Source organism: Tauraco erythrolophus, chromosome 20, assembly GCF_009769465.1.
Source record: "Tauraco erythrolophus isolate bTauEry1 chromosome 20, bTauEry1.pri, whole genome shotgun sequence".
Classification (NCBI taxonomy): domain Eukaryota; kingdom Metazoa; phylum Chordata; class Aves; order Musophagiformes; family Musophagidae; genus Tauraco; species Tauraco erythrolophus.
Genome location: NC_141484.1, coordinates 10,452,547 through 10,595,521, shown reverse-complemented (window position 1 = coordinate 10,595,521; position 142,975 = coordinate 10,452,547). Strand labels below are relative to the sequence as shown.

The 142,975-nt window shown below is 50.0% G+C and overlaps 1 protein-coding gene across 1 annotated transcript; it reads left to right on the top strand.

Annotated features, from left to right (window-relative positions):
• The first annotated feature begins 95,670 nt into the window (after positions 1-95,670).
• Positions 95,671-128,124, top strand: LOC104374107 (heparan sulfate glucosamine 3-O-sulfotransferase 3A1). The gene is made up of 2 exons (XM_086624047.1): positions 95,671-96,242; positions 127,506-128,124. Exons 1-2 carry the CDS (start codon positions 95,671-95,673, stop codon positions 128,122-128,124), a joined length of 1,191 nt encoding a protein of 396 aa, XP_086480173.1.
• The last annotated feature ends 14,851 nt before the right edge of the window (positions 128,125-142,975 follow it).

Genomic DNA, 142,975 nt, shown 5'->3' with positions numbered 1-142,975 from the left:
CCACAGCTGTAATTTGCAGCTGCTCTTTAGATACTTTGCAGAAACGAGCTGGCAACCTCATAAGCAGCAGTCTTAATGCAGCACCTCTGGCTATATATATTCTTGCTCCAGTGGGAGAATCTCATTGTCACTTCTGCTCCTGACTTCGACTGAAACTACAATGTGCAGAGAAACCGGGAAGCACCAAAGCTGTTCCGACTTTCTCCAGGTGAACCCCAAGGTTTGCCTGTGTCGGATTGCAGGTTGGGTGGAAGAGGAGAGGTTTGTCGAACCAGCTGACCCAGTAAACTCTGCTTTCACACTAATTAGATTTTCATTAGCAGAGTGTCCAGAAACAGAGCACACAGCACAATTTATCGCTGGCCTACGGGACAGCTTGCGCTGGATAAACGATTGCAAGCCAGCTGTGAAGGAGGCCATCCTGCCTTCTGCTGGAGAAGTTACTGCTCCTGCCGAGCCGTTCCTCGTTGTTTTGAATAACGGAGAGTGTTTTAATTTCTCAAGGTTTTCAAAATATAGCCTGTGTTTATGAAATATGCAGAGACAGTGCTTCCCTGAACTGAAAATTAAGGCTGACATTAATCCTGATGCTTTAGGCAGGTCAGTGGGGGAGGATTCTCCTTTGAACACGAGATAATTTGTGGATTTGCTCAGGAACCAAGACAACAAGGCAAAGGCTCAGGAATTTTCCTGAACAACATATTTACTGCTTCATCCACTTGTTTGAAGCTCCTAAAACTGAGGTAATCCCTAGGCTCACAATTTTGGCAGTGTCTGAAGTAATACCCCTTCTAATCTCATGTTGGGCCAAATTCACTCTGCTTGGACTTGGGTGAAATGTCTCTGGAGGTAACATTGTTTTTTCCAGATGGATTTGCCCTTGCTCAGTGGCAAGCATGGAAGAGAAAAGGGTGCTGTAAGGGCTATCCTAACAGCAAAAAGCATATCCTCTCCTGGAGGAGATGCTCTCCCATGGCAGCTGTTGGGTACATGCACGTGATGCTAGAGCCGTGCTAGAAGGCGTAGTTTGCCCAAAGGTGTGAGCAGCTTTGAGATCCGGCCAGAACCCCGGAGAGTCTCACTGTGGCTGAATCAAACCTCTTCCATCCACCACGGCTTCACTCCTCTCTGGGTCAAGTTTTGCATCTTCAAGACTCAGCAGGGGCTGTGGGGAACAGGTCTCTGCAAGGCTTAGCTGCAAAGATGATACTGCACCTAAAACCAGTTATTTTGATCTGCGTCACTTCCAGTGACATCTGTGAAAGAGCTGTTTGTTTTAACTCTCTGTCTTTCCAAAACAGCAAGGTAATGGCTGACGTTTCCTACCGTGACAGCCTGCGCACTGGTCCCTACCAGTGCTACTCAGCCATGGGTTTCCAGGCTGTAGGAAGTATTTCTAATGAAGTCTGTCCAGCTCAGAGCTGGGTCTAAATGTCACAAGCCAAAAGCCACAAGCCCAGGAGCACTAGGATGAGCTCTTGCTTCATGACGACACTAAACACCAAATTGAATACAGAAACAAAGAAAAGGCATTTGTGTACTGGCCACAGCCCCAGTGAGGAGGTACTCAGCCAGCAGAGTATCGCCAGCGATACGGCGGTGTTTTTTTAATTATCGCTCCTCTGGGCAGACAGCTATTGCTGGTGACGCTCAGGCTGACGCCAAGTTCCCCCTCCCAACAGTTGCCCTTTCTCTGCACACAACCTCTGCCTTTGCTGGGGAGGAAGCACGGCCGGCTGGGAGCACCAAGGGGAGGGATTCTGAAATTCTAGGTCAGGCTCAAGCCAAAGTATTTGTTAGTTTTAAGGAGGGCCCCAAGTTCTTCAAACATGACTCTTGCTGCTGCTGACACTACCTATCCCCAAAGGGTTACACTACCCTCCGCTTATTTTTAGCTTAGAGAGGAGGAAAACGTTCCTTGGCAGCGGTTTGCCCAGATTCATCCTTTGTGCTACAGGTCCAGAGCTCTCACCCGTCCCGATTTAGGTCTCTGCAGGTCCTGAGGAAGACAACCCCCTCATCCGAGCGCAGCGCGTAACTCCTGAGCACGCCGGGAGCCCGAGCACGGGATGCTCAGCTCGTCCCCTGGCAGGACATGAAAGGTAACCTGTCTTGCAATTAGGGCAAGGCAGCTTGTAATGAACTCCAATTGAGGGCAGCGCTGCCTGCGGATGCCCGCTGGCGCGGGAACGGCCCCGACGGAGCAGGCAGAGCCCCCGCTCAACAGCACAAAACACTGCAGTGCTATTTTTATGAGATCATAAAATAGTTGCATTCAGTATGTTACGGTATTTTGTAACTACATTTTTATGAACCTAAAATAGCAGCTTGCAGTTACTACTTGGGATAAATTGCTACCATATTTGCCAATCACTTTAATACCCACCGTCAAAACAGCTGCTGCTAAATACAAGTAAATTACATTTTACTCTCCTCTAAGGTTAGTTAGGAGGCCCGAGTCCATCATTTCATCTAGTCTTTGCAAGGCATGTCCACTGAGTTGGAAAATGGGAACTTACTTGATGCAAGGGTGGAGAGGGAAGCGATGCACTGCAATCGATTTCAGCATTTTAAATGATTTTCTTAAAGCAACATAGTTATGCTAATCCCCAGTGCTTCAGAATCGAAACTACCTCAAACATGAAGTCTGCCTTAAAAGTTATGACGTTTTTACCTAAAATAAATTTGAGATTTCTTACTCAAAATCCCCCCGGAAAATCCAAGCTTTTTTTCTACCCAGGATCTCACATATCGATAACAACTATTGCTGCAGTAAAAAACAACATGGCTTGAAAGCGTCACAAGTGCCTCTGACTCCAGTAGATGGGATTTGACTAAATAGCTGAAAAAAAAGTATGTGTTGGATGTATATATGTACTGATGGCCTTTCATTTCTTTTCTAGTGAAACACAACTGCTTTAGAAAACAGCAATTATGACTTAACTAGAATGACATTGAGTCAAGCCTCTTCATCGGACATTTCCAGCTCCTTTTGCATTTCCATAGCATCTTCCAGCCCAGCATCAGAGCAAGGGCTTTGCGACGCTGCTCTGGCCTTGCTGGCCTGGACCATTTCTCGTGTTTTCCTTTGCTTTTGCTGTTATTTCCATGCTCCTGCACTGGCAGCGACTTCCCTTCGCGCCAGCACGGCCGCGGTGGCTGCCCCCACAGGACCTTGCTGTTTATTTTGGGAGCGATGCGTGCCGTCCCAGCCCGTGTCTGCCGGAGGCGAGCTGTGCAGGCTGCCCGCCCGCCGCCGGGCTCTCTGCCCAATAGAGGGATTTTTTTTTTTTTGCCAGGAAAAGGGTGTTATTACCCAGTGGCAGCAAATGCCAAGTGGTGGCCCTCCCTGAGCCTCCAGCTTCATTTGCTCCAAGCCAAACCGGGACCAAGAGAGGATCTACACCAAGGACCACTTGTCTAGCCTTTTTTTTTTTTTTTCAAATTTATGCACAAGCATCGGTATTTCAAGCATGTTGACTGCTGTCATAGGTGCCCATAAACATCTCACAGCTCTGCAATTCCCTAATTTCTCCTCTGTCTCACCCTGCCTATGGCCACACACACCTCAGCTCCACTCTGCACATTTGCAAGGACCACTCAGACTCAATGCTCTGAGCTTTAAATACCAGAAACACACCCACTGGAAGGGATGCAGGTCCCCTTGCCTTCTGGACTATGCAGTTATCTACCAGGCAAGATCAAGGGATCCTTTCTCAGAGTTTGGGTGATCTGTAATTGCTTATTTGGAGTTTATTTTCCTAAGCCAGTTGTCAGCACACACAGTGGAGGCTGTTTGGTCTAGTTTTTAAATGAACATGAACCATTTGTCAGAAAAAAAAAAGAATTTAAACAAGAAAACCCCACCAGCTCTTCCAATGATTCAAGCTTTGATGATCAATTTAAGTGTGGTGCAGCTTCCCCTCCTCCAGCTACCCATCCCTGCCTCCCAGGAGATGCAGTGGTCTTGTCCCTCCCTGCACAGGAAGTGAGATGGGGACCTGCCTTGGCTGAGGACAACCCTGGGAAAAGAGTCAATTCTCAGCCAGACCAGGTCGACTGACAGATGGACTGACCTGCTCCCCAGACCTCATCCATAGGTCCATTCAAAACTCAGGTAATTCCACCACCTTCACTGCTGTCCTTCTGAATTGCCACCAGCATGACCAAGATCAGAGCAACGCATCCATCGCTGGCAGGGTTTGAAGAAAGCAGAACACACACCATGTCTCCAAGTTTTAAAAAAATCATACGTGTCGACACTGCTTCATGAGGAGCTGGTGTGGACCTAACCCCAGGAGGGGTCTTCATCATTCCTGTCACGGAAACCAGGTCTGCCAGGACCATAAAATGGCCAATTCCGCCCCAGGTCATGATTTGCTCTCCATCTGAACCTATAGGTAATGGGTTTTGGTTGAGAAGGACAGTATTAGATTATTATTCTTATTAAACGTTGGCAGAAGCTTGCAAAAATCTGACCTTATTCCAGTCACTTTGTAAAGGGCAAAGAAACCCCATTACTGGTGAAATTAAGAACTTGAAAAAAAAATTTTAAAATGTTCAGGTTCTCAAATCTCTCATAAGTTACAAGCCACTCCTGATCTCAGTTGTACTGGTATAAATCCAATTCAGTTCCACTGATGCAAATTGACTTATGGCTTATTTCCTCCAAAAAACTGAGATGTCTATTTGACCTACGTGTGAAATGTTTAAAATAAGGAATGACATCTCAATGCAAAACACTTTGGTAAGCCACATCTACCTTTTCCTTAGTTGCTTGTACTTGCAGAGCAGTGTTTGGCCTAGAGAGGGGCAAATGGAGTCACAGACAGAATGGGATAGCAGGAGATCCAGGTTCTGCTCCAATTTTGGCCACCTCTCTGCTGTCTGAGCTGTATTGCGCTGTTGTACAACATCTCCCACTTCGTCTTCCTACTCACACTACAAACTTCTTGGGGCACTGGTATTTGATGGTCTTTGTACCCCTCTTGGTGTGATGCTGTCACCCTCCAGCAGAGGCAGGGTCCCAGGAACAAGGGCATGGTCATGGATCTGCCCACAGCATGATGCGATCCATGCTCCGAAATCGTTACCGTGGGACCTTCAAAATGGTTTTGGCTTGGGCCAAATATCCAACAGATGTAGAGCACAATAGGACCCGTCATCGCAGCCTGTGGTGGGGACCCAGGGGCTTAGGGAACAGGCTGCTTTTTTAATGACTTAAAAAGACATTTCCTTTCCAGAAAAGCCAACAGCTCCAGTTCTCCACTGGCTTATCACTTATTTCAACAGAGACCTGCTTTACCTTCTCAGAGAAAACCCTGTATCAAGGACCAATGCCATGATCCCACAACTCGTCAGCGTAGATACTTTCCCCCAGGAGCTATTTCCACGCTCGCACAGGGCTTCCTCTCCTGGCCCGAGCAAAGGACAAAGGTGACCCCACGTAAAATCCTGAGGAGCAGCCAGGATGCTTCTCCCTGGGAGCTTCGGGGACTCCTGCCTTCCCATTCACAACGAGGGGTGTGCAGAGCCATCCCCAGGGACCAACGCCCGGGAGATGGGTGTCTTTGAAGGGGAGTGACAAGCGAGTCCCTGCGCAGGACGTGGACATGATTGGCATTTCCAAAGGTGGAGGAGCGTGCTGTGACTGCTCCCAGCGGCGTCTGGCACGGCCGGTGACAAGCTGCTTGTCGTGTCGCTCGGAGATGAGAGGCTGCGATGTCAAAAGGGACCCTCTGAACACCAACGCCACGACACAAAAGCAGCAGTTCAAAGCCCCCCGTTTCCCTCCTAGGGAGACAGCCTGGCTGGTTATGACACTAATTTATTGTCAGATATATTTCTTTTTTTTTTTTTTTTTTAAATCACAGTCAAAGGGGTTTGTGCTTGAATCCCTTTGGCTGGATTGATAATGGCATCACATCTTACCTGGGCAGTAATGAAGGATATTTAAAAAAAAAAAAAAAAAAGAAAAAAGCTTCTAACGTAAAGTTTGGTCCTTACGACTTATTTACTCTCCTGGCAACAGGCCAGATTAATTCAGGGTGTAATTTCATGGACTTCTGAATTTCATCAAGCCGAGAGGTTGACTGTATAAAACAGTTGACAGGTATCAGTGGAGGGGTGATCCCAGGTCAGCCCTAACCATCAACGGAGACACCCCCTGAGGCTTTTCACAGCACATTCCTCTACCCCAGCCCTGTCTGCAGAGGGAGGTTTTGTCATTTTTGATGTTTTTCTGTGAAATCACAGAGCTGCAGGAACTTTACTTCGCTGGGCACACCTTTACCTACAGGAACTGGATAGAAAGACTATAAGGAATTACAGTGGTGGTCTTTAGATGTCCCCTGAAACCCAGGAATTCGGAGGCTTGTCAAAATAGGTTGGTGGCCTCAGTCCATCTTTCTACAGAAACACTATATACATCACGCTTTTGGCAGCGACACAGGGGATCTTAGAGGATAGTCGGGTAGTGCCTAAACTGCTGATCTCAAATGCATTTCCAAAGATTAGATGTGCAATAATCAGGCAAAAGATGCATTACCGGCGTGAAGCACTGCTGCTGCGTTCGAGAAGCAGCTGGCCCACCCCAAACTTCGGTGACTCTTCTACTGTCAACCCAAAGGAGACGAATGGTTGTTTGGCTGGACTGTGTCTGTCTGCAATTTCTAAAGAGTTAATGGAGCTTCTTGGCTGAAATCTCAGTGTGATGTTACTGTTTATCCATATTACGGGCTTGTGTTTAAACATCGTAATGATCCTGGTAATATGTTTCCAGCTGCTCACCACCCTGGATAGTCAGTTATTAAAAATAAACTCATATAAACACGACATTTCTTTTGCACAGCTCATCGGTTTTGCCCGCATGCTCATGCTAAGAGGTCACTGAGCTCTGTTTGTCACATCGTTGTCTGTTCCTATGGGAAAGACTTCCCTACCATCAGCAGATGATTATGTCCTGGGGCTGTGGCCAGGTGGTGAAGAAGAGGGAGACAGCACAGAAGGAGGTAATAGAGTCAAAAAGACCTTTTGTGTACACACATTTCTTCTGTATTGCTTAGAGAAACACTTTCTCCCCAATACCGAGCATTGATCTCCAGTTTGATGATGGCTTCCAACAGTTGGGCTGCTGCCTCCTGAACTTCACTAAAAGTTCATTGGGTGAGTGGGGAATGGAGGAAGATTAATTAAAGTGATCTGAATGGTTAGTCTTTCTATTGGAAATGATTGTCTATGGAGTAGTATAGCAATATATCATTAATCTGGAAAGGTCAGTTATGAAGAAATATTGATTTCAGAAGTTTGGTTTGATTACATCGTTGTAAAGTGTGACATTAAAATCCCAGCTGTTTGTGTCTCTGATCTGAGATCAATAGAAAATTCAGGCTTGGATTTGCTTCTCATTTTTTGTTTCTCTAAGAAAAAAGACAAAGGAAAAGAAGCAAGTATTTCCAATGGCATTAACTACCCAGAGTAAATTGTTACTTGACTGGGGTTGACGGTTGGTTCCTATTAAAAGGATACTGTCACAATGCTTAGGCCCAGCATTTACAATCAAGCAGAAGGAATTTCCTGATGATTATAAAGAAAATGTTTTGCACCAAGATCCTTTCCTGATGTCCATCAATGTCAGCCGGGCTGTGACCACCGGGACAAAGCTGCCCACAACACCTCTGGGACTGGGACAGTTTAGAAAAGTGGGTAGGATTCCCAGTGTATTACTTCTAAATATTTCAAGGAAATGTTCACAGACATTTCTCACTTTTTATAGCCAGTATCACAGTGTTAAGATAGCTTGGAAGCTAAGCCCATTTCTAAACAAAGCCCCAGTAAAAGAGCATTATTCATTAACTGTTCAACACAGTCTTCTGCTGGGAGAAGGATTAGACGCATCACAATCGTCTCCTCTCTTCCAAACCAGATGCAAAGCACACTTCCACTCACACGCAGAGGGATGTGGACTTTCACAGCCCAAACCTCACCTGCAAAAGGGCTCCTCTCCCTGACATCGTGCCCCGAGAGCGAGCTGGACCACTGCCTCTCCGGTGCCTTAAGCACAGGGAGCAGGAGGAAAGCCCAGACCACGTGTCTGAGACTCCTACCTGCAAAACAAAACCTTCCCCAAGGGCTGCTTGTTGGTCACCAGCTGGCTGGAGATGCTCGGAGGAGCCCGCTGCTTCCCCCCTTCTTAATTTTGGCTGGAGCGGGTTTGGGCTGTCAGAGGCAGTTTCCTACCTTGTCTGTTTTCTCTCTGTGTATCAGCCATGGGTGCTTTCTGTGGCACATGGTTTCCCAACGCTGGGGGCACGAGGGATGCGAGGAATCCCTCTGGGCAGGTTTGTTATTGGTTAAGCTATTGCTGACACTTGAATTTCACCTGCAAAATCCAGAGCAAGGGCTGAACTGGGAAGGCAAAGGTGGTGAAACCACCTCACATGCCTCTTGTTTGATTCAGCACAAGACTGACTCTTTTGCAGTGCTGCAGCAGCGCGATAGCCCATAGAGAAAGCTCGGTTCCAAAAAGCACTTTGCAGAGAAGCATTTATAAAGCGGCCACAAACATAAGCCAAGGTGAAGGACGAGGCAGAACCAGTGGCGTGTGACCTGGGGATGGAAACCTGAGCAGGCAAAACCCACCCTGGCATGGTCCTGCTGAAAACCCCACAGCCAATATTGCCAAGTTCTCACTGAGTGTTTAATCGTGGTTGTTTCACAGGGTGAATGTGTTTTCTTACTGTTTATTATTCTGCTTTTGCCGTGTAACTTGCTTCACTAAAAGCCTTAAATGAAACAACTGCCATTAAAAAACCATCAAACAGGATTTTATAGTTCTCTCCTTTGCTGCGAGGACCTAACAACTTATAAAAATTTATTTTGTGCTGTGCTCAGTTCCATTAAAAGGCTACTGGGGTTTATTTTTAGGTTTTATCTCAGCACTGAGTTACCTAGCTTGTAACAGTCAAGGTTTTGTTTTGTCACCTCAAGGCCTAATCATAGTGGGATTTGCTGACATTAAGAGTCAGCAAATACATCTACAGGCATCAGCTGCGTCGAAACGCTTTCAACTGACGCGGGGTGTACAAAGGGAAAGAGGATCGCGCGCTCTCTTCTGCTGCGAACGCTGGGAAAGGAGTAATTATTTCACATCAACATCCTAATTTCCAGCACTTTGATCAGAACGCTTTGAATTGTAAATACTGCCAAAAAAAAGCGTCATCTATCAGTTTTAATGAAAGGGATCTTTGCCTACGGAGTGCCGCGTGCTAAACCGGAGAGGTCTGAAGTCATCTCCCCACCGGCCCCGAGAGGCTTTGAATGCTCCTTCAAAGCGGGGGCTGTTGTCAACGGGAGCACAGATCACAGGGGTGAGGCACTGGCGCTGGGAAGTGCCAACTGCAGCCCAAACCCAGCTCTTTCCAGCAAAGCACACGCTCAACTTTTCAAGCCCCATCTCAGCCCCCAGCGGAGCCGAGGCACCCGCCTGCGGAGCCGGCCGCGGTTTGGCATTTCGGAGCGGGGCTGCTGGGCTGCGGCCGGGGAAGGCTGCGCTGGCAGCGAGACGTGGCACGTCCAGGGAACGAAGCAAAGGTGTTTGTAGCAGGGGTGGGCATACCCAGCCCGGCTTCAGAATAGCTGGAGAGGCAACAGCAAAAGCAGAGGTGCTACTGCAGGGGACAAAACAAGGCTGTGCGTCTCCAGTCCCCAAAGGCTTTGGACGCAGGGCTATCAAGGGGCAACAGGAAAGATGTAAAATGAAATCCCCAGTGCTTTTCAGCTTTAATACATGTTTTATGCAAGCCATCTTCATTTGCTCTGCGGGGAGAGGACCAGCCCCGCATGTGTGTTCATCCAGCACCCAGCACAGGGCAAGGGGGTCCAGGGCTACCCGTAGTCCCACCACAGCACTGCTGCCAGCACCACCCGCTGCATGTTCCTGCAAAAACCCGTGCCATGGCGACTGGAAAGCGGAGGTGGTAGAAAAGGAGAGAGTTTCTACACTGGTCAAGTGAGCACAGGGCTGTACTGATCACACATGAGCGATTCAAGGACTCGTTCACTGACTTCAGTGCAAAGAAGAAACGGACCAGGTTCGAGAAGTACCAGTGAAAAGGCTGTGAAGGTTTGGGTTTGGGCAGGTAAGTTTTGTGGGAGAGTGTTTCTAACATAACACCATACATATATCCTCTTCCTGAACATCTGTCACCAATCAGTTCAGGAGACAATCTGGTCTGACCCAGGACGGCAGGAACCCTCTGTCCTGGGATCACAACCACGGCCAGCTTAAACATAAAACCTCATCGATGCCAAGAACAGAACTGTATCTTCCATCATGTTTGTCAAAACATGGTACTTTGCAAGTTTTCCTATAATTTTCTGAGCATACACATGGCCGAGATGATATACATCCCTGATACCATGGCAACATTACTCAGATGTTTACTTGATGTATGAATTATGCAAGCAGCTACAGTTTTAAATCATCTCCTGCATATTCATCTGTCCCTGCAGCATCCTCGGGCCTCCATGGCCACAGCCTAACCCAGGGCTCTCCAGTGGGTATCAGTGGGCACCAGTGATGCTCCTTTTGCTGCAAACAAGGAACATCCACACTGCAGGAATGGGAGCTGCTCACAGCCTCCCCAGGCAGAAAGGCCTGTTTTTTCCCCACCATGAAGTTGTGTTAATTAAAAAGATTAAAGCCACATGTTACAACGTTGGCTGACAGGTATAGTTCCCATCCTCCCTGCTCCCTTGACATGATCATGAAGTGTTAACAGCAGACGTCAGTCCTAGAAGACTGTAAAAATTATCATCTCAGAGCTATTAATACAGCACGGTGGTTGGGGGGGACTCTTTAAAGAGCATATAGCATTAAACCTCTGGCTAGATATTAAGGGGATTTCTTAACCTGTAAAATTATAGTTATGTGCAAAAGAGGGGAGGGAGGGGGGCTTAATTAAAAATCCATACTTAGCTGGCACAACACTGTACTTAAGGGCTCCAGAAGAAGCCACTTAAACAGGTAAAATACTGCCCCAAATGCGGAGATGTCTCCTGGATAAAGAGGCCCTTTGTATCTTTGATGTCCTGTAAGTGCCATTCGCTTTAATTTTCCCTTTCCTAACAGCCATAAAGGATATTATAAATGCATGAAGGACACTCAAGCCACAGAGGCTATGGCACAGGTGTCCAGCACAGTGAAACGTTCCTGGAATGGACTCCGACAAGGGCAGCAGCCATTCAAAAGTCAAAGGAGCCCATAGAGATCCTAGAGGAGATGAATTCCTAAATAGCTTTATTTCCTACTGCCACTATGACCACAGACAACCACTCTTTTCCTAAAGGCTCTGCAAAAGGATGTTCTGTATGAAAAGGCAATTCCTGTCCCGGATATCTTGCAGTGTGAAGGTACATATGCTATAGGGAAGCCCTGCCATGGGTCTCCAGTGGGAACACAGTCTGCTGGCAGAGGAGCAGCACTACAACCCCAGCAGCATCAGATAGGGAGGAAACAATCAGTTTAGGCTGATTTAGAATCATAGAACGGTTTGGGTTAGAAGAGACCTCAAAGATCACCTAGTTCCAACCCCCCTGCCATGAGCAGGACACCCTCCACTACACCAGGTTGCTCAAACCCTCATCCAACCTGGCCTTGAACAATTCCAGGGATGAAGCAGCCACAACTTCTCTGGGCAACCTGGCCAGTGCCTCACCACCCTCAATGTAAAAAATTTCTTCCTTAGATCTGATCAAAATCTATCCTTTTTGAGTTTAAAGCCATTTAGAAGTTACAACTAGGACTGCACTTGAGAAATGTAAGAGCACACTCCCTCTCTATGCTGCAAGCCTCAGCAAAATAGGCAAAAGTGACAAAACCACCAAAACTGGATTAAGTGTTGAATTAAAGGTTTGAGCAAATGCAATTTTCTTGTTATTGTAGCAGGCGAGGCATGCACTAATCATGAGTTAGTGCTCGGAACGGAGCTAGCATCCTTCTCTCCTGCAGCAGGAGCCCTGCCAGCACAGCGGTGTTAGGTTAGGACACGCATTTTCCTACGCTCTTTGCTGACATAACAGCATCAGCAATCTAGGCCAGGCTCATATATAAGGTAGAGTGATAGGTGAATGTACTCAAACACAGGAAAACAAGGCGACACCAATGCCTGCCCAACTTGCACAGTCCCAACACATGGTAGCAGAAGCTGTAGGACCAGATATAGCTCCTCAGCCAGACTTTGGTATAGCAGTTTATATCAGTAGGTCTCATTCCTCCTACTCTGCTAAAGGTGCAACTGCACATAGGACCCAGCTTACAAAGGAATTCCACTCATTCATTTATTCTTTGGAAGTGCATATAACCAGCCCACAAATTATGCATAGTTTCTAAACCAGCCTGGTTTGAACCGAGAGGAAGCACATTCAAATGGAAGCTGATGACTTCTCCAGCTTCAAAAGATGGGACTAATTACAAGAAACAATAAACAACATGGTTCACACGAGACTGTCCAGGCTAGTGCAGGATGGGAATCCCCAAATCCAGAAGCAATTCCTGAGACAGAGACTGCTTTCATCTGACTCAGACACCTGGGCAAAGCTGGTAAACTTGAGAGCTGAGATTTCTTCTAGTCCAATGAAAATCAGGTTAAGGCCTCATTGACATGGGGCTTCTTCATGCAGACAGAAATCTTCATTACTATCGTATGTCTGCACAGCTCTGGGCCCTAGAGGATGGACAACTGCTGTACCTAGGAATGGGCTGTCATCTAGTCTGACCCATACAAGCACAGTGCCAAGAAGTTTTTAGCTAGTAGTCCACGAGAGAAGATAAGAGTACAGTAAGAGAGCAGCACGCACTCACGCCAGTCTCCAAACATACCTTTGCTTTGGTGTGAGAAAGAGGAGAGTCAGGGTGGGCTCTCCATCACCCTGTGCCACACGCAGTCATTTACGTGGGTGCAGACAGGCCCGGTCAGAAGACACCCACATTGCCTTGGTGTGACAGTACAAGTGGTGTTTTGAAGGGTTTCTGCTGATAACATTGAACACAGTCCCCATAAACAGAGAAACTGAATTCTCGATGGGAAGTGCCTGATTTTAGCAAGTAAAAGGCTTCTGGGGTACAAGGGGAATCACGAAACCTGGGTCCCATTCATGCTCTTTTTATTACCTTTCAGAAGGACCTTGAGCGGATGCTTTAACCTCTGTATCCTATAAACTAGAGTAATAACAATGCTGTCATATCCTGGAGGTGCCCAGAGACTGTGAGGGCGAAAGGCATGGGAGCTGGAAAGAACTTTTCTCATTACCTCCAGCCTCAACAACATATCATAAAGCAGCCGTTTGCACTCATTCTTCAGAGACTGCCTCTGGCATCGTTTTCCTTGCGAGTCATTGCCCCTACCCTTTCCGTGCAGAGCCCACAAACTACCAGCAGACACCTTCGCAAGGTGCTCCTACACCATCCTGAAGCTGTCAGCTTTACGAGACATCACCTGGCCACGTAAATAATACGAGAAACAGCAGGGGAAACGCCACCAGGCAAAATACTGCATATGTCAAGGTATTAGAAATCCCAGAGAAAAAAGTCCTCCTGGTTTAATAGAGGAGGTCAGACAGAAGTTATGCTTGTGTTTTTCAGCGTGATTGGATTATAAATATCGTCAGCAGAGGCTTAGGACACAGTCAGCTCTAGATTGTATTGGGATGTGTCACTTCCAACGCTGGCAGGTGATGCCTTCATAAACCTGGCTTGGCTGTCACCAGCCGCAGCGGCGCGCAGCAGAAGCGCGGCGGGAGCAGGCAGAGGATGGAAGACAGGAGTTTGCAGGGGAGCCAAGGGGCAGGCAAAGCAATTACAAAGTTATATATGTTTGGCTCCGTCCTGTGTTTTACTCCAATAGCTAAACAACCTCAGATTGTATCATTAAGCTGCACCCATGGCAGGAGTGGGGGAAGCGCTGCCAGCTCAAGCAATTTCATGAGGTCATGATGCAGCCAATACATCTTTGATGTGCGCAGGGTACATCTGCTCTCCACAGCCCACAAACCTGTTTTTTCTGCTCAACAACTCTGGAAAAGATTTTCAGAAGTATTTAGGGGATTTATGGCCACACGCTTCTTGGAAATGAGCTCTGCCCACGTGCGCTAGGCAGGTTGTTGTGTCCTGCTGAAGGTATTGGTACCTTGTGGAGTTTGTGCTCGTCAGTCAACAGGATTTATGCTCCTAAAGCTCTTAGGTGCGTATAAATCTTCTCCAGGGTAAGCCTTGATCTTCTGGTCAGATCCATGTGGAGAAGTCATGCAAAGCCTCAGAAGCCAGTAGGACTTTGTCACATGAATTATCTTCTATTAGATCAAAATTGGTATTGAGAAGGGGATTAATTTAATAGCAATTCAAGCTGTTTACATTCCCCATCAAGCCTGTAATATCAGCATTTAAGTGACTTTGAAGGAATATTTGACCTATTAATGGCAAAAGTACTAATAGCCGTATCACGAGCGATCTGTCTTCTGCTTTCAGTTCACCACCCATCACCACTTATCCTCTTCCTAGGAAGAATACTGCAGTTCTAACAGAAGGATGATGTACTCCAAGAGTTGGACAGATTAGATGGAGGGATAGGCAGTGGATGTAGAGAGATGAAACTGGTTATTAATTTAACATGTCACCTCTGGAAGACAGAGGTGGCTGGATACTCTCCCCCCTGCCTCTCACACATCCTCCAGCTACAGGAATGCTCAAAGTTGGGGAAATGGAGATGCATTGATGAGACCTGAGCAGCTGGTCACTGCAATCGCTGTCCTCAGCCACACAGCTGTGTGACAGTGCAGCTGGCCACCTGTGACCTGGACAGCAAATGCCACTGTCCCCTACCCGCCTCCCCCTTGTCAGCTACAGAGCAGTGAGCGCTGGAGCGTGTTGCCCTTTCCTAGGATAAACGTTTTAGAGCAGTATCCTTGCAGTACAGAAACAGGAGTTTTCTGCCATTACTCCTGGTGGGCAGTTTTTCCTGTGTTGTGACGAATAATTAGAAAACAGAAGTTTGGGGAGAAATCAGAAAAAAAGAAAACTGGAAGTATCCCAAATATGGGAAGAAGTTTCTTGCACTCACAGAAGATTTAAAGTTCAATTACTTGTTCGTTATTGAACGGGGAGACACATCCTTAATCCACTCTATCACTTACAGTAAGAAATGAAATTATTTCCTAGCCTGTTGTCACGATAAGACTATTCTATTAAGGGTGGAGATAAGACTTTTTTTTTTTTAAGCGGTAATAGAGAAGATTGCAGAATAGCCCAACATTTTGATTCACAGTAAATCCAAACCAACAACCCAATCTCAAGCCAGCAGCTCAGAGACTGGAAGAGACCTAATGCCCCCAGACATGCAATTGCACACAGAGAACAGTCAAATCAGAGAAGCCACCATATAGTCAGAGAGCACATTCAGGCACCGAATGCCCTGTTGTTTGACTTTCACTAATATTGTTTAATTATATTGCTAGAAGGCAAGAATTCCCATTTGTCGGCAACTGGGAAAGTGCTTAAGGTGATGATATTGTTCTGCTTGGGTGGCCGGTGCCTGAAGGTAATCTTTCACAAGCAGCTGCTTTAAGTGTTAGTTAAATGGTATCAAGGGATTCACTTGACACAGGTGTCATGTTTAATCTTATCCGTATATCAATAAAACTGGTACCATATGTGCAGGTTGGTTGGCAGCACTGAACCTCTGAGACAATCAATATTTCCATTAACAGACTCATCCTCTCCGGACAAACCCACTGCAGGCTCCCAACTTCAGGCATTCCCAGCCCACCTGCTTCCAACCTCTGCTTTCCAATCCGCTCTTCACACATTTCTTCTCCGGAGAACACACTGCAGGCACCTCAATATTGCAGTTGGGCTTTTATTTGTGCACGCACTTCCCCCAAATTTGCATTGACACGTAGCAGGGAAGCGGTGGCAGTCAAGGTTTAAGTACATGCTGTTTGGACGGTGTGTTTATCCAGTGCTTTTCAGCAGAGGCTCGCAGAGCACTTTGCAACCTGCTCTGTCGTTGCAGTCACAGAAAGGTTAATGGTGGCTGAGAGAGGGGAAGTCATTGCCCTGAATGTGCTGAGGGTGGCCAGAAGACAGCCTGGAAATCCTGATGCTCAGCATATGGCAACACAAGTTACTGCACGTACAAAAGGCAGCGCGTTTCCAGCTCGCTGGCTACTCCGCGGCAGCTGCTCAGACACACGCCGTGCTCAGAAATGCAAGGCAGCTTTTGCTAGGTTATGGGTTTCCTCTAACAGCTTTTCCCAGGATAAAGCTCTGCTGTTTGCAGTAGGACTTTGATGAGATTTTTTTTTTATTTCTTAATATAGTGGTTACTTGTACATCTAAAATTCTACTAATAGCTGAAGCTTAGAAGTTGGGGAAAAGCAGTCCCTTTCTAATGTGTCACGCATCAGCCTGCTCTCTCTGCTCCTGGGAAGGGTTCTGCGAGGAGTGGTGACAAGGACGGCACGGGGAACCCAAAACCATTTTTCATTTGGATACCATGGGAACAAGCATAGAATCATAGAATGGTTTGGGTTGGAAGGGACCTCAAAGATCATCTAGTTCCAACCCCCCTGCCATGGGCAGGGACACCTTCCACTACACCAGGTTGCTCAAAGCCTCATCCAACCTGGCCTTGAACACTGCCAGGGATGGGGCAGCTACAACTTCTCTGGGCAACCTGTGCCAGTGCCTTAGCACCCTCAGAGGGAAGAATTCCTTCCTTAGATCTCAAAATCTCCCCTCTTTCAGTTTAAAGCCATTGCCCCTTGTCCTGTCCCTACACGCCCCTGTCCAAAGCCCCTCTCCAGCTTTCCTGTAGCCCCTTTAGGTACTGGAAGGCTGCTAGAACGTCTCCCTGGAGTCTTCTCTTCTCCGGGCTGAACAACCCCAACAATAACAAGGGTCATTTGTTTTCTGACATACTAATTTAAAGTTAAGCTTAATGACTCTTAAAGAACCTGATCCAATGCATTACTGGCTGATTTACCTACCAGTAACAGTCTCTCATCAAGCAGAACAGCATGGCCTGAGTAAACCAGGACAAAAATAGCAGGAACGCTAATGGCAGCGCATTGGCAGAGCTGTATGTGAGAAGTCAGCGCAGAATCCTTATTTTCAGCTGTGACTGCTTCTCACTTAGGCAAGTATGAAAATTAACAGCTTAAGAACACACTTTATAAAGTTATTCTCTTTGGCCCCCACGTTTGCCTTCCTTGGAGCACAGGGCGCTGCTTCCACGGCGGGGAGGCAACCGAGCAGAGGAAGATGTGCTGGTGGATGTGTGCTTGGATGGGATTCATCTCCGGACAAAGCACCTGACAAACCCAATCCCTAACTTAGCCTGAGAGACAGATTTAACACTCCCAAATGAAACGTTAATGCAGGAACAATCCCCTATAACATCCGCACCGTAAATAATTTACTTTCCTTCCAAGCGCTGAGGAAGATTAATGGACACTTTTTTGAAAAAAAAAAAAAAAAAAAATCGAGTTAAAACATTTGCAAGCCCCAGTGTCACTGCAATAACAGGCAGCACGTGTAAACACTGCAAGGACTGTATCCATTTAGGAGCGGCTGGGAGACCACACAGTGCATGAGAGGCACCGATGTGCAGAGCTGCCCTTAACAGAAAGGGGCCACTTTGAGTTTCCATTTGTAGCTGGGAGAGGCGGGGGGGATGCACTGGCCGGGTTCGAGGCACCAGTTATTTGTTATGATGAACTCTCTGAAACGAAGAGATTAAAATAAGTCCAAAGTGTTTCTCTGACAAATGTTAAACGTCACCCACAAGATTTATGGCACTTCTGTTCCCCCTCCGAAAGCTTTTAGTTCAGTGGCAGAGGTTACCGGGGGCTTGTCCACTGGCTGCTGGCTTTATAGTTTTAGCACTGGCCAGAGAGTAATCTGAAGTTTCAATAATGAATAATAGCACTTTCAGCTCACCACCATCATTTGTCCTACATCCATTATTGTCCTAAGAGACCAATCTTGCTGATGTAAATGGTGCTGGCAGCTGGTGTGTCAGCATTTCACACCTCCGCAGCTGCTGGGCTGCGCTGGCAGCAGCTCCTCTCCCTGCACAAGGCTCCCCACGCTGCCCAGGCACTGCCCCGCACGCGGGAACGGAGCCCAGGGAATGGCATCGCTGGTGGTGGGAAGCTTGGAAAGGGTGGTCTTGCTTTGGGACAGTTTCTGCTCTACCCTCGACGCTGCCATGCTGCAGTGCCATGGGAGTTCTTGCTCTCCCCGTGTGAGTGTTGCTGCAATACCTCAAAAAAAGGTATTTCCTCCTCTTCCCATCCTTTCTGCCCCTCTTCACTTGTCTCTCTCCCTGCTCTTCTCACCTCCTTCAAGGGGACAGGAAGGATTAGACCAGCACCAGCTCATTCATGAGGGGTAAACTGGGCATCCATGCTCAGGTCTGCTCCCTGGGCTGGAAGGAGCTGCCAGAATGGAGACATGGGGTGAGGGCTGCTGATGGACAAAGCTGACACATCACACTGGGCTACAGCCCCTGTAGGGCCACAAACAGCCAAAGGTGTCCTGCAGCTTTGGAGGGGGCTTCCCCCTTCATCCATATGCCCCACCACCACCGATCGCACGCAGCCCCCAAGCTCTACTCTCCAGTTGATCATCTGACTGTATAAACAATTCTTAATTTTCTTTTCTTGTTCATTTTTTAAGGAAATTGTGGCTGTTCAAAAGAACATGGAACTGCCCGTGCTGCGAGATGGTGTCAGACCACACCGCACCCAGCAACGCTGGGGACAACAGGGAGAAAAACTGGGTTACATGGGGTACAGCAGATCTGGTAAAGTGCAAAAGGAGCTACCAGGCTTCCCTAGGCATGGCTGATCCTTGTGGTTACCTAGCGAGCTGGAAGTTCATTCATCCCTCAGATAACATCTCTTCATGCTTGCATCATGAGTTGTCCTCATGTTTGCATCTGTAACACTGCTTGAGTATTCTCACATCCCCTTTTTTCCTTCCTCCATGCTCATCCAGGTCAGGGTGATCCAGCCCAAACACATGCGTTCAGCAGAGCAATCAAACAAGGATAATGAGCCACCACAGACAGCAAACCAGTCAGGCTGATCTACAGGTGCAAACAACTTGAGATGATGGACCAGCTTTCCAAAAATCATTAGAAAAGCACAGCATAAATCACCAGCCTCCTGACTATCACAAGGCTGGCTGGACACTAACAGGTCAGCTCTACTTCCCAGATGAAGAACTTAATCACCCCACTGCTAGTCTGTGTAATTACAACAGTTATGAATCTTATTCTTTACCAACCTCTTTCAAATCCAGACCCTGGCTTTGACTTGCTAACCTCATCAGTACACACCCCTGCCAGACACTGATAGGTAGATTTTTCTAACCAAGTAATAAATCAGGTGATTGCCTCAAGTGTAACTCAAAAGTTTGACTCTACTAAGTGTAGGTGAAGACCCTCTGCCCAACACTGCTGACCCCAAAGTCAGGCCAAGACAAAACTGCTGCTCCTAAGTCAGCACAAATTTAGGAACAGGTTGTTTATCTTCTTCCAAATGATGCACTTGAGCATCCCTTTTAGCTTTCCTCTCCTATTAGAACAGGAAAAGCAAAGATGCTCATGTGCCCGCAGGACCTCAGGAACTAAGACTTCAAAGGGAGTTGAGAACTCCAGACAGCTAAAAAGCCATATTATGAAGTCTGCATTGGACCCTACTGACCAGGGACAGAAAACCCTTTAGACTACTGAACAAAAATATCCTTGCACAAGGTCTGTCATACCCCGTCTGCTCCTTCAGACTCCGAGTTGGTGTGGTTAGAAGTCTGGATTTTTCCCCTTTAAGTGATCTGGGATCACTCAGCTGTTTGAAGGCCAATTAGCAGAAGGAGAACAGGACTCCCTGGTCAAAAAGGACTGCATATCTCCATGTCACTAACAGACTTCAAAGTGTCTTGAATTAGAAATTAGTCCTCAAAACTAGTCATCTTGAGTAATGTTGGTTTTGTCTTCATTTGTATTTAAACAACAAGTAAAATTTATCAGGAGGAAGAATAATAGTTAAACATCCACAGCAGGACCCTTTTACACAAAATGTTGAAGTCATCCAAGTCCTTCCGAGTAGAAGCTTTGTTATATTTTATGACAACTCAACACAGTACTAATAACCTTCTGGCTCGGAGGCTGCAGACAGCCCAGTCAGTCACCCTGGGAAAGCCACCTGGCAGCACAGGCACACGAGCCATCCACCCACCCATCTTCATACAGCACAACCTGAATCCCCTGAGGACTCTTACCTGGTAAGTTATTCAGATTTTTTCTAGTTTTCTAGAAAAGCTGTCAGTTTGTCACTAGAATTGAGAAGGAACTTAGAAAATCTTGGAAGTATTCACAGAGTGGTGAAGGCATTTTCTTCCACCGCTCTGGGGCATTATATCCCATTAGCTGGGGATCACTCCTCTCCACAGCCCTCACTGAATCACTCTTCTGTTCGTTACAGCCTCATCCTGCTGCTTCCTCCCTGCCAGGCAGTGCTCTCCCAGGCAGAAAAGCAGATGGAGAAAAACCAAATGCCATGGAAGACAAACATGAACACCTTATTCATGTAAATGAGATGCACACACAGCAAGCTCAGGTCATGGGCAGCTAATCCTGCATTGCTTTGTTTTCCTCTAACATTACTGTGTTTTTGCTGATGGGGTTAGGTTTGATCAAATTCCTCTCTGCACCTTTCACCCCTAATCCCAGGGGCCAGCATAGGGGCATACTTGGACAACCTGGGGAAGAGAAGGCTCTGGGAAGACCTTCTAGCAGCCTTCCAGTACCTAAAGGGGCTACAAGAAAGCTGGAGAGGGGCTTTTGACAAGGGTGTGTAGTGACAGGACACGGGGTAATGGCTTTAAACTGAAAGAGGGGAGATTTAGCTTAGATCTAAGGAAGAAATTCTTCCCTCTGAGGGTGGTGAAGCACTAGCATAGGTTGCCCAGAGAAGCTGTGGCTGCCCCATCCCTGGCAGTGTTCAAGGCCAGGTTGGATGAGGCTTTGAGCAACCTGGTGTAGTGGAAGGTGTCCCTGCCCATGGCAGGGGGGTTGGAACTAGATAATATTGGAGGTCCTTTCCAACCCAAACCGTTCTACGATTCTATGACCCACAACTTGCTAGGCTGAGCCATCCTCTAAAGGCTCATCTTATGGTCCCATGTGCCACCAAAGAGTCCCTGATGTTCCAGCCACACCAGGTGATGCTGGTCTCAGGGGTGCAAACCCCCCAGTGCTGCTTGCCAGGGAGCAAGGAGAGAGAGTAAGAACTTGTGTTTTGGGTAATCATCCCCAAACCTGATGCTTCAGGTGGGAACCTGCTCAACTAATCAAGAACACCTTGGACAATAACTGAAAGCACAGGGATATCTTTCCATAACCATTTGCTCAGACCATTGCTACAAGGTGCTTCTAAGTGAGGCAAAAGATACAGTAAAAGATTATTGTACACCAGAGTTACAAATATGGGTCCAGACCTCATTTGGAATGAGGTGTGCTGATTCATTACAGGGAATGATTTAGTCTATCTGAAGTACCTGAGCACAGCTTAACTATTGAACCAGCCATTCCTAAACACATTTCTTTCTATGGTATGACTGGGACACATACACCACAAGAAAAGCCTCTGGAAGCTAGTTGAGACAAGTCCAAGCGGAGTCTGTAAAACAACTCTAAGATCCTAAAAGATTTACTAGAGAGGAGAGCCCTTTGCTGCTCCAGCAGGTTGCAGAACTATCAAGCAGATACCTTGGAAAGCCAGTTCCTTGCTTTGTTACCAGGTGTCTTTGTGTGACCCTGCTCTGTGCATCTGATCCTTCCCTGCAACTCTGTCATCACCATGGGGCTACAGAAACCAAGTCACTGCAGCTTCAAGCAGACCTTCTCATCAGCTGAACCACAACAGCAACACAGGGCAGGGGCCAGACAGGAGGCTGCATCCCTGGATAAAGCAAATCAAAGCAGCAACCACTATAATACTACCTGATTACCCATGTCAAGAGAGAAGGCCCTTCCCTTTGCTCATCAGCTGCGTGCTTCCACGATGCCACTGTATGCAAGTCCAAATGCAAAGAAAAGTTCCTACTGAAGTGAAGTAAATTTGAGTTAAACCACACATGAGCTGCAGAATGTGCTGGGGTTGCAGTTTGCAAACCACACGGCATAGCTGACTGCGCAGTTCCCAGTGGATCCCTTGTAAATCCACCATCTATCAATTTCTCCTGCTTGGAGAAATCTAATCCCAGGGCTAGAATCAGCAAGTCCTTCCCTCCCTTCCTCCCTAGACCACCTTTTTCCACTAAGTGAGATAAATTTTTCCCAGCTGTAATATTGCCAAAGACAGTAGTATTGCAGTGGGGAAAAGCTTCATCCCAGAAAGGGCTGCAGGTTAGTACATCAGTAAATCAACGAACAAAAAGATAGACCTTCCCCTTCTCTATGATGCATGTTCCCTCATCTCTCTTGATGAGACTGGGAGAAAAGGTTAACAGGGAGCAGACAGAGCTAATGATTTAGTTAGGACACTCATTAGCTAACTAGCAGTAGAGCTGAGATAACTCACAGCTACAGCAGTCCACACTTGAGAGATTTATCCAGGCTCACCTGAAATCCTTCAGCCTGGAACGTATCCATGGTCCCCCACCTGCAGATGCACCAGGGCTTGGCCAAGCAGAGTCTCACCCACGGAGCCAGTCAGCACACTGCAGGATTCCGGTGCAAAGAGGTGGTGCACAGCTTCAGATGCAAGGTTGGATGGCACAGTCATTGGCGTGGCACCAAAGCGGAGTCCAGCGTTTGTAAGCACCAAGGGATGGGTTTGGTGACTCAGGAGGTGGTGGTTTTAGCCCCAGCCCTGCCTGGGCCTCATGCTGCCGCAGCTCAGTGCATCTACCACCACCAGGCACCGGCCCTAACCCTGGTGCTTTAAATTAGAAAATAGTTTGTGTCAATTGCCTCAGCCAGGAACACGGTCTTGCAGAAAAGCATCTTTTTCACTCAGTATTTCACTTTCTTAAAGCAAAAATTTTCTTTTATCACTTCATCCAAAAGTAAGCAACAAAGGCCAGTTTCCCTGCTTGCTCTGGTTCTTGGAGCAGCACATCAACCCAGCTTCTGCTCTGGTTGTAGCCTTTCTTCCACTAGGCACCAGTTACTATCTCAGTTCCTGCTGTCCATCAGCATATGCAACTTCCTGGGCTGCTTACCCCAAAAGCAGCCTTCAAATCCTCCTTTATCCTCACAGCATCACCTCCACCACAAGGTTGAAACACCAGCTGTGTTTTGCAAGCAGCAATAGAGTCCAGAAACTGGTTAAGTGCCATCGCTTGCAGCCTCCTACAGTGATATCTTTAGCCTTAGTTGTGTCCACGACAGAGCTTGGTCCAATAAGACTGACTCAAGGCAGACCTTCTCATGTGCCAGCTCCATACATGTATTGGAGGCATAAGCACATATTAAACATTCTTGCATAAGGTGCTTTTTTAGAGCTAAGAGGTGGTAACTGCTGGGCAGGAAGAACATACTGCTGTTTCTTCTGAGGCTTCCAGAGTGAGAAAAGAGACAGAGCCCTAGCCTGGGGACTTTTCTAGAAGGCTCGTTAAAGGCTGAGGAGTCTCAGCTGGGGACAGGGAGGCACCCTCAGCTATTAAAGCCAAGTTAGAACCCCCACTCTCCTCCTAGGGATGCTAGTCTTAGAGCTGCTATAAGCTCTTCTATTTTTTTTTTTTTTTTCCTCATTTTTGAAGCTCTGTTACCTAAGTGTTTTTAAAACTTAAGTCTGTGTGAGTTGTAAATGCTATTGCTTGAGTTCTTTCTGGGCTGAACTTCTGGCTATTGCACTTCCACTGGCATTACTGCTTGTAGGTGTGCACGGTGCTGCAGAAACCTGTGTTTCTGTTGATACCAGAGATATTTCAGCAGCTTCCTCTTCTGCTCTCTGTTGTCATGTGATGTTCTAGGAGCTTCCCCAAGCATGTATTTGCTGCCTTGATGAAGATCAGCATTTTACAAGGTGAGTTTTCATATTATGTATCTGCTGGGTTTGAGTGGTTCTTGGGGGTGCTTGGCTGTGCTGGCTGCAGGCTGGGGGGGATCTGCCCCTAGAGATGGTTCCTGTTGTATCTACTCCTTGCCTGTTCTCTGCTGCCTAGAAAGCCCACCCTGGTCCCCAGAGCTTGTGTCTGCCTGGCAAGCAGATAGCTGGGCACACAGTGTCTAGTGCTTCCTGGTTTGTTCTAGAAGAGGGAAGAAAAATCAAGAAAACTAGGCTGAGATGCTCAAATAAGCACTAGTCTAGGAAAAATGGGGTTTTGCATCAGAACACAGCATTTCATAGAATCATAGAATGCTTTGGGTTGGAAGGGACCTTCAAGATCTTCTAGTTCCAACCGCCCTGCCATGGGCAGGGACACCCTCCACTACACCAGGTTGCTCAAAGCCTCATCCAACCTGGCCTTGAACACTTCCAGGGATGCAGCAGCTACAACTTCTCTGCTCAATTGCTTGAGCATCTACCTAGCTCCATGCTGCCAGCACGTCCTTCCCACTGCTGGCCCCCTTGCCTGTTTCCATGCTTGGAACTCAAGTTCTGTAGTTTTCCCTTTGTCACGTTCCTGTTTCTGCAGAGCATGGCGCTCTCTTCCCTGGGGCATCCCTGGCTGTCTCACACCACTGCACTCCCTGCCTTTGCATGGTGTTGGGGCCAAGAGAGGAGGAAAATGATCTTGAGGGGGAGGAGGGACGTGGCTGATGGATTGATATACCTGCCAGCTGCTTTAATAACCCTCAATACATAACAGTCAGAGCTAATGCAAACTTAACAGCAGCGCTACTGAACCAGTGACCAAGCTGATGATAAACTGAAACCAGAAGGTGACAGATCAAAAGCGGTTGGATTAGGTGAGGTGACCGGGAAAGTGCAAGGGAAAGAGATGGGTTTGATGCGACCTGCTTGGTGCAGTGCCTTGAGGATGTGTCCAAGCACCCAGTAAAGCATCGTGCCGTGTGCCTTTCCCTGTGCGTGCTCAGTATTTGCTGGGTGTCAGTAAGAAGCCCTTGTGACTTTACAGCATGGTTTAGCAGAGATTTTGTGTTCTGCAGCAACAGGCACTGTGGTCTGTGTGAGAATCCAAGGCCATTTAGCTGGTGCAGCTCCTCCAGATCTCTGTGTAAACCCCTGTTGTGGTTTAGGCCAATCCGGCAACTAAACCCCACACAGCCGCTCTCTCGCTCCTTCCCCAGTGAAGTGGAGAGGAGAAAAATGTAATAAAGGGACTGAGGGTCGAGACAAGAACAGAGGGAGCACCCACCAACCATGGTCCTGGGCAAAACAGACTCGGCTTTCTTAAAGCAATTTATTAACGGTTACTTAAAAGAATAAAGACAAACAAAACCAGTTACTTGAGAGGATAAAAAGAAACAAAAACAGATCTTAAAAACAACACCTCCCCCCCTTTGCTTTTCTTCCCAGCTCTACCTCCTCCCCCAGCGGCACAGGGGGACAGGGACTGGGGGAGTGCAGGTCGGTTCATTCCATGTTGTTACTGCCATTGCTCTCTTAAAGGAGGAGGAGTCCGTACACCCTTTTGCCTTGTACTCATAAGAAAAATCCACAAACTTCTCCAGCGTGAGTCCTACCCGCAGGACGCAATCCTTCCCCATCGGATCACTCCAGTGCGAGCTCTTACCACAGTCTCAGATTCTTAGGGAGTTGTTGCCACTCACTCCGGCGTGTGCCATCCCACGGACTCTGGATGCATCTCTACCTTGTCGTGCGTCCCGTGCTCCATGACTGTCCTCAGGCTCAGGCATCTCTTCTCCAACATGGCTTCTCCCCAGGCTGCGGTGGGTCTGTGCCCCACCAAGTCTGTCCTGGCTGCAGGGGGCCGCTGCTGTCTCGCCACCAGTTGCAGGGGAAACTTCAGCTCCGGCACTTTGTCCCATTCCATCTGCACTGACCCGGTGTCCGTGTGGCCGTTTCTCTCAGATCTCAGTCCTCTCTGGGTGAACTCGGCCCAGCAGACACCCCAGCACGGGGTGCTCCCCAAGTTCCCCAGCAGGCTTCGCTGCTGCCATCCTCAGCAGGTGGTGTCGGCCCAGCGTGGGCAGCCCCTGGCCGGGAGTGGGGGCAGTGCCCTCCTCCCTTCTCTCCTCACTCCTGGGCAAAGCACCTTTTCTGGTTCCTTTGTGCCAACTTAAATAGGGCAATTTGCAGAAGTGCTAGTTGGCTCAACCCTGAGGGGGATGGGAGTCCAATCTGGTGGCCAGAGCTGGGTCTGACCCAGTTCCGAAACCAAGGAAGTCATAGGGAGGAAATCCCCTCTCCTGCCACCAGAACCCCTTCACACCAACCCATCACAACTCCCAGCTGCTTTGCTGGCAGAGGAGAGGGGAGAGCAGGAGGGTGAACTGGAGGTGGACCACTGATGGATGTCTCCTAACAAGCAACAGCTGATGTGCAGTTTGCACTTCTCTGGCCCAGGTGTAGGGTGCCTTGCAAGATGTGAGATGGTAAATTCAGAAGAGCCAAGACTTGAACCAACAGCTAAGCTGACCCTCTTAACCAGGATCTCTCTGAGATGAAACTCTGCAGGGAGACAGCATGCTGTGGCTGCCCTACTTCTGGCCTTCATCCACTGCCACCATCCAACACAGCTGTGCCCGAGCCAGGTAACACCACATTTATTTCTTCTGCTAGTGGATGTCGTAAGGCACTTGATCCAGGATAGGCAGGAGAGAACTAACAATGGTGTTAACCTTTTCTCACAGTAAAATAACCTTTTTAAATGTGTGTTATTTAAAAGGGTGATATTAAAAGCCTGGCATCCCAATGGAAGTAAATCTTCCCATAATAACTCTCCCCACTGGACTCAGTTCCAAGGAAATGCTGCATTTTCAGGAAAAGCTTGTCCAAAGGTTATTCTTTCTTTATGTGTCTGCCTAACTGATGGCTTTCGTCCGTGTCCCTTCTCTATATAGATCATGGTGACACGCTTTAATGGGGAGAGATTTGACCGTTCGGTTTTGGAGCCTGTGCCAGGTTGACCTCGGCCAGGTGTGGTGTTCAAGGGCAGTGTTGGGGTACAGCGTGCTGGTTTTGGGAGAGCTGCCTCTGTATGTGTGGGGATGTTTTACTGGTACATATGCAAAGAGCTAATAGATAAGGTGCCAGTAGGTGGGGCTGAAGAATGTAGTGTTTGGATCACAGGTTTTATAGGTGCAGTAAGAACAGAGTGTACAGGCTTTGGCTGATCTTTTTGTGGTGCTTAATGGTACGACATAACAAAAATGTGTTTTGTTCCTCGACTTTCTGGCATGGCTGATGAGATGCCGAGGTGTATGGGATGTGGGCTGGGCTCCCTGCACAGTGATGGGAGCATTTGGGGGTTGGATGAAGCATTGGCAGTGGGTGATGCTGCAGGTTCCCTGGGGATGGTGGTAGTACCTGCTGCTGAATGTGGCTGCATCCTGCTAGGGAAGAAGTGCAGGACTGAGAGGTACTTGCCTGTTGCTCCAGTTATAAATCAGCACTGAGAAAATAGTCCAGCTTCACTGGCAAGTTGCATGCTGCTGCCTTTACCTTGAGCTCTGGATATCCAGTAAACTAAAGGGCTTTGGTTTTCAGCATTAGACATGGATGCTGAGGGACTATTTGCAGCTAATTTCCAGTGCATCCTTCCTCTGGCAAGGGCGCTGCAGCATGGGGTCCCCTGCCCTCCTGCTACTTGAAGTGTGTATCTGCATATTAAGAAGTTTAGGATGAAACATGATCTTGTTGGCATATTCTGGCTAAACCCTGGATAACAATTACCACATGTTGGAGAGCTACCTCGATTCTCTTCCCCTTGCACATGTGCCCCCTGCTATGGGATGGGTCCTTGTGTCTTCTGCAACAAGCTTTGGCTTGTGTCTTCTGTGGTGGAGGCAGCAGGTTGGGTAGTAGAGTTTCATAAGATTAATCCAGTTCATGGATGCCATTTGATCATGCTCTTCTACTGAACAGAGGCCACATCTTTTATACATAAGATAATGGGATTATTTAAGGTTAAATAAGGGGATTTAAGGTTGCATGGGTTTGAGTATCACCTTAACCAGCAAAACACTGTGGGAGACTGTCCTGGCTGTGCTGCACCTCTGGGCACAGCTCACTTGTTGCCCTTGAATCCCCAAAGCATCCCCACCTGTTTTGCATTCCAGAAGAACAAAAAATATATTTAAAATGCATCACATTTGAGATCCAGAGACATGGGCATCTGCAGCCTGTTAGGAGTAAAGACCTGTTACTCCTCAAACCTCTCATCAGATTCGTGTTTCACAAGCAGATTTATAACCTTGCTGGAAAAGCTGACAAGACAAACTCCAGCCTCATTCAGTAATGTCTTACTAAATTGAAGAAGTCATAAACTACTTTAAAAAATGAAAGTTAAGACTAAAGGTTTGAGTGCAAGTGACTAAAAGCTCAGAAGAGCATCACAAGAGAGACAGAGGAGCAGACTGGGGAAGGGATGGAGCTCGGTGCCTTGAAGTGATATAAGACCAAGAAATAGCACTGGAGATTAATTTATTACAAGGATAAAAGCAGATACCCAGAGACTGTGAAATAAGAGGACTGAGTAAAAAGAAATGAGACTGAAACTAAGGCAGGCAGTAGATCTAGCAGCTGTAGGAACGGGAAATGATCCGGGCAAGCGTATAACGCGTGGCTGCTTTGTGCAGGAGGGGCAGCTCTATCACACTCGTCATCAGGGCACTACGTGAGTAACTGGAAACAGTAAAACCCAAAGTGAAGACTCTTAAGAAAGGGGAGAGTGCTGTCTGCTCCAGCCTGGGAATGCAAAGGCGGTAGGTGAGAAAGCCCTCAGTCAGCCTGAAAACTCCTGAGATCAGCTTGAAAATTAAAACATATACTTTTAGACACAATAAGTTCGTGGGTTTTCATTTACTTTTTGGTTTCTGAGCATTTAGGATGCGCTCGTTTCCTGTGGGGGCTCTTCCTTCCAACCACAAGGGCCAGGGATGTGTAATTCCATTTTAAGTAAGACAATGCTCTTGTGCAGCTTGGCAAACGCAGCATCTGGAGTTTCAAACGCAGTAAATACCAGAGTGTTGTAGTTAACATCCAGGAGTGGTTGTACCATTTTGATTTCAGTGCATTGTTCAGGAAACAAAAGGCAGAGCAGTTACATGAAGCTTGCCAAAGAGACGCTTATTGACTTGCAAAACTGAACTGGGGCTTAATCTTCTCCAAATGTCAAAAGATGACTGTTTGGTATGGTTGTGACATAAGTGAAGCATCACCCATCAGCCTTGACTCCCTTGTGAGTGATCTCACCAAAAGACATCCCTACTTACTTGCTCTTGGCTATCATGGATCAAGCGACACACCGGTCAGTGTGTAGGAACAAGTGCAACCACCAGAAAATTCACTGAGCTTTAAAGAAATGCAAACTTCCAAGCAGTGCAATCCTTAGCCTACCAAATCCTAAGCTTCCACATGATGCTTCTTTGCTATGGGGGATGCTGCACCTAGGGAGAGTTTTCGGAGGGTGCTTTAGGTGGATTGTGGCGGATGTGTTCCCACATCGGTGCTGCGCTGGCAGAATTAAACTCAGCAGTGTGAGCTTGCAGCAAGCTACGACAGGAAAAGACAAGTCTGGTGGAATAAGAGCTCTTAAGAGAAATCGGGCTGCTAAAAGTAAAGGAAGTTGTAATAATCCCTTTCTTACATTGCACATTCCCCTGAGCTGAGGGTGGTGGGCGGCGAAGGCAGAGACCAGGCTGCCTGTACCTCACCAAAATGCTTCCAATTCAGAAATTTAGACCGAAAAGGAATAAAGCCAGGATGTTCTTAACCATAGAATGGTTTGGGTTGGAAGGAACCTTCAAGACCATCTAGCTCCAGCCCCCCTGCTGTGGACAGGGACACCTTCCACTAGATCAGGTTGCCCAAAGCCTCATCCAACCTGGCCTTGAACACTTCCAGGCATGGGGCAGCCACAGCTTCTCTGGGCAACCTGGTCCAGTGCCTCACCACCCTCAGAGTAAAAATTTTATTCTTTATACCTAATGGAAATCTCCTCTCTTTCAGTTCAAAGCCATTGCCCCTTGTCCTATCACTCCACACCCTTATCCAAAACCCCTCTCCAGCTTTCCTGTAGCCCCTTTAGGTACTGGAAGGTCTCCCCGGAGCCTTCTCTTCTCCAGGCTGAACAGCCCCAACTCTCTCAGCCTGTCTCCATAGCAGAGGTGCTCCAGCCCTCACATCATCTTTGTGGCCTCTGGCCCTGCTCCATGTCCTTCTGATCTTGGGGACCCCGGAGCTGAACACAGCACTGCAGGGGGGGTCTCGCAGAGCAGAGGGGCAGAATCCCCTCCCTCGACCTGCTGCCCACGCTGCTTTGGATGCAGCCCAGGACACGGTTGGCTTTCTGGGCTGCCAGCACACATCAACGACTCATATTGAGCTTCTCATCAACCAACACCCTCAAGTCTTTCTCCTCAGGGCTGCTCTCAATCCAGTTCTTTTTCACTTTTACAATTTTCTCCTTCCATGCTTGATAGCTGTTTGCTCATTGATGCTTTCTGAATGGCACCTTTTGTGAATCAGGGGTCAAAACCAAGGGTTTCCCTTAAAATTTCTCCCCAGTTTTCCTCTGCCAGTAGGCAGGGTCAGGAGACAGCGGCAGCAGTCTGAAGTCTTTCACCGACCTGTGCATTCATTTAAGGGAGGAAAAGAAAAGTAGGTTTTGATCCTGTCTGCCAGTCCCAGCACAGAGACCTGCCTGATTAAGCCTTGAGTAAATATTTCAACAAAGTCCTACCAATCAGGAACACTCAGAGCAATTTTCTGGCTTCAGAAGAGCTCAGGCCCTTGTTTCCCAGGGAAAAGCTGCTGCAGCTGCCCTGTGCCATGGTGGTAGGTGAGATGGGGCCGCTGGGCAGCGGTGGTCGCAGACCTGCCTGCAAGGCATGGACCTGTGTAGGTGCCAGCAGATCTGGGTAGGTTGGCACACAGAGTGGCAGCTGATTCCTCGCAGTAATGCCCAGTTTCTTGCCGACTGTTCTGAACACTAATGTTACGTTTGCAACAATGGCATAAATGATAAATTTGTGCGATGTCGCTCTTTTCAAAAAAAAAAAGATAAGTGCTTAGACAGCTGAACTAATTTTTCCATTCAGGTCAAATTCATCAAATTATTTCCTAGCCCGTTCCCTTTCACATAGGGGAAAACCAAAATTTAAAAAAGTCAGAATACTTCATTTCAACTTTTTCCAGAATGTTTTGTTTCAAACTGACATTTCTATTTGAAACGTCATCTCCAAAGAGCTTTAAGAAATAAGAATGAAATTCTGCAGTCCAGGTGACACAAAGTTTTGGTGTCTACAATGCAAATGTTTTTTTTTTCTTCTCATTCAACCAGTGAACTGAAAAATTAATGAGTCACTAATTAACATAGCTCTGGTGTTGACTAGTTTCTGTCCAAGAAACTAGGTTATGGAGTGCAGTGATGGGAAGGGGAAATTGGATCGTCTGTCTCAGCCAGTGCCAGCAGAAAGGGGAGTGGGATGGGGGGTGCCAGGGCAGTGAAGGAGCCAGGAGATTTTTTTGGAGAGTACATGGAAATGAATTAGCTGATGTAGCTGTTTATGGCCTTGTCCTCTGCATTTGAAGGCACTTGGCTTTCCTGCAGTGTTGAAGGATATGGAGGCACCCAAAGGGAAAGGGTGAGATTAGGGATTTGGGGTCTTAAAATGAGTGTGGGTGGGATTTTTTTTTTTGCAAGCTCATGGGCAGGGTGAGAGCAGCAGAGTTCCCCAGCACAGTGGGGAATTTCCTATTTGGTTGAAGAAATGTTCATGTCTTGGGGTCTGGGACATGTGTCATGCTGGAGAGGACACCCCGCAGCCCATCCTGGCTAATAGCTGTTTGGCAGAAGGCCTCCCAGATTTGAAGGGAAGGAGATTTGGGCTGGAGATGTTGGTGCTGGACTTGATACCGGCACTGGGCTGCAAACATCCCCTTGCAAGACAGTTGGTGAATGCCAACCATGCTCACCCTGATCCCCCAGCAGGTCCCAGGCTCATGGGCTGACCCTGCTTGGTCCTTCCTTGGTGCATTTGGTTGCTCATCACAACACTAAAACCACACTGAATTCCTCTGCTGCTTCCCCAGGAACAGATTTGCCCCCAGCTCCCTGAGGCACGGCGTGTGTGTCCAGACATGCCTCCCCACTGCAATTAGGCTCTGTAATGCCAGCGGCAGAGATGTCTGCATGGGACCTACCACAGAGACCGCCTTGTCCTGGCCGTGGGGGACGGTCCCAGGAGCAATGAATCATTTGGTGCCTGGTGATTATTTTAGCTTCTCTCTGATGTGGCAGCATTCCTTGGGCAAAAATGGGAATTATCTACTGAAGCTGCCGCTTGCCCATCCCGTGCATGGTGTAATTTCTGTGCAACAGGCAAAATGAGTCAGCAAAGGCCACGAGGAGAGTCGGTGGCAGTGGTGAAGCGAAGCCCAGGCTCTCAGATGTGTGTGGCATGCTGCCTTCCTCCTGGGGAGGGGCAAAAAATGATCTTAGCTTTTTTTTTTGCACAAGAGGGCACTGACAAACCCTGCTGCACATCCCTCCTGCTGCGGGCACCCAGGTCCTGGTGGCTGGCACCCTCGTGAGCGGGGTCTGCCAGGGTTCACTGGAGTTTGTCCCTTGCAAGCAAAGATACAAACAAGGAACTTTGCAGATTTTGAATGTGAGGTCAGGGAGTATTTTGTCAACGTTTATTCACTGTTTGGCTTAGTGACAGTGCAGAGCTGCTGATGGTTAGAGCAGCAGACAGACGTGCCTAACACCTTCAAGATGCACCATGGCTGGTGGGATGAGAAAGTCTCCCTGATGAAGGATAATTAGCATGTTCCTTGCAAATGAGAGCAGGGCCACATTGTTCAGAAGTGCCACCAGGAGGACTGCGTTGTTTATCGTACCACTCCTCCTTCCTGTACACATAACTCACTCCTGAAGAGCGTGACATCTTATATTAATCGTGGGAATACTTGCTGGTGGGATCGCGTGTTTAACTCGGTGAATTAGTCTGCTGATGGCAGGAGCATGGATGGGTGCTGGAGCAGAGCCCCTCGCTCAGCCGTGGTGGGACACGGGGGTCTGGTGCTCTGTGGGCACGAGCAAACCCAACAGCGTGGTGCTTGCCCCGGTGTTTAATGACACCAGCACCCCTCCTGCGCAGCTGCAAGCTGTCAGCGGTGTATTTGTGGTTTACACTTTTGCATGCTAAAAAGGGAAGAGAGGAAAGGTTGGTCCTTTGTTATTGCACCAGATGAGCCTCCCCGGAGCTGCTTTTGCTTCTGGGGAGAGAAAAGAAGCTGCAGGTTGGCCTGTGGAGGTGTGGCAGCTGCCCAAGCAGAGCTGGCACAATGGAGGGACCAAGCTGGGTCCCATCCCCGTCGACACCGTATGGCGGGTGGTCCTGGTGATACTGAGAAATAGTCCAGGGAAAAGATGGTTTTGCTGGGTGCTCTGCAACGGGCTGCTTTGCAGGGGAGGTGTGCAGGGAGGTGGGTGTGGGGTTGGGCTCCTGAAGGAGCCCACAGTCTGTGAAGTTTGAACTGTGTGTGTTGAGGGTTTGGCCTAGAAACTACATAATGTTGGGGTGTTTGCAATGTTTTCCTCATGAGGTAAGACATTGCAAAGATGATGGCAAAAACTATTTTGTCGGCTACAAATCTTGCAAACTTACCATTTCCAAAATATTTCCAAATTAGTGCAAGTGCCTTTGATGCCTTTGCAGTTCCAGCATGCTCACGCCTGCATATGTACCTGTCCCTAGCCCCTGATATTTCATAGAGTCAAAGAATGGTTTGGGTTGTAAGGGACCTCAAAGATCATCTAGTTCCTACCCCCCTGCCATGGGCAGGGACACCCTCCACTACACCAGGTTGCCCAAAGCCTCATCCAACCTGGCCTTGAACACTTCCAGGGATGGGGCAGCCACAGCTTCTCTGGGCAACCTGTGCCAGTGCCTTACCACCCTCAATGTAAAAATTTCTTTCTTAGATCTAATAGAAATCTCCCCTCTTTCAGTTTAAAGCCATTGCCCCGTGTCCTGTCACTACACGCCCTTGTCCAAAGCCCCTCTCCAGCTTTCTTGTAGCCCCTTTAGGCACTGGAAGGTGCTGGAAGGTCTCCCCAGAGCCTTCTCTTCTCCAGGCTGAACAGCCTCAACTCTCCCAGCCTATCTCCATAGCAGAGGTGCTCCAGCCCTCGGATCATCTTCGTGGCTTCCTCTGGACCCGCTCCAACAGCTCCATGTCCTTCTGATGTTGGGTACCCCAGAGCTGAACGCAGCACTGCAGGGGGGGTCTCCCGAGAGCAGAGCAGAGGGCAGAATCCCCTCCCTTGACCTGCTGCCCATGCTGCTTTGGATGCATCCCAGAATTTGGGCTGCTTTTCCTGAGAGGACATCCTTGCTTTTTTTTTTTTTGCTTTTCTGTCTGTCCTTCTCCCATGAGTTATCTGCTGCTCAGGAGTTGGGAGCTGCAGCTGAATCCTGGTGGTAGCCCAGCAATTGCATAGCAGTGGACATGGCAGCTTCTCCATGGCTCCTGGTCCTTGAGCCTAGATATTTTTCTTTTTTAAGAAGCATTCAAAACTCACGGGAACTAATTTATATCAGCTGCACAGGTTACACTATTTGTTCTTTGAGTTACACAATGACATTGTTAATTAATGTTCTGGTAGTTAATGATCTGGATCAATAACAGAAAAAACAGAAGTGGCCAAAAATATAAATCATGTAACACTAATACTGTCAGGTCAGGAAACTGCAGTTGGTTTTAGCTTGAAGCACTATCAGTCTGTCTACATAGACAGTGCAGATAACAGGCAGCATGTTTGGGAAATGTGTTTTTATATAAAAGCCTGTAATGGAAGTTTTCCTCCTTTAAACTTGAACCTCTATATTTTTTTTATTTCCAAAGGCAAAATATAGAACTTCTGCTTCATTGTTTGTCAAAAAAAAAAAGGAAATATGAAAACTGTGGATGTGCCAGTGGAGGGCAAGGTTTCCTTCTTTCAGGATAACTTTTCCATGGCTTAAGTGGGCACAAAGACAAGTAATTTTTAACCTGTTGATATCCATAGGGAGGAATATGCCTTGATCATTGTTGTACTATGCTTGGTATCACTGGTGGGCAGAATTGAGGTGATTTGGACATTCAATTCCATATCTTTGCATCTTATTCTCTTTGGGCTCTTCAACGTGCTGCCTTATGTCTAAAGTTTTGGCTCTATTTAATACCCGGGTTTGGAACAATTACAGTGTCCTTCTGTTGTGTTGGATCTGTAAACTTCTGGCCCATGTTTAATTGATGGAAATAGTGCATGTGTGTACGTGCTCTGGTTTGTCTGAGCTTAAATTAAGCATTTCAAAGTTTTGAATTTTATTTCCGTTGTCCCCCATGCCTTACAGTAATGCAGCCTTTGGGTGCTGTATGCACTTAGAGGAGCAGCCGTTAACACTCGCCTTGCACAACCAGTACCCTGTGCTGGATGGAGCAGAGGTGGGAAATGGTTTTCCATAAAACACAGCAGGAGTTTCCCTCAAAACAGATATAAGCATCACTGTAATGGCCTGGCACGCCTGAACTCTGCATGCACCCGTAGAGAGGCCCCTGAATGAGTTTCTGATTGCTTTTTGTGTTAGTTTGATATCAGAAGTGTGTTTTGTGGTAGAAAAGATGATGTACCCCAAAAGCAGTTATGCCAGCAAAGCCCTGGGGAATGCTCTTCTCAAGAGCATTGCAGGACTGGTCCTGCAGAGCATAGTCCTATATACCCCTCTTGGCAATGCCACTTCTTCAGTAACAGGGTCTGGGGGGCTTTTGGGGATGCTCAGTGCTGCACTGCCTGTGCATTCACAGATTGTTTCTGGACAAGGGATGCGTACCAGTGGGCGTTGGTGGTGGCAGCAGACAGGTCCCCCAGCAGCCTGTCCTTCTCATGGGGGAGTTGGGTAGTGCCAGACACCACTATAATCCTTAATCTGAGACTTTGCTGCAAAGGCATCTGATGTTCTTCCCCTCCCCTCTGCTGTGTGCAGAGGAGAACCGACCCCAGGGCTGCAGGACCCCTGGGTGACATGGGGCACCCAAACCTGGCTCGATGGTTTCAGGATATGGCAGGACCAGGCTCAGGAAAGGCAGGGAAGTGCTTTCTCTGGTGTCAGCCCACTAGTGTGAGTCCCTGCCAGGTGGCCTCGGAGCTGATGGGAGGATTGGGGCTGTGTGAGCTGGAGCAGCCCTGTTAGCTTGGCCAGCAGCTGGTTTGATGCTCAGTTTTGCAGATTCAAGCCCTGCCAGTGATAAAAGCTACAGGTCACTGGAGGGAGAGGCTCTGAAACCCTCTGGGAGACAAACCACTTGCATACAGAGAGGAGGTATTTCAATGCCCAATTGCTATCAGAATTAAATATGCTTGAGGATCTCAGCTCCCAGGAGTGGTAAGCATGAATGCCTCCTTGTCCTGCCTCCAGAACTGGTGGGCTCTGGTCTAGCTGTAGCACAGCTCTCCTGGGCTCGATGAGCCCTGTGTAGGGATAAAGGGTGCCATTTAGGGCATGATGCTGGCTAGCAAAGGACAGTCTGCACCCCTGCCCCATCTCAGCTGCCCACTGCTCCTGGTGCTTCATCATAGGTCAATTGCTTGGATTTGCTTGCAACTTCAACAAGTAATTCCACAGGCAGAAGAATTTTGCAAAAAGGCTGTTGTTCAAGCTTCCAGCTGTTCCTATAGAGGTGGATGTGGATGTGCAAGCAGGCGGTGGTCCCTACGTCCCTGATGGATGTCAGAAAGTTCAGTAACAGTCCAGGCAGTTTTAAACTGTGGATTCACATGTAAAATGAGATTCTCTAAATGGCACTGCATTTGGTTAATTAAGCCCAGCTAGTCCTACACAGCCCTTCACATTCTCACCTAGGGCTATGTGCACAGATTAACTTTTCAGCTGAGAGCTGCCAGGGCAGTTTGGCAGTGCCTGGGCAGAGATGTGCTGTCCCAGCTGAGGGCTACGTGCAGGTCCCCGTCTCAGTCTGGCATCCTGGGTGGGAAACAGAGCAGGGGCAGCTCCAGGTGACCTGCACAACCTTGAAGGTCCTGTGGAAGCATGGGTGGCGATGGATTAATGGATTGCCCTTTAACCTTAAACCCATTCAAATTTATAACACAAATGTGTTTTCCTATCAGTGAAAAAAAAACACCAAACCCTGAACCAAACCCCAATTTAAAATGATTTAGTGCTAAAGACAATCCTGGGCAGATGCTTAAAGTGCCCCCAGGTACAAAAAATAACAGCCCATCTAATGCCCTGGGATACATTCCCCTGATCAAGCAGCAGTACCTGGGTTGGGAGCCTGTTGATTTTTCTTGTGCCTGGCAATGAAAAATGGCAGTGGGGGAAAGCAGCACAGAGAAAGTCCAGTCTGAGTGTGGGTGACAGTTTCTCAGCTGACACAGGGACATTTTAGGTGATGCTTTGTGAACCTGTGCTGGGACCAGGAGCAGTCTGGCTGTGGCAGGACTAACCCAGTGCGATGCTGTGAACTGGCCTGGAATGCAGGATTTGGGCTTGGTTCCTGGTCAGCTTACAGAAAAATCTCTCCTTGCAGCACGAAACTGTGTTTGGATAGCTGCAGAAGTGGCTGCAAGTCATGCTTCACGGCTGGTTTCCAGTTGGTCGTATTGAAGGGACCTACAATAGCACCTGGAGCAGTCGCCCAGCTCTAGGTTGGCTGCAGGTGTTACTGCATCCCTGGTTGTAGTCACACTGACCTGCAGCCCTCAGTTCATTGAGTGCTCTGGTGAGGTTGAGGTATTAGGGCTGGAAAACAAGATACAAACTCAAGATTGCAGAAATCACCTTGGTGGGAAGAACAGGAAGGACTGGGTAGGTGAGCCAGCTCATTAATTAAGTGGTTCCCTAATTAGCTTTCAGGGGAGCCTGGGACTGCTGGTTTTGAAATGCATGTACAAAAATAAATGGCCGCTTGGAACAAATGCCCGTGGCTCACTGGTAGCTCCAGGCAGATACGTGCTCCGGCCGTGTGTGCACAGTTGCTCCGAGAGCAGCTGGTAAGTGTGGTGTCAGACGAGACCTGGGCAGGGGACAACCTTTGCAGGAGTGAGCTCCCATATGGTACATCCTCACAGCTGCAAACAGTCTTGCTTCCTTCAGCCTGGGGGTAGCACTGCTGTGCTTTACATCCATGAAAGCTCCCAAAATTTGGGTGAAAAGACAGAGCAGACACACAGTCTTGCTGGTCAAGGCTTCTTCCCCTGTGCAAACCTAGTTTTCATTCAGCCTCTGCAGCTCTTTTGGATTTTCTCACGTGGCTCAAGGTATTTTTGGATAATGTGGGGCTCGTGGAGTTAGTCTGGTGGTTGCACTCAGCATCTCACTACCGGGTGCTAAATGGCAGCAAAGCATCTTAGCTCAGGCGCTGGAGAGGATTCAGGACTCAGCTTGCTGAGCTGCCCCTTCCCCTCTGCAAATATTTATGCTTTAAGCTTCCTCGCTTAAAGGCCTAATTGGAGTCTAGGTGAGCCGGCACAGAGAAGAGAGCCTAATAGAGACATTGCAGTGCTATTAGCACAGATGGTTGTCATATGTATGCAAATGAGGAGCAAATTGAATTTGGTGTCCCCTCTCACCAGCTGTCCTATCAGCGCTGGCTCCTGCAGCAGCAAAAGACACTGCCGCTGCTCCGCTAATCTGTCATCGCAGATTAATTACAACTAACACATTAATCATCATTTGTTTCCCTGTACAAAGGAAGTATCTTGTTCTTTCAAGTGCATTCTGGTGGGATGGGGTGCTCCAACCTGGGAAAAGAAAAGAGAAAGGGAAAGAGGGCTCAGGCAGCTTCATTAGTGCCAGCGCCTGGGGCTGAAGCTACTGGGGCTCACTGGCTCCTTCTGGCAAGCCAGACCCCACCATGGGGACTGGGAGTCCCAGCCGCCTGCCGGGAGCTCCTGGGACGTCCGCTTTGCTCCATGATCCTGCCCAGGACACATGTTTCTCTGCTTGGCTTCGTCCCAAAGTGATGGTGTCGCTCCTTTCCCAAGCTGGCAGCTTCCAAGGGGGTCGTTAGCGTTGGCACAGTCCTTAGCTGCTCCCCGATGAAGCGGCTGTACTGGGCATGCTGGGCCAAGGAGGCCCTTTGGGATGCTGCCACCCTTCAGGCAATGGCACTTTTACTGCTGCCATGAGTGGGAAGAGAAGGGGTCACTTGAGTCTCGCCACTAATTTTGACATCTTGATGAAAAGCAAAATAATTCCTTCAGATTATTTTTCAAGTGTAAAACGTTGCAGCTGAAACATTTTACAGACGTCTGGAGTTAGGTCCCACTATGATTTTGGATAGAAATCTATTCTCTGACTTTTTTGTCTGGTTTTGTGCTATTGGAGTAACCCATAGTTCTCCATTGGCTTAGTGCTTGGACTGCTGCCTGTGCTGCACGTGTGGTCGCTAATACCGTGATCTGAAGCGTACTGATGACAAATATTAGTGATGTCTGTTTAATCAGTCTGTCTGTAGAAGCTCAAATCTCTCGTATCCCAAGGGCTGGAGGGATGCTGAAGGAGCCGGGGTGAACAACTTCCAGCAGCTTGAGCCACTTAGGAGCCCTGTTACGGGGAACAGTAACTGAGCCAAATAAGCTCTTTCAGCCATCCTGGAGATGTTTGCGTGTCCTTCTGATACCTAAAATTATTCCTCTTGCTGGGCTGCTCTGCTGCGTCATTGCCCAGGACATACTGTCCCCTTCTCGGTGCATCTCCCAGTAACCCAGACTGGGTTATCACTGTTCTGAAGACATTCAGTGAAAGCCTAGTCATTGCATCTCCTCACCTCTTAGCCTGCTCCTGTGCTAGCACAGAGACCTGGTTATTCCTCTGCCCCAGCTCTGCATGTCCTCTGCTCTAAGAGCCACCCAAGCAACCCCATCCTGGAGAGGACTTCTGCTTCTTCAGGACAAGAAGATGCTGCTGTTAAGACAGAGTTCCTTACAGCAACACTCGCTTTATTCTCTACCTTTCTGATAACATTTTTGTTCAGTTTGGCAGAAGTAACGCTAGCATTGGGACAATTCTGCAGCGGACCTGGCCTGTCAAGGTTATAAACCCCACTGCAGAGCGATTCCCAGACACGAAAACCCAGGGAGGTGGAGCTGCAGTTGGGGGAGTGGGTCAGGAACTTGTGAGTAATAACCATTACCGAAGTGTCGTTATTCCTAACCAGCCATAACCGACAGCAGAAGTTCAAAGACACAGTACACAGTTGTCCTTTCCGTTCATCTAGCGTGGGCTGTGCAACCTTCAGAAGGAAGCAAAAACCACTCCTGTGATTACCTGTGAGAAGTGTTAGCAAGGAAGGAAATATCTACAGAATTTGGCAGCAAAAATAAATGGAACACACGCTTTGATTTTTTTTTTTCTAAGATGTAATGTTTTGTTCAGTTTCTCTCACACATACTTTATCTGATGTCTCCATCCTTAAGTCATCAGAAATTGCATTTTCTGCTGTTGTGATTTGTGTGCCTTGTTCCCAGGGAGCCTGAGCTGGTCTGGATGGCAAGGGAAGGGAGAAGGGGCCGTGTGGGGAAAATTGTTAGTAGCTGGAGAAAGCAAGCCCAGAGACTCAGTAACTCTGCACTTTCATAAGGCTTTTGTGGAAAAGCTGAAGAAAAATGTAGGTTTCCAAGAGATGGAAAATTCTAATAGCTAAACTTTTTTTTTCTGAAAATTTTTCATAACACCTAAAATAAAAAGCTTGTTCTGAATGCTGCAAATGTATTTTAGTTTGCCCAAAGCACAGCAGTGTGTCTCATGCCAGACCAATTTCCTATTGTTTGCTCCCTGGGATGAGCAGTTTCATGTCCCAGTGACGTGGTGGCCTGAGGTCCCAGCTGGCCCCGTCCCTGTGGTGAACCTCAAGAGCCCTGTGCTGTGCTGCTAGGTCAAGCAGAGCAAAGGGACCCATGGCCTGGGGAGCCCAGCCAAGGTTTGGGGTTAGGGACATTTCCAGTCCTTATCAGGCAATGCAGATTAATGCCCTTCTGAATGCTTCTTGGCTAGCTCAAGGGCATGTTTTCTGTTGAATTGGCCAGGAATGGAGGATTTAGGGTTGATTTCTGGTCAGGGTACAGAAAATAATGTTTTTCCTTTGCATAAAGTGCTTGTCATATCAATACCAGGATGATTGGGGCAGCCCATTTCTGCCCCAGTCTCCTGCTACACGTGACCGTGTATGGCTGTGCCCTGGAGCGAAGCAGGAGGCAAAGCCACCACTCGATGTGGGATGTGTGCTGTAGGAATCAGGCCCACCACTAGGTGAACACTCATGTCATTGTGGGGTCACCAAGAGTGGTCTGTGGGGTGACACAGCCCTGCCTGTGGTGCCTGTAATGAAGAAAGATCAGGAAATGCTCAGTTATGGTTCGGCACATCACAACTTGGTGCCTTCGAGGGTACTCTGTGTGCATGGTCACAGCAGTTTCTTGGTGTCTTGGAGAAGTTTGCAGTGTTCTGTGGTTAAACTTGACTGACACTGATGTTTCTTTAGAGGTGATGTTTAACTCCAAATTTCTGTTAATTTTCAGAGAAGTCGTCCTGCCCTCAGAGGGATGGCTTCTGTGGTTGAAACCTGGGGTCAGTGTGAAGATAACTGAAGCATAACTGCACTTCAGAACCTCTGCAATATGCAGCTGTGTCCTGTGTCCATGACCAGGTTGGATTGGTGGGGCGAGGAAACCTCAGACCTGTTTGGCAGCTTTAAACCCCTGCTATGCCTGTCTGCCACCTGACAGCTCCTGGCTTACCTGGGCCCACATTCACACTGGTGATCCAGTTTCTTACAGATGACTGATGATGGGATTAGTGCTGCCTCCACCCAGAGCAGGACAATTGGAACCACATCAGTCGCTTTGTCCTTAATGAAAGAAATCCTTGTCGCCGGTTGACATGTTTCCTTCTGTAAGGTTGAGCTATTTATCTGTGCAGGGTCCACCAGCTGATGAAGTACTGCTCCATCACATGAGACCCATGCAAGCATAAATCAAAAGAACACAGTGTACAGCGGCCAGAGGCCTTTGAACAGCCAAACTGGGTGTTTCCAGTAGGTTTCTTGCACAACAGATTACCCTTTAGGCTGATGCAAGTGCCGTAAGCAAATGGTCACTTCTTGCCTGCTCCCTGGGAAGTGCTGTCCTGGCGTACACGGTGTTCTCCCTGGTTGTGGTGTGGAAACTCAGATATTCCTTCTATCTGACTGGGTTTGAAGCTGTCTGAAGTTGGACGTGTTTCTGTTAACTTCAGTCTTTGTATCCAGCCCTAAATCCATGCTGGGCCGGCAGGATGTGTGGTGGGGTACCTGGGGTGAGGGCAGGGTCTGGGGGTGTCCCTGAAGTCTGTATACTCTGTGCTGAGGTTTGCTATGGGCAGAAAGGCCTCTGGGGCTTGATGCTTCAAAGGATCTTTGAATAGCTGCACTCAATACTCTCTAAGTTGTGGTAAGGGTTATGTTTCAAGTGTCCCTTTTTTGGTCAAATATGCGTCTAGACAGCAAACTCTTAGTCGTGGCTGAAATGTTTCCCTCCTGGCCTCATAAAAACATACCATCACCTTTAAAACATCGTGCTTCTGGAGAAAAATGCTTTCTGCTCTGGAGTTACAAGAAGCACCTGAGCATCACTGCAAGTAGAAAAACAGAGAAGGGAAGAGGCGGGGGAAATTGTCTGGTTTTCCAGGGAAGTTTTGGGCAGCATGTGGGGTGTCATTAGCTTTTACCAGAGCCAGTCTTCCAGCGCTTCTAGTTTGTTCTTTACAATTGACCAGGGTTCATGTAGTAGCATCTCCACCTTTCCAGAGGAGAGGGCAGGTACCCAACTACTCTCTACCATTGCGCCCTTGCAGTGATCTGGAGCTCCGGCCAAGCCCCCGGCAGATCTCCCTTCACCCCGCTACCTGCTGCAGAGCCGTCGTGGCAGGGAGAGTCGTTTCACCTTCCGTGCTTCCTGCCCTTGTTTGCATAGGCAAAGAAATGCAAAGTGCATCCCAGCCAGGCGATGCAGCTGGTGACACCCCAGCATACGGCTTTCCAGGTGACGTCGGCAGCGCCCCGTCTTTGTCCGAAGGGTGGCCTTGGCGCTTCATTTGCATTCCAGCTGTGATGCCAGGACCACTTTTACCACTTGAAATATATTTGGATGCAAACATGCATGCGTGTTGCCACCACTGGTGCCCGAGCCCTGCTGTCTGGAGAAACAAAAATCTATTCTGGATCAAAGTCTCCCCAGCATCCGCTGTGCAAGTGCCTGTTTGTAGGTGACCAAGGCATCGAGGCGAGCGGGTGGTAAATTCAAGGCAGAGCCTTTTCAGTGATTCCCCAGCAGCGTCTGGATCTTACCCAAATCTCTGCTAATTGGCCCCAGGAGATCCCCCTATTCACTGCACCCTCATCAGTTTTCTGAGCCCAAGGAGGGATAAAATTCCTAGATGGTGTGCGTGGGGGGCAGCACTTTGTACACACATTAAAATATCATAGCTTTGGATATCAGCTAGCACCTCGTATAAGTAAAGGGCCCACCTGGTGCTGACACTACCAGGAACACCCAGTTTGCCCCAGCACGGACAAAAGGATGGGACTGGTCCCTCGGGCTGGGTTTTGCCCAGTGTTTTCCAGGCAAAGCTGGAAACGGGGAGCAGGTGGGAGTAATTGAAACTGGCCCTGGGTATTTTTGACAGCGAGTAATAAAGGATTACAGTTTGAAAGAGTGAGATTCAGGGCTTTCATGCTGTTAGCATAATAATTAACTGCCAGCCCCAAGGTAGGCGAGATGACCTGGAAGTCTGGTCTTCCAGGAAGCGACATCAATCACCCCTGAGCTCCTCGACCCCATCCCTAATTTGCCACAAAGGCAACGGTTCTGCCAGCAGAGCTGGGGGAGGCAGCAGGAGAACATTTCCCCCCTGGATTTAACTCCTGCTCCAGCCTTGGGAGCAGCAGCCAGCCAAAAAATAGGCAGTTTTGATCCAAAGAACGTTGGCACTGAAGGTCTTCTCTTGCCAGCTGCTTCCTCCCATGAACGATGTGATTTGGGCCCCTGTGCTACTGTCCTGACACCATCTTTCCTTTCTCTGTCTGGTGCTCAATGAGGTTCTGGTTGGCTTCTCATATGGGTTTGTATCAGCTGAGTCCATCTCTGCCTTGTTTATTTGCTTTCTACCTATTTGTAGCTGATCAAAACTTTATTAGCAGAAGCAACTCCACTTATAGCAAATGTTGGAGACAGGGACTGTGCAAAGAGCTGACTTTTCATTTTATGGGATGACCCTCTTGCCAAGATAAGATTCATTCTGATTTTTATCTTAAATTAATTTGCTTCCCACAAGAAAACTGTAAATATATATTTATTTCTTTTCAAGTTAGTTTTTGGGTCAGGAAAACATTTCATTTGTCTCAGAACGCAGTGCTTGATTGTTTTTGTTTCCTCCTTTTCATTATTAAATATGGTTATCTTTTGCAACAGAGCTTTGTTTCCAAATGAAACGTCAGAAATTTTTTGCTTGAAAATACCAAGGAAAAAGTGTTTTGATGTTTCATTTTTTTTTCCCCTGATTTTGTTGCCAAACAACCCAATTAATTTAACGCATGTTTGCTATTATTTTCAGTCAATTGTAATGCTGCTTTTTTTAAAAAGAAGAAACGCTTTCCCTTGAAAATACCAAACCAATTGTCCAAGAGTGGAGGGCTGTTTGGTAACCTGTACACCAACCTATTGCAGATGCTGTATAGGCACAGGAGCAAATTTGCATGGCTGCAAAGAGCCCGCAGCCGATGGGTAAAAGCAAAAATTGTTTTTCCCATGGTACAGCAGGCAGCAGAGGGTGAAAAGCAATGAAGGACGCTTGTGGCAGAGCAGGATTTTGAGTGTCTCTCTGGCAGCGTGAGATGGTTAATGGAAGATGGAAACTAGAATGTAAATATGAAAACCCTAATTTCTAACTTGGCAACAACAGTTTCTCTCAGGCAAGTCACAGGGATCTTACCGAGACCCCAGAAAGTATCTGGAAACGTTCCCACAACATAAATACACTTGACATCTGCTATTGAACAGTCTGTTGTGTGAAATGCAGCAAAATTCAATGAATTTTGTATCTGCTTTCTACTTTGTGTGGTCTAAGTTCACTTATGTTCTTCCCATTTTTTTAATGCGTTTTCGCATCTTTGCTCCAGTTGGTGCCACAGTGATCTTGTGTCCAAGGAAAGGTGCTGTTGCCACAAAGGCTCGGATGGGAGTTTCGGAGAGGCTGCTGGATGCTGCCAAACCGTGGGGTCCCTGCTGCCTCCCTGAGTGACAAACAGCTTCTCTGCAGCTTTGTGGCACCTTCTGTGCCCTGGCCAGGGAGTTGGGGATGTGGCTTCTTCCAATGCAGATGTAAAAGCACGTCCTCAGAGGCTCCTCTCGGACTTTGAACTTGAGGTTTAACAAGTCTCCAATTGTCTATTATTTTCCGGTTTGTGCCCTTTTTGCCCAGCACCTGACATGTAGAAGATGTGCTTTGAAGGATGAATAAGTCATCCTGATCATAATAGTCATAATAAATCACATAAGCCATGGGAATTGCTCCCAAAGACCTTCAGGGAGCTGGGTGCCCATGTTCTGTTTTGGCCAGACCCTTGGGTCATGGCAGATCCCCTCCAGGTTTTGGTGCTTTACGTGTCTGCATGGGATGAAGGCAGAAGCTTGGTGTAGGCAGCTGCTTTGCCCATCAGCTTAAGCCTCGCTGCCCCAGCAGCTTCCAGGGAAGAGCCACCAGGTCCCCAGCAGCTGCCGTGTGGGTGGTGGAGACACAGGACCTGAGGGCTATGGAGAAACCTGGGTGGTGTGAGCGTGAGCTGATCCCACCAGGGCTTGGCTACTGTTTTCTGCAGGAGCTGGTTGAAGATAAGTGAAGTTCATCCTTCTGGAAGGGGTTAGTGACTGTGATAGTTCGATGTGGGGGGGTGTTCTGGCGGCAGGGGAGGGGATTTGCTCCCTGTGCCACCAGATCTGAGTCCCATCCCCCTCGGGGGGTTGCGCCAAATCGGCGCCTCTGCGAATGGCCCTATTTAAGTTGGGACAAAGGGACGGGAAAAGGGTCGTTTTGCCCAGGAGCAGGAGCGGGGCGGGGGGCGCTGCCCTCGCTCCCGGCTCCCGGCCGGGCCGGCGCCACGTGCTCAAGATGGCGCCGGGGGAGCCGCACGGGGGACTCGGGAAGCGCCCCGCTCCCGGGGTGCCCGCCGGGCCGAGCTCCCCCGGAGAGGATTAAGATCTCAGAGAAAACAACCACAGCGACCGGGTCAGTCAGGATGGAGCAGGAGGAGGGGCGCTGGGGCTGAGGTTTCCCTCGCAATCGGTGTGAAGATGGCGGGCGGGCCCCTGCAGCCAGGGTGCGCTCGGCGGGGCAGAGACCCACTCGTGGCCTGTGGAGAAACCCCCGTCGGGGAAGAGATGCCTGAGCCCAGGAGAGGCCGTGGAGCAGGGGGTGCAGGACGAGGTGCTGTTAATAATGGGCAGGGGATGCACGGCGGGGTCGTGGAGGCATCTGGAGTCCGTGGGACGGCCCGCGCCGACGCGAGTGGCAGCAGCTCCCTGAGGGGCTGAGACTGGTAAAGCCCGAACTGGTGCGATCCATGGGGAAGGATGGCAATCCTGCGGGCAGGGCTCACGCTGGAAAAGTTTGGGGATTTTTTCCTCGTGAGTAGGGGATCCACCGAAGCAAGGGGAAAATGGTGTAAGGACGACTCCTCCTCCTCCTCCTCCTCCTTTAAGAAAGGAGCGGCAGGAACACCATGGATGAACTGACCTGCACCCCCCATTCCCTGTCCCCCTGCGCCGCCGGGGGGAGGTAGAGCCGGGAACAAAAGGAAATAGGGGGTGGGGAGGTTGTTGTGTTTAAGATCTGGCCTTGTTTTCTCTTTTCTCCTCTCAAGTAACCGGTTTCATTCCCTTGTGTCTCTTGTTAGGTAACTGTTAATAAATTGTTTTGTTTTAAGAAGAAAGCCTGAGTCATGTTTTGCCCGGGACCATGGTTGGTGGGTGCTCCCTCTCGGTTCTTGTCTCGACCCTCAGTCCAAAAACCACGACAGTGACAGACCCAAACATCGCTTCCACCCTGCTTACATCTGCCCGTAAATGACATGTGAGACCAGCCAGCTTGGGTTTTTCTACTTTCAGTGGGTGCAGAAAGTAAATAAATGGACTAAATAAGAAAGCAATGTTGCCAATTTAAGTGTCTGAGAACTGTGAGCCAGGGGAGAAAAATCTTAAATATCATGTTATTTTTGGGAAACTGATAACACGAGATTTCCATTTGCCTCTTGTCTTTTGAGCCTGTTCAGCTTGGCTTTTTGTTCAACCTGGCTAGAAACCTATTATTTTGCTTAAATGAAAGATGATCCTGATACATGGCTGAAGAAGCAGTTGAAAAGCAATCCTGCCAGCTTGTGCAAGAGAATTGCAACACTGGGGAAGAGCAGCTTAGAAGTTAAAAATTCCTCCTCATCTAATAAACCAAAGTTGTTATTAAGCACCTGCAGGTAAGAGGGAAAGCAGTGCACAGCTCTCACTTCAAAAGTGACTCTTGAATAGGAATGCTTTTACCATAAAACTTTGCATATTCAGTAATTCCTTCTTTGTGCACAGAAACCGCATTAAACTACGGTCAGCTACCTGTCAAACTTGTTATTTGCTACAGGCTCCTGCCTTGCTGGGACAATTTGAGGAAGCATTTGCCAGGTGACTACATCAAGGCATATGCTCTGGGCCAAGGTTTGGTCTCTGCGGTGGGTGAGTGTAAGTGAGAAGGAGGAGCGAGAGAAAGAGATGTGACTTGTTTTGTGGAAGCAGACTCAAGTCTGGATAAAAGGCAGCAGAGGATAAATGAAAACACTTGACTGTCCTGCTCTGGGTTTCCTAGGAGCGTTTTCTTTTAATTGAGTGGACCATTGTTTGCTGAACATAACCTCTTGCTTCCCCTTGTAAGTGTGCTACCCCGTTTAATTAAGAGGGATGAAAATGGAATGTTTCATCTTGCGGAGGGGGCAGAAAGGGACACAGCTGAGGCCGTTCTCCCACAGCTTGACATAATCAACCGTCATCATTCATACTCACTTTGCAGCATGATATGGGATGGGCAGCAGTTGCATTGGCTTAAAATAGCCCAAAGATGGCAATTAGTACCAGGCAGGGTTCCTCTGGGCTGCGCAAGCCCGGATCAGGTTGTACTCTGACTCTGAGATGCAGAATGACCTGACACCCTTTTGCTGCATGCTGCCTGGGCCACAGATTTGTTGAGAAAGCCAACACAGGGCTGAGCATGAGCTCGGGGCTGTGGGACTTCAGGTGGGGACGTTCGCCACTGTCTGGTTGGAACAATCGGGTGATGAGTTGAAAAGCAGATGCGAGCTTTAATACTTATATAAGGAGAACGCTGCCCTGTGCACCTGCAACAAGGGGTGCCAAAGGGGCACAGAACAGACACAGAGAGCAGGGCATGTGTGAGCCTTTTGGTCCTGCAGACGTCTGCGGCGGTGTGCACTAAATAGTTAACTGCTGGTGTCACCGAGCGTTTCTGTGCACACTCGCTTCGGGAGGATTGATGGGTTTGGCACATGCACACTTCCCTCCAGATAGTGCACAAAAACAGGGAGCTGCTTTGTGTGCCTGTACATGTGCGCCGTGGATTAAAGTCACCTTTGTGCTGAGGGCGAACATATGGTTTATGTATTTCAGAGAAGGGAACGTGAGATTGTAGCATGATACGTGCTGCACAGGGGTGAAACCATCTTAGAGCTCAGTATCTGGTTCTCCAGAGCTTGAAAGAAGTGGGGAGATGTGTTAAACTGGATAAATTCAGATGTCGCCTATGCTGTCCACCTTTGTTATTTTTCTTCATGGCATTGGTAGGAAGGATCTCAGACAGAATCTGGCAGGGAAGAGATCAAAACCCTTGCTTGGGGTTGGCAGGACTTCTCCTTTGAGTCACACTCACATTCAACCCTCAAAACTTGAATGCATGTGCAGAGGGATGAACGCTGAGCAGATGGCTTCCCACCACTGCACATAGCAATGCCCTTCGCTCTCGCAGAAGCTGAGGGGACGGGAGTCCCCCAGGGGAAGGGAAGCTAATCAGGGCTGGGTTTCTGCTCAGTTCCTCTTGTTTTAAGGACCAGGTCCTTAAACTAAAGTCCAGATTCCTATTGACATGAACAGACTTTACACCCAATTCTGATTTAACTTCAAACCAACTCTCGAGGCAGGAGCTAATGTGGTCTTTATACAACACGCACAGGATGTTTTCACTCATATTGATGGGTAACATGCCCAATTCATTGATTTGAGGCTTTGCAATATATACACCTGCAAAGGTGCTTTTCTCCTTCCTGTTGCCCCATTCTTCCTACTGGGGCATTTCCACAAGATGTGGTAGAAATCACGGGGGAGATGCAGGTGCAGAAGTCTGGCAGTCTCCGGGAACTGTCTATTTTTACCGACCCAGACTCTCTGAGGATTGCAGTAGGTCTTCAGGATACTGCCAGATACAGCTTTTGCCTTTGTATTTTTCATTAGTTCTCTGATGGCCTTTCAAAGGGAAGAAATACTCTGAAAATGGGCTGTACAAATACTCTATTTTCCATCTGGAGGGAGGAAGTGATATTGTTTTATGCCTGTGATTAGTCTGCGGTAATTTGTTTGTTTGCCTGTGTGCTTTTTTTTTCCTCCCCAAAGTGAAAACCCAGAAAATGGTGTTTTGCTGCAAACTGAAATGCAACCTTTTGTTTTCCTGCCTTAATAATTGAAGGTTTCAGTTATTGCTGCTACAGCCTTTTTCCCAACATCAAATCTGTAATTAATGCTCGCTTGCCCAAACGTTACAGGGTTTCAACTCCAGTCTATGGGACAGTTTCTTGATCACCATAGGAGGCAGAGACCGACCCCTCGGTCCCTCCTGCTGCGGCGTTTCTCTTGCACGGGCTGTTTCGGAATTCACTCAGCTAGAAAGCGAGCATACGGCAGATTCTCCAGCCTGGTGGTTAGGGCAGGCGTTTGGGAAAGAGAATCGTTCAGTTCCAGTCCTTGCTCCAGTGCACCTGACATTGAAAAGCTGACAACGAAAGCAGCTTTATTAATATTGCCAGCTCAGAATGTTCAAAAATCATGTGTCAATCTCCTAAACGTTGAGATAGTAGAAAATACATCTGTATCTTTGGCTTCTTTTTATTTCCCTTTGGGTTGTGGCTTTTGAGGGACAAGTTTTCAAACTTTCTCTTATGACCACGACTAGGAAAAGCTGTGTGTGTAAACCCTTCCCCTTCTTTTGCAATAATCCCCTTGAAGGAGTTTTTCCTCCTCATTTGATTTTAGCAGCACCTTTGTGCCCCCCAGCAGAGGAAACAACCATTTAGTGAAGGCGCTTCCAACTCCAGGGCAAAAGAACCACCTCCCCCCCAAAATCACTGCCTCCAGCGACGATATTCATACCTCCTTTTTACTCTAGTGCTGAATTCAACCCACTGATTTAAAAAGAAATGACCTTGAAACGTCTTTTATGTATTTAGCACTATTACAGACAGAAATGATTGCTCTTGTTTAGTTTGCAGCAGAGCCTGACCGGATTTTCTCCCGGCGACCTTGTCTGAGCATCATTGTCAGGTTATTTTTTCTGCTTTCTCTCTATATATCAATATTGAACCAACAACTTGCCGTTAAACGAACAGGTCCCTGTTGACTTAGAATTTAAATTTCAACCTTAACCCATTGCTTGGAAAGATTCAATGGCACTTCTTAGTTTAAAAAAAAACAAACCCAAACCAACAACTTCTGTGAAGATGATGAAGGTTATCGGAGACTATGAGGATACACCAGGGCAGCCCGAAACAAAAGGCAGAGCCACCATGGGACAGTTGGAGCGCTTTCTGTTAGGTGGTCAGATAACAAAGGCTGGGATCAATTTTAGCTTTCTGCTTTACCTTCTGCTCCTGGGTAACTCTACCCCACATTAACAACACCAACTGGGAGCTGCTCATGTATAATGCATCTTGACTAACCTGCACTGAAAGGCACCGAAGTGTAATACATGTGAGCGGGGTAAGAGAGGGAGCAGAGGAAGGAGTCATCCTCCGCCAACGTTAGTGGGCCTGACTCGCTCTTCAAGTCTCCCAGGGATGCTCTGGTCACGTACTGGAGATCGCAGACACAGGAGTGGGGTTTCTTCAGGCACTGCTCTCCCACAGTCCCTGCCCCAAATGCCAGGTCTGAGCCCGAGAACGTCACTTGGAGCTTTGTGCCACACGTGTGGGCTCATCGCTGCACAGGGGACAGGTGAGATGATTTGGGGAAGGTGCCGTTTTGCTCGTTGCCCAGTTTGCCATTAAGGTTAGAGCAATAGGGTCTCAGAGGCGGTTGAGCTAGTGTTTTTTTAATTTATAAACGAAATAATAATCCTTTCCAAAAGCAGCAGGGCATCTCCGTTTATTTAGAAGGAATATGTGAAATGCAAGAAGCTTTCTCTTTGCATCTCATGGTGCCAAAATAACGAGCTGAAGCGGTTTAGAAGAGTGAAGCAGTTAGAAGTAACGTTGCTTTTAAATTCACGACATTTGAAGAAGTCCTTAAAGAATTCCTACAGATGCCTTAGTGACTGATTTCAAACCAGCTGCAGTTCAAAACATAGCATGCTCTGGTGTGATCCCAAGAGAGACCAACATCATTTGTTCTTATTTTGAGTTATTGTGCATAATAAGGTCATTTTCCAGAGATAAGACCAGTCTAAGATGCATGACTTCAATTTTGGAAAATAATTCCCTTTCCTATACTGAGTGTTTCATTCTTTGCAGGCTCAAAAGAGCCAAAGAAAATGAAACAGCCTTTAAGTAGCAGTCATACGCTCACCTATGGCTTCCTACATCCCCACTTGTAACCTTCACAACATTTAACTGTTATTGCTCACTTGGATATTTTAACAATTGGTCATGCCCATTAATATCTTTGTTCCAGCCCATGTCTTGCTGAATGTGTGATATGATACAAACCATGATTCATAAAAGTTCCTTGGAAGTGACTCAAGAGAGATTTGGGATTTTCAAGCAGTTTTTTGAAATGTTAATGGCTGTTCAAGAGCAACAACAAGCAATTTCAGCTAGGGATGATTCAGTTGAAAAGGTTCTTTAAGCAAGTTGGTAAGAGTCAGAGAGACTCGGGAAAAAATGGTGTTTTGCTAAAACGGTTCAGAGTGGGAATTGCAACTTCTTTAGAAGGAAAAATATTACAGTAGATTAAAAAAAGACACTTCCAAACTCAGAAACTTTATTTAGACCAGAAACTTCCTGGAGTAACTTGCTTGCACATAAGCAGGATGGGAGCAGTGGCTGTAGGGGCTCCAGCTTTATCCTGATGGTAGAGGGACACATTCAGTGATGGTCGCGCTGCCTTTGGGAGCCCCAGCAGGGGCTCTAATAGAACAGAGGGTTTGTACTGGTGTTTTGTTAGCCTGCTTGATCCAGCTGCTTGGGATGACACTGAGTTGCAGTGCACAGTCCAGATCCCTGTGCACACAGCAGCTGGAAAGGCTGAGCTCATGTTGATGGGGAGGGTTTGGTTTCTCACCCAAGAATCTTGGGCAAGTCACCTCGTCTGTGAAATGGGAATAATCATGTTTCTATTCTTCTCAGAGAACTTCAAAGTTAAGTGCATGAAGAATTACAAGACTGAATAAAGGGATCTATAATAATATATAACAGACCTGTATACAGCAACAGATCTGTTGAATAGTCTTGACCTGGTTAGCTTTGTGTGTTCTCAAGTGCTTTGTCTTAAGCAACGGTTTAGCTCAAGCTAGTTCATGTAATATAGCTTCATGCCCTAATCTAGAAGAAGCTTTCTGAAGGGGAAAGCCAGATTCCTTAATTTCAGTCTGAAAAAAGAAAAAAATCACCTAATTTAGGAAAACCAACAGGAGCTGGCTGTGTACATGTAGATGATCTTTCAAATGGGGATGTGTCGTTGGCTTTCCCCTCCTCGCCACCACTAATCCTTAGCTGGAAAGGCACTTGGGCCATTTTTCTCGTGATAAGAAACTCTCGTCTTGCAAACAAGCTGGTAAATAAAGGGTGAATCCTGAGCGTTAGTTGTAAAGCAAAGAGTGAGGCTGGGGAAGGAGGGTTGGGTGGAGGAAGGACCTCACTCCTGATGGTAGCTGGCATCAGGCACACGAGCTCGTTGCAGGCAGCGGGTGCTCAGCACGCAACCCTGCGCGTTCCCTCTGCGAAGGTGGCTTTGCTGCAGCCGTGCGTGCCTGGCACACGGTTTGTCGATAACAGAGCCAGCCTTCCCGGCTGGAAATACTGCAGCAATAACCTTACGAGTGGCCGAGACCAAGCTGTAAAGTTTTCCAAGGCCACCGCTGCATAAATAACACATTGCAAAGGCTCGATTTAAAGCCCGGAGAGTCGTAGATGTTCCATAAGGGCAGAAAGCTGAGAGAGGCAAGGCTGGGGCACAGCTCGTTTCACAAGCGTAGGAACCGGGAAGTCTGGGCTGTATTTACCCAGCTGGAAGCGGGCTTCACATCTATTTATTCCCAGGTTTTGCCTCAGGTGCATACTCTCCCATTAGGGCTAAATAGGCGGAAAAGGCCAAATACATCTGAGGTCATTTTTGGCTAATTAACATGGCAACAAGTGCTGATTAATTAGTTTGGGCCTGAAATTAGCTGAGATAATTTTTTGCAATGGCATAAGCCATAGATTTATGGGCGCTGCTTTTCCAAGACAAATACTCTGAAAACATTGTTTGTGCAGAAACCTTCGTTCACCCTGTAAATTACTACCTGGATTTCTCAGAACTTCAAGAGTAACTATTTTATTTCATTTCAATGCATGGTTTTATTTCTTTTTGCCTGATGGAAAAACTTACCTTACATGGCATCCAGTGGTGATCACTTGTGTTATCATGGATCCCTCTGCTTGATGTGTTCCTCCTATATGTTAGAGTAGGTTAAAAAACCTTTGGAGACTGAGGTCCAGATTTTCAGAATTGCTGAACATTGCAGCAGGCAAAAGGTGTTGAGGTCTCAACAGAAAGCCTCTTGTCTCTAGTCATCAACATGCTTAATACACAGACTTGCTGAATTTACCAACTTGATCAGTGAACTACCAATTTTGGTGATGATTTGCTACCCTACTGAATTGGGCTGTGCTGTACCTGACTTCCGGATATCCAGCATTTAAGGCTATTGAACCTCAAGAATCATGGAGAAATTCCCATGGAGCAGCTCTGCTCTTTGCAGCGTATATGCCGGAGGTGCGTACTGCAAACACTTTGTCTGCCTCTGATGATTATAAAGGTGATGTATGTATGCACGGTGATGTATAAGAAATATTGATCTTTCTGCTCCAAGGCCTACTGATGCTGCCAGGTCAGCAACAGAGAGGCCTCTGCAAATGATAAGGAAACATCCGTGCCGAGATTAATACAGTGCACGAGACCTCGCTGTGCTGTAGGTACCCTGCCATGTGTCCGAATGTCAGATGTCTGCCCGGGTGCATGCAGCTTTCTGCTTGGCCTTTGCCGTTTTGGTGGCCAGCTGATGAGGTGCAAAAAGCCCTCTTTCTGGTCATCTCCTAGGCCAGGTCCCAAGGGCGCTCCATGGCTGGGGCATCTCATTTGCAGACTGCCTTAGAAGGGCCCACCGTTGGGTCTGGATTGAGTACTCCCTTTGCAAGAGATGTATGTTGTGTTTGGCTTTCATTGTCCATCCCACTGCAACCACTTTTGAAATTAAAACTTGCAAATGGAAGTAACTCCCCATGCCACCATTGCAGCGCATCAAGAAGCAGGATTTCCTTTTCATGGGACTCTTTAGTGTTAATTTGCTTCCAGTCCAAATCTGGTCGAAATCATGAGTGTTCACATCTCCCATGAGCAGGAGGCCATCCTGAGATGCACGACACAGAAAACATCTGCTAATAAAGGAAAAATTCCACTGAGTGGCTACAAGTGACTCCCAGTTCTCAAGTCCAGAACTGACCCACGATGTCCTTGGGACAACAGGGGTACCCAGAGAGGGAAAGACCGCTCAGGTCTTAATGTGCTGTAAACCCAGCAAACCCAAGGAGTTTTAAATGATATATTTAGGGCTCAGTGATTAGCAGGTGTCATTGTTGTGTCATTTGGCGATTGCGTAAGTGTTTAGTAACTCACCATCCATCCATCCATCCATCCATCCATCCATCCATCCATCCATCCATCCCTTGTAATTCTTCCCCTCTCGTCTGCTTTCAGCTGGACCCCCTCGCAGAGCTGCGCTTGCTGTGCTGGGCATGGTGGCCCTGGTGGGTGCCAGGTACAATAACCAGCTGCTTCGGAGTGTTACAAAGCTTCAGGTCCCTATAGAGATTTGCACGTAGGAGCAGACAGCACGGAGCAGTGCTGAGCTGCCAGGCTGCTCTCTTGTACAACCATCAGCCTCCGATGGCATTCCCAGAGATTATCAGAGTGGCTCTCAGGGGCTGTAGTTATTTCACTCCAGCCCACCTTGCACCAAAGAGAGAGCAGAGAACATCTTCCCTCACCATGATGCATATCTGAACTACATTAAACCTTGATGATGATGATGATGATTATATATAACTCATCTCATGCAATTTTTTCCTTATTCAGCTTTTCCCTTTTGCCAGTTTGATAGGATTTTTTTGCAAGGGGTTATTGAATTTTAACAAGTGCTGTCCAGAGGACCCCATAAAAGTTCATCTGAAGCACATTTTTGCCACTAAAGCCTCTTTAGTTGCAAGTTTTTCTCCCTCTCCTCTTTTTCTTTTGCTTTGAGCTGGAAGGAGCTGGCAGGGCTGGCTGTTGCCCAGAGCCAATAAGCATTAAAACTAGTCTGGCAGGAGGCTTCGCTTCCTTGATGGAACTCTTCTCAAATGAAAATTTATTTGAATTTGCAAGGCCTTTATTAGGTGGCTCACATGATTAGTAAAAAGGTGTGTGTTGCAACGGGTTTGTTTATCCCAGCAGTGACAGAAACCAGAGCCTGTAGCTGTCACGCAAAAGTGATCCTGCAGCAAATGATGCTGATGGAGATGGAAACCTCAGAGAAGACTCCACAACCCAAAGTCCTTTGGATTTTTTTTTTGCCAAAGACGAAGTCACTAACAATGATGCATCACTCCATTCCATTTAATTTCATTTCTGGGGATTGACTGCAAATTCCTGACCATGTGCGGTCACTAGTGTTCCCATCAGGGCAGCCTACAAAGGGCAGCAGCAGCAGTTACCTGCCACGAGCCCGTGCTCTCCAGATAGTTACAGCTGAGGCCGTTATCCCACTTTGCAGCCTGCTTAGGTCTTTTCTGCACCATTGTCACATGCTGCTAAATGGCTGCCTCATGTCCTACCCCAGAAGGAATGAGCAACACAGATCCTCAGGCTTAAGATCGTTTTGTTTAGTGTTTTGTTGGGAGCTAACACAGACCAAAGTCTTCTGCTTGGATTTCCCTTGTTGTGTGATTGCTCCAACATCCAGGTTATGCTTTGTAATCCTGTTATCTCAGAGCTGCTTCGTAACATCTTGTCTCATGAGTCTCCTCCTAACATATGTTCTTGCAGCTTGTCGAGCTTCTCTTTGCCACTTTCTCCTGCAACACCTTTTCCCTTTTTGTGTTTTCCTCTCTGCACTTCTTTTACATATAACCACAGCTAAATCCTTCCCAAGTTTCATCATCCATTCTGCTCCTTCTGCTCTACTTCCCATGAAGTCTGAGCTGGCTTTTCTCACTGGATGCATCAGCGTATCGTCCAAGAATTTCATAGCACCTAGTGCATTTTCTTCTTGGTTTCATACTTGAGGGAAACCCTCAAATTTCAGGCTCTCTCTCCACTGTTCTGCCGCAAGCCAAGATAGCCTGAAAAAACCTGCTCACATAAAACTGACTCTTAGCATTACTGGGACCCAAAGTGGTCTGTGCAGCTTAGCAGAGGCTGGTGGAGTCCGTTGGTCATTTCAGTTTCCTCAGGTGGTAGCAAAGAGAAAAGGGATCTCCAGAGAGCAATTCACCTCAAATGTTTTAGGTCTGGATGAATTGCTTTTCTCAAAATGTGCTTGTTTCTCTTCTGCTATTTTCAGCCTGCCAGGGCTTAAATATTCAGTGTAGTCTTCAAACACTGACACCTCGGTCTGACATACTCATGTACATCATGAATTGTACTTTGAACAGTGATGTTAATAGCGATAACACCTTGCTAACTCTTAATTAAGGCTAGACAAGATAGTCATGATGAATTTAGGCTGATAGTGTCTCAGATCCCAAGCTCAGGCTTTTGAGAGAGGCTGGAAAGCTGCATTGTGTGGTAGGTACTTGCTCCTTGATCATACCATGGTAAATTCAGAATCAAACCATCAGCACATCTGCATTCATGGGACATTTGCAGCTGGTCATGAAAACAGAGTTTAAGCCCTCGCTGGCTCCTTAAACCCATAGCACTGTTTGCCACACCAGATACAGACATTTGTCGGTGGGAAGTCCTTCATTGACCGCTGAGCTCCACACTCTGCATGTGAGGTGTAGCAGCAGTAACAGATTGCTGCACGTTTTGCTTGGTTTGTGGTTAATACACAATGGAACTGGGGAATTAAGCAGACCTATAAATTGCAGATTTATATGTACACCTGAGCCTCCTGAGCATTGGGCCACCCGCGAGGAAACCAGAGCTGGAGCTGAACACCTTCAGCCCCTCTGAGGTGACACCATGAGTAGGGCAAAGCGGTGAGACCCCCCTTTTGCCCCCTCAAAAAGGTGCCAGGCAGGAGCTGGGTGCTGCCTGTGGGGATACAGCTGCCTGCAGCATCCGCTGGCCAGGAGGCCAGAGTACACATGGATGTGCGGAGGCTTGGAGGTGGCTTGGTGACCGCCAGCTCCTGTGGCTGCCTCTGCAGTGTTGGTCCCACTGTGATGCTTTAAAGCAGTTTTGTGTTGCTGTAGCCTGCTGTCTTGCTACAAGGCCCTCAGGGGAGCAGAAGTGGACTTAAGGGTTGGGATAGGCAGGGAGCACTCCTGCATCAGCCCTTTCCCTGTGCTACTTCCAAATTAGGGAAAGAAATAGAGACCAAGGGTTAGCTGAAATCAGGATTTCCTGGGTGGAAGTCAGAGGTTTACAGTTGTTATGGTTTTGAACTGGGAGAACAGAAGCTGTTTGAGCTGCAGACGTGAGCCCGAGCAGCCCCATGCACGCAGCCCCTTGGTACCAGCCTGGGCTCCAGCAGCTGTGGTCACCCACACACACACTGTATCAAAGGGGAGAAAGGAAGAGATTTGGGGATGAAAGTTGAAAACCAGTGCTTAGTGTGTCAAATGGGAGGAGGAAATTGAGTTTGCAGGGAAGGAGGTAGAGTGAGTGTAACAAAGAGGGAGGAGATGTCAGCAGCTCATTGTCAGAGCACCAGGACTCGGGCCATGGGGTTTTCTATTGCTCTGTGGAGATGGATGGTCTCCAGCAGGCTCTGCCCACACCAGGTGTGCTCCTGTGTCCCCACAAGCCCAGGGTTCACTTTCTTCTGGTTCCCTCTGGAAGGAAGATCCCTGAACATGGTTGGGATGGTGATGGGCTGGAGAGAGACAAGGGACAGATCACCAGAGTGTTGTGTATGTGTGCTGCAGTGCATAACGAGGTGCAGGCTCCAAGTGAACCTTTCTCTGGAGCCCCCGTGGCAGCTCTCTGCTAGGAGGATGGAGCTCCTCTTTGCATGTTTTCCTCTCTGACACGGCCACCTGGTTTTGCAGGACTGGTAGGAGCTGCATACCTGGAACAGCAATGTCTTGGTCTGCTCTGGCATGGGTGATGGGCCAGAAGTGGGGAGGAGACATTCATACACATTCATGGAGCTCCATGGAACAGGTCCAGAGGAGACCACAAAGATGATCCAAGGGCTGGAGTACCTCTCCTATGAAGACAGGCTGAGAGAGTTGGAGCTGTTCAGCCTGGAGAAGAGAAGGCTCCAGGGACACCTTCGAGCAGCCTTCCAGTACCTAAAGGGGCTACAAGAAAGCTGGAGAGAGGCTTTGGACAGGGGCATGTAGTGATAGGACAAGGGCAATGGCTTTAAACTGAAAGAGGGGAGATTCAGATTAGATCTAAGGAAGAAATTCTTCCCTCTGAGGGTGGTGAGGCACTGGAACAGGTTGCCCAGAGCAGTTGTGGCTGCCCCATCCCTGGAAGTGCTCAGGGCCAGGTTGGATGGGGCTTTGAGCAACCTGGTGTAGTGGAAGGTGTCCCTGCCCATGGCAGGGGGGTTGGAACTAGATCTCGAAGGTCCCTTCCAACCCAAACCATTCTATGATTCTATATGCCCACACGCAGCTTGAGCTCATGAGCTTCAACTTCTTAAGAAGCTGAGATGAAGAGGCACGGAGGAAAGGTTTAAAGATTTGTCAAGCAGGTCTCAATGGTGGCTCTGGTAATGTTGTTTCACAGAAGTGAGTACAAAATACTGCATACTTACAGGCTTAAATCAGTCACAGCCCCTCTGCCTTCTCCACACGTACATCCCATCAATAGCAGCTTTATGCCAGCAGGAGCATAACCTGGGGACTTGAGCACCAACACGGTGTCAGGGGAAGTTGGTGCAAATTGCTCCATCGGCTGGACATTAAAGCAAGGAGTGATATCACCCTTAAAATAAGAAACCTAACGTAATGTGCTTTAATAGCTGAATAATTGCCACGAGCAAAGAAGGAGGCTTTTGTGAAAGAGGATCAGGGAAAGCCAGGAGTGAGTGCTCATGACATCACGGCAATGCACAAGAGAAACTTTATTCTCACGGCTCCGCAAAAACGGCTTGTCAAGCTGCCAGTCCCAGATAACTCGGTGGGAGACATTAGAGAAGAGTTAATAAGATGATTGATTTACAGCTGGAAAAAATTAACGTCTGAAAATTGACAGGCTGACATTGTTTGAAAGATTCGCGAGAAGCCTCCCCCACTTCCTTCGAAAAGAAGGGCAAACGCTTCCATCAGTCTTTTTGCACCCAAATTTGGAGCCCGCAGCATTTCAACAGGTATTTTGGGGAACTTGCTGTCAGTTCCCCTTCATGGGAAGCAGTTGTGAAACTATTATCATCCTGATTTAGCTATGTAAAAATAGATCTTAAAAGTCTCTACCTTCTTATGGGAAGAAGTGGGTTTAAAATATTTTAATTTACCAGCTGTGGATCAGATCCAAAACCTTTATGAAACTTCAGCATTTCATATTGCTGGATTTGAGCGCAGTGTGTTTTCTTTACTTGTTAGGAAAAATTGTCAACTTTGTCTCAACTCTGTATGTGTTTTTACGGTGGTTTGCTAGCACAAGGGAAACTAAGGGTCCTTTCACAACTTTTGGAGCCGGTCCATCGTATTTTTTAAGAATTTACTTTGTAAAAGTACTTGTTAAGATTGAAACACATGATTCACTGTTGATAGAAACAAAATCCCGTGGACACTGCATTGTGTCTTTGCAAAGAAACAAGCTTTATTCTTAGAGTGAAATTTCTCAGGCACGATGGTAGAGTCAGCTCCAGGAGCTGTTTGCACCTTGGTTGTCTTCAGCAAAAGGCAAACGCATCAATTGAAAGTAATTATTGAGAGACAACACTTGTAAGTTTTCAATCTGCAACGACCCATCAAAGTCGTTAAGAACAGGTTTTTATTTTTAGTATTATTACATTTTATCTGTCAGTTACACAGCTAATAAGGGGCATGTCTGGCTTTCAGAAATCTTTCATGGGTTTCCAAAGACATGAAACAACTTGCTTCAAACTGAATTTCATTCAGACAACATATGAAAAAAAAAATCTCACAAATGTATGTCCAAGTTGAGAATAATGATGTAAGATGTAATGAACAGAAATGAGAAGGATAGGACATTTCAGATAAAGAGGAAAGAAAGCGAAATAAGGCCAAACATCAGCAATATACGCTTTGAGGTAACAAGAAATACAGTAACGTTACATCCATAACTCAAGTCCATTATTGAAGGCACTTAGGGAAGTGAGTGTCTGAAAAACAGCAACACGATTGATGAACTTCAGTCTCTCTCAAAAAAAAAAGTAAACCCTCTGTTAGCTTTCACATGAGATAAGTATCAAGCTGTTTGGATTTTGGAGATAAATGGAAAAGACCAAGGTAAACTATAGAGGGAGAGCAGCTGAAGAGGCTCGTTGAAAACTTTTTGGTATTTGAGTTTGACAGACTCTGAAGCCAACTGAGTTTTACCAAGAACCTCTCTATTTAGGACATATTTAGATCTTATCTTCATCAGACAAATCCATTGGTGTATTAACAGTCTGTTGAGTTATCCCAACTTTTGGAGTCTAGTCTTTTAAGATCTACTTGAAGAGTGGTGCTCTATGCTAAAAATCTCCAAAACAACCCAACAACAACTCTCCCACGCTAAAAATACCCCTCTGTTTTACCTAAATGTATGCTGACATGTCAAATTAATTTCATTTCCTCCTTTGGAATAAGAGCCAAGTGATACGTGTGATGGCTTTTGAGTAAGGAGGCTTTTGACAGGGTTTGGATTGATGCTCTCGTAACTTAGGACAGCGCTGTCTGGAGGAAATCACTGTCTGAAAGATGTAATTTGGATGTACACTTGGATGAAAACACCTTATCAGAGCAAAACCGATCTTAACAAGCCAAGTACCTGATTAGGAATGCAGCAATGTAACGTTCAGTAAAAACTGTAAAATGGGGCGTTTAAGAAGAATACCAATGCACAAGTGCCGCATCAAAATCAATTGACCGAAGAACAGCGTGGTGTAAAAGTGGATCTCAAGCTAAACGTGGACCAGTATTGCAATATAGTGCCAATTCTCAGTCAAATCTCATTCGGGGATGTGCCAAGATAATTTCTTTCCTTTCTTAGCACGTTTCAGGTCTTGTCCACAACACCACGTCCCACTTTGAATCTGTCAAAAAAGATGGAGGCAAGTTGGAGGCTGGAGGTCAGCAGGGTGATGCGAAGTGCAGGAAGGACGAGCTGCAGAGAGCAGCTGAGGAAGGTCAAGGTGTTTGGAGCAGGAGGTGACTCTGTGACAGCAGAGAGCTGTTGTAGGAGGTCAGTGACAGGCTGGTGCCTCTGCGCTGCAGGAGGAGAAACCCGACAGCATTACTGGGGTTTCTGCAGCCTGGCGGAGGAGTTGGGAAGTGAGTGGCTGAAACTCTTCCCTTTCCCTGGAAAGCTTCTTAGCAAACAGAAACCAGCAGCTCAGGGGTGGGAGGCACAGAGAGATTATTGCTAAGAAGAGCAAAACAGGGGGATAAAATGTCTAGCTTTTGAAAAGTCCTTTCCATAATGACACAGTTCTCTCTGTCTGTGGATGACAGAATAAATTAAAAAATATTCCTGCCAGCCTTAAAGATACTGCTTTAGGAAATCTAAGGCTGCCTAATGGACTGGAATATAATCTCCATGTTTTCAGTTTCCTCCATTTTACTCAAATCATTCACTTCAATAATTAAAGGATAATGAGCCGAACAGTTTTCCCCTTTATAACCAACCCTCTCTGGATAGAGATTCCAAATAATAATTAAAAAAAAAAAAAGGAATCCTGTCTACTGCACATGCCTGCAGATAATAGGAATATCCTTCACTTTCCCTCTCCGGGGGTTTCCTAGCTGCCCTCTCTCAGTCAGCTGCCATTCCGTGGGGATGTTATTAGGGGCCAATGAAGAGGCCGCCTTTGTTGAGGATGATCCATCAAAACCAACGTTCCCAATACAGTTACAGTCTCCCTCCCAGGAAATGGGCTCGGATGCATCCACGTAGAGAACCTCGTTGATTAGATAGAAAGAAAAATGGACTAATCCTAACTGCAGCACTTCTTAAACTTTTCTTCACCTCTCCCTGATGCCATCACCTCTTGGACCCGCTCCCTTGCCCAGCCTGTGACAAGGACCAGGGAAAGGCAGGGCTGGCATTAGCCAAGAAGCAGTGCAGGAAGGGGATTTTTCCACAAAAGCTGCCTTTTTTGCGTTTTAAAAAATCTAGTGGAAGACCAATAGTGGCACCAACAAGTTCAAGCAGGAAAACATCCCTAAATCTTTATGTTCAAAGGCGTGTGGATGGATTCACACCACCCAGATGTAGGAATTTCCCTGGGGAACCCAAGGCAATGGCTGTGACCTTCGGTCCCTGTCCCCAGCAGGGACACGTAGATGCCACCAACAGGTAACTCAGTGATTTTGCAGTGATGATCGGCTTCTCCTGGCTCGTGCCCAGCACTCAGCTCTGTCCTACAAGGAGCCTGAGCCCCTTCAAGCATCTTATTGACAAGGGCTGAGCTTTCACGGGATCTGGGTTTTAAAAAGTGGCTTGTGTAGTAAAGGTGTCAATAAAGACAGTTCAGCATTTGATGTTTTTAAGGGGGTAAAGTTAATTCTTTCTGCTTTTCTCCTAAAAACTGTCCAACGGCCATCCCCTCCCCTCATGCCAGCCTGCTGCCCCTAGCCACTGGGGGCATAAATAAATTAATTATGAGTTTTTCCAAGCAGTAAACTTTTTTTTTTTAAAATGCAGCAGTAACTAACAGCTTTCCATGCTGGAGTTTGGGAGCTTTTCAGAGCCATAAAATATTTATTTTCGGTGTTTTTCCATTAGGTCTTAATTCTCAATATTTTATAAGAAGTTAAATTATCCAGGAGAACTGAGCTTTCATTTTTGAGGGGAAAAAAAAACCCAAACACACATTTGCCCAATTAGAAAATGACCGTCAAGCACAGAGTGCAGGGAACATTTCTGCAGGAGAGAACTGAGCCCATAAGGAACCAAGCACAAACTTAAAAAATCCAGAACTGTTTATTTTTCCTTCAAAGAGCATCATTTTTAAGAACTGAAAAGATTGAGATTCATTTACGTTCCTTTAGCTTTCACCTCAAAAGAAATCCTTTCCTTTCAATATCACTTTCTTTTCTGGGTGCTGTTTGCTGGACCGAGCCCCACTTGGCTCCTGACCACCAGTACCTTCATCCTGCTGATCCCAGCCTGCACCCCGCAGCGCGCTTCCCTGCACTCTCAGGCCAGGGCAAATAAAAATGCAAGGACCCACATTCAAACTTCAGTCCTCAGACTCTCTACTCAAACCCTGCTGCCCCCAAAATGTCCTTTTTTTTTTTTTTTTCAATTTAAAAGCTCAGAAGCACTTCTTTCTGCACCAGAGCATCAGCCTCCTGCCCCAGGTCCCATGCAGGTCTCAGGGTCTCTTGGCTCAGGCAGGAGGGAGGGGAAGGGGGACTGCAGAAAGGGGATGTGTTTTGTCACAGCAAAGCCATCCATAAAACAGGTAAAAAAAAAACAATTATAGGTGTCTTCTCATATGACAGATAAGTTTGGGCAGCGCACAGTTGCGATGTGCCTTGGCACAAGTGTAACTTACAGGCAAACAGGTAGAAATTTCACGCCCAGGAAGAGGGAGGGAGTGAGAAACGGCCGTATGCTGTGGCCCAGATGGGGTACATAGGGGACACCAAGTGAATGGTGACATGAGTGGGGGGAGGTGGCCCATGGGCACCCGTCTGCGTAGTGCTCAGTGGGAACATGCAGATTTATGCCAGTTTGCTCCAGACTGAACACCAGCAGGAGAAACCCAACTTTGGCGTATCTCAGACCCTGTCTAACCGCGGAAAAATTTCTCCCATGACCCACTTCTGCATTAGGACTAGTCAGTGTCTCTGCTGACACATCCAGGGCATCACGGTGCCGGAAGATGTCACCTCATTGTCCCCACAGAGGCAGCTTTCTGCCTCTCCCTTTGCCCATGCAGAGCGCTACGACCCAGGGAGCAGCGTGCGGCGCAGGCAGTCAAGGACCGAGGAACACCGCTGAAATGTAGCGTGGCGGGATGAGAATTTGCCATAACCTTCCTCAATAATGACATAAAGGTTATTAATTATGAACCCACTTGTTAACATTAAACTGTTTTACTGCCCAAGAGGCAAAGCTGGGTTGGATGCAAAGAGCTGGAGGTTCATCCTTCCCTTTGATGAACCAGTTACCCTTTCTCAGCGCTATCTCCATCCCCACCCCCTCCTCATCCCCCAATTTGGAAAATAATTTACATTCTTCCTCTGAAAGCATTAATTGAGAGGAGAACAAATGGAGTCCCAGGCAATTTGAACAAGCCTCATTACTGTCTCAGGGCTTGTTTTGAATCGGCGTCCGTCAAAACAACAATTGCAACGCCCTGGCCCAGCACCAAAATGGTACTGGGAGAGATGGTGGGAGAGACGGGGGTTTTGTTCTCGGGGAGCCAGTTGTGCACCTTTAATGATGGCTATTGCAGGCAGCCCCTGGCTGATTGCTGCACAGCCCAGTGCCTCCTTTCCCGCATTAAGCCCTTATTACCCAGCAGCAGGACGGGAACCACGGGCAGGGACGCGCTGCCCCTCTGCGCTGCTGCCCACCGCGCAGCCGGGCTCCAGACAATGTCACACTTCTGTGGCCGGAGACCACCCGCAGCAGGAGATGCCACTTGCAATTAGGACGTGTTTGTTTTCTGCCTTGCCTGACTTTGTCCCAGCTGGAGGAGAGCTCCAGCCCCGGCTGGGGTGGGACGCAAGCGAAGCCTTTGCCAAAAGGGCTGGAGTGCTCTGCTGCTCTGCGTGGGAGGACAGAGCTGCTCGGGGACACGGGGAGGGCTGCACAGGTTTTCAGCCAGGCTCTGCAACAGCTTCGGGTGGCTTTTTTGGTTTTTTTTCCCCTTCCCCTTCCCCTTCCCCTTCCCCTTCCCCTTCCCCTTCCCCTTCCCTTCCCTCTCAAATTCCCATCTTCGACTACTTCTGAAGTCCTTGGATGGGATGATCTCATCTGACTTCAGGCATGTTAGATGTCTAAGCGAGGTACACAAGTCAGTGTGGAGAGATGGGAGTCTAAGACAGGGCTAAAGATGTGCCCGCCTTTCGCCAGCACCTTTATGGACATCAGCCCGTTGACTGTCTTTCCCTCCTCCCTATCTCACTGCCTTAAATTACTACCTTATCCTAAGCTGGCTGGTAATTCTTGAACGGATGAGAAGGACGTGAGGGAAGGAAAGAGAAGAGGGTTTCTGCAGCAGCACACACGGCTGCTTGGACCCAGAGATTTTGCTTTCAGCCCACCTCTGCTTCCTTCCAACTGCCAAGAGAAAGCTGGTAAGAGAAAAGCAAACACGGGTCAGAACAAGGGCTAAGGCTGCCACCAGTGCGGCGAACAGACTTTTCCCCTGATGCTGGACCAGCTCTTTGGGATGATCGCTGAATTCGTAAGTAGCTTAGGGGTGTCCTTGTTAGAGGTAAGAGGAATCATTTCAACAGCTCGCTTTGTGTTTGCTCTTAGTAACCTATGCCAAAGTACCGGCGTGTAGGAGCAAAGGAGCTGTGCCTGGCACACTCCGGGATGAAGACACCGACAGCCTGGGCTGTACGTGTGCGGCTCGTCACCACCACGGTCCTCATATGAGTGCCCAGCTGATGTAAAGTGGTCCTCAGTCTAATTGTAGCTGTTTTCTCTAAACATTTACAACCAACAAAACGTGCATGTGTACGTTTCGCAGAGGGCCAAGGAGAAAAACAGCAGCTGCTCCCCGCATTCCTGCTGGAGCTTGTATATATTCCAGGGCTTTTTAAAGCATCTATTTACATTTGCATTTTGAATCCCTTTTCACTTCCTGCACAGACTTGGCCAAATCCAGCACTGGTGCAAAGAGGGGGCATTGCCCTGACATGGGCACAGCCGCGCTCCTTTCCGCAGGGCGAGAGGATGACCTGTTGTCTTTTTCCATGATACACACGTGGGTCTCCTGGTTTGCTTGTCCTTGTGAAAACAGGCGCTGACACTTCGCAGTTTTGCTGGAGTGCCCAAGCTGTGGTCCATGCCGGAGGACACAGTATCTCGTGACCACCCACTGCTCCATCTGCGCTCCCACCATCACCTGGGGCTTCCCCACCTCTTGCTCGAGCAGGACGAGATGCTGCTGAGCAGATGCTGCCCTGAGCTGCCCCACCTAAGTCAGGGCAGCTCAAGGCTGGCAGAGATGGGAAACCACCTCGGACATCCCAGCTTCACCTGCCGATGAGCATAGCAGTGCTACAGCTCCACTGCTTTTAAGTTGGAGCACAGCTACTTGTAGGAAGACAGGAGTTCTTCCCACCATGGAAGGGTCCCAGGGGATAGCCTGGCTTTCTGCTCAGCAGGAGCCATGGCTCGGCTCTCATTGGCCTCTTCTGAGAAGCAATGAAGCAGCTACTGAACGTAGGCAATGAGGAAAAACTGCTGTCTGTTGGCCCCGTGTTGGGCACTGGAGAACGGTGTTTATATCAGACAGGATGTGATGATTTCAGGTTTTCCCTGCTTAATGTTGTCTCGGAGCAGCACAAACCCCATCTCGTTCCCTACTAACCATTCATTTGGGGGAGGTCTTATTGCCCAGAGAAGCAATTTTGCCAAGGAGTTAAAAAAAGACAGGCAGTCGTGTGTCCCCTCCATGGGACATTGCCAGGTGAGGTGCAATCCTCCCATCTCGCTCCTCCCAGCACGGACCTTGCATTAAAATTGCCTGTGGGTCTTCTTGATGGGAAGACAGCGCAGCACCATCCCCTCTCTCGGGGGATGTTGGACAGGCCCGTCTGTGCTCTTCTGAAACGTGGGGACCGAAGGGCTCTCGGAGCATCACACCCAGAGCAGCAGTGTCCCACGGCCACAGCTCAAGGGGCACAACCCTCTTTTGGGTGGGTGGCACAGCGCCAAGAGATGGACGGGACCTGATGGCCGTTGGTCTCTCACTGGACTTTAAAGGGAAATTCCCCCGAGCCCTGACCTGTGGTGTTGGGTCCTGTCATGGATTAAATTCCTTCTGAAAGGCGAAATCAAAGCTTATGTGTGTGGATTATGGAGGAGCCATAGATGCTGTCTACAAGGTGAAGGCTTCACTCTTTACAAATAATAAAATGGGTGAGGCTGGGGAGGCTGGTTTCGGGAGCCCAGTGCTTTCTGATTTTTGCTAACAACATGTCTTGCAGCTGCGGGTCATTGAGAAACCTGATCAGGGGAAGAGGAAAAGGGCATCCAGCTGCCATGTCCGATGCCTCCCCTTCCCTCCCTGCTTTTTTCCCTACCTTTACATGGAGAGGATCCCCAAAGGAAAAAGCACAGTATTTATATTTCGGGTTCATTCCAGATGTTTTTCCTTTGGATGGGAAGATAAAAAGCCCTTAGCATACAGCGAGGCACTTAATGATCTTACATATTAAACAAAAAACCTGCAAAGAGATGTATTTAAGGCCAAAATCATCCAGTGTGCGTTTTCAGAGCACTGCCCTAGGATCAGGAGAGGACTGGAATAGCCTATGCAAAGTGTTTAAGTATCCTGTAACTCCTTCTGCAGAGGCAGAACCCCATAACCCCAGATGTTGCCCTGCCATAGCACAGGGACTTGCTCCGCTCTCCCCCAGGCTCCCTCCCATCCCCTTTAATTATCTGGTGCACCACAGCAGGTATCTTGCACGGTTGGTCACCTTTAATGGCTCCTCAACAGTAGAGATTTAATTAAATTAGCAGGTTCAAAAACAAACATGGAAATGAAGAGAAAAGAAGCCTGGCATGTTAAGCATAAAAAAATTCATCATTTAACAGTGGCATTAACAAATGATGTTCATTATTTATTTTCCAGATGACCAAGCCTGATCTCTGATGGAGATGTAGCGAATTCCAGTAATTCTTTTTTAATCATTTCACTTTGCGTGATGGAAGATGGGAACTGCTCACCAGTAACACGGTGCTGGGCTGAAGAGGAGCTGTAATTCTTTATGAAAGGTGAGAGCACGTTCTGTCTTGGCGCAGCATCGATATGACCAGAGACCCAGACGGAGGGAGAGCAAAGTGCAGTGGTGTTGTAATCAGAGAGCAGGTTTGAATTCAGAGGCTCAGAAGAGCTGCTGATCTGCTTTGGTTCCATGTGGCAGCACCTCCGGAGAGGAAATAAAGAACTGGGTGGTGTAAAACAGTGTCATTACATGGCAGTTAACAGCAAGAGACCAAAAAAGAGACGTTGCTTTTTGCTTTAGCCCCCCTTGAAGATCCATCCTTTTTGTGCGTACATGAATCTCTGATGAATCCCTAAAAAACGTGAGTTTATTTATATTTGTGTTGCTCGTTGCTGTTTGCCTGTGTTAACTGCCACCATCTGGTTCCACCTGTGTGGGTTGTGCTGCGCATCCCATATCGAACCCTCCTTTCATCCTCGGATTTCATAAATAAAGTTTGCAAAAAACAAAAGGAGACGGGAACTGATGCTGACTACAGTGTCTGGCTCCATCAGTGTGTGATGTGGAGGAGCTTATGTGCTTCTATAGCTGCTTCATTATCTTCTTGCTCACCTTTTGAAGCCGCCGACCCTGCGTGTTTTTCCATATGCAGAGGTGTTTGTGGCTGATTCAGGGACTGCAGAGGTGTTTGGTTTCATGAGCAGATGTTCTTGCAGGAGAACGTGCGTGCGCTTTTGTGTAGGATGTGATGAGACACGCTGTGCCACAGCCCAAGTGCAAAACAGCACGTGGCTGTTGGGTTTGTCTGGTTTCGTGTTGTCGCTGCTGCGAGGGTTGTACAACACGTGCCGTGTGTGACACAGGGACCACACCTCGTGGTGGGGGATGTCCCTCACTGTCCTGTGCTCCTCATTTCTGCATCACAGCACTGACTTTGCACTGCTAAGACACAGACGATTTTTAGACACTGCTAATGAATATGTGTGTATTCGTATCGCCGTAATAGACCTTGTCCTCCTAAGTCCTAGAGAATCATGGAATCATAAAATGGTTTGTGTTGGAAGGGACCTTCAAGACCATTTAGTTCCAACCCCCCTGCCATGGGCAGGGACACCTTCCACTACACCAGGTTGCTCAAAGCCTCATCCAACCTGGCCTTGAACACTTCCAGGGATGAGGCAGCCACAACCACTCTGGGCAACCTGTTCCAGTGCCTCACCACCCTCAGACGGAAGAATTTCTGTCTTAGATCTCATTTAAATCTCCCCTCTTTCAGTTCAAAGCCATTGCCCCTTGTCCTGTCACTACACACCCTTGTCCAAAGCCCCTCTCCAGCTTTCTTGTAGCCCCTTTAGGTACTGGAGTACCTTTAGATACTATACATCTGAAAAAGGCAACCTCTGCTCTGAAGAGCTTGCAGTGATACCAGGCAGTGCCTCCCTGCAGTGGTTGCCAACGAATTAACCCTACACCAGGCAGTCCGTTAGTGCATCCCATCCCATCCCATCCCATCCCATCCCATCCCATCCCATCCCATCCCATCCCATCCCATCCCATCCCATCTCATCCCATCCCATCAACAGCTGGAGTTGCTTTACAAGCACAGACACACCTGTAAAACGCTTCCAAGTCTGTAGCCAGCACCACAGGCATGAGAAGGGGATTCATGCGCTAGTTTCCCGTGGTGTTATATGTGGATTTGTGCCTGTTCCTGCTGGAAATTACAGTGTCTATATCCCCCAGTCGTACTTCGCCTGTCCGTTTGCATTTGCAGGAGCAGGCTGTGTCCGCAGCGGCGTCTGTCACCTGCGTGCGGGGGCACGGGCACGCCGCGTGGCACCGCGGGTCTCGGCGCACTGCCCGGCCGTGGGGATGTCAGGCTGAGCTGGTGATTGCATCACTTATGGTGATGTTCAGCTGCTGCTTTGCAGCACGTGTAGGAGCTGCCCTAACTGCTCCTACAGCCTGCAGGGATTTCTTGTCCTCGTAATATCGGAGCGTTGTTTCCCAGCAATTTTGAGAGGGGCAGGAGTGGAGCTGTTAACGTCGGGGGTTAAATTTTTCTGAAATGCTGGAGATGGGAAAATGTATTTGAAATACCCTGTTCTGGCTGAGCTAAGAGGAGATACTAATACCCAGGAGTTGATGGAAATCTGTGGTGATTTCTATGCTGTTCTAAACGACGTATCCAGCTCTGATACAGGAAACTTATTGCACAAACCTTCCAGCCCTTTTGGGAAGGGCTCGGCAGCGGATGGGTGTTCAAGTCCAGGTGCCCGTCCCCTTTGATGCTGGTGGGAGCCCAACCTCCCAGCTCCGTGGGTTACGTCTGCGCTCGGCGTAGCAGAAGCGGTGTGGGAGTACTTGCAGAGCTCTTGTGATGTGCTATTCTGGTCCAGCTACGCTTCGTGCCTGTACAGGCAAACCACTCCCTGCGATGTAAGGGACCATATGGGAGCTGTGGCTCTGCCGGTGTAGCTCTCTGTGTGCTGGGACTTGAGTGGACACAGTCCTGTCCGTCCGTCATGTCGGTCTGTCCAGCAGCAAAAGGCTGGTGGGTTCTCATGGTGTGAGGCTGAAAACCCTGAGTCATCTCTCTCTTATCCTTCCTGGTAGCTCTAGGGAGAAGAAATAGGTTTCGGAAGAGGGTGAAGAGTGCCAGTGGCACTTTTGCTGCCACAGTGATCATCAGGCAGTTGAAATGTCATTAACACAAAGTGTGACACACAGCACTGTCCCAACACCAAATAATTGCTTTGAGGTGTAATAAAAATTGCCTTGTGCTCTCCAGCCAGGCTCGCCACTCTGCTCCTTCCCTGAAGTTATCTCTGCTCTTCATCAGGGAAACTGAGGCACCGCCATGGCAAACTCAGACTGCACAACGGTCTGGTTCTCCAAAGGAGAGGTGTCCATGCTGCACCCAGACCTGACAGGAGGCAGGGGCGCAGGCACTTGGCTCTCTTTGCCAAGACCCAGCGACACACCGGGCAAACCCTGAAGCTCTCAAAAGGTCCTGGGTTCCCCATGGAGACGATGATGGGATCCCAGCTACCTTGGGTTCGCCAGGAAGACACTATGTGATGGCCTCTCAGGAGCACTAAGCACAAGCAACCAGGATCCAGTGGCTTCCTCCTCCGACCACCGTTCTTGCTGTCCCCAGCGACAGGAAGGTCTGTGCCACAGCAGGAGCCACTTGTGACCTTCCTCTGCAGATCTCAGCCCCGGCACCGGTCACAAACAGGGCAGTTTCTGCTGAAAACCTCAGTTTGGTTTAGTTTAGGTTTCAGAGGCAACATGTAAACATTCCCAGTGAAGACACTTCTTCCAAGGGGCTCGGCCAAGTGGGGTTTCCTCCTCTGTGTTTATGGGAAAGCATTTTGTTTAGATAGAAAAGCAAACGAGCAGATCCCTGCATTCCTCCCCAGCACATCTCAGCCAGCTCGCTGGCCTCTGGGGTGGGAGCTTTAGCACAAACTCAAGGGAAATTTGCGTTGAGAGTCCCTTATTAAAATCCCGGCAGCGTGTCTGTGGGACATGAGGCACCACAGGCTGGTTTAGGGGCTGGTTTAGGGTGGGAAGCACCGCTGGTAATGCAGCAAGAGTTACCCTGAGATCCATTACAGCAGATAAATGCTTCTCCTAAGGACTCTTCTAGCCCATGACTCAACACCACAACCTACTTACGGCCCAGGAAGGCTTGAAAATGTGATTTTGCTTGCACTGTGTTCTCGGGAGCTATGAAAGAAGAGGTAGTTTGGATTTTGCCCTTCAGGGCTACAACGAGGTTGAAAATTCACCTCTGTATGAACACCAGCAGAAAGATTTACACTCCTGAAGTACCTCAAAATAGGCTTTAAGTGAGAATTAATTGGTATCTATACCTCTGAGCAGGGTGAATTTCCCCTGGGCCTGAACAAGTTCTGCCTGAGCCTTTCATGGAGTTATTATTTCTTTCATTAAAGAGAGAGAAAAAGGGATGAAAATCTCCACCAAGAACAGCTGGCTAATTTTCGCTCTTTCTTTATAACAAACTCAGGCCAAGATCTGGTTGCTGGCAAGCACAGACCCAACATCTGCAAGAGGAGAGGCCTCTGGTCTCCCCAGATTGCTGGAAATTTCCAGCTGATGTGAAGTATTTCCCAAGTTAATGACAGCATCTGCCGAGGCAGGGATGGGGCAGCAAGGTGGTCATTTTTCTGATACATAGCTGGGTATCACAGGGCAAGTGACTGAAGGAAAACCCAACCTTGTGCAGAGCTGGACTCCACAGCCATGCTCCAAGGGGTCACATTTTTTTTCTGGGGTTGCTCTGAGGAATAGGATCTTCCTAATCTCATGTTTCCCTTGTCCAGTTTGCTACTTGATTTGAGGGACCAGTAAAAAGGAAGGGTCTAATATCACTCTCATGTCACCACTGACCTCAAAAGATCCAACATCAATCTCGTAACACTGATTTTATGGTCTTCTCACCAGCACGTTTCCAAGAGCTTTATACAGCAGGTCAGTAAAGCTGTTCATCCCCATGCAAAACTTGGGAAAATGAGGTCCAGAGCTGAGAAGTGTCTTCCTAAGCTCACCCATCCAGCAGCACTGTCAACCTCCTAAGGGACAATGTATGGCCATGGCATCACTGGAAGGGCTGGTCCTTTACCTCCCGTACCTTTGTGGTTTAACTCCAGATGCTTCCAAAAGTCCTTTTATGTCTGATTCATGGCTCCAGCATAAAACAAGACATTGGGATGCATCCAGGGCACCTACAGAGCCGTGATCACGTTTCCATTGGTATTCGCAGGGCTGGCACTGAAAGAGAAGGTGAGGAGCAAAAGCATCAGGATCGGTCTCGCCTCTAATTCTGAAATCCCCAGACAGAGGCATGAGAAGGCCCTGAATGAGCTCACATCAGTCTTGGAGACTAACTGCCCTGGAGCGGTGATCCTGCAACTCTCACCTCCGAGCCCCTCAACCCCCTCCATCCTCCTCAAAGTTCAGCCACAAACCAAAGGGAGCCGGTTCCTGATCAGAGACACGCTGGGCATCGCGGGAAGGAGGCAACTCGGGGGTTAAGGCTCTTGGCAGCATTTCAGTTGTACAGTGCAATAAAATAATTTTATGACATTTTTACAATATTGCGCAATGGGATTTTGAGACCTCGAAAGAAAACACTACGTAGAAGTAAGATGCAGCTGAGTGGAGCAAGCCCAGCGGGTACGAGTTTATCTCTTTTCCTCCCCTCTCCTCTCTTCTCTTGCTGCCCTTGCTGCAGGCAGGAGCACTTGCACCCCATGCCGTGGGCCAGCCCGGCTTCCCTGGCACTTCTCAGCACATCTGTGCCGTTTTTACGTGCGTGCCGCATAGTTCCACAGTGAGCACATATTACATGTTGCTACAAACAGCCCCAATAAACGTGGGAGCCAAGCGTGCCTAGATATTACAACATATTAAACACCTTTTAGCCTGATCCATAACCTTGTAATTGGTATAAAAATAACAAGACTCGTCTTTAAATGGGATTTCACGGTTACCATTGTCTGTTTGATGCGTGACATCATGGCTTGGGACACCGGTGGCATGGCCAGGAGAGGCAAGCTTGCAGCGATCCACCAAAATCCTTCAGGTCACTAACTTGGTGGCCCCCCCCAAACTAACTCAAGTGATTCTGAATCAAGGAAAAACACACTCATCTTGAAAGGATAAGGAGGTGTTTCACTTTACAGTGAGATGTCTGAAAGGACGCACTGACGTGAGTTCATCAGAAATAAAGCTTATTCCCATGGTTCAGCATCTTCCTAACTCCGTGGAGGTCACCCTCATTGCAGAAGACTAAGGTCACCTCTGGGAAGTTCTTACCCTCCTGGAATAGTCATGGCAAAGAGCCTTCAGCAGATGTGGGATTGTCACCCAGACGTGCTGAGCACAGTGGAATCTATCACCCAGACGCGCTGAGCACAGTGGTATCTGTCACCCAGATGTGATGAGCATGGTGGTATCTGTCATTGTGCCATTAGTCCTTGCAGGAGATGGTCTAAGATGAAAGTGCAGGTTGTCTCTGAGCCAGAGATCAATGAGGCTGCGAGAGTGTACTGGGGAAGTGCCACTGTCCTTGGGATGGGACACTGGGCCAGTCCAGCCTGGTCAGGGCCAGCAAGGTCATTCTAATGACCTTCTGTCACCACTTCAGAAATGAGGGTCCCCCTTGAATGCACCCAATAGGTAGAAAATTTGTCTGCAATTCCAAGGTAGATTTGACCAGGACTGTTCCAGGCAACTGAAGATTAGAGATCACTACATAAAACATGCAGGAGCTTTAACATAAATCCCCAAAAGTTGGGTGGTGGAAGAGTAGTCTTTAGCTCCCCCTCGCATGCTCTTCCTTCCCTGCTTCAACCCTTCTGGTAACAACATGGGCCTGGAATGTGCTTCTATAACCGAGGCAACAACGAGGTTCTTCTGTAATCACTTTATTCCAGGAACTAACGCTCTAAGAAAAATCCCAAATATCACAAGGCTTGGCATAAAATCATACAAATTGGCATCACTACATTCGGAGTGAGGCAAGCTAAGGAAAACCTAATCCAATCTTCTGCTTTAGAGTACAGCACAGCAGCAGATTGCCTGGGGTGGCTGGGAAAGAAACGCTTGTTCCCGCGTGGGACGTGTCCAGGCTCTCAGCAGAGCAGAGAGGGGGTCTCAGAAGAAGCCCCAACGTTTGAACTTCTGCAGCAGAGACATCCAACGTCACGGCTTGTTTGCCTGATCAAACAGAGCAAATCCCTCGCTCTGATCCTGCTGATGGCTCTAAATTGCTTTAACCGTTGTTAAATGAACCACACGATACATTTTCAATGTAAGCAATTTTTTTTTTTTCTCTTTTTAACAGCTCTTTGGCTTGAGTCAGTGTTTCAGCTCCCTTGGAAGGTTCTGCTGAGAAACTGGTGTCTGTTCAGACTCACCTGAACTGGTTTTGCTCTTTTGTTTCCTCCTGTTGACTATTGATGTGGTTTTTATTACGTGGCTCCAGCTGTGCCCAGAGCTTGTGGACGCTGTACACACACGAAGGCACCTCTCTCCAGAAATGTGTAATTACAGCCTAATTAGATAAGAGGGAGAAGGCTGACCTGCACGAGGTCAGCTGCTGATTTGAGGGTGGACATGAGCTGTCTGGCCTCCCTTGGCTCTTCCCAAAACAGGGTCCCCCTCGGCTTCCCCAGGGCAGTCCTTCCACAGGGCAGGGATGAGGCTGCTCTATGGGAAGTGCATTGGGAAGTGTTGTCACCCATCCCATAAATCTTATTGTGTCAGCCCCTGCATCTCTGCAGCACCACTTCTCCATGCCAAAGAAACTCCATGGGTAGAAGCGATGGGAAAAGTTCTACATTGAATTGCGTTAAAATGCCAGCACGTTTGCTGCTCTATTACCCAGAGAGTTTTTCTCACTCCTTCCCGTTTTGAGGGTCTCATGTCCCTGTGCCCCTCAGACTTCACATTTTCTGCAGTACTTTTGGAACTGGGTCAAACGTGGTAAAAGATTTAGATGTCAAAAGTTCGAGCAAAACCAAGATGTGACACCGTCTGTCAATCACAATGAGCTTTCGTTGCTGGGAAAGGTATTATTTGAAAGGCCCAAATTTTCTCACAGTGTGAATTTTCCAGCCAAATGGTTCCCAACTCAAATTTGTCATGAAATGTAAAAAAAAAAGAAAAAAACCCAAAAAATTCAGAGGGGGGGTGGGGAGAAAAGACATTTTAGCTGCATCTGGCTATCTCTCTCTTGAAATGCTAAATTACTCTGCTTTTCATGTCAAATTTGTATCAGGTATCTCTGATTATGAGGAGTTTTCCTGGGAGATGGTAAGGAGATTTTTCTGGTACTACAAACTTGCTCCTGGAGTCTGTGCGCAAAGTCCTGGAGGGATGTTCTGCCAGAAAACACCATCCTCCCTGGCAGAGGTGCTACCTGGAGGGACACCTCAAGCTGTGGCTCCTCACAAGCGAAAGAACCACTTCTCCGGGGAGCTGCTGTTGGACTAAAGTTGCTTTACTGGGGAGCCTGGGCATTATCGTGATCACACACGTATGACCTGGATATTTGTAGGTGTCATGGGTGACCTAGTGAGCAAAGTATCTTAGTGCTCATCCATCCTTAGCACGATCTGCCTCTCACCTTGGTATTTCCCACAGGTTTTCTTGGCGAAACTCTTCTAGAAGTGCAAAAATATCCATCTTGCAGCAGGTTCCTGGAGTCCTGGTCTGGATGGAAAGCAGGAACCTGGTGAAGGGACAGGCTGTGTGCCAAAGCTTTGCTGCCTCAGGGTGTGGGACACTGCTGTGCGGTGACAGAAGGTGACCAATGTCCTTACCATGAAGGGAGCTCTTCCTTGGGCTGTGTCTCCCCTGCCTGCTAGTCCCTGTTGAGTCACAAGCCTCAACCCCTTAAAAAGCTTAAAGGAAACAGGAAAAAGCTTTGGCTTAGAGGAAAGAAAGGGATTTTTAAAAGTGATGGCAGGAGGGAAAATTGTGCCTTCTCTGAAGCAGCTGTGACTCCACCACTGGGTATGTCCACGCTCATAACCAGGGATCTCCACAAGTGTCCCCTTCAGCCTGTGTAATCCCAGCGAGTGGAAAACCCTTCCTACCTGCCTGCGTATTTATCCAAGTTCCCCTCCAGCACCTCACGCAGTGCCCACCATCACCTCTCAGTAGTTTTCCCCACTCCAGGCTTTCTTAAGACATGAGGCTTTTGGTGCCCCAGGTTGGGCTTCCAAAGCACCTGCAGATCATCTTGAGCATTCCTTCTTCCAGGGGTCCTTACGCAGCATCTTCTGATGGCAGCGGCTCTCCTGGGAGAGCTGGGAGTGTGCCTGGACACCACCCCGTGTGCCCGGCCACCTCCCCGTGTGCCCTGGCTCCAGCTGCTATCAATGGCATCAGGACTTGGATTACATCAATCCTTGTGACATTGCCCAACCGAAACCCTGCCCCCCCAGGGAGGCCCCGCTTAATTGACTGTGGTTATTAATATTGTATTATCAGCAGCCAGATGGTCCAGAGACAGGCAGTTTTCATACCTTTTACTGATGTCCTTCAGTGGAAAATTATTTCCACTTGTCTTTTGTCCTCTTGTACTTCAGGTAGAACTAAGTGTTAACAGCGGCACCCTGCGCCACGAGCAAAGCCACCACGAGGAAGTGCCTGGCTGGAGAGCAGATGTGAGAAGGTGTTTGTGCAGGTTTTAATTAAAACAGCTCCCTGGAATGGCTAGAGGGTAAGAGGAGGTGGTGGATCCTTCCTGCCGAGCCTGGAAAACACCCAGAGCAGCTTTGCTGGGAAAGCTCTCTCCTTTGCTCTTTTTTTTTTTTTTACATTTCCTGAGTTTTTGACTGATGCTCGAAGAGCTCGCAGCAGTGGGTGCTCAAATCACAAAAGCCCCCAGAGGCATCACCAAAGGCTTTCCAGGTAAAGCCTCCCCACGCAGACAGCCAGGACCCACACAACGCCCTGGGCCACTCAAAGCCTAAAACTTATACGTGGATAAACAGAGCTCAGGAGCAAGGGGAAGAACACCTTTAACAGCGTGGTCCTGGGTAGAATAGTGACCATGGAGAGGTGCTTCAGGGAGGTCTTTAACCAAGAAGTTTTCTTCATCAGCCCAAGGAATAGCCAGATGGGTGCTTCTTTGTAGGTCATTTCACTTAATCCTAGTTCCAGCATTGTCTGTTGCTCCTTCCACACTTGAAATGCAAGTGATGGTTGGGATAAGCAGAAAGAAGACCCTGGCCTTTACATTGCCAGAGGAGATTGCCCTGCATCACTCCACACACCCCGCCGTGTGCAGGGCTGTCCCCTCCCAAGGTCCTCAGGGCTGAGCCCAGTCCTGGCTCTGACACCAACTCACCCTATGGCCCTTGGCAGGTCCCTGCAGCACCTCGGTGCCCACATCAGTACCCTGGCACCACCCCTACCTCATACATTTGCAGGGTCATGGAGTTTGCCAGGGCTTGTCCTGCAGGAAAGCGTCTCTCCAAGGCATGGTGGTGACAGGCTTATCCAATGACAAGCTAACACCTCCCTTAAATTGTCACCAGCATGTCAGATTGGGCACACAGAACTCTGTCGTTAACTCTTCTCCTAATGAGTATTGCTGCTGACAGCTCCAGTGTGACCTCAGGGACACTTTGGGGTGGGCTGGAGGCTCAGGAGGTGTGGATGGGGTCTCAGGAGAAAGTGCTGGTGGTACCAAGAGCTCTGAGGAACGAACTGCGCTCAGACTCGTGATTGATATGATACGATACGATATGATACGATATGAATACAACCACCCTGCTATTCCTGTGCAAATTATAGCCTCTGTTTTCTTCTTGCAGTGGGAAGGGTATCATTTGGGGGATTTGCCAGGCTTTCACTCAACCATGTGTCCAGCCAGCCTCTCTGCTGGGCAGCCCTTTAGTCCTGTGAGCGTGGCACTCAGGGCACAGTGTGCATCCCCTTCGCCCCTCTGACCAGAGCACTGATCCTCCCCCATCACCCTCCTCCCTTCCCCACAACACGGACGAGGGTCAGATCTTGCTCTGGTGGCTTAGCTAAAGCACATGGTCACTTGTGGGCTTTGTGGGAAGGGGAGGAAGGGTGTTGGGGAGGTACGACCATGGCGGGATCTTGACAGCACAGCTCTGGCTCACTGGGCAGCTGCCAGCCATCTCAACAGGTGTGGTGGACAGGCCACCAAAGAGTAGGTAGGAAGCCTTTGAACAGACACTGGATACGTAACAACATTGACAAACCCTATGGAAGCTGTAGGTCCTACTGAGCATTGTATGGGGTTTGTTGTACCCTGGGGTAGTCGTGGCGAGCACAGCACCCCAAAGAGAAACAGGCATTTCTAGAGTGTAAGTCCCATCCCAGGCATAGATTTAGGTGCAGATTGCTCATTGCAGACTGCAGAGGAAGCCCAGAATAATAAATACTTATTTATGGGTCTTAGTGAAGTGCTTAAATCGGGGTGAGCTGAATCCTCCCTGAGTGATAGTGCTCAGACCATTGCAATGATGGTTTGGGGGCATTGGATGATTCAGGGCATTTTGTGAATTGCTGTGGAGACTTTGACTCCGTGGTCAGCAAGGTGATTTGGCTGAGCTCAGCGGAGGTGCAACATCTCCAGGGTTGCTCCTTGCTCAGCCTGTGCTGTTCCAGCCCCAGCAGTGGGTCCGATTCCCATGGGCTTGTGGTCGGGCCATTCTGCCCTCTTGCCCTGGCCATCATACTTGGGAAAATAACGCACAAATTTGTGCCAGCAGCATAACTCTGCCCAGCCCAAACATTTTGGTGCTTGGCCACAATATTTCAGCACCTTGGCCAAATCTGAAGTAGCTCATCCTTCAAGTATTTGCTGCTTAGATAAAGTTTCTCCTCCTCCCACAACCGTCTGGTGAAAAGACACATCTCACGCAGAACCAGAAGCAGAGCTGGCCAAAAGCACGTTGCTGTGAAGGAAACCAGCCCTGGGGCGGGTCTGGAGTCCCAGCATCTCCCATGCTGCCTGCTGACACTCAGACACATCATCCCTGGTGATGCTTCTCCAGCCACATGTGGCTGGACCAGCCCAGGACCATGCTCCAACACAGCAGCCGTGCCCTGCTCTGGGATGGAGCGGCTGAGCCCTGGTTTTGCTCATTTTCCCATTGATCTGCCGGCGAGGGCTCACCTGATGCCCACACTGCCAAGACCAGCATGTGCCCCCCAGGCCGGCCGCTCGCTGGGAACATCACCAGCAAAATAGCAAACAGATGTCATCCAAGGTCGTTCATAAATATTTCATAGCGGCCCGTGAGCCACCCGGTGAAAGATAGAGACCTCAGCGCCGGCGCTGAGCCGATTACTGAGCACCGACAAACGCTTCTAATTGGGTCGGTGGCAACGACAATGTTATTTACAGCAACAGAGAGAACAACCCGCTGCAGTTTGTTTGCTTTGCTGTGGGTACCTGTGCTAATAAAATGTAAATTGAGGGTGATGGATAAGACTTTGCGGAGAGCTTCTCCGTCTTGTTCGATTAACCCAGGCACCTGAGCAAAGAGGGAGATGTTAGGGAGGGCGGTGAAGCCTGCGGAGATGAGCGCTGCTCGGAGCTGCAAGGGAGTCACTTGGCATTAAGGCACTTGGTGTTTTCAGCCAGCTGCACCCAAACGAGGAATATTTTCCAGAAATCCAACCAGTTTGCTGCAGGATTGAACAGCAATCCTGAAACCCCACCGTGCCGCACATGGATGCTGCAAACGGGGCGTTTTCCCAACGGGCTGCTGCTGCAATCAGAGCAAAAAACCCATTTTCTCAATGGTCTCCCAGTGACAGAGATCTAAGAAAATGGGAGAAATAAAATTAGGCGGGAGAGGGTGCAAGACTCAAAAAGACTTTTGGCTTCTCTTCCCCGTTCTGCCGTGTATTTGCCGCACACCATCCATTTCCCAGAGGCTACGGCGCTGTCCCCGTGTCACCAGGGACGATGTGACACTTGATTTGTTGCTGTTTGCAGAGCATTTTGAGGTCTTTGCTTGAAAGGAGCTTTTATTAAAGTTCCTGCATGCTAAGAACAGCCCGGGACTAATAAACACGGTTTAAGAAAAGTAATTTGGGGACATGACAGCAGCTTGGGTCTGTGTGCTTTTGGGCGCGTAATCGTGTGTGTGCGTGTGTGCCCGTGTGCGCGGGTGCATGTAGTCCACAAGTCCTCCTGAGATCCCCCTGCCATTTGGAGGCAAAAGACTCCTGTATGAGCATAAGTCTTGGCATGGCAATATTTTATATGCAAGTATTAATCCTCTTTTTAAGCGGCTCGTTTATTAGAAGTTGGCAAGTTTCAATTTTTGAAGCTGGTTTCTTGAGATGTCATTATCCTCCTGCTGGAGCAGATTAGCGGATTGCTGGGAGGATGCAATTTGAGCTCAATTAATTCTGCTCCAAGTCCCAATTCAGTGTTGCTAAATAGCTCTCAAAACCTCTCGTCAGGCTCCCCAGCACTCGCTGTCAGCCGGATGCTGCCTCGGCACCGCGTTTCTGCCGGGACAGTCCTGCCCGGCTCTGCCCGACGCCAGCACCGTGTCACCAGCAGACAACGGTCGTGTTTGCACCATCACTCCCCCTTTCCTAGAAGACTTTTACAAGACTTTCTGCTCAGTGACTCTAAAGCATCTTGTGCCCAGGGAGCAAACACTGAGTTGGTCTTGTAAAATACCAACCTCAGCATTCAATTTTTCTTCTCTTTTATGTTGCTTCTGTTAAATCAGTTAAACCATTGGAGCGATCGTTTTCATGTCCGCTTGAATACAGCAATCATAGAATCACAGAATGGTTTGGGTTGGAAGGGGCCTTCATGTCATCTAGTTCCAAGCCCCCTGCCATGGGCAGGGACACTTTCCACTAGACCAGGTTGCTCAAAGCCGCATCCAACCTGGCCTTGAACACTCCCAGGGAATGGCAGAGTAAAGCTGATAAAATATAAAGCAGTGAAATAAAAACAGTCAGCTCACAAGACAGAGTTTCTTTTTTTTCCTTGGATGAGACTTGCTTTGACTGTCGTAAGTAGGATTAAACCAGAGCCTTGACTTAACCTGCCGAGCCCAGAGCCAGCAAATCCTCACTCATGTGGTTAGGTTTATGCGGGTGGAAACTGGGCTCCTGACATGTGTAATGTGAAAACTGTGTAAATCACCACCGGAGCGGAGCCATCGACTGCTCTTTCTTCCAAGCAGGAATTGTGTTTTCTTTATATGTCTTTGCAAACCTGTAAGATTGGGCCCAGATCCAAGACTATCCAAATCATTATTAATCTCGACCTAGTTTACAAACAGGTATCAAGTTCGTTTCCTTCGTTCCTGTCCTTCCCCTCTCGTCCTTCCTTGCTCTCCCTCTTGTGCTCACAAGTATATACTGCACATCCTCTTTCCTGCTTCCAGCCAGCAGCAGTTACAATGAACCTGCCTTATTTATTTTTTTAAAACAGAAATACAAACCTTACCATGACATTCAACAACTTCCCAGTCTGCTGCATCTACTCTCACTGGATGCTCATGAACAGTGAGTTTAGGTACCAGGAGACCATCTAAGGCACCACCGTGGAGTAGATTGGAGCTTGTAGCTTGGAGTGGAGTAGATGACTCTTGTAGCTTCTTCTGCTATTTCTCTTTTAAGACAAGGAGGACTTTGGAAATGCAGACGATCTGAGAAAGAAAGGACTGGGGCAGGTGGGGGGATGGAGCTGTTTTCTTGGCAAGGGAGCTGCAAAGCACAAGGTGTTTCCAGCAGTTGTGCAGAGGGAGGTAAAGACCCATGACAGCTGCAGACTCATCACCCACAGCCCCCTCTCTCCAGACACCCAAGCTGCAATGTGACAAAACAGCCTCTGAATTGCTGGATGGGACCACAGAGCCCAAACAGCAAAAGCGCTTGACCTGAGCTCTAAGATACTAGTAGAAATGCCCGCGTTCCTGTCTTCTTCATAGTGGTCTTCTAGATATCTCAGGGACGTGCTGCCATACACCTGCCTGCATCCTTTCAAGCATCACCCCAGGGTGGCTGCACCAAGAAGGATCAGTCCCGCGGCATCACTGCAAGCACAAAGATGCAACAGAGACCAGACACCGACTGTCCCATGCCCTGAGCTTGGTGCTGTCCGTTATGCCCAGCTGAGCGTACACATGAACCTTTGGAGCTGGCAATATTTTGCACGAGCTGAGGACGATCCAGGGCACTGGCAGCACAGATGAGCCTTTCTGAGCACATCTCCAATAAAAGGCAGAAAACACGGCTCACTGAGAAATGTCAGCTTCAAAGGGATTCCCCTGGCACATTCCAGACCCTTGGCCCATCAGGCAGCAGCCTGAAAAAATACTGGGACCCTAAAGGTCAGCACGTATCACACAGGTGGCCCAGCTGAGGAGTGAAGGGCACAGCTGAGGGACATGCCGGGCAGGTCCTACCACTGGCCACAGGTGCCACACACCAGCAATCCCCCGCCAAAACGCCTCCGCTGTCTCGCCGTACTCTGTTCTCATTCCCCTTTGCATTCGAGCTGGGACAGAAAGCCCCGTGCCCCCTGTGCTGCCCACCCACGCCTGCCAGTGACCTCCAGCCCACGGAGAAGAGTGTAGTTTGTGGGGCTTCACTGCCCCCTTGATGTGACTGCACCCCAGCCCAGCCCTCTCAATAACACTGGTCAGCCGTTTCCTGCGAGGACCTTGCCACGGCTGTGGGTGGTTTGTTGCTGTTGACTGAAGGGAGCTGGATTGATACACAATCCGTATTGCCTTTGTGGTAGGGACAGCCCAAAGGAGCATGTTGCAGCTGGGGATCATGACCCCAGCAGGTGACTGCTCCCGTGGGGCCACCCTGCCTTTCCCAGACAGCCCCACGGGGTGATCCCCAGCTGATGGGAATGACCACAAACCCCACGGGCTGGGCTCGGATGCCATCACGTGGGTATCACCGTACCACCTCGAGGCAGGACAGCCTTGTGCATAGACCCAGCGGGCTGTACCCAATAACTGCCACCTGGGATAATCTTCATTTTGGAGCATGATTTCCACCTTGAAGCCTTTAAGATGTTCAAGTGTCCCAGCAGAGCGAAAGCACCAAGCCATCCAACATCCCCAGTGCCAAGGCTGAGCTGCCCTTGCCAGGGCTGTACAGAGTCACTTGGAGCCGCAGCCCTGCAGACCGTGATGCCATAAAAACTTCTCTTTACACACAGTTTTTCTGGGAAAACCCCATGGCTCAGGGAGTTAATAAGAGCATTGGCTAAATGAGGAGGGAGATGGACAGTGTGGAGGGGCTTCAACTGCCACGCATCCCTGTTACAACTTCCAAGACTTTTTTGCCAGCTTATGTCCACACCAAGTCTTTGATCCACAGCTGCGTCAGTCCACCAGCAGCTCGTAATGCCCAGCCCAGCTGGAAGGAGAACAAGCAGCTTCCAGGAATCACAGCCCCAAGTCTCGCCGACAGCGTTAGTGGTCAGGGCAGGGGCAGGACCCAAACAGGGCTGGAGAAGGGGCAGGGCAGGGGATGCCAGGGAAGAGCAGGTGGGGAGGAAGATGCTTTTTGCAAGCAGAAAAAGAGCAGTTAGTGGAGGATTTGTCTTTTTTTTTTTTAAAACGGGAACTCCCTGTGAAATGGGACCATATATTTCAAGGAACTTCCCCAGTGGTGCCATATCACTGGAGATGATCTACCATTAAAATGACCATTACTGATCGATCAAACAAAAAACGCCCCCGCCTTAAGCCTCGCTAATGCTCCACCTTCCCTCGGTGAAGGCCATGTCAGAAAACAAGACCACTGTCACCAAACCCCTTAAACGGGAGGTTCAAAAGGGCTGACCCAAGGGTGAAGATCAGCTCCATGACACCATCCAGAAAGAAAAATCACCAGACGTGTCTCTAGAGCGATTAGATCCCGAAAGAAGGTGATTTGTTAACGCCGCGGGTCCGTCTCTTTTGTGTGGAGCCCGGACATCTGGCAGAAGCACGAGGGGCCGGTGGTGGCCGGCTCCGTCCCAGTTGCTGACCAGCGAGCTGTGCTCATTGAAACACCGACCGCGATTCTCATGCAAATGGCCGGACGGGCGAGAACAGATGTGAAACATTTGGTTCTGTTCTTGTTGGCTTGTAAAGAAATAATGCGACTGGAAGGGGGAAAAAAGGGGCCAAGCAGGGTGCGGGGGGAGAAAGTTTATAACAATGGTTCTCCCTTGGTGGCCCGAAGTGATGGAGTTTATGTCAGGCTGTGCCAAATTCATATCTCTGAGTGAACAGGACCAGCCCTGTCAAGCTTTGAGGTAGGGGCGATACACAAATATTATAAATACAGGGAAATGTAGAAGCTGTGTCACGTCCAGCGTGGAGCCATCAATCATCTCCTCCCCGTCCTCAGTTTATAAAGTGGTTTCTGACGGTACTTAGACAGTTTACGCCGGCCGTGCGGACTGGCTGGAAAAGCTGACTGCATGCTCCAAGTATGTCGCGTTTGCTCGGGGAGCTCCGGTGGTGAAGTGCCCTGGCAGGTTTTGTTGATATTAATGGACAGAAAGAAAAAAAAATCCACTGGCGCAAAGAAATGGGCAACCCGAAAACATGACCCATGCTCCGACTGACCCCGGGCTGGAAGGTGCACGGGGCGTCTGTCACCTCCCTCCCCACGACCTTGTTCAGCACATGGGATGGGGAACTGGGGTTGGTGGGAGAAGAAATCTGGTAGTGACACAGATGCAGGATGATGCTCTGTCTTCTGCGATGCTTTTCATCGTAGCTCTCTAACTACAGAGTTACTGCTGTTGGCATGCATGCCCATCCAGAAGTAGATGTGTCTTCAAAAGTGTGTATTGAGGCCCTTTTTCTGTGAACATCCACACAGAGAAACCTATGAAGACACACAACCCTCAGTGAAAAATGACATGCAGATGCATGGAGCTTGCACGGTGCAAACATGCAGATGCCTCCCCTGACCATATGCACGCCCATACCTCCGTCAGCTCTCCTGCGCGTGCATGCGACACAAATGCTTATGCATAGACAAGAACATCCCTTTGCACGTACACATGCTGGATCGTGAGCTTCACTCTTCCATTCTTTATCTATCTGGATACCTCTGAGCTGGGAGACGAGCTCACAAAGTGAAGGGTAACCTCAAGGTTGAGCTTTTCCCCCCTTCAGTAGTGGCTGAGCCCTCCCAGCATATTGCTGCTGATGGGTCTGAGAGCTGCCAGGAGGGAGGGAAGGGCTCATGGATGAACAGGGAGGCCAGGAATGGAGTGCAGAGAGTGGGAAGGGGGATCCTGAAGACTTGGAGGGGCTGGGAAATGGCACATCTGGTTCATGCATGGCAGATGTGGGGGCCAAGAAGTGGCTATGGACGTGTTCGGGCTAACCTGACCGTGTCTCAGCCCCCTTCCCTGCATAGAGGAGGTGACCACGTCTCCCTGGGCATGTCCAGCAGAAGGGGGTCTGGAGGACCTGACCTCCACCCAACCCCATTGCTTCTCTTAGCCGAACCTCACGCACAGCTGCGTCGAGGGAAAGATGTCTGCTTATGTTTCGTGAGGCACTAGAGAGCGTGTTTTGAAACAGCTGAGCTGACGACTGCCTGCGCAGCTCAGGAATTACACACTCGGCGCCGTGCCGCACATGCCAGTGAGGCCTAAACCGACACCGGGACACTGTGCTCCCGAGTTGTCCAAAGCTCAGTCCTGGGATTGCCTCCAAAACCCTCCGGTGCCTGGGACGTGCCGGAGGTGGGCTTATCTGCGAGCTGCTATGCAGGTGTCAACCCCCATAAGCACCCCAGCAGGTGGGTGCGGACACACCGGAGCCGCTTTTCCCCCTCCCTGGGATTTTTTCCGGCAGGTTTAGTGCCGCGGTCGCCGCTGCTCGGCTGTCGGCCGGCCCTATCTCGAAGCCCCAGCGAGTTATCCAGGCGTGACCTCACCACCACCTCGGAGCTGGCAGCGGTTTTTAGCATCGCCTAGCAGGAGCGCGGGCTGTCTGAGGACGGGACGCTAAGAATATAGTATTCAGCCCAAACTCCTGGGGTGATGCAAGCAGGCCAAATTTCCCATACAAGGCAGGAATGTGTGTCTCTCGTTCCCCCTTCCAGCAGGAACTAACGCAGTGTTACTGCTTTGCTTCCTTTTAAAGTGCTCTCTTCAGCCCAGCGAAGCCAAAAAGCAGAGCTGTCACCAGCTCCGCTCAGCCGGGACGGAGCGGGAGCGCCGGTGCAGGGTCTCCCGGGGAGGGGGGCAAAGCCTGTGCCCTTCCCTTGGCAGCCCCGGGGATTTGCCAGCCGGTTTGCTGGGGGTGCGTCGTTGCCCGTTTCTGCCTGCTGATCACACCGTCGGGCTCGGTGTTTTCTGGGTGTTACAAATGCCCCGGGAGCACCGTGGGGCTCTGGGCTCAGGTCCTGCCTCTGGACTAGTTGTTCCCAGCTGTGGTTTGAGCCCTCCTGAGAGGGTGGGATATTTCAAAGGAATTGCATGGAAGGAGCAAGCCAGGAGCCTCAAATCGCTGCCTCCGCTTTCAACCCACGCGTGTACTGGTGCTGTACGAAGGACAAGTTATCCCTTAAAGCTGCTGTGAAGGGAGAAGCTCAGGGACTTTGCACCCAGGTCTTCGTCAGTGGGTCTCTGGCTCTTCTGTCCAGCACAGCTGCCCTGTCCCAGCCCTTTGAGAGCCTGATTCAACCCTTGATGTTCTCCAAGCATTGCTTGATATCCCATAAAGTCAATTAAAAGACTGCCCTGATCTTCAGAGCTGCCCAGTTAAGCCTTTGCAGAGAGCCAAGGCTTTGTACGCTCTCTCATGAGGAATGGAGTGAACCAGGACGTGAGCACGGGCAGCTCCCATCTCCACATAGGGTACACCTTGGCTCCAGTCTGGTCCTTGGGGTCATTTTCTCTTGTTGGCATGTCCATCCTGGACTGGGAAAACTTTGCCAAGTATCTCTTCATCAAAGGCAACCCTTCTCCACAAAACACACCACTTTCCCCATCTTTAAGAGAAAAAAAAAATTATCAACAGTTTGAAACCAGCCTGCCCTGTGAGTTTAATATAGAACCATAAATGCAGATTTAGGGTTTAATTTTCCCTGTATTGTTTTCGTTGTCTGGCTTGGTGGTTTTTTTTTTTGAAAAGTGCAGAATAATATTAAAAAGCACAAAAGGCCTGGAAGGTGTTTCTTGTCGTTCCAACCCATCACCAGTCACAATTGTATCAAACCCAGCACGGTGAAGCATGCAGTGCACAAATAAAACGAGACACAAACAAAGGTAATAAAAGAGACAAGTATCTCTTTCAAAAGCACTGGAAGAGCAGCAGGAGTGTAACTACTTCATGTTCCAGCTAATATAGCTGTCTGGAGCCATCCTCAGAAAGCTCTACCAGGGAGCAGTTTATGGGTTTCCCTTGGAAAGCTCTTGTAAATATTTGCCTGCAGCGGCTCAGGATTGCAGGGGACGCAGGGGAGGTGTTCACCGTCTTGGTTTGCCTTTGCCAGCCCAGGGCACAAACCTGCTGAGTGGGGTGCTGGCATGCTGCATCGCGAGCAGTAGGCATGGACATCATGCCACTATTCTCAGGACGTGCCCAATGCTGGGTTACTCTGAGGGTGATTTTTTCCATGGATGAGAGCTGCTGGTGCATAAGGGCACGTGGGTGTAACAGCTCACTTGGGGTGTGCAACTGCCCTGTGTGTGGATTCGTGCTGAGCACAGCTCATCCCCCTCTTCGCCTCCAGTCCTGGCTCTCCAGGTGGAGATCCATTGCTTCCTGCAGCTCCTTGCTACCCAGGCAGGGGTGGGTGTCGTTTGAGCCAACCCAGAATGACATAACGCCTTTCCCCATCTGACAAAAGCCAAGACAAGAGCTGGGCTCAGCACACAGACCCCTCCACGTAGCACCCAGACCCCTCTATGTAGCACCCAGACCTCTCCGTGCACTTGCTCTTCAGGCACACAGCCCTGTGCAGCCGAGCGACTCCCACCATGGCCCCATGGCACCAGCCCACCTGGGGTACAGGGGTCCTTGTCTGCTCTTGGGGTGCACCGGGGGGGCTGCAGCCACTATCACGGTGCAAACAAGCGCATGTCTGTAACAACCTCCCTTATGCGGACAGGATGGGTGGGTGGTTGCTTGCCCGTGGAGTGGCAACATACCCCATGTGCCTTGTGCATTTTAGATGGCTGAGGAGTCCACAGATGCAGTGCCAGTCCCCTGAGGGTGCTGGTTGACGTCAGTGCCACTAGCTGAGGTCCATGAGGCTGTTCCTCTGCTGGACCTGCCCATGGATGAGCACCAGAGATGGGCTTGGGGCACCAGTGAGGCTCCTGCTCCCTTTGTGGGCTACAGAAGGAGGTGGGGTGAGCAGGCACCCAGCTGAGCACCTCAGTGATGTGCCAAGGCTGCCGAATTCACCCAGCCTGACTCTGCTGTCTCCCAGCCTGTTCCATCATCACAGCAGCCTGGAGCAGCAGTAGGTCACTGAAAATTCAACTGGGAGCTGTGGCTTCAGGAAACGGGAGAGGCGTGATCAGTCCTACTGCCCCTGGAGGGTCCACAGCCCACTCTGGTCTTTGGGAAACACTGATGCAGATGCTTTCATGGGAGGCTGAGCCATTAAGGAGCTGCAGAGCCTCTCCAGATAAATCATCAGCCCATTTATCTCAAGGAAGGACAAAAAGGTCATTTAAACATCAGCCCACTCCAGGCCATGCTCTCCCCTCCTTATGGCAGAGGCATCACCCTGAGCGTGATGGCCACACTGGGAAGAGCAGGACTAGAAATCAGGGCCCTGCCTGCAGCAGATGTGCAGCCCCCAGCTCTCGTCGGGACTGAATCCCATTCCGTCTCCTCTTACTGGTTCTTATTAATTCATGCTCCTGATCCGAGGCCTCCCAGATGTCCTCTTGCCTTGTGCCAGCTCTCTAATCAAGTTGGCCAGTTCTCCATCCCCGCTAGGCAGGAGGTATCAGATACAAGGTGGACACTGTGCCATGGCCATGGCGTTGGGTATAGAGATATGTTGCCTCGTGTCTCAGCCAAAGCAGGACTAAGATTTCGTCTGCTTCCCTCTCCCAGGTCTGCTTGCTGTCTGGGCACAGGCATTGCATATTCTGCAACAGGCCAAGGCATTTTGTCAGGCTGAAAATGCTCCTTCAAAACTTTTTTTTCTCTTTTTTTTTTTTTTTCTGGTCTATGTAGTGTTGTCTGTGGGTAGTCTTGTCCTTCCAAAACAAAAAAAAAACACCCAAAGAAAAATCTCATCCCTACATTCTTGGTGTCTATGGCTCAATATTTCAGGATCCCTTCTCAACAAAACCTCCAGTGCTGGAGATGCTGCTCAGCTCTCCAGCACGTCTCCAGCACCTGTCTCTACCTGCTCGGTCTCCGCGGTGATGTTCCGTGGGGATGCAGGTCTCATTCCTGGTGCTTGCACGGCTCTGCAACTGCCCTGTACAGCCCTGGCATATGCTGCACCAAACGACGGCTCTGCAGATCCCATAAGAGAGAGACTGCAGCTGCTTTGTTAGTAATAGGGAAGAATTCAGCTGGACCCTCGCTGTGCCAGGCTCTGTACATCCACGCAATAACCTCAGTGGAGCCAGAACCCACCTGGGAGCTAGAGACCACCAGGATGAGGCCAGCAGCCGTGGTCCTCCTGCCACCACCGCCGGCCTGAGGCTGGGGACATCCCAGGGCTGCCCAGGTGACAGCAGCGGCTTGCCCCCGGCACCCCGGCCCCAGTTCTGTGGCACTTCCCACCAGCCTCCTCCTCCTCGCCACACCGCGCCGGCCACTGGTCCCGCTGGCTCTTGAGGACAATGCGTGTCCCTACGATCCAAAGGCAAAAAGCCCTTGAACTTTCTGTGTGATTTCAAGGAGGGGAAAAGCCCAGGAGATTATCGAGATCAATAGAGGATTTGGGTACAACAGGACCCGCCATTGACTCCTCCCTCTCCTCCGGGCTCTCAAATCCTCGGCTGCCGCTGGCCCGTCCCCACGAGCCATTGTCCCCATTCATTTTCGATGAAGGGGCTTTTGTTGTAGGAGCCCACGCGGGGTCACATCGCCCCTCCGTTATCAATCTGTTTCTCTCTCCTCTGTCCCATACTCCGTCTCCCCGGTACAATGGGATGTTTTCTTCGGCAGCAGCTTCCTGACAGGCAGCGTTTCCCTTTGCCTTCAGACCTTATAATCACTTGCTAAGCCGCGCTACCCTCGGGCTTCCCACTCTCTTTTCCACCAATACTCCCAGTTTAACCCCTGATCCCATCTATGCTACGGGTCACTGGGAAAGGGGGAAAAATACAGCTGGCCCAGAGGGGCTGGCGCGGACCGTGCATGCAGGAGGCATCCGAGCTGGAAGCTTTCCACCTTCCCGATTGTACGGGAGCACCTGGAATTATTGGATGATGGAAGCGAAGCCTTTAGCTCTTGTTTGCCAAAATGACAGAAGATTTTGGTTGCTGAGTTTAAGCCTTTGCAGACTCGCTTGGCAAAGGGCTGTCTTGGTAAGCGGGTCTGTCTCCTCGGTGTCCCATGAAGGGTCCACAGAGGAAGAGCATCCCGAATCAGCCCATTCAGAAAAGGAAACCTCGATAATGGGCTGCTGCCGGTGGTGGAGGGAGATTTCGGCACCAGCCATGCTGGGACAAGAGCCCCGATTGCACCAGAAGGGACTTGTGCAGCGGAGCATTCCTCGGAGAGGGGGAGGCAGGAAAGGGGCAAGTCGTAAAATAGTAAATAGATAAAAGGAGAAAGGAACAACCGAGCAAGGTAAGGAACGAGTGCAAACAGGACCACGGAGGAGAGCCTGCCAGGACCATCCCTGGCCTGAGCCTGCGCCAGCAGCGGGGCCAGTGCCAGGGAGTTGTGAGTCACGGGCACTATGCACAGCCCTGTGAGCCGGGATGCCCGCGCTCACCCCCACCCTGCCAGCCCGCCGGGAAGGGCAATCGCGTGCCCACACGCCTGCCATGGCACGCGGAGCTCCCCTGGACCCCGGGGCATCCCAGCACCCTGACGCACCCACTGCTGCCGGGCTGCGGGAAAGGCACACTGGTGCCCGCCATGGGCTTTGGAAGAGGGAGATCGATCAATGTAGCAGAAATCTACGGGAAAAGGAAGAGGCTGCACTGAAAACCTTGAGTCGGTTGTGTAAGAGGCTGAGTAAAATGAAAAGCACCTTTTGCTCCAAGCCTCTAAGTCATTAAAAACCCTCAGGTTCTCCCTGAGAAGGGTTATTTTTGCTAAAACAGATAAGAAGTGTAAATTCTGAGAACTGGGTGTCGTGACGTCAGCCACTCGGTTTTTCTGGCTTTATAATACAGCGTTTGCCAAACTATCTTTGTACAGAGAGAAACTCATCTAAAAATAAGGACAAAACCAGTCCGCTAGTAAACCTCTACGGAATCTCCGATTTGTGGCTGTACTAGCGGAGTCCACAGCAACATGGGGTACGGAGGGGTGAAATGATTCACTATTTTATTTCTCTGTATCACCCCTTTCCACCAGGTAAGACACCTTCCTTCTCACAGAGCCATGTCTGGCTGCCGGAGCCACCGGAGCCTTCAGCCCCAGCAGGCAGAAACGATGAGTCAGGTTCTGCAAAAAAAATCACAAGATTGCCTGAAATATCGTAAGACTGTTTTAAATAAAGATATATTTGGCTTATTGCTTTCTAGACACTGAAACTTCTTAAATAGACTCTGGTCATATTTTCCCTAGGCAACTAGTGACTTTTTAAAGGAAAGCTGAGGTTCTCACCAATATTTCCAGGAAAAAAAAAAGCAGCAAACATGAGTCCTGCGATACGATCACAGCAGATGCGCACGCACGGTCCCTCCGCACTCTTTCGCACCCGTTTCACTTCTCTTTTCTTGTTTTCTCTGCTTGAAATGACCATTTATTCGAACAGAAAATGCAGCATTGTTCTAAGTGTCTAGGAAAAAAGTATCATCATAAGCAGCACAAAGAAGTCAAACCACTTTGCATTGATCGCGCTCCTGCTACAGGGCCCACTCCAAAGCCCATTGATGTCAGCAAAGGCTTTTCATTGACTTCAATGAGCCTCGGATCACAGCACAGATTTATAAAGGCATTTAGGTTCCTAATGATGTAAGTAGTTGCCTAGAGGTGTTAGGGGCCTAACCTGCTTATAGCCTTTTGTAAATCGCACCAGGCATCTACTTACATGTTGGAGCATTGAAATACCTGAAACGCTACAGTATCCTGAAGTCTCCAAACATACCGAGTCGGAATTACGCTCACTCAGTTAAGATAAAGTGATCTGGCTGCGTTGCAGCTGGGGTGGGTATGGATTTGGAAATCCCTATATTCAAGATAAGTTTCTTTGTTAGGGAGGAAAAAGTCATAAAGTTGGGAGAAGATCTAATAGAATGATTCGTTGCAAATAACATTTGTTATTAATTTTGGCCTGTTTACTATTTGGAAACACATTTTTATTAACCAGCCAGCTCTGCAGATGGCTGATTATTATTCATTGCAAATTTTTCCCCCTTCTCATTGAACAATTTGTGGATACACCAGCTTTATTTCCAAGTAGTTGAAGTTTAATTCCTCAGCTAGGTCCGCACCAAACAGAGGGGGAAAAACAAGATCTAAGTCAAGTGTTTCATGTGCAAGTTTGTTTAAAAATTCTATAATCTATGACAAACATTTCAAATTAAAAGGACATTCCCACAGGCAATGAAATAATGAAGCCCTTAGAATCAGGCAGCCGAGCCATGAAGCTGATAGCTATTTCCACATTTCATGTACTCTCAAAGGAGAAGAGCAAATTCTGAGAGCAATATTGTGTTGTGTCTGTAGATATTTCTTACTAACTGCAGGCCAGACTCTGCAGCCAGCCTAGGGGTGGTTTGTTCAAGGGAGCGGGGAAAAGTCGGATTTCAGGTCCTTCGGTGCCGTGTTAGTAACGTGCTGAGCGTAACTGTTGGCTGTAGTCCTGCAAATACATTTTACATGCGTGCCAGTGGTTTCACCGATTTCAGGGGGGACTATTTTTCCGTGCAAAGGTGTTTGAGTACGTAGGTGTGGGTGTCGTTGTCGGGTAAATCAGGAATTTGTGCTCAGGTACCAGAGGGATGGCGGGGGTGGGGGGGGATAGTTCAGAGTGGGGGGAGATAGTTCAGAAATCTGAGTGGATGGACAGAAAGGTGGACAGAGCGCGGTCAGACGGACACCACGGTTTTCATCACACTGCACATGTTTTACGGAAAAGTCCTGTGGAGTTGGGCTGAGAGATGAGCCTGTCCGCGGGCAGCGGGCTGGGTTTGCTGCCGTGGCTTCAGCGGGCGGCTCGAAAGTAAATCGGGATCGAGAGAAAAGCTGTGGAGAACTGCGATCGCCTCTCTGCCCTGCGGGACAGCCCCCGGGGCATCCCCGCACCCCTCGGGACAGCATCGCAGGGACCCCCGCATCCCTCCATCCCCCGAGACAACATCCCGGGCACCTTCGCATCCCTCTACCCCCCGGGACAGTCCTAGGGGCACCCCCGCACCTCTCGGGACAGCATCGCAGGGACCCCCGCATCCCTCCATCCCCCGAGACAACATCTCGGGCACCTTCGCATCCCTCTACCCCCCCGGGATAGTCCTAGGGGCACCCGCGCACCCCCCGGAACAGCGTCCTGAGACATCTCCGCACCCCACGGGACAGCACCCCGCGCACCCCCGCATCCCGCTCGGCCCGATGGGGCTCGGGAGCGGTTTCCGTGCGGGGGCCGTCCCCTCCAGCACCTCGGGGCCGCTCCGCCGGGGCCGGGCCGGGGGCGGCTCTGCCCCCCGCCCCCGCCGCGCCATTGGCCCGCCCCGCCCGCCCCGCTCCGCCCCGCGCCCGGCGATGTCTCCGCCGAAGTTTGCCGCGGCGGGTGCCGCACGTGGGAGCCCCGCGCCGAACCCCCAGCGCCGCCGGGCTCCCGGCACCGCTTCCCCGCCCGGCCCCGGGGGCGGCGGCGGCTCCCCCCCCCCCCCCCCCGCCCCGCCCGCGGGGGATGCCCCCCTGAAGCGCCGCCGCGCCGTGGCCCCCGCGCTGGGGATGCGGCAGCGCGCAGCCCCCCGCCACCGCTGAGCGCTGCGCGGAGGGGCCGCGCCGGGGGGCGGCCGCGGAGCATGGCCAGGGCGCCCGGCCGCCGCCACGGGGTAGCATGGCCGTGAGCGCGGCGGCCGCCCCCGCCGCCGAGCCGCTGCCCCGCAGCATCTTCAAGAAGTTCCTGGTGATGCTCTGCTCGCTCCTCATGTCCCTCTACGTCTTCTACTGCCTGGCCGACCGCTGCCAGACCCTGCCCGGACCCATCATCGCTGCCGGCGCCGCCTCGGAGGAGGAGGAGGGCGGCGGCGGCGGGTACCTGGGGGGCTCGGCCGAGCTGCCCCCCTGGCAGGCGGCGGCGGCGCGGCGGAAGCGGCTGCTGCAGCGGCTCAAGCAGCGGCGGCGGCGGCAGGAGGCGGCGCCGGGCGAGGAGGTGCCGGCCGGGGGCGGCGGGAGCCGGGCCGGCGGCTCGGGCGGCGGCGGGGGCAGCGCGGCGGGCACGCCCGGCACCCTGGCGCTGCTGCTGGGAGAGGGCACCAAGCGGCTGCCTCAGGCCATCATCATCGGCGTGAAGAAGGGGGGGACGCGGGCGCTGCTGGAGTTCCTGCGGGTGCACCCCGACGTGCGCGCCGTCGGCGCCGAACCCCACTTCTTCGACCGCAACTACGAGCGGGGACTCGCCTGGTACAGGTACGGGACGGGCTGGGGCGGGCGGCGGCACCACGCCGGGGCCGGGGCTGGGGCCGTGGCTGAGCCGGCACTGCCCCCCGCTGGCCGCGGAGCCCCTCCGCCGCCCACCCGCGTCTCCCCGCTCCCCAGCCCCGCTGCCCCAGCCCCGCTTCCCCACCCGAGCCCCAGCGCTGCTCCCCGAAGCCCTAGACCCGCTCCCCAGACCCGCCCGCCGATCCTTTTCTCACTCCCCGAATCCTCCAGCCTCGCTTCCCCCAGCTTCCCCCGTCTCTGTTTCCCAATTCCCCAGGCACTCTCCCCCATCCTCTCCCTCCACCCGTTCCCCCGACTCTGCTCCCAAATCCCCCAGCCCCTCTCTCTCCCCGTGTCCTCTTCCCTTCTCCCCACCACCCCATCCGCAGTCCCTAATCCCCCACCCCTCCTCTCCCCCGCTGCCCAGCACATCCCCCAGCCCTCCCGCCCCGGTGCAGGGTCTCCCCGGGGTCCCTCCTTGCAGCCTGGGGTGCTGCCTGCAGCTGGGAGGAGAGCAATGGGAAGAGCAGTGGGTGCCCCGTCACCCTGGGAACTGCATGGGGATGCTGAGACAGAGCACAGGCTCCCCAGCATCTTGCTGCTCCCCGGCTTTTCTCGGGTCGGGGCAGGGGGGGGCTTTGCAAAACCTGTGGCTCATCTTGACTCCCAGCCGAGCCACTCTGCAGCCCGTTGCAGAGCATCGTATCATCCCCTCCTGCAACTCCCAGCCTGGGGTCGCAGCCGTTAAAAGCAGCTTTTCTGTATTCGCTGTGGAGAAAAAAAAAAAACGTATTTCCCATGTAAATGTTTCAGCAGCCCGCTAATGAGTAACCAAAAATTCCAGGAGTGCGACCCAGGCGCTTGCCTTGCCTAAGAAACGAGCAAAAAGGTAGATGGGTTCTTCTTTCAATTAATTAGTGTATCATTACAATGAATAAAAGGTGTCCCCTTTAAAACAAGACAGTAAATGTTAAAGCCAAGGGGCAGGATTCTCATTAGCGTTGTTTAGATGTTTTCCTTGTGCATTATAAAGTTAATAGAGGAGCGTTTTCTCGTGGATTCCTATGGAAAGGATTGGTAAAAATCTTGGGGGCAAAGCTGCTGTTCTGCAGAGTGTGTCTGTGTTTGCGGCTTTCTTGAATGAACGAGCGAAAAAGAGGATTTCAGGTACCCCCGGAGCTTGTTTTGTTTGTCAAGCCCAGCTATTAGCAGAGAGGAGAGGAGGATTTTGGCTCGGCTTGCGGTGACGGTGTTGAAATGTGGAGTAGGATAGTACTGACAGTCCGAGTGTTTATGTAAAAGTCTTAACACGTGGAAGTGATGAGCTTCCTTGTGTATCTGCCGGTGTCAGAAACACGCCGGGTTTCTGCAGGCGGCAGAGTGTGGGTTCTCCGAGAAGGAAGGTTTCCTTTCGTGTGGGCTGAAGCTGTCTACAGAATTATATTTTTAGTGTGCGCTTATCCAATTTCCACATGCTGACCCCGTATCAGAGAGGAAACATGACAAACGGAGCTGAGAAACCTCAAGAACTTTAATCAAGTCTTGACTTTGAAAAATAAACACATGGCTTTGGGGTGGCGTCTCCTGAAATTTATGGTGGATATGCAGAAAAGCTCGTTTATCAAAGATGCTCTCGAAGCCTTGAGGAGCAGATGGCAGCGGGACAGACCCGATTCTGGAAACGGAGCCCGAGCACGGAGCGCAGACCTGGGCAGAGGAGGAGCCACAGGCATTTAGGGCATAGTACAGTCCTTGGCAGAGGGGATTTAATTTGCCAGAGGTTTGGTCTTGATCTTGCAGCTCTTACTCATTCGAGGAGCTGCCCCGCGGGCTGTTTGTGTCATCATTATGTTTTAGCATTTGGTACATGAGCTCTCCCATTAATTGCTGCAGCTTGTTTGTGCTGGTATTTGATGTACTGAACTTCACCTTTTTGTTTTTATTATTATTATTAGCCCTGTGGAGGCTGAGGTACAGTGATTTCTTTGTATGGGATTATTCCTTTGAGACCTAATCTTGCCAGTTTTTGCTTGTATGAGTAATCTCTGCTAACACACAGAGGCCTGTCGTGATGGCAGGGCTGCGGTGTCAGCCCGCTGGTAACTGCCTGTTACAAATACTCCTTGAAAAAAAATAACTGTCTCTCTCCACGGGGTTTGCTGTGATCTTCGATGAGGGTTCAGCGCCAGGGAAATCACCAGATGTTTGCCGGGGGTCCCCGTTTCTTATCTTTGCCATCAGAGGCTTAGGTTTCGCGGGCGTTTCTGTTTCGCAGCAGTCAGACTAAACAGCATCATTACGAGGCATAAACAGTTGGGTTGGCTTTCAGCGCCCGCGGGAAGCCGGCGCGGGCAGCGAGCGCCCTGGCCAAGGGAACAAAAACCTCTTGGCTCTTCGCAGCCACGCGGGCTCGCAAGCAGAGAAGAGGCGGTCAGCCTCCGCGGCCGATGCCGTGGTCGCTGGAGCGCGGAGGTGGGCTGTCACGAGGATGCCACGCTAGGACCATGGCAGGGTGGCTGGGGGGTCTCGGGCATGAAGGGGACCCTGGGTTGACCTGGAAACAAAAGAGCAGCTTTGGTAACAGCTGCTTGTTACCAGGTGTGAGGGTGGGTTAACGGGGCTGTGCTGCGGCTGCAGCAGCAGGATGATGCTCCCAAAGCGGTCGGTTGGATGGTGGTACCCGGAGGGCAGCGGCTCGCCAGGCAGGGGCTTGGCATGGGGAAGCCCTGTCGCCTATGGGAGTGCCAGGCAAAGCACAAACCCACCGTCCGTTAAATCGAGGGGAATAATCACGGCTCTTCCAGCCTGCGCTGTGCCTGGGGAAGAAGGCAGCTGTCCTACAAGAGGCTGATTTTTCTAAAAAAACCATCCGAGGGATTTAATTTGGGATGTGTGACACCTCCGGGTGAGCCCGTGTGGGGGCTGAATATCAAGGGAAGTTGTGTGCCGAAAGCAGCTTTCTCCGTTTCGGCTTTGCCAGCCCTCTCTCCGTACGGGGACAAAGGGAGGGAGGAGGCAGCCCACAATGCTGGCATTGACTTCCCGGCGCAGAAATCTCCGCTCCAGCCCTGAACAAGGCTATTGAGCTGACAGAGTTCAATAGCAGGTGAGCGTGGGTTTTAATAGAGTTCAGCCGCCATCCCCCACCCCGAACACGGCTGTACGCAGCCTGGCGAAACCTCCAAGAGTGAGGGCTAAGGCAGTCAAGTCAAAAAAAAAAAAAGAAATGTCTGGATTAAAAAAAATACCTGTATTTGCTGGTGATATTGCAAGTCTGGCTGGTTCCCTCTGATCCTTTGTTAGTCTCGCGCTGATTGAGCTGCCTGTTGGAATGTCATTATACTGTCAGTCACCCCAGGAACATTTATTTCATATGTTTTAATCTCCCTGCCTCTGGAGCACCGGTGCCAATTCCAGTAGAGCGGAGCCAAGCTAATGTCATGAGATTACACCCGATCTGGGGGAAGATGAAAGATGATTCAAAGTTACTCCGTCAGGTTGGGAGTTTAAGTCTCGCTTCTCTCCAGTGCTTCCAGAGCTGGGAGTTCTGTCTCCTAATTAATGTCCTCTTGGGATTTTTCTCCAAGGTTTTGTGGGTTGGGTTTTTTTTTGTGTGTGTGTTTTTTTTTTTTTCTCCTTCTTTTTAACCTAGGCAACCCCGATATTTCTGAGTCAAAGGGAATGGAGAACATCTCAGTTGCTGAAGAGGTCTGGGATGGAGGAAAAAGAGGCTGGGTTAGGGAGCGGGATGAGCTTACAGTAGCCAGGAACAACTGCATCCCACCTTGTGCCGTTTCCCATCCGATCATGGTGCGATCAGAGCCCTGGGGATGGAGGGGTCGGTGGCTCCTGTAGCAGAGGGTGGCCTGGAGGTCCATGGGGGTTTGTGGTCACCCAAATTCAGCAGCGCAGTATGCGGGTGCTTCGTAAGCATGGAAGTGAGGATGGGAGCATAGGTGTGGGGACAGGAGTGCGTGGATGATGCCAGGGGAGACTTCAGGGGAGCAAGTACAATTCCTGAAAGGTGGAGCAGGACCAGGTGACCACCAGGAGGAAAGACCTTGTTGCAAAACCCCCTGCGGGAGGGAAATGCTGTAGTGTTAGTTGCCTTAAAGTGATCTTCTCCCTCACCTTTCTTCAGCCATCCCTGTGGCCTCTGCAAGAAACACCAGGTCTTTGTGTTCAGGGTGTGCCCAGCCCAGAACACAGGTTGTGCCATCAAATCCGAGCCGGTTTGGTTTTCCACTCCCTGCTGTGTACATGCCTGCTTGTAGGAAGGTCTGGTTTAGCAGCTCCCACTCCTCGTCCTGGGAACATCTCGTCTCCCAAACACACCTGAATTACTAATAGCATCAAGCACAGGCTGCAGCACTTTCTCTGGAAATTGCAGCCTTGGACAACCATGTACTGAGGAGGATCAAGGTCCTTGTTTATTTATTAGCCGTGTAATCAGATACGTCCCTGTGCTGAGCTCGTGGTGCCAGGTGCTGTATAAAAAGGGAACAAAAGATGGTCTTGGCCCCAAAGCAAAGATAATTCACTGTAAACAACAGGTGGAGATAGGCTGAGACAGGAGCAGAGATGGTGGAGAGTGTGTTGGTTGGTTGGAGAGTGTGTTGGTGAATTGGGCAGTGTGTGTCTCCTGGCCAAGAGGTCATTGGAGGTGGAGGATGAGGTGGCTTTATGAATGGATGAAGGGACATCCCCTTGCTGGGGAAGAGCAAGGGGGAGAAGGAGCTCGTTGGAAATGCTGATGAGATCAGGGCTGGGGTTGTTGAGTCTGTTATAAAAGGACAGTAGATGGTTCTGGTGCTCGTGTGCTTTGGTGCTGCCTTTGTGCATGATCTGGATGTGGATACTCCAAGGCATTTTGGTAAAGATTTGAAATAGTGTGAAGTTTGGCACCCTGCTGCTGGGGAGGTGTCTTGGTGTGCCTCAGTTTCCCCATCTGTAAAGTGAGAGGGAAGTCACTGCCCTGTGCTGCAGGGGTGGGACAGCAGGGTTGTGACTCTGGCATCTCTCTCCAGCACAGAGATGAGGTGCTATACGGAGTTTGAATTTGTTTGGGCTATGCTGTGGGTTAAATAATGCCCAAAGCAGGTGAACCCCACCAGTGCTGCTGGCAGAGGTCCCGCAGCCTTGGCACAGCTTTGGCTCGCTGTCCTCATGGCGAAGTGGAATGCCATCTAGCACATACACCTAATGGTCCAAGGATGGCACCATCTAGGCACATGCCCCTGGCAAGGTTTAACTGCAAAGAGCTGGGGCTGGGCTCTTCCCCCTCTTACTCCTTAAATAAACCCCCAAACGTTTTTGTTTTTTTTTTTATGATTCTATTAAGCATTTTGCATCTATATGTATCGCTTCTGTTTTCTGTTAACGGAGAAGTTCATATCTAGGGTTTGTGTCTGTTCCTGATGATGGGGTGAGCTCCTGAGTTGGCCTATAAGGAGACGTCAACCCCATTCCCCTTAGAAAGCGTCTAAATAAATACTCAGGATTTTATTGGACCCTTATCTCGGCAGATCCTGTGGTCTGCACAGGGCTGTACTGGGGAGATTCAGAAGTCAATAGACCCCATCCTACTCTTCAGTACTGCTTCATGCCTGGTCCATGGGGCACGGGAGCCTGGAGGGGATCGTCACCTTCCCCATCCACCCCATGGCTCTGCCTGGGCTGAGGCGCTTGGGCACGGGGGCTCCCCTGGCCCTGCCTGCTGGTGCTGAGCAATCTTGAAAATATGGCCTCGCCTGTCCAAGATGTTGTCAGTTAAATTCATAGAGCCGGGTGTTGTGAAAAGCAGCGCAAAGCTGCCGCTGGCTGGGGCGAGAGCCCATTTATGGCAAAAATTGTGATGCTCTCCAGCGGAGCGGCAGGTTCACCCCGCTCCCACCGCTCGTCCTCCTTCAAGGTCGGGTCTGGCAAATCCCCACCTGTGCACGGAGCCTGTCCTCCTGCCGTCAGCTCCGCTGCCTTTGGGGGGGCTCCCAGGAGTAGTGACGTCGGGTTGGGGGTCCGGGGCCGTGCTCTGGCCGCACCAGGGTGTCCGCTCACCACACCGAGCAGGATTTCACCCCGAACTTTGAAGTCTATAATGAGAGCAGTTCGGTCTGGGGAGGGGGAAGGGAGCTGGTGCCTTTCCAAAGAGTTCAGAGCAAACAACAAGTGCTCAGAAAACCCAAGAATAACCCCCCGTGAGCCCCCTCCCTGACAGAGGCATTAAAACTCCCGAGCTGCTAATTCTGCTTTTCCCCTGGAGAAAATCGAGGTAACCCAAACCGCTGTTGCAGGGAAACGGCCGATGCTGGCGAGGGGGAGCGGGGGCGGTCGTTGTGGCCATAAATCTTTGCAAATTCTTGTTACGTGCAGGTATTGTGGAAGGAAAGTGGATTGGGTTGCAGTTACAGTTGTGCTGCTGGGGTGGGGTATGGGGGTCTTACCCCAGTCCAAAGCCTGTGTGGGTCAGCGGGGCTGTTCTTGCGAGGTCTGTAGGACCGGGGCCATCCCTGCGACCGTGACAGTGGATGATGTCTCTGCCTGACTCCTGCATAACCCACCTCCCGGGAAATTCAGCTTTTCATGGGTTGGAGTTAAGCACGTTAACACCCAAACTGTGCCCTCCTGAGCCCTGGTGACCCCCCGGTGGGGTACGTGAGCAGGATGGTGCCCACAGTGAGAATATAAATAGAGTTGCTCAGGGAAGTGAATTATTCTCGGCATTTCTTTCATCGAATGATGTGATTCTGCAGGAGGAAATCTTTCAGCAAAAGGAATGGCTGGTTCCCTTCATGCATGGCAAGACCATCCTTCTTGCTTCCTGGAAGCGAGAAGATTCATAACGTGCTCTTTCTGTTGCAACACCATCTGTTGCAGAGGTATAAAGATCCCTGCTCAAACCCTGCCAAGCTCGGGGCTGCTGCTGGGTACATCTCTGGTGGGAGATGGAGGAACTTCCCATCGCTGCCCCGGGGCAGCTTTGGAAGCCTCATGGGGTTGCTTTCCCCACTATCAAGCAGCTGTGGCCAAGTGCTGCATAAGACAATCCCATCTGGACAACTCCAGGCGTCCGGACATCTTCCTTGCACAAAGCCACGCAGATCGTGGGTGCCAGTGCAGCATCTTCAGCAGGATCCTGCCTGAATCCCAGCTACGAGCGGGAAGGAACAGCTTTCCCTGCCCCGGCTGCACCACTCGGCTCCGGTTCCTGAGCGCAGCCAGTGACTGAAAACTGGGATGTGAACGTTTGGATCAGGTCTGACCACAACTGCCCTTTCTGCACCTTGCCCTGGTGAGAGATGTTCAGGCTCAAACACAATGTCGTGATGGGAAGCTGGGTGTGTATATATATATTTATTTATTTATTTATTTATTTATTTATTTATCTATCTTGTGGAATCTTATTTTGCTGAAAATCTTAAAAAATCAGGCTGATTTGTTTTGACATTGCCCGTTGGAAAAGGACTCCCTCCCACAGCCTGTGCTCTCTGGGGAACCCTCTTATGGGTAAATATCAAATCCAATTGTTTTGGCTTCCGTGTTTGTCTGATGGCTGGGGGTGTGTACGCTCACGTGTGCATCTTTGGGCCCTCAAGTGTTGGGTTTTGTCGTAAACATTTTGTTTCTGCTTTCATGGTTTTTATCGTAATGTTGAGTACCGGAGGGTTTGGAACTAGATGATCTTTAAGGTCCCTTCCAACCCAAACCATTCTATGATTCTTTTGGCATGATTTAAACACTTTTGCACTGTCTGAACTGGACCATCTGGGAAGCTCTTTTTGGGGCGATACTCCCAAGTATTGGCATGTTCCAGGTCAGAGTAAAACAAGTGAGGAACCACTTGGATTTACCACCTGGGGAAGCTCTGTGTCCTGACCCCTCTGGCACAGGGCTGGGGAGCAAAAGGCAGGAGATGCCATGGCCAGGGAGAACTGATGTGCAGAGCCTGAGGAGGTGGCCTGGCTCAGCTGAGACTCCCAAAAACACACTCCAGGATCAGTTACCCCACGGTGCCGATATGCTCCGAGCCCCCATAACATGCCAAATGGAGATGCCACTTTCCTCATTTTGTGTCTGGACATTGTTGGCTCTGAAGTCCTTCCCCTGGCTGGAAATTTGCTGCTTAAAATCCCTTTGGCCTCAAACATTGCTGGTCTCCAGGTTGTGCCTTGGCAAGTTTTGCTTTAAACTTCAATAAAAAGGTCTTTGGGAGGACCCCAGGTCAGTGGGTGCAGCAGGGTTTGGCCTTCACCTGATCCTGCTGGACCTGTGCCCATGGTGGGTCCCCAGGCCTGGATGGGGGAGCAGTGGGTTACCCTGGGTGCAATTAGCATTGTGCCATTAACGCGCTGTGATTTGCGTAGGTAGAACTGGTGGTGGCAGGAGGAAGCTGTATGATGTGCCAAAGCCAGAAGTGGGGGGGATCTCCCACTTCTGAGACATGAACGCTGGGTCAGTGGCCTCGCTTTCCCAAACCGTGCTGTTAGGAGGTGTTGGCAGAGCCACGGCACGGTGGTGTCCCCCCGGTCCCTGGGTTAGTGCAGTGCCATGGCCAGCAGCAGCACTGATGGGATGAAGGATGCTCCACTCCACCAGTGGGAAACAGGCAGAAAAGCACCCAGAGCCTCTGGCAGAGCAAGACTTGGCACATGGGACCTCTTGGCATCTTGCTCCACGCTGCCGTTGATCTCCTCTAGCTGTGGTAGGAAGTGGAGGTGCCTGGTATGAGCATCAGCGATGGGTGTTCAGCGTGTGCTGAGCGTCCCTAGGCATCAGCCACATTCACCCCAGGTCCTGCTCTGCTCCTCAACCTGCTCCTCGTGCTGGAGGTCATGGAAAGTTCCCCTGACTCCTCTTACAGGAGTTGAGGGTGCTAATCCCCGCGTCCGGGCTAACTTCCAGCTCAGGTAATTCTAGTCTCTGCCCCTAAAAATTAACTCTGCAGTTTGGCTCCAGTCACTTCTGTTCCCTGTCCACGGACCTGCTGGGCACGGTGCCGCTGGCAGAGACCCACCAAGGGGCTCGGGGCACTTGGCTTTGGATAGCTGGGAAGTGGCCTTTCCTCTAGGCTGCAAGATGATTTGGGTTTTTCTCTGCTCACAAGCTGCGTGCCAGGGCGAGGGATAAAGCTCGTGTCGTGCAACTGCGGTGCGAATATTCCAATTGGCCTCTAAATGTTCGTGTGGTGTCTCTCAGTCTCGCGCCCGTGTGACCGTGGTCCTCAGCGCCTTCGTCAGCTCTAAGGAAGGAAAAATCCCAAAGCCGAATCTCGCCGCGCGCAGGAAGCGGAGCGCAGGGCGTGACGTGCAGGGCTGGGGGAGACCCCGCTTGTGCGCCTCGGTTCCCCCAGCGTCTGGCTGCCCTGTGGGCACACAGAAGAAGAGGAGGAGGAAGATGCTGTGCACAGGCACGTGCGTGCATGGATGCACAGGTGCCTTGGTGCTTGCTCTTGCCCAGCCTGGCTGCGTTATGGGCAGTGGGGGCAGTGACCAGCTCTGCCCACAGCCTCATCTCATGGGGGTTTTACTGGGTTTCTTGCTCTGCCAACGCAAGAAACGGTTAGTTGTGCCTGCGAGTCCACTTAGCTGCATTTAAGCAACTCGTGGGGCTCCCAGCACAAGAAGGACATGGAGCTGTTCGAGTGGGTTCAGAGGAGGCCACCAAGATGATCCGAGGGCTGGAGCACCTCTGCTATGGAGACAGACTGAGAGAGGTGGGGCTGTTCAGCCTGGGGAAGAGAAGGCTCCAGGGAGACCTTCAAGCAGCCTTCCAGTGCCTAAAGGGGCTACAAGAAAGCTGGAGAGGGACTTTGGACAAGGGTGTGTAGTGACAGGACACGGGGCAATGGCTTTAAACTGAAAGGGGGGAGATTTAGGTTAGATCTAAGGAAGAAATTCTTCCCTCTGAGGGTGGTGAGGCACTGGCACAGGTTGCCCAGAGAAGCTGTGCTGCCCCATCCCTGGAAGTGTTCAAGGCCAGGTTGGATGAGACTTTGAGCAACCTGACCTAGTGGAGGGTGTCCCTGCCCATGGCAGGGGGTTGGAACTAGATGATCTTGAAGGTCCCTTCCAACCTGATGTTGTGGACCCCAGAGCTGAACGCAGCACTGCAGGTGGGATCTCCCGAGAGCAGAGCAGAGGGGCAGAATCCCCTCCCTCGACCTACTGCCCACACTGCTTTGGATGCAGTCCAGGATACGGTTGGCTTTCTGGGCTGCCAGCGCACATCGACGGCTCATATTGAGCTTCTCATCAACCAACACCCCCAAGTCCTTTTCCTCAGGGCTGCTCTCAATCCATTCTCCGCGCAGCCTGTACATGTGCTTGGGATCGCCCTGACCCACATGCAGGACCTTGCGCTTGGCCTTGTTGAACTTCACGAGGTTCTCACAGACCTACCTGTCCAGCCTGTCGAGGTCCCTCTGGATGGCATCCCTTCCCTACAGCGTGTCGACCACACCACACAGTTGGTGTTGTCAGCAAACTTGCTGAGGGTGCACTTGATCCCACTGTCCACGTCGCTGACAAAGATGTTAGAACAGCACAAGCCCCAACACCGACCCCCGAGGAACAGCACTTGTCACTGGTCTCCACTTGGACATTGAGCCATTGACTGCAACTCCTTGAGTGAGACCATCCACATCTGGAGAGGTCTAAGGTCCAACTGCCCCATTTCTTCATTTCTGCCCATCTGCTGGAGGGTTTTGCTGCCTGGACGGAGGGTGTGAGCCCCACTCTTCTGCCCTGTGCAAACCCGCCTGGGTGTGAAGGGCTGCAGGAGGTTTCTGAGCAAGGATTAAAAAAGCCACAGCCCATCTGTGGGTTTGGATGGCAGGAGGGTGATCTGTGCCCCAGAAGCATGGCAGGGACGGCTGCATCGCCCAGTCCTGCTTCCTGCGGAAGGAGGTCGCGTAGCGAAGGGAGAAATGTTGGCATGGGGAGCAGGCGTGGGGCAGGCTGGGGGCGAGCGCAGAGCTGCGTCCGGCAGCAGCTGGAAGGAGAACTTTCTGCTAACACTTGTCTCTCCAAGGAGACCAGCAATGCCAACCTGTCGGGAGTAATCTCCCTGTTTCATGGCAAAGGTATGAACGCCCGGGCATTAAATGCCACGCACCAAACAGCAAAGAGTTTCTTGGCCGGCTGCTGCTGCTCCTCATTTGAGCTGGGATGGCCGGTTCCCACCTCCTGTTCCCAAGCGTCCCAAGGTCTGGCTCAGGCTGGACCCTCCTTAGGGCAGGAGGTGGGATTTTGTTGTGGAGCTGCGGTGACAGGAGAGCTGAGCTCCTGGGGACGGTGTGGGCATTGCCACCATGCAGATGATGTGGGTGGGCTGCGTGTCTCGTGTTGAGTCCAGGGCAGCGAGGAGGCTTTGGGACACGCTCAGCCTGGCTGGAGGGTGGTGAGCGAGGGCCTGTTCTGTCCTGTGCCTCAGTTTCCCCATCTGTGAAATGGGGTTATGCTGATGAGCTCACTCACAAAATACTAAGGTCCTTGATAAAGGTGCATTTTGGAGAACTGAGACTTGGCTTTCCTGCAGTCCGTGAGCACCAGGATCCGTCCCTCCCGCGTGGCCCTCTCCGGGTTGCGTTTGCTCCGACCACAGGCAGACGCCGGGTCGGACGCGGGGTCGCGGCGGGTGTCAGCGTTGTTTCCGTGTGCTCGAGGTGCGATCCCTGCTCCGCCCAGCGCGGGAATTGGGCTCGGGGCAGCGGAGCTCAGCTCCCGGAGCCGCATTCCCAGCGAGTCGTGATGCTGCTCCACCCGCCTGCGCCTGGCCCCCTGCCCTCCCTTCCAGCACCGGCAAATCCTCTGGAAGAGCCTCAGAAAGAAAGAATTTAGTAGGACATGCAAGCGGTTAGTGCGGGAGCGTCGGAAGGGGCCGAGCCGGGGGGAAGGGGTTCCCGACCTGACCCAGATGCGGAGCACAGCGCTTAATTGAGTTTGACCAGCTCCAGTGCCGCGGGTCGGGGTCAGCCCCGGCAGTGAAGCCCACCGAGGCGCCCGAGCCGCTTCGTTTGGCACTGGGAGAGGTTGAGCTCTGCCCCGGCTGCGCTGGGGGGTCGTGGCCCTCTGTCACGTCGTGGGGACCCGTTGCCCCCGCGGCGCGATGCCGCCGGGTCGACGAGCCGAGCCGTGGGCGGCGGGTTTGCCGGGGAGCCTGGGGGTTTCACAGGCTGCGTCTGCTCGTCGCTCCCTAATTGCGATTGAGTTGTTTGGCCAAGTGACAGCGAACTGCCGGCTCGCAGCTGGTGCCTGGATGCATCCCCGTTCCCGGCACTCCCGTCCCCGCAGCCCGGCTGTTCAAGGGGCTTTCCGGCAGTAAAACCCAGCGCGCGTCGCCCTCCCTTCCAGCCCGAAATGGAGGTGGGAGGAAGAAACGGGTGCCTCCCCACCACCACCTGCCTCTGCCGAGCGGTGCCGTGGGGCAGCAGCTCACCTCCCTGCCCGCCGGAGCCGGGCACCGGCATCGCAGGCGGTTTCCTGCAGCAGCGAAGAGGAGAAGCCATGGGTTTGATTTATCCATTGGGACCCACCAGCCTTCCCAGGCCAGATGAGAAACCCCTGGTTTCCCAGTATACCTCTGGATTTGTTGGTATGTGAGAAATAAGCTATTGCAGCACTGGATTATTAAATTGTTGATTATTTTTGCACAATATAAGCATCTCTCCAGCACATGTTCCTGCTGCTTTCTCGGCTCTGACCCCAGAGCAATGTCCCCAGCCCCACTCTCGGAAGCTGCTGGGGCTTGGTCACCTTAGAGCCTTGGGAAGGTAGATGGGAAAAGCATCAGGGTTGGTGATCGCAGCAGCGAGGAAGGAATTTGGGTGTGTTTCCTCTGGAATAAATCTGGTTTAAAATTATGAGCGTCTCTGGATTTTATTAAAGCCTGGAAAGCAGCGCTTGGCTTCATTGGCCAAATCCAGCAGCATTGTAAAAGCTGGTGTAAGCCCACACCTAGATGAAGGAGCCCAAGCCTCCGTGACCTGCAGAGCCACGCTCAACCCTGGCCACTCCCAGGAGCTTTGCTGGCCATCAGCCCCCTGGGGACAGCCAGGGATGGGTGCAGTGGAGGAGTCTGGACCCAGACTGGGGCCCACTGGGTGTTTCAGCATGGATGGGGACATGCATCCTTCTCCCCTCCATCCCTGGGAGCTTCTGGTGGACATCCCATGGTCAGCCCAGAGTGAGTGTCCTGGTGGGTCTGGCCTTTGCTCATGGTCACCTTGGTTGCTGGGAGCCAGCTCTTCCTGGAGCCTCCCCTTTTCTTTCCACATCCCTGGTATAAAGCTGGATTTATCAGACCAGTGTGTTTCCCACCAGCATCTGAGCTGCTCTCATGGGAATCTCTCTGTCGAATGGGCTGTACCCTCACCCGCCTGCGGCTGCTGGCGGTTCCTGGCATCCCTGCATCTGCAGGCGGCTCTGCCCAATGTGGGAATACATTTAGGAGTTGTTTGACCCGTTGGCTTCCCAAGGATACATCAGTAAAGGGGTCCAGAGGAACCTCTGTCCTGGCAGATCTCCTAAGCCAGGCACTAGATGCCCGGCATACCCTAGGGAAGGGCTTGGAAGGAAGGTGCCCCATGCATGGAAAGCTATCCCATCCCTGCTTCGTCCCCAAGGAGGGGACACTTACCCTCAGCTTGGAGCAGGACAAGGGCAGGGACGAGGGGACACCTGAGCCCTGGTCATGCTTTCCACAGAAGGACTTTCAGACACAAGACTGTGGTCACCCTGATGTTGCTGACTCAGACATGGTCCCCCCTGCCTCAGCACAGGTTTCCAGGAATGTTGTCCTTAACTCCTCCTGCCAGGCAAATCGTGGCCATCGTACGTTTCGGGGAAAAATTGGATTTGCCTCGTAATCTAATCAATGTTAAATAACAGTAATTCTAACTCCGAGGCTCCATGTTTAAAGTGCTGTTGGGCTCTGGGGATCATGGGAGTTATTTAATCTAATGAAATCACCATTACTGTCTAATGAGAGTGCACCATGGGGATGTCCTTCCTGAAAGGAAAGCAATGGTTAAATAATTGGCAGTCAGGGCAAATATTCCGTGAGGGTACATGGGCAGGGTGTGGGAAGCTGATGGTTTCAGCTGGTTGGGACCCAGAGCTCTTTGGCTGCATCTCTCTAATGGCAACTGTCATCGCTCAAGACGTGGTGGTGGTGGTGGTGAGCACGCGCCCAGGTCCCTCCATCACCTCCCCGGGATGCCCAGGCAGGCTGGGCCACACTGGTGCTGCCTTTGTCCTTTTTCTGGCCCAAGCAGGAGTTCGATTTTTTAATTATTTTTTTTTTTACCCCTTCTCAACACTTTGTCCTGTGTCGTGACTTGCTGTGCTCCCCCCGGCACGTCACTCTCTGTGTTGGTCCAGGCTGTGTTGTCTGCTGATTTTTAAGATGTTTTCCCCAAAACTTGTTCTACTTTTCTCATTAAGTGGTTTTTCCTTATCTCCTTTTTAGAGAGAGATGGGACCCGTTCCAGTTCACATTTCCCGTGCTATCTTTGCCACGATTTCTGAGCCACCAGTCGATTCAATCCGTACGGAGCGAGCGGAGCCGTATTGAGCCGGCTGCTCTCCTCCGCGCTGAACTTATTGTGTTCAAACATCTTGGAGCTGTAGCAGCAGCAGGTGGGGACCCCGCTGCTGTCGAACGCCAGCACGGCTGTATCCAGCGTAACCGGGGCAGTGCTCCTTCCCCGTAGCGCCTGCTCTAATTTCCCATTATTATTTCTTTAATAAGACTGATACTTACTGTACATCGCTCATTTGCTGCTAAAATTGAAGCCATTAGAGCACTAAGTGGCAATTACCTTCCGAGTGGTGCGGAGGGTGAAGCCAGCCGGTGCCTCCCCGAAGGAGGACGCCGAAATCTGCCTTTCAGCCAAGGTGGAGCAGCTTTGTAGGGACAGCTGGGATGGCTGCCAGGGGGCCCAGCATCCTCTGGAGGGAGGGTTGCACCCATGGGTGCTGAGAGGGGACACATCTGGCTTGGCGTCTGTGGGTGGTGGGGACAAGGAGGGGCTGTGGCTTGGCGTGTGCTGCTGGGTTATCTCAGGACGTGTTGCCCATCCAGCAGCCAGGCTCCTCTGAGCAGCTTGTCCCCAAGGCATGTGGCTTCTCCCCTGGAAAACAGTCTCCATGCTGAAGAAAAATTAAAAAAAGGAACATGTCTGGTAATTTAATCATATTAAGTGCTCCTAAAATCAAGTCTGTGCTGCACAACAGCATGGCAGAGATCTCTGGAGGAGCAGATGCAGCAGGACCAGTGAGGATGCAGTGCAGAGTGATGGGGCAGAGGAGGGGTTTCTGGAGGAGGGGGGGTGAGACGTGCCAGCGGGCAGGTCTGGGAGCGCCGGCCTGTGCCCACCGCCCCATCCACCACGGCTGCAGCCCGCCAGCACTGCAGGACACCCGCCCGTGCCCCCGCAGGGGCAGCACACTGTGTGGGTGAGCCCCACGGCCGTGGCACGGGTGCCCTCGGCACAGTGTGGGAGCACGGGCCATCCCCCACCCGCTAACGAGGGGGTCCGGGAGCCGCCGGTCCCTACGGGCGGCTCGGCAGCACCAGCCGGGATGTCTGTGTTCATTATGCACATCCCTTTCACGCCGCCTTCATTATTCGCGTGCTATCTAGTGTCATTAAGATATCAAGTTCATTTAGGTACATCCACATTGGCAGTTTAATTATGTCTGGGTACTACTCTGTATTTTATTCATGGACTATCTGGGGGCAGTTGTCAAACACAAGCCCAGGAGATAAAGGTTGGGTGGCTGCAGAATGCTAATGTCCTGCTGGTTCCCTTTTGACAAATACACATGCCAGTTATTACCAAACTGATTATTTCATTCATTAACACCACATACATCAGCTCCCTTCACCCGGTATTATTGTATACATTCATCTTTTCATAAACAATTACCTGACAAGGTTGGGAAAGGCAAGTACTGGGGAATTAATGCTCTGATTGGAAGTTCCTGGCGTGGGTTAGTAACAAGGTGCTGGGGGGGTGGAATGCCCCGTTAGCGTGATCACTTCATTAATCAAATCAGGGACAATAGGACGTCACATGTGCGCCGTGTTTCCCGACAATACCGAACCCATTTGCATTGTGCCAGGGACCCGGCGGACGGGGCTCCCTGTCCTGTTCGTGGTGATGGGGAGATGAAATGAAAACCGAGGGACGTGGTTGGATGGTTTGGGAAGCATTCACTGCGGCCAGACCACGGTGTGTGTTTCTCATCTGCCCTTTTCTTTTTTTAATTATTATTATCGTCGTGAGGAACGTTTGGATGAGAACAGGTTCTTTGTTTATTGTTTGTGCCTTTTTTCCAGCTTCCTCATATTGCTTTCCTGGAGCTGTAGCCCTCCACGATAGCATTAGCAGTGGTGGCGGGAATGATTAGAACCATGAACATGCAACCATCTGGGGAACAAACGTCCCCCCCGGTCTTCTCTCTACATTTTTGAACTGTAAAAGGCTGATGATGGAGGAAAAAAATACAGGGAGACACGAGCGGTGAAGAATAACCAAACTCATGAAATAAGTGATTCCTGCAGCTTTCTTAGGATCATGGTGGAAGCCACCAGAGAAGACTAGTGATGCTACTTGCCCGGCTGGAGGTCACTCTCATGGTCTGGATCTGCTGCCAGTACCATCTCCCAGCACATTATGCCCAGCATGGACCCCTGCGGAAAGCAGCAGACCTGGACCTGTTCTCGGCGGTTTCCCCTGAACACACGGCCCACGTGGTTGTGCCCTTGGTCCCTTATTTCCTTCTTTAAATACACTGTACCCTCAACAGTTTCCACCAGCAAGCTCTCTCCCTCTGGACTGGAGCAGGAGCAGCTGCAGGAGGCCACCAACACGGCCAGAATCAATTCAGCTTTTCACTCAAGCAGACATGCTCGGAAAGTAACGCTTCAGGGGTCACACTTCTGCACTGCTCCAGCGCAGGATTTGCAAACTAAAAGGATCCGAGTGAGACTGAAGTGCCTGACTCCCTTAGGCCCCTCTGGAAAAAGCCCCACTGGAGTAACTTCAGAAGTTCTCACTGTGCTTTTGCGAAGGCATCAACCCTCCTCACTATCTCCACCAGTCTCTTTGATCACACTTCAAAATCTTCTGCTCCAGGGGTCCTGTCTGGGCTTTCCAAAGTGGCTGAAGAGCAGATGTCTCACTGCTTCTCGGGGAGACACAGAATCACTTTTCAAAGCCCGCCCTAGCCCGTAGTTCTCCATGGAAAGATCACACCGTGCTGAGGGTCCCGGCGGTGCTGCTGCCCGGCGAGCACAGGGAGATGCCCAGCTGTCGTGGTGGGCTGCGGTGTCAGCATGGATTTGAAGTCCCTACTGCTGTTAAGAGTGTCAGTGTGGCCGTAGCCAGTTCTTCCTGTGTTTTCTGACATTTTCCCAGGGAAGCGCAATGGAAGAGGCAGCGCGCTCAGGCTGGGTTTTCTCCTCTTTGCGGATGCTGAGAAATGGACGGGGAAGGAGGGTTGGCCTTGCCACGCAGCGCAGCCCTGGAAAACGAGAGGCTGGGGGGTGTTGTCTTCAGGAGCCGATCTGAAACCCCCAGCCCATGGCAGTTCAGTGCTGAGTGAGGAAGATGAGGGTTTTTCGGCCTGGATCCAAACCACTCAAGTTTTACAAGGCTATATAGTGGCAGGACAGGGGGCAATGGCTTTAAACTGAAAGGGGAGATTTCAATTAGATCTAAGGAAGGAACTTTTTACAATGAGGGTGGTGAGGCACTGGACCAGGTTGCACAGAGGAGTTGTGGCTGCCTCATCCCTGGAAGTGTTCAAGGCCAGATTGGATGAGGCTTTGAGCAACCTGGTGTAGTGGAAGGTGTCCCTGCCCATGGCAGGGGGGATGGAACTAGATGATCTTTGAAATCCCTTCCAACTCAAAACATTCTATGATTCATGAAGCTCAGGTCATCAACTGGATTTTTTAACATCTGTTCATATTCTGAAGAGCACTTTTCTTTCTTTTTATTTATTTATTTAATTAATTTTACATTAACGAGCTGGATTCCTTCTTAGAAACCTTGATGTCACAGTAATGCCTGAGCAACAGCCTCCGCGTCCCCCTCGCACAGTGACCAGCTGGACCTGAGCGACATGCTGTACCATTTCCTCCTGAAATTTAGATCTTCTCTCAATGATAACTTCCTGAAACACATCAGATGGCTCTGGCTGGTACCGGGTTAGACAGCGATGAGCTCCCTGCGAGGGGTGGAACAGCTGAGCACAGAAGAGCTCTTAATGCGTGACCTCGTGAGCTGTGGCTAAAATCCCTTAATGGGCTGTGGGGCTGGAGGTGGCCCAGGGTGCGATTGCTCAGCGCGATTTCTTCAGCACTACGCCCTTCCTTTGCCCAAAACTTGCGAATTAGGCTAGGAGGAATATTTTTTTAATATTTCCATTTTCTGGAGAGTTTTGCCCTCTTTGCACTTGACTGCTTTGCTCCAGGAGTGAAAGTAGGGAGCCCTTTCCCAGCCATTAAAGTTTCATTTAGTGAAAGGACAAAGAATTGGCACGGGAAGGATGAAGAATGACTGCGAGGGTAAACTTGTGTGGCTCTGGGTATTTTAGATCAGAGCCTGAGGTCAGGCTCTCTTTTATATAACACAGATAGAGGATGTTTTGGCCTTGCAGCAGGAGGAAATGGGTAGAGATATATAAAGACGTCACTTTGCAGCATAATTTAAGAAACAACCTCTGTTCTCATGAGGGGGGTCCTTCGCGGTGTCTGGCTCTTTCATAAAGCTCTGCTGATGCACACGCACGAAAATACACGTGAAGGATCTCCAGCAGCGTAGGGCACATCACTGTATTTTCCAAAACTGAATAATTGCTGTTGAATTCTTTAGGACTCCACAACAGTATGTTGGAGGACTGATCCTTTTATCTCTGCGGAGAAGGGAGAATGTCCTTCTCCCTGCTCCTGTCAAACCCCAGCAGTTGGTCATTAACCTACAGGGACACAGGGGTGTCCAAAACCCCCCAAGAGTGGCCCAGGTGAGTCTCAACCGACTGTGTCCGCTGCCCATTTCCAATATTATTTCCCTGCCTCCAGCTTCAGCTGCTTTAATTTAGCTCCATTAGTTCCTGCCCTCACTAGGTCCTGATTTTCAGTCTCTGAGATCTGGTGGGATTTCTCTTTCTCCAGAGGGAAGGAGGATGGAGGAACACCTATTTTTTTTTTCCCAAATCACCTCCATTTAGTGATTTTCTGTGTCCTTCCAATTTCCAGACAACATTTTGGTCCCCTTCAGGTTGCCTTCAGCTTCTCAACCACCACCTCCTCCCTCCACCTCCGGTTCCCATCCTAGCTCCTCTCCCATCTTTCTCCTCTTCTTCCATGGGAAGAACGCGTGCGTTGCGGGGAGTGTGCGCGGCTGAAGGTGCGCCTGTGTCTACGCCTAAGAAAAATGAAGCAGACATGGAAAACAAGCAAATCACATTATATTGCAGGCAATAATGTAGCTCCCAGGGGACAGAGATAATACAGTGAGAGACAAAGGAACAATAGACTCTGGTGGCCTGAGCGCTCACTTGATTGTGGCTTTTCTGGAATGATTCTTGACTTTCTCTGCATGAGCGGTGAATTGGCCTCGGAGCTGATGAGAGATTGAGATGTCGTGATAGGACAAGGGGCAATGGCTTTAAACTGAAAGAGGAGAGATTTAGATAAGATCTAAGGAAACGATTCTTCCCTCTGAGGGTGGTGAGGCATTGGCATATGTTGCCCAGAGAAGCTGTGGATGCCCCATCCCTGGGAGTGTTCAAGGCCAGGTTGGATGAGGCTTTGAGCAACCTGGTGTAGTGGAGGGTGTCCCTGGCCATGGCAGGGGGGTTGGAACTAGATGGTCTTTGAGGTCCCTTCCAACCCAAACCATTCCGTGATTCTATGTGATCCTGGGGCTGCGGTGGGGACGTGCATTATTTCATACGGGAGCCCTTGTCGTACAGGTTGTTTTTAGGGGGAGACTTTTGCACAAGAGCCCCCCAGCACAAGGGGTGGGGGTTATTTTAAAGCTGACTGTGATTTTTGTGGTTTGGAAAAACACGCCGCTGTCTGTGGGGCTTCATCCGGAGATCTGCGCTGATTTGGGTTCCTGTTTAGGGGTGGGTGCTGCAGGGTGCAGGGCAGGCGTGCCATTAGCAGGGAGGGGGGAGCAGTGGACATTCCCTGAGTTTTGAATACAGAAAGAGTCGTCGGGATGAAGCTGCTGGCGTTGCCCACACAGGTCCTTTCTGCGCGCCGTCACGGGGGCTCAGGGTGTTTGCAGGACGCGGCGGGGCTGATACTGCCCAGTTTGGAGGCGGCTGAGCTGGGGTGCAGGGTCAGGGTAAGGCAGAGACTGTTGGGACGTGTGATGGGGATGATGTTCCTCCTCAGCCTGGGCAGCCAGGAGCCTTCCAAACCAAAGTACCGCCAGCTTTAGGAAAAATCCCAGCTGGGATGCTCTGCTGGGATCCTTCTCCAGAGGCAGCCAAGGCTCTGAGATGTGCTTCAGGCTTTTCTTCTTTCCTTCTTTCCTCCTTTTCTGCCTTGCTTCTTTCCTTCTCCTTCCTTCCTTCTCTTTTTGCTTTCTCTTATCTTTCTTTCAATTTTCATCTTTTTCCTCTTTCTTTTCCTGTCCCTCTGCCTTTCTCATTCTTTCTCTCTTCTATCTGTCTGTCTGTCTGTCTTTCCACCTTTCTTAGACCTCAGCAAATTCCAGGAAGGCATCAGTTGTCTTTAACACCCACAGGAAAAATCGAAGGGAAGGGTTCAATTACTCGCATGACAAATGAGTCTCCTAACCGAGCCCTATCCATTTACTAGTTGTGCTTGTTTTAAAACTGAATTATAGAGACTGTGCATTTTTCTGGAGACAAATGCATTAATTTTTCTCAAAACAGACAAGAGGGAAGCAGAGGGAAAATAAGATAATAGGAGTTTCCCCAGTGATTTATATGCCTTTGTGAAAAATAACGGGAGCGGACGGCAGCACGCCCCGGCAGGCTGGGGGGGGGAAGGGGCTGGGAGGTGGCAGAGACGACCGCAAGGAAAAGTGCCAGAAGTCCGAGTCCGATTGTTGGTTTTAGATGATATAAGATCACTTTATGTCTCTGGCTGGCTTGAAAAATCTCTCTTTCTCTCTCTCTCTGTACACACATAAAATATACACCATATGATGCACTTAAAATCAGCACAGGCTATAGTGTTTATACAGGAAAGGATTATGTTTCTCGCCGACCTCTCCCCAGCCCTCCTTCTTCTGCTGAAGGATAAACTGGGACCTTTTGAAAACAAAGTGGTGGCTACAATTTTGAACAGATTTGTTCTTGCATATGTTTCCAAAGGGCAGGCGAGCCCTTCCCCAGGGCTGGCTGCCTGCGCTCTCGGGCGAAAATCAGAGGGGGGTTGAGTTTATTTTTTTTTATCTGTTCACTTTGGGTTGATTTATATGCTAAAAGAGATATTTTTATTATAGCGCATAGTAAATTGGGTTTCTTTATTGCTCATGAGAGCTGTTTTCTAAAATTGGACTATTTATATAGTACACTGATTGCGATGTATTTCCGATCTTAATGTCTAACTGTAGGGAATAAAAAAAAACCTACACCAAGTTGTATTTTAAAAAAAACCCTGCAGCCTCTTCTGAAATAAGGTGAAATGGGTAACTTTTTCGTGAGAAGACACTGTGGCACTCAGCAGCTCCCAGGAAATCATCTTGTTTTAGCAATTAAAGGCTTTCTGTGGGAACTGGAGGCTCTGGAAGGGTTTGAGGCAGTTTTGGGGTTTGCCCGCTGGCATAACCCACAGGAAACCTGGCCGGGAGGCCGAAGGCCACTGAGGCTGTAGTACCTACACTGATGTTTCTCTCCAATTACTTATAGGAATGATTCAATGAATCTATTCCCCATTGGTTTCCGACTAGAAAATCCTGCGGCGTTGAGATGGATGTGAGAGCAGAGGGGAGGCTGGAAGTGCTGCTTTAAAGCAAAACCTAAATCTGTTCCAGGGCAGATGGTTAATTGTGTGGTTCAATTTATTTGCCTAATGCAAATCATGTCCCATTTGCCCGTGGTGCCGGGGGAACCAGATTCCTGTTTGTTTTGATAAAAAATGGGCTGAGATTTCACTGTGTCTTCTGCAGCTCCCGCGTGAAGCTCCCCTGCAGCGAGAAGGCTTCGTGGTCCTCTGCAGAGGATCATCCTATCTCCAGGGCTGATGGAGAGGAGAAACAGCTCCCATGGAGAAGGGCTGGGGATAAGCCACCACCACTGCATTAGTTTGCAGGATTCAACCTCCCATCTTATATCATAGAATCATAGAACGGTTTGGGTTGGAAGGGACCTTTAAAGGTCATCTAGTCCAACCCCCCTGCCATGGGCAGGGACATCTTCAACTGGATCAGGTTGCTCAGAGCTCTGTCCTACTTGACCTTGAATGTTTCTAGGGATGGACATCTATCTACCACCACTCTGGGCAACCCGTGCCAGTGTTTCACCACCCTCATCGTAAAAAAAATTCTTCCTCTTCATGGCCGCAGTCTGCGAAGGTGCTTTGGTGGATGGCAGAATCCCCTTCTCCCATCCCAACACCAGGCACTGGTGTGTATCTGTGGATCTGGGCCCCCCCAGCCCTACCAGTCCCCTCCGCCCTCGGACCAGGAGGGCATTTCAGGAAGTTCCCAACTTCCCGAATGGGCCTAATTGAAGCCTAAAGAGATTTTTCACAGATTCATGGCTTTTCAAAGGAGAAATTTGCATATTAATAAGAAGCTGTTCAGACTGATTGGCTTAATGTGTTTGGGGTAAGTATAATTAAATGTCAAGGGAAATATATCATGAAGTAATGAAGCTGAAGCTAATTTATCAAAAAATGAGTCCTAGAGAGGGAGACATTTCCAATAATAAACAGTTCTTTAACCTTCCTCTTTAAGGTGATTTGCTTAGTCAGGGCTGAAATGTACGGTCTTGAAGATCCTTGAGTGAGACAGACGTGAGATGGTCACTGCTCTGGGGGAGGAGGTTCTTCCATGTTCTCCCCAGTACAAACCTCTCTGCCCTGGCACCCCAGGGCTGAGCCCATCAAGAGGGTTCACCTGGGTTTGGGGGAGGAAGATGCAGCCCTGGTCCCTCCAAGGCCACCAGCAGCACCGGGAGGACGTCTGGAGGATGGATGTACATGTGTAACACCTCAGGGGTGCCCTTAGGGAAGAAGAATGGGCTTGAGGTTTAATTACATCAGATGCTGGGTCACTTACGCCTTTTTTTTTTCTCCTCCCTCAGTCTTTTCTCTTTACTCCATAAGCTTTTTTGGAGCACATGCCGTCTCTGTTCACATACCAGCTGGGGATAAAGATCAGCCCATAGAGGAAAATATGGGAAATGAATCACTTTTCATTTGGGAGCTACGTTGGAACTATGATGAAAGGATTTGGCGAACGGCTCGTGCCGTGCGCTTGGAGCCCCAACTGCTGCCAGGGTTAAGCTCTCACCAGGGAAGGTGCTGGAGAGACCACTGAGATGTCAAAACATGGGGGGATCAAAAAATGCAGGTGGCCAGTGCTGGAGGTGATGGGTGCTGGGTCCGTGTCTGCTGAGGAAGGGCAGGGTTTGGACTCCCCGGCGCATGAGGTACCCCAAAACTGCACACTTGCTATTGGAGTGCTTGAGAGGAGCTCTAAGGCTCATGGCCAGCCCAAGGGCAACCACTGCAGGGCTCCTCAGCGGCATGGATGACTGATGAACCTGTCCCCAAGCCCAGCAGAGAAAGCTCCTTCAGATGGTGCCTGGGGGTGTTCTCCATTCCTGTACAAAGGATGGAGACATGTAAAGGGGTCTATGGCCACAGGCTCTGGAGCTCTTCAGGACAAGAGGAAACGGCCTCAGGTTGTGCCAGGAGAGGTTTAGATAGGATATTAGGAAAAATTTCTTCCCTGAAAGAGTGGTCAAACATTGGAACAGGCTTCCCAGGGAGGTGGTGGAGTCACCATGCCTGGAAGTGTTCAAAAAAACATGTAGATGTAGCACTTCAGGACATGGTTTAGTGGGCATGGTGATATTGGGTTGATGGTTGGACTTCATGATCTTAGAGGTCCTTTCCAACCTTAATGAGTCTATGATCTGCTTCTGGTAGGCGGATGGCTGGTTTTTACCAGCAACACCACCGGGCAAGACCCAGCATCCTCCCAGACAGCTGCCGAACGGCACCGCAGTGACTTGGCTTATTAACTGTTGGAAGGAAAACAACTCCAAAACGCCCTTTTTCCAAACCCTGGCCGGTCAGCCCGGAGGAAGCAGCGGTGCCACCCGCAATTGCCTCCGCCCCGGCGAGTTTCTTGTTCCAGCAAAGAAAATCAATGGCTCGCACGGCTAATGGCAGCAGAGGGTTCCTGCTTGTCGATAGCACTTAGGCACTGGCAGGCTCTGGGAGCTGCCCACACGTGCTTCCCAGCACAGCGGGTTTTCGGGACCCTCTCGGCACCGTTCCTTCTCCCGGACCGCTCATGGGATGCCAGGACAGCGGCATCACCTCTCGCTGCCGCTGTTGCCTTCGCCAGGAGCCCGGAGGCCAGGAGAGCTGGTGTGAAGTTACACCTGTGCCTGCTCATACAGGAGCTTGGGGGGAGTAGAATGAGCCCCTTATCTCGGGAACACTGCCGCTTCCCAATGGCTCACCTCAGCCCGGACTCCTGCCCTTGGCCCAAGATGCCTCCTGCTCTTCCTGAGCCAGGTCACGGCTCTGAGATCCCCAAAAAGAGTATCCCTCTGCGGAGGGATCGGCAACGGCCCGTGCAAACACACCACTGTCTCCATGGGGTTTCTTTGATGGGTTTCTCCGCTCCTCAGGACTGGAAAGCTTCCAGGCTGGGGTGACCTGGGTTGTTACCCTGCCCCGGATGCTACGCTGACAGCTTGGTGCCCAAGTCCCCGTTTTGGAGGCAGTGGGGTGGCTTTTCTCAACCGCCGAAGCAGTTGAAGGTGCTGGTGGCAGGGAGCAGAGCTGCCCGCGGCGCTTGACATGCAGTGGGGGTGCCACGGCAGGGGGATGTCTGGTGAGGACCCCCCGAGAGCCTGGCACAGCCCTTGAGTGGACTCGCAGCCGTTTGCTGGGATGCCCGTGCAATGGGCACAGCACGGATGCCCAGATGGGCACAGCCACCCGCATTGTCGTCTATCTCACCCACCCTGTCCCCCCCCCTGGGCTGGGGGTTTGGGGGGGGACAGGGCAGACATCTGGGGGTCTCTGGGGACATCTGGCTTCCCTGGGGGCTCCAGTTCAGGTGGAGGTTTGCACCGTGGGTGCTGGTGCATCCCATGTCAGGCTGTTTGCCAGCTCCTAAATTTCAGAGGGAGCTTAACTGGGAGGCGAGGATGGGGAATGGGAAGGCAGTGCCGCTGAGAAGATGCTGCTCGATAGCTACAGCGTGGAAACATGCTACTGGCTGCAGATGTCATGAGATACATAAATACCAAGACTTGCTCAAATAAACGCTGGCATCCGCCGTAGGGACGAGCTGGGGGGCACCCGCCACCACTACGCGTGTGCTGGCAGTGAGCGCTGGGCAGGCTGGTTTTGGGGGGGGTGGGGGACGAGGGGACCTGCTTCCACCAGAGTGTTCCATCCAGGCAGGTGACACGTTAATGGTGTGCCACATTCATCCCCGCAGCACCCGGCGCTGACCGTCCCGGCAGCCTGGGCTCCGGTGCAGGTGAAGGTGCCGGTGCTCAGGGCCAGCCACGTGCCATCAAGTCTGGTTTTTTGGGTTGTTTTCTAAGTGTTCTAAGTAAAACCTGTGTCCTGGGAGGGACCTCGCTGGGCTGGGCACAGGGTTGTGCCTGTAACGCCTGGGGTTCCCTCAACGTTATCTTCACCCTCAGCAGCAGGGTGGGTAGGGATGGAAGAGCCCCCACGGTCTTGTTGTGCCCTCCCAGGGCTGTTCCTGCCTCTTTGCTCCAACCCCAGCCCTATCCATCCTCCGTTAAAATCGATGGCGAGGGGCTCCCGTTGATACTAATGTTATTTGGACTTGATTTTGCAGCAAGTAAAAAAATCTTTTTGAAAGAAAAGTGGTTTTCTTTTTTTCCTTCCAGCCCTCTCTGATCTTTTCCTGCTCTCCTTTCAGCTTCCTCAGCCCCACAGCGTTTGTTGGAGGTTGGCAGGAGTTTTTTATTTTGTTTTTGTCAGATTCCTGAAATGCATCTTCCCATTTATTGATTTCACCCGATGGCTAAAGGAGGGCAGAGCAGGAGGCTCAGCTGACTCCAACGTGCCCTCGCAGCTCATCAAAGCAAATTTAGGGCCTCGCTAGAGCTGCCGGGGCCGTACAGCCCCGGGGCTGAGACACCGGCCCCTCCTCGGAGCACAGCCAGCGGGTTTTAATATATGGATACGTACACGCTACTGGTTACATCAAGCTATCACTCTCGCCAGAGCATCTTTCTTTTCAGCCATCTCCTGTGCACACTGGGATGGTACTTCTGGGAGCACTGGCTCGAGGTGGGGGAAGGTAACGGCTTGGGAGAGTGAGTTTTGATTTTTTTTATAATTTTCTGTTGCAGAGTCACTGGCTAAAATGAAGAAAAAGAGAAATGGGAGGGGGGAAGGAGCAGATAACTCACTCCTGACTGCAGTAGCGCAGGGAGCTACGGCAGTGCAGGGGGAGGCTGCAGCTGAGCCACCATGCTTGCCGTGCCTCAGTTTCCCCGTCCTCCTTGTTCGATAGCTTCATACTGGAGAAGGCTCCATGTTTGGCCTGGGACGGCCAGCTGTGTTATATCCACACTCCTGCCCCGTCCTGGAGACAGAAATTCTGGCAGCGTTTCTATCCAAATAAGCCCCCTCAGACGGCTAATTTTCCCTCTTGGCTCTGCTCCCCCATCCTGCCACAGCAGCCACCATTGTACCAGTCACTTACCACTGAACATGCAGAAGGCAGCACAGGAGAGAGGCAGAAAAACGCCGCCGAATTGGACTAAAGCACACGAGAGTTCCAGTGCCCATCACGGTTGCTGCTCATTTTTTGGGTGGTTGATGGAAAAGGGGGGGGGGGGGCCCTCAAGCCTTGAACACTCCTGCCTCCCAGACATGAAAGGAATATGATTTTTCTCCTCCTCCTCCTCTTCCTCCCATGTACAAAGACCAGATAATTTTGCACGAACAAGCCAATTCCATTTTTAACCATGCTGTTGCTTCATGGAGCAAAGGCAGGACACGGGATGGGGAAATTGCTGGTGGGAGAGCGGCTGATCCTCCCCGTGACCCCGTTACATTTCTGGGAGCAGGTTTGGACCTTCCTTGCCAGAAAGGCTCTTCCGTGGGATTCCAGGTCCCGCAGCTGATTGCAGAGCTGTTGGGCTCTTTCGGAAAGAGCAGCATTTCTTTGAGATGTTTTATTTTCCTGCGATGACCTCTTCGGTGGCACTTCCTTAAAAACACCACTTCCCACTGCAAAAAGATTTCCTTTCCCACTGCTGCTGGGGGCTGGGGTGCTCCAAACCCTGCCCATCAAACCTGGAGCAAAACCCAGCTGCAGCTGATTTAAGCTGAGCAGGGCATAAAGTAACAGGAGGGCAGATTTTTTTTTTTTCTTTCAAACTTGGTTTAAGGTGTTTATCATCACATTTATTGCCAGCTCATCTCCAGCTGTGGAAACAAGGAGGGTCCATGGATGCTCTAATATCTGCCCGGGGGTTTTGCTTCCCCACCAGTTCTTCGCATGTGCCCCTGGATACAGGCTGTCCCCTCCCACAAATGTCATTTCTGGAACAACTAATGCTTGTTTTCTCACTAATCACCAGCTGGTTTAACCCATTTCCCAGCCCCTGATGGAGCCAAGGTGGCTGCCCAGCATAGGCTGGTGGCACCCACCACCACCACATATCATTGCAGCCAACCCTCCACGCTGAACTTCCAGAAGCACAACCCTTGGGTGTTCAGTCTTGTAAGGAGGGAGCCTGATATGTTATTTTGGTTTCTTGACATGAAGCAATGCTTTCTTCCCCAGAATTGTGCTCTTGCTAAGGACAGGGGCTCAAGATCAGGTGGCATCTGTGGACTCATCTCCAGGGCTGAGCCAACACCCTGCCTGTCCTGGGAAACTTAAGAGTCAAGATTTTTAAAGGCATCATTGTACAGTCCATAATGAGATAGAAAAGCCATAATAAATATGACACCAAAGCTCAGTTCCCACACCAAGAGTGTCTGAGGGTTGGGAGACCGTTACCGGAATGTCCTGATGCGACCCCAACACTAAAGTGCCGACGTCAAGGACTGGCACACGAAGGTCCATCAGGAAGTCCCCGAGCAGCTTTGCTGGGCCTTGTGACCAGGGTGCTCAGCCCTTGCTCAGCATCACCTCCCAGCCCAGCATTCCGAGGCAGCCGACCCCGCGACTGCACCAGTCCCACCCCGGCCGGGTGCAGAGGAGTTTGCTGCAGCGGCTCCAAGGGAAGTCAAATCCAAACTGTTGTGTTACCCAGGTGAAGTCCTGCAAGGCCCATTGGGGTAGAGAAGGGGCCACAATACCCCCATGAGTAGCAGCCCCGTGAGCTGCCTCCGGAGCCTTTGGCCATCTCACCCACAACTGCTGGGAAGAGAGGATGGACCTGGAAAAGGCCAGATATGACTGTGCATGCACAGCCAAAATGCTCCCTTTGAGGAAAGTCTTCCTCTTCTATTAAGTAATTAAATAAAGCCCCGAGCTCTACTAAAATTAAAATAACAGAATCCATTTATTCTGGCAGGGCTCACTGGTGGCTGCTCTTGCCAAAAACATTTTTGTGGTTCTTTTCTTTTCAAGTGGCTCTTTTGCAATAAAACCCAGATGCCATCAGTCCGGGGAGGCCTCCAGGCAACTGTTTACGTCCATGAAAGATGCCCTTTGTAATTAATTAATCTCCCAAAAGCTGTGGAAGCACATTCCCCATGGCTCCTGGCATGTCCCTGCCCGCCGACCCTGGCAGCGGAGGTGCAGGCTCATTCCTGGGCGCTGAAGAAACCTTCTGTTCCTCAGCCTCCCCACGGAAGGGGTTAATCTCCTCCTTGGGAAGACACAGTGGAGATTCTGGTTCAGTGGCTCCTGCTTTTGCTCGACAGCAGCTCGCTGTGTTCCAGGGGCCGGGATGAGCTGGGGACCCGGCTGGCAGGCGGTGGCGAAGGGCAGACACTACCCGGTGCCTTCACCCTTTTGGGGGTTCCAGTGCTTCCAGCTGACTCAGTCGTCACAGGGTTTCCAAAGCAGGGGGCAACACTACAATACTGGAGACCTGTGGGCTTGGTGCACGCGGGGGGAAAAGATGATTCATGAGACTGGCCTGAGCAAAAACCATCTGACCAGCTGCACCACAAGTCATCCAGCCCAGTGCCTTCTTCTGGAGAGTGGCTGGTGTCAGGTATCTATAGAAAGGTGCATCTCCTCCCGGTTGAGGGCAGCCAGGGCAGGGGATGCACCTTGGCTGAAGTGGCTCTAGGACTCTCACATTTCATGGCCACCAATGGGTTTCATCCACCATGAATCTGGCCAGATTGTTTCTGCGTCATTGACATTTTTGGCCTTTGCAACATCAGCCCAGCATGGAATTCTGGGTCTGCCCGGCAAAGGCTGTGCTTGTGCTGGCTCCGAACCCACCTCCATCCTCAGTGTCAGCAGCGAGTGCCTTTATGGCTTCACGTCCTTCAGGGTGTGTGAGAGCTCTCTCATACCCCTCTTCTCTAGCTTGAGCAACCGTAATTCATGGAATTTCTCCCAAATAGAAACCCTCAGCAGAGACCAGCAAAGACTTGGCTTCTCTAGGACCATGTCTTTGCTCAGCCTCTATGTAACATGGTTGCAAATAGAATAGCTTTACGAAGGGTCAGTCCTTGCTGCCTCGTTTGTAACGGAACAACTCAGCCTGGGGTTCGGTTCTTATTGGTGTTTTTCGCTGTCGTTGGCTTTTCATTGTTGCTTTTTTTGATAGATGGGTTTAATTTTGCTGGTGTATCGCACAGGTTTGCAAACCAGATGTTGCTGCTGCACGGTGGCAACACGGAGGCAGGCAGGGAGCCGTCCATCACCATGCACGCGTGTCACCGCCAGACGGGGGGTCAGGGCATGGGGGGGATGTGGATCCCCGCTCCTCGGGACCCGGGGCCACAGTTGCCATGAGAACTGCTGGTGGCACTGCGGTGAACCTCGCCGGCATCGCAGCCGCCTCCCATCCATCTCCCATTCCCTCCGGGAAGGAGCGGACCGTTGGAAGGAGACCAAGCTGCGGGCAGGAAAACTGCGGAGAGCCTGTCGGGAAGGATGGATTTGTGTAAGCAAATGATGCTGGTGTGAATCACCAGTGTTTTGCAGATGCTGGAGATGTCCAGGGTGATGTGAAGGGGAAGGGATGGGGTGTGGTGCAGCAGGCAAGGGGGAGCGAGGAGAGGAGCTGGGACGGCCGCTCGTTGGCTTCTACACCGTTCTGGCTTGCCTTGTTTGGAGCTCAGGTCATCCCACAGCCAAATCCCATGGTCCTTTAGCTAATCACTCCCAATACGTGGCCCAGGAGGGCTTTGAACTCACCAGGGGACCATGGAGCCGGGTGGACCCTGGCCCAAGCCCCAGACCCTGTCCCGCTCCCAGCTGGGAGAGCTTCCCAGAACAGCCCATGGGCAGGGCTTCTTTGGGTGGAAGAAGGAAATCGCTGTGGTCAGGGGGCTGATATTGCACATTTTTGTGGGACATCAGCTCGCTGCCACCTTGAAAATACCAACCCATGGAATCTTACATGCTGGTCCGTGAAAAGCCCTTGTGCCTTGCAGGAAGGGAGTGTTCTTACTCCAGAAATTCACTGTTATTCCAGAGAATTTAAGCCACTGTGCAGGAAACCCCCGTGTGGGCAGGGGGGTAGGACATTGAGATCGTAGAGGTGTGCTCCGTGCACACAGTGCCGGTGCAAGAAGGGAGGTGGGACCCCCCCTGGAGAAGCCCCTTAGAGGCCTTGAGAAGACAAAATGGATTTAGGTCTCATTCTGGGTCAACAGGCAGCCAAAGGAAGCGGGAAATCATGAGTGTGTTTAGATGCTGTGCTGGATCAGAGCCTCCTGACTACGCATGTAAGGAGGAAAGCAAGCTGAGCTGGAGGCGGGAGGCTCTGGAGCATCCTGCCCTTGGTACCCGGGACACTCCCAAGCACGCCTTGTGCTCAGCTGCCCCCACCCCACCCGGGGCATTTGGCACTAACGTGTCCCTCTCTCCCTCTCTTTCAGAGACCTCATGCCCAGGACCCTGGAGGGGCAGATCACCATGGAGAAGACCCCCAGCTACTTCGTCACCAAGGAGGCCCCAGCCCGCATCTCCTCCATGTCCAAGGGCACGAAGCTCATCGTGGTGGTGCGGGACCCTGTGACCAGAGCCATCTCGGACTACACCCAGACACTCTCCAAGAAGCCTGATATCCCCACCTTTGAGAGCCTGACCTTCAAAAACAGGACTACAGGCCTGATCGACACCTCGTGGAGCGCCATCCAGATCGGCATCTACGCCAAGCACCTGGAGAACTGGCTCCTCTACTTCCCCATCGGGCAGATCCTCTTCGTCAGTGGGGAGAGGCTGATCAGTGACCCCGCGGGCGAGCTGGGCAGGGTCCAGGACTTTCTGGGCCTCAAGAGGATCATCACCGACAAACACTTCTACTTCAACAAAACCAAGGGGTTCCCGTGCCTGAAGAAGGCGGAAGGCAGCAGCAAACCCCACTGCCTGGGGAAGACGAAAGGCAGGACCCACCCCGACATAGACCAGGAGGTGGTGCAGAGACTGCGGGACTTCTACCGGCCCTTCAACATGAAGTTCTACCAGATGACGGGGCAGGACTTTGGCTGGGACTGAGGCTGAAAAAAATAATTTAAGAAAAGGAAAATATAATATAATATATATTTTTTTTACATATCAGTAGAGAGGGGGAAAATACAGAAAAAAAAATAGTTGTGCTGAAACATGATTTGTTCTGATTTTTTTTTTTTTTTCTTTCGGCATTGCTGGGTTTTCATTCTTTTCTCAGAGATGAGGTGATGTGTCCATCCAGAAAAGGAGGCTGTGAACAGCAACCTGGTCCTATTGGCATCTTCTGCAGCTTGGCTGCTTCCTTGGCCCAAGGTTTAGCACTGTCTCTATAATAAAAAAAAAAAAAAATGCAGGTGCAAAGCTGTTAGATGGCCTCAGGTCCTCCAGAAGTGAGAGGGGTGCTTGGGGCAGCTCAGAGCCTTGCTGGAAGGTCAGCCAGATTTTGGCTCGCAAATGCCATTTTAGCCAGACCTCATCACTTTTGACAATGAAACAAAAGAGGCTTAATAACTAATTTGGCTTTCAAAACCTTACCTTAGGGGATCTTTTTATTGCGTGAAACCTTTGGTGAAATTATTTTCATTTAGCCAATTTTTCGTTTGACTTTTGCCCCCCCCTAAATCAAGCTCTTTTCATCAACCAAACTTCTTTTTTCATCTTACAGAAGCCAAACCCAATAATCCTTTGTTTTGTTTTGAAACGAAACAATTCTGGTAGCCAAAAGTGAAAGAAAACAAAGGATTCTTTTGACTCTACAATGAAAATTGACAGGTAGTCAAAAGATCTCATTCACGGGAGTTGGCTCTAAACCAGCGTTCCCCATTTCCCGTCTGAAGGGATTTGGGTGATGGGCAGGGAAGATCCACACTGAGATGATGCTCACAGTGCACCTGTTTTGAAGGTGATGGGGCACCCGCCATCCCACCACTCCTATGGAGGAAACGAAGTTCACAGTGTCTGGTGGATGCTATTTAAGCCATAATAAAGAATGGTTTAGGTCGGGTCAGTCTTAAAAGAAAAACAGTGAGGAATGGGTTGTTGGGGAAAAAAATGAACGAAAATCACATCCAGAAAGGGGAGAGAATAAGGAGAAGACGATGGAAGATTTCTTGTCCTTTCCTAAAGGAGAACCGAGGGGGAAGCAGGAACAAGAGCGTTGGTTGTGCAGGGCTTTAAAAATTGTCAGGCAAAACGAATCTCCTGTTTGCAATAACCAGGAGCTTTAAAACCTTTGCTTTGATCCTTATCACCTTTTTTGGCTGGTGGAAATGTCTCAGCAACAGAAATCTATTAGTGAAGCAGGATCTTGTACTACCAGGGGCTCGTTTATCTGCTGGTTCTTTATCTTCAGCGTTTTCTGGACTATAGGAGCACCTAATTATCGCTTGGTGCTGTATAAACACGACACAATGGTGCTTCCTCTCCTGAGTCTAACTTTAAAAAGCTCCTGATGGGGTAAATCAAAGTGGGGGATCACCTGGTGATCTGGTTAGGAAGAAGCCTGGGGACCAAGCTCACCAGCTGCCTGCGCACCAGCCAAGATCTTAATAAAATCACAGCTAAGCAGAGATTTCAAGGAGTCCAAAGAGAATTGTATCTGAAATGAGAGTTTAATCCAAGGGAGGGTCATTTCCACCTTGGGCTGTCTTGCTTGACAGGTTAGGAAAACAGCTTGGGGCCTGCTCAACTTCATGGCACCAAGTTCCACTGCAGGTGTTGAGCCACATCTGGCTGCCCTGAGCCTCCTCCTTCCCACCCATCCCTACACACCTCCTTCCATTCCCAACGACGCAGAGTCCTGGGACCTTCCTGTCCCCTGAAGACACAAACCCACATGGTGTTGCACGCAAGGCCCATTTCCCAAGGTAGTTAAAATGATGTCGTTAATGTTGCAAGACCCCAGGACCTTCTCCCACCATTACCTGAGCCTTACCTGAGCTCAGATTTCCATGCCCTGGCTGGTGGAGCGGTGGTTGATGGGTTGGTGGCACCATAGCTGGGCTGTGCTCAGCAGTGTCTCCTGGCATGGCACAGCTCAGGGCCACCCTTGCTGCCTCCACTGATTCCTTCACCCCCTTCCCACCATTCTTGTTCCAACGTGTCCCATTTTAAGCCCCTTTATTGGCAACGTCCTATGTCACATCTGGGTAAACATAATTGACTTCTGCAAACACCTTACAGCAGAAATGCAGATGAGGGATCACGCAGACCCCCAAAAGCCCTTTCGCTTACCTGCCTCCCTTCAGCCCCTCAATGTTCATGCAAGAGATGACTTGAGAAAATCAGAGATGATCAAGCAGCTTTGGCTTCATGGGGCCATGGTCCCTCCCAGCATCTCTGCACTCACCGCTGGAGCTCAAATCTCCCAAATCAGAGGGAGTTGGAAGAGCACTGGGCTCTTGGCAATGGTCTCCTCCAAGTGTCACTGGGGAGACGAGGGGAGCAATCTGCTCTCTGCCCATGCCGGCCAGATCGAAGGGGAATGGGCTTAAGGTGTAGCCCAAAAGGATGGGGGTTAATTATTGGGAAAACCTTTCTAACGGCAAAGCTTGTTGGAGCCGGAATGGGAGATGGCGAATGGGAGATGGCCACCAGCCCTCCCGCACTCTGCTCTTCCATCCAAGTGCAAAGGCCGAGCTGTTGGTGAGGAAAAGGCGTCACTCGCTCACGGGAAGAGCCGAGCAGTGCCAGCACTACCGAGGCACAAAATCTGAGTTTTTTCTGAGCTGAAAATAAGATTTAAGCATGTAGTTGTTTTGGCATTTCAAGGAGACTTAAGGTTGGGCTAATCTGTACATGCCTTTGACAAGTACAAATATCACTTAAGAGTATGATTTAAAAAAATCAATATAATTGTACTGCTACTGTCTCTCATACGGTCACATTTAGCCTGGTATAAAATATAAAGCAGCTTTATAGTGCTACAGATTGTTCTTCCCATATCGAACGAGCTATAGCAACATAAAGCACCTTCATACAAATGAGTTTCTACAACTGCCACCAAATCACCGTCGTTAAATCAGCAGAGCTTCGGCGTGTACACACGCCTCACTATCGCATGTGCCTTTAAAAAACCCTTCCCAGCACATTGAACCCAGCTACATGGGCATACTTTCCCAAAAATGCTTGATTGCTTCACTTCCACTAATTTCTGAGGGTGTGAGTCCCTTGACGCACACCTAGTAAAACTATTTTGGGATCTGAGACTGTAATTGATTTTTTTTTTTGATCCAGGTCGTAAGTATTTTTGAAAATCCCTCCACGTACGAACAACGGCTTTTAAAAAGAGGTCATGCAATCAAATTGCTTTGAACTCTAATGACATTTAAGCCTCTAAACTCTTTAGGCTTATTTTAAAATCCAGTCATGAAGTTTAGATTATTTTAACCTAAGAAGAATTGGAAGTAAACTATTGAAAACCGTACCCTTCCGAGGCCTACAGTATTGAGCACATCCAGTAGGAGGGAAAAGCAAAAGTAGCTATAAATAAAAAAGAAAGTGACCTATAGAGTTTGATTTATTGTTTTTTTCCAAAGCAGGAAAATCAATACATTAACGATGGGAAACTAATTAGCTGTATTAAAACTCTTCTGGTTTCAATAATCAAATGTGCCATTAAGCACTGATGAAGCTCAGCTCAGGCTCATACACCACGCAACATTTAGATTTTAGAACGTTTGTTTTAAAAGAAAAAAACCACCCACTTTATAAAGTATCCTATCAATGTCAAGTGCCAAATTCATCCTAAGGAAGAAAGTCTTTATGCTGAGGGTGGCGAAACACTGGTCCAGGTTGCCCAGAGAGGTGGTAGATACCCCATCCCTGGAGACATTCAAGGTTGAGTTGGACGGGGCCCTGAGCAACCTGATGTAGTGGAAGGTGTCCCTGCCCATGGCAGGGGGGCTGGACTAGATGACCTTTAAAGGTCCCTTCCAACCCAAACCATTCCATGATTCTATGGTCTTTGAGCAGATGGACACCACCCCCTCACTCCCATCCACAGCCCTGCCCGGGTGCCCTTGGTCAACAGGCTGTGGGTCTTGGGGGGGGTTGCCCAGCGCCTTGGCCAACCCAGCCCCATGAACAGGGCACTGCAGTCCTGCTGCACAGAAACCATCAGGACCTTTGGCGCAGGGGTGCTAAGCACCAGTATTGCCCCTAAAGTCTTCAAAAATCAGGTGTTATTTTTCTCCACTGATGGTGCCGTGCCTTGGCACAGGCTGGTAGAGCTCAACTCAGAAAGGCAGGTGAACACGAAACCTCCTGTTAGCCAGCAGCTGTATGCCAAACCTGAACCCTGGGAAGGCTCTTTGCACTCTACTTCAATTGGCCACACCTGGGAAATCTCAGAGAAATTGGTTTTTCTTAATTATTGCACTCTGGTGAGACAAAACCCAGCCCCTTCACTGCTGGGATTCGTGTCCCTGCAATTTCTGGAAGGGCAAGGACCCGGCTGCTGCATCTGCGTTGGAGCTGGAGCTGATTTTGTGCCATGGGGAGTTTAATCGACTCCTAAGGAAATGCTGCCACTCGATAATTTACCCAGTTAAAGGGAATATAAACACGAATGTGCCGTGAAGATCAGTGTACGAGACTCCTCCACGGGGTGTTTGGGGTGGTCAGCGGGGTGCAGCACTGAGAAGTTAAATTTCCAGCAGTGATTTGGCCAGACCTACCCTGCACCGAGAGATTTTATTAACACTCGTCCTTCACCTCCTCGGTTCTCCCACGTACACAATGTCAGGGCTCCATATTAGGGAAAAAAAGTAAAAATTTGCCCATTTTCTTAACCATTAAAAAAAACTCTTGTTCGTATATAACGGCTTCTGGGTTTTCTCTCCCCTTTGCCTGGTGATACTGTCGTCCTTCTCCCTTCGGTGCTATTTCAGTAGGAAACAGACTGATTTAAATTTAATTTAAGAATGAAAAAGCACACATTTAATAAAGTTTACGGGTACTGAGAGGCTGTGCTCTCTTTTTGCTGGCAGCAGCAACCTGCAAAGACTAGGCAGGGTTCTGAGAAAAGGGGGAAAACCCACTGAATCACCCACTTGTGTCTGATTTTAGTCTCCTAAACCCAACGTGCTCCACGGCAGCTGGAGGGGTTCTGCCCGCCGTGAACTCCCCGGCTGTGACCCCGTTGGCATCATTCCCACCACTGCTTATCTTCCACTTCATTCAAATTTCTTCTGATTGCCAAAACCCTTGAAAACTCAGGTCTTCACACTCCTCCCACTCCATCCACCCCTTCGCCGTCGCCGGCCCTGCCACGTCCACAGCGTTTCGCCACCGAGTTGGATGAATTCCCGCTTTTCCTCCCACCTGGTAGGAGAGGAACGGCCCCAACTCGTGACGCAGCACGTGAAACCCGAGGTGGGAGCAATTCACCGACAAATATATCCGGCGGCGCAGCCCCCTATATCAGGTTTTCTGTGTGGTCAAGTAAAGTGATATTCTATTTACTTTTTTAGATGGATAAACAGATTAAGTCCCAGGGAAAATATGCTCCCAAACTTCATAATATTTTATTAAACCGCTGAAGTTTAATATAATCTTTTGGCTTCCACGGAAAAATGTTCCATTTCTTTTTCTGAGCACCTTTGATTTTATTTTCTTTTAATTATCGTTATCCGGAGTTAACAATGTGGGTTTTGCACTCCACCCAGCGAGGACTACCCAGATTAGAAGTGGGGAATTTTGCTGAAATACAGAAATACCCATGTGGTGGTAAGGAATCGACAACGACGCCTGGGCGGAAAACTCCTGAGAAGCCAACGTGTAGAATGAATTCCCCTCCGCCAGGCAGTAACAAGGCTGCATTCCTCAATTCGTAGCATTTATTACCCAAGACATTGGCCAGCCATGGCTATTGAAAAAAAAAATTCCACCTCCTTCATCTTACGGCTGTCGGCAGCACTGCGCGGGGGCCGGCTCCATCCCGGAGGCAGCGCAGCTCCGTGCTCAGCAGGGAAAGTTCTCATTAACTCAAGTCCAACGCTGCCCTGGGGCTCAGCACTGCACTGCGTGAACACAGCGTTGGATGCATCGTTTATCCCAGTGGGAAGCTGGTAGCGAAGGTCAACACTGTGTTGAGGCTCAAGCACACCGCTTGGCCTGAGATCTTCTAAATCTGATGACCGAGAAATGCCCTATGGACAGCCCAGCTCGCGGTGAAAGGTGCTGGGAGCCAAGCAGAGCTCTTCGAGAAAGACTCAGCACCTGCATTTCAGCATCATTAAGCAGGAATAATTAACAGTAATAATCATCTCATGGTTCTTAAGACAACCGTGTAATTTATGGAGGCCAAATTCACTGGTGTGAGTGTTACCTGAGGTCCTCAGTGCAGCAGAGGAACTTCAAACGCAACTTATCAGCCACGAGTACGTGCTCCCGTGCCAAACCTCTTTGCTATTTCCTCTCCTGCAACTTGGAACAGTCCTGGTAACGGAAGGTCCTTCCCCACAGACACACCGGCATCCAGCCTCTGTGAGCTCCTCCGTTAACGCCAGGGCAACGGTGATGTTCTAGCCAGGATTAGACCTGCTCGGCCATGGGTTCTCCAGCTCATTTCTTTTGTTCTTTCCCCAACAGCTGTGATTTAGGGCATGTGAGCAACACGGAAAGGGAACGACTGAGGGGTATTGGCTGGGGAGCACTTACCTTCCCTTGTATGGGGCTTATGGAACAGAATCAATAGATTTTCCACACTGCTCACTGCTGGAGACCCCCCCATCTCTGCGCACATGAGAGATGGCAATGGAGTGAAAAAATTCTCCCGAGGAGGACAAGTTTCAGAGCACAGAGAAAAGTCACCGAACACATCGTATCGACAGGGGAAATGCTGTCACGACACCCCGTGCCCGCCTCTCCGCCCGCAGCCGCTCGCTGCCGTCTCTGCAGCTCTGCCCGTGCAAAGCGGCCTCAGCGGCTCCCCGGGACCGCCAGGATGTGCGGCAGCGTTCCTGCTCTGACCACAGGCTCCCCCTGCGACCGGGGCAGGACCCAGCGAGGCGCGGGGCTGGTGGAGGCAGAGGAGAGGACCCAGCTGGGGCCCTCCAAGCACCAGCATCAGCAGCATCACAGGATTTGCTGAATTGCCAGGAGCCATCTCCTACTTCTTTGTTTAATCAGCTCTTCCGACCAAAAGAGCGTGTCTGCTAAGGTCAGGCAGGGGCTGTTGTCCAAAGTAAAGCCACAGTCCAAGGACCCCAGTTCAGGGGCACATCCTATCCCACAGACACATCTCCAGCTGTCTGCCATGGGAATTACAAAGATATAGCCAATGGCACCACTATGCCATGACTTAAAAAAACCCTCACAGTGTTTCCCTGTAACTCAAAACCAGTACTGCCCTGAGACCAAATTCCTCCATTTTTCACAATTCAAGGCTAAATGAAGAAATTATTTGTATGGCTACCCACGCTCAGGACACGGCCAGCTCTCCCCATATAAACTGGATATTGCCCCTGTACATCTCGGTGAGCAAGAGGTGCCGTAGGAGCTCTCCCTGCTCCGCAGTTACCGCGGCTGGCACGAGCTGCGTCACCTGGAGCAGACACTCATGTAAGAGGCATCTGGAAGATGCTGCTAATGTAGTCATGGACTGCATGTCTACATCATCACGTCTGCTACTGGGATCATATCTGGGCTTTTGCTGCCTCAGAAAAGCTTATTAATGGAAGAGCTGATGGGTCTCCAGCCAGAGCCCAGCCCTGGCTGCAGCACCCGCACCCCTGCACGGCCAGATGGATCCCACCTCGGTCAAAGAGAAGCTGCGGCTCGTTTTCCAGGCAGTGCAGGAATGTCCATCTGAAGTCAGAACCTCACGTTTCAACCACCTAAACCCTTCTCAGACACAATGTGCCCTGGAGCCAGAGAGCTGACAGGGACACCACAGGGCTCACGCTGCTCCTTGGACCCACAGCATCAGTGCTCCGGAAAGAAATTATAGAGTCATAGAATGGTTGAGGATGGAAAGGACCTTCAGGATCATCTAGTTCCAACCCCCCTGCCATGGGCAGGGACACCTTCCACTACACCAGGTTGCTCAAAGCCTCATCCAACCTGGCCTTGAACACTTCCAGGGATGAGGCAGCCACAACTTCTCTGGGTAATCTGGTCCAGTGCCTCACCACCCTCATTGTAAAAAAATATCTTCCTTGGACCTCATCTAAATCTCCCCTCTTTCAGTTCAAAGCCATTGCCTCTTGTCCTGTCACTACATGCCCATGTCCAAAGCCCGTCTCCAGCTTTCTTGTAGCCCCTTTAGGTACTGGGAGGGTGCTGGAAGGTCTCCCCGGAGCCTTCTCTTCTCCAGGCTGAACAGCCCCAACTCTCTCAGCCTGTCTCCATAGCAGAGGTGCTCCAGCCCTCGGATCATCTTGGTGGCCTCCTCTGGACCTGCTCCAACAGCTCCATGTCCTTCTGATGTTGGGGACCCCAGAGCTGAATGCAGCACTGCAGGGGGGGGGCTTAAGAGAGCAGAGCAGAGGGGCAGAATCCCCTCCCTCGACCTGCTGCCCATGCTGCTTTGGATGCAGCCCAGGACACAGTTGGCTTTCTGGGCTGCCAGTGCACGGTGCCGGCTCCTGTTGAGCTGCTCATCAACCAACACCCCCAAGTCCCAAATGCTGCAGAGGAGTCTGTCCGGACACAATCGCTGCCCAGCTGGCCAAACTGGCTGGGGGAATTCATTCTGGTTTGACACCCCATATTTTATCAGCTTTACTAAAGAGAAAATTGTCATATGCTTCTACTTTTCGAGAAGCTGAGCTGTCCTTTCGATAGCAGCTGCCAGCATAAATATACATGAGGAACAGGTTTTTAGTTCCTGAAAAATGTCGAAAAATTGTAAACAATTCTCAAGTCATTTGGGGATAAACAGTCAGAATTTCAATATTGTTTGTAGTTTAGAAAAACAACAGTCGTGTGAGTTCAGTCAAGCCAAGCATTTTGGATAGATAATTTTTCAACATTTGGTTTCAATTCTCCCAAACCTTCAGCAAAGAAGCCCTGTTCATGCTATACTTAGCTTGCAATTCAAAAATGAAAAGCATTACGGACTAGAAAAATGGATGTTTCTATTTCAAAAAAGAAATAGTCTCAAGTACTGGACCATCTTGGAAGACCCTTTCAGAAAAAGAAAAACCAAAACCACTCGGTCACGAAGTTTGTGCAGGTTGATCTTCTCCTGCTTAAAGCTCCGGTGTTGCTGAATTCCTTGTTTGCTTCGCTTAACAAACAAGAATAATCTGTCAAAAATAAAAAAAAAAGTTCCTGTCAAGTACTGTTTGTAGCCTGAGAGCAGAAACGTCCCTCCTTGGCCCGCTCCTTCCTCCATCCGCAGGCGCTACACCGTTCCCCCGGCACCCGCCCTGCTCCCTGCGCAGACGCTTTGCGACTGGGCAGAGTGGAAAACAGAGTTCTTTAATTTCCTCTTTCCATTAGAGATCATTAGGAAAAATCCAGAGGCCCCTCATTGAGCAAACGTCTGCATTTGCATGTCTTCTGTGGATGTTTAAATTATATTTTCCTGTAGGTTTTTTGGTTGTTTTTTTTTTTCTTTTCTTATGTCTTTCCTGCACCACCGACACTGGACTCCTTCTCTGCTCACAATTAGTTCCTGAAATTATATTTTTCACCTCTGTCTGTGTCTCTCAGCAGGATGGCTCACAGGAACATAATTTGCTAGTTCTGTTGTTACAAAATTCTCTATTTAAGCTATTTGTTGGTATTAGTGATTACTCAGTCAAGTTCCATGACAGTATTCCCATTCCCAAGCTGGAGAAGGACGGAAGGAAGAAAATAGTTACTAACAAACTTTACTGGGTGCATTTTGGATGTTTCACTGCCTCTCCTAGAATGCATCAGACTTGATGGGTTTTCAGTCACCAAATTCTACTTTCTGATTGCATTCATGAAAACATTTGCAGATCTGGACTTGTGAAAATTTTGAAGTCACCTCCATAACCATTCCTAAGTACGGCCACCAAAGGCTGGGATAAATGCTGCAAAGTAAGAGCAGGAAGAGCAAGAGCACCGGTAAGAAATGCAAACACCAAACCATTCCATGTAGACAGAGGTTTGCAGCTGTTGGCCTCAAACCCCTCTGTGAGATCCGTGGCTGTGTTTGCCCAGTGGCACAGCCTCGTGTTACCCATGGTTTCACGAGAGTACAATTCAGAAACCGTGACCAAAATTGATGTCAAGTTTTGTACGAGCCTGTCCTTGGCATCAAATCCTTGCCCTCCGAGTGCCTGAAGAAGGGATCCTGCACTTCTCTTCCCGAATGTCCCAAAAGACAACAAAACTGGGTGCTCGCAGTGGTGCAAACTGCTCAGGAGGCAGCACGGGAGCCCCGCGTGAGGCAGCCCCGTCCCTGCCGGGCTAAGGAAGGGTCAATCAACGCTTTATCACCAGACCAGCCTTTGAACAAGCAAATAAGAGGTAAACCCCTTCTCCAAGCGCGTGGCTCCTACTAAGGTACTTGATTTCCAACACAGCACAAGTGGGAACTAAATCATTTTTTGCTGCCTATGTAGGGGGTAAGTACGGCCCAAAACACCCCGTTATGGGAATGGGGCTCTGTGGGCTCAGGAAGCCAACCTGTCTGACCTCAACCATGATGGCCAACTTGGTTGCCCTAAACATGCTCCCTATCTCGAGCCTGCCTTGGCCTTTTGCTTCCTCTCCTGCGGGGCCTTTTGCTTCCCAGCAGCATTCTGCTGCCCTGCCTGAGCACTGCCTATCAGGAAGGTGTTCGCTTGTCTCCATCCCACCAAGGCCCTCAATAGCTTGGACATGCACCAGGAAAGACCAAAACAAACCAACTGTTGAGCCTGCACAGCCCTTTAGCAACGCTGACCATTTCCAGACCAGAGCCACGCTGCAAGGTAAGGGCTCACGGGGAGAGCCTGGGTGCAGATTCCCACTCTTCGCAAAGCCATCCGCTGCCTGAGACCATCCGGGATGTGGATGAGAAAGCAAATTAATTGGCAGTGTGTGGGACATCACTGCTGAACAGCGAGAGAGGCCAACTCCTCTTGCCTGGATCTGTTTCCTTTTCACCGCGGGATTTTGGCTCATCTTCCATTATCTACTAGCTGCAGTCTTAGACTCTTAGAGAAGGACACAGGAGAAGTGGGAGAAAGACAAGTTCTCCGAATTGACAGTCCCCAGCCCATTCTGCCCTGGGACAGCAGCACCAAGGCTGGATAAAGAGCCAAGCAGAACAGCCTACCACTTGTTCTCCTACAAAAGACCTCAGGGTCTCACAGGCAACATATTACTCCAGAATACAGCGGCTGTCCTCTGATCCAGATTTCCTGGACAGACACAGGCATGCGTTTGCGCACATGCAGGGCTGTTTGTGGGGGAGACCGGAGCGTTCTGAGCTTTGGCAAGCCCTCCATGCACATCAGAGAGTTACTGCTCTGAAATACAGGGGAGGCAACAGGAAAAAAAGCCTCCCAGATGTTGCACTTGACTTTCTATCAGGCTACCTGTGTGGCCCTGGCAGAACACCGGGGCTTCTTGGATGCGAGCTCCTGTGCTCCTGTTGGATCCATCCCGAGATAGGGAGCTGGCTGGTGGTCAGAGAGGAGAAGCCAAGCTGCAGCTATTCCCTCCCTCCACTCCCAACCTGTGGGCTGTGCTCCAGTATCTCTGCTGAGAGAAGGAAAGTAGTTTTTTCTTAATCAAATGAAATAAAGATCGAAGGGATGAAAGGGAAGGTTCAAGGGAGCTGCAGGTGGAGAGACTCTGAGGAACTGGAGAGCAGCAGCTGTTCCTATCAGGCTCACTCCTGCAGAAGTGTTATTTGTCCTTCACCCCCCTTCTCTGCTCCATCTCCACCTTGGCCTTGGAGCAATGCAGCTTTTCCATCCCCTCCTTCTCCCAGCCCTTCTCGCCCCACGCACACCCGCAGCGTCTCTGGGCACTGGCGAGCACCAGCCCTCACGCTCAGCAGATCGCTCGCTCAGAGCTGCCTGCACACACTGCTCAGCTGAGAAAAGTGAATAATTCTGTCAGATACGGGGTTTGGGGATTTCCATGCCCAGCCCTTGGCCACCATCCTTTCCTGTACCAACCACCCGAACCTAGAATTAAGCAAATGAATGAGCTCCAGAGTGTAAGAATTCCTCCCTGCCTTTGTAATCCCAGTTCCAATTTACCGGCATAAAAACTACCTGTTTCCTTGGGCTACTCCCTGTTGGAAACTCTTTTTCCAAGCTCTCCTTCCTTTCCAGCACCACCACACCCATCTCCAACCAGAAACGACACCAAGAGCTCCTACAACCATCCATACACAAAGGGTGTAGCTCCATCCTCAGGCTTAGACTCAGGGACTTTGCACCATGGTCAATTAGAAACAGAGACACTCAATCATCCTCCTTTTCTTTTTATACTACATCCCACAAGCACCGAAACGCAGCCAAGTTTGGGAGGTATTGGTAGTTTGGTGGACAGCTGATCTTTGTGAAGCAACACGTGAGCCAGCTTAGGAGGATATTGTATTCCAAGGCAACTGAAGCGCATTTCTGGTTTTGCATCTGGTTCTCCACTACCTTTTGGCAGAAGGCTCTCCGTATGGATGGTCTTGTTTGAAGATTCATGCACTTGGCATTCTCCTGCTCAGGTGAGCTGCTGCAGAACTCCTTCGAGTCCGTAAGAGTTTGTGCATCACCCACATAAATTCACATCAAGCATGGCGAGGTCCTGCTCGCTTCTGACGCCCTCTCCATGCCATCGAGTGAGAGCCAAGCTAGTGTCCTGCAGCCCTTTAGCAGTCACTGTAGCAGGTTCAAGCTGAAAGGGTCAGTCTCCAGAAAGCCCAAGGAGCCTGTGGATGGAATTGGCTGGGACTCAGAAGGCAGGAGGAACCTCTCCTCCCAGGGTCCTGCGCTGCATTTCCATGTTGAGTCAGTTGTAATGGGAAATGGCAGCTGGTGAAAGCTGCAACTCATGGCCTTCTAAACAGTTTGTTACATGCCTCCTCACCCCAGCCCCTCGATGAGATTCACTCTGGCTTGAGTCCAAGCCTAGAGATCAAAGCGGCTGGAAAACCCACCCCAGCTCCAGTGGCTGGTGCTGTATAGGGTCAGAGATTTTCCAGCTGTAGATCACAGTCACCGGTGGCAAACAGCCACAGGCTGTGTCCTGCCCCGCTGCAGAGCTGAGGCCCATCCCCAGGTCTCCTGGTCAACTGATGTTGTGTTTCAGGTGAGACACTGATAGTCACCAGGGCCCCATTTGTGCATCTCTGTAGGTTTCTTCGGTATTTGAGCACCTCCCAAAATCACTCCAGATGTCTACACATCTGCGGACACACACAGAGCTGGCACAACATTTACCACCCCACTGTTTATCTGCACCCGGCCCCTTTGTCCCTCCAGGACACACATTGATTATTTGCTACAGGAGTGCCATACAACTTCAAACCTTAAATGTCTTCTCCAAGCCCAGGGGCTCCTAGACATCCCCCTTTGTTCAACTTTGCCAACTCTAAAACACTTTTTGCCACTATCTAGCAGTGGTTTTCACCACTAACCACTGGGGTGGCTTCCTGCACAAGGTATCCAGAATTCAGGCTAGATCTTGCCTGTAAGGTCCTAGGCAGCTCAGCATCTTGAGACCTAGGCTGAAAAGCTGCCAGAGGATTCAGAGAAGACCCATGAGAATGGCTGAAGTCCTGGAAAGCCCTGGAAATCCTGCCATGAGTGAAGGAGCCAAGCAAAATCTATCTGGCTTAACAGCAACCTTTTCTCTGTCTGCAAAAGATCCAAAACCTACAATGATCTGGGCTTGGACCAGAGCCTTTGGTCCCTCGTTTAGGTGCCTAAGTTGGATCATCTAAGTCTGGATTTAATTGTCCTCTGTTGCAGGTTAGCCAGCTATACTATGGAGTATGAATTAATTCTTCTATTTCTACCTCACATTTCTGAGACTTAGTGGAGGTAAATGATTTTACCCTGCAAAAACAGACCATGGGGGTACTGAGAACATAATTCCTGCCCATGGGCCCTAAGACTGAGACAGGAAGACAAATAAAAGGGTGAGTACAGATTTTTGAAAAGAAACCACAAACACATCAACTCTAGAACTCCAACTGTGGCATCGTTTTACAAAGAGGGGGTTCCTGCACAGGATACTTAAAGACAGACATTTCAGCAAGGATAACTTGGTGGACAATGAGATAGTAGCAGTGGGCCAGGGCCAGCTGCTGGTACCTCTCCTCCCAGAATCCCATGGTGGTGCCACAACTGTGACCAGCAGGGATGGACAGAATTCCCTCATCATAATCTAACGCTCCTGGGCTCATCCGTCTGCTGGGACAAGCCCTCCCGTCCTTGCCTTTGCACTCCTTGAAATGCTGTCCAGGACTGTTCTCATCAAAGCTTTGGGGTTGAGGACCAGCTTTGGGCTTTCTGGTCCATGCCATGGATCACCAACGAGGTGCTTTCTGCAGAAGTGCTGGCACTCCATCAATTGTCAAAGCCAAGGAGATAACCCGAGAAGGGTGTACCAAATTAGCTTCCTCAAGTCAAGTGCCAACACTTTATCAACCACTAACCTGAGAAGAACCAGGAATACTGAAAGACACCTTGTCACAGGGGAACACCAATTCACTCCTCAGGTCTCCGGAAAGCCAACAAAGCTTCTTTCTGCATCTCGTTGTGGAACAAGACAAATCCAACACTCCTGGTACACAGTGACATTCTGTCTCCCATTGTATGAGGAGAGAAAGGAGGCCCCAAGTCTTACTGTTTTCATGCCTGCCTGAATCCATCTCCTACTCATCTTCCCTTTAGCTTTTTCAGGCCAAGGACCTACAGCAACTGGATTTTAACCATCACCTTTTGATGCTATCATAGTAGAAACCTTCATGCCCAAAGGA

Coding starts and splice junctions, on each gene's coding strand:
- LOC104374107 (XM_086624047.1), top strand. CDS start 95,671: ATGGCCGTGAGCGCGGCGGCCGCCCCCGCCGCCGAGCCGCTGCCCCGC. Junction 96,243..127,505: donor CGGGGACTCGCCTGGTACAG/GTACGGGACGGG, acceptor CCTCTCTTTCAG/AGACCTCATGCCCAGGACCC.